The 144,179-nt window shown below is 39.7% G+C and overlaps 1 protein-coding gene, 1 long non-coding RNA gene, 1 other non-coding gene and 1 pseudogene across 6 annotated transcripts in view; 1 reads left to right on the forward strand and 3 right to left on the reverse strand.

Moving 5' to 3' along the window:
- Positions 1-21,128: 21,128 nt before the first annotated feature.
- Positions 21,129-30,540, reverse strand: LOC113963220. The gene is made up of 3 exons (XR_003532691.1): positions 30,417-30,540; positions 22,548-22,678; positions 21,129-21,497 (listed from the first exon to the last, which is right to left on the reverse strand). It is a non-coding gene; the product is annotated as an uncharacterized LOC113963220 (long non-coding RNA).
- Positions 30,541-38,612: 8,072 nt separating this feature from the next.
- LOC113964734 lies at positions 38,613-38,717 on the forward strand. The gene has a single exon (XR_003533277.1). It is a non-coding gene; the product is annotated as a U6 spliceosomal RNA (small nuclear RNA).
- A 5,034-nt stretch (positions 38,718-43,751) lies between these two features.
- Positions 43,752-120,790, reverse strand: LOC113963921 (annotated as a pseudogene).
- Positions 120,791-130,330: 9,540 nt separating this feature from the next.
- Positions 130,331-144,179, reverse strand: part of UBE2V2 (ubiquitin conjugating enzyme E2 V2) — a 33,710-nt gene continuing 19,861 nt past the window's right edge. For all 4 annotated transcript variants that reach the window (XM_027674249.1, XM_027674259.1, XM_027674252.1 and 1 more), the window contains exons 2-4: positions 140,676-140,821; positions 136,866-136,991; positions 130,331-131,199 (exon numbers count right to left, since the gene is read on the reverse strand). In XM_027674249.1, coding sequence (XP_027530050.1) covers positions 131,053-131,199; positions 136,866-136,991; positions 140,676-140,821 — 419 coding nt within the window. In that variant the 3' untranslated portion in view covers positions 130,331-131,052. The remainder of the gene's footprint in view (positions 131,200-136,865; positions 136,992-140,675; positions 140,822-144,179) is intronic.

The raw sequence follows: 144,179 nt of genomic DNA on the forward strand, positions 1-144,179 counted from the left end.
CCTTACACTTGCTTGCCCTGCATCACAGGATGGTGGGAAGCTGAGTGCCATAGACACAGTGTCTCAAGTGAATATGCTACTGAGTAAGAACTTGGCTACTGGGGCTCCATCCTCTGCTGCCCTCATCGGGGACTTCCAGCAATCGCTTTGGCCTGTACCTCATTTTCTCAACCTCATAAAGGGATGTTGCTCAACCTTTGCAAAATACTTTGAATCGGTGCACAAAAACTGTTGTATTAGGACCAAGGAATTTTTTCACTGAATGGGAGTATCAGGTCACTCAACAGACAGGCTGCCAGTTGAGGAAACAAAGCCACCATATTTACAAGGCAAAGTGGTCTTGTCCATTCTCACTATTGCAGCTGTGGCAGCTCTGGCTTCTCCAGTGTTATTAAAATGTCTTTTAAAGGGAGGTTGCATCCTGGGTGCTTGTTCTGGAGGCTTTGAGGAGGGAGGCTAGTGAAACAGAGCATGTGCCAGAACATGAAAGTCTCAGGTCTGTTGCTGTGGACTTTACAGGGCAGCTAGGTTGCTTGAAACTGTGTTCAAAGCTGTGCTGCATCTCTCTTCCCCGCTCTGGCTGAGCCTGAGGGAGATCCAGCCAGATTCATTTGCAGGAGTTTAACATTTGATATCAGAACCAATGTGCAATGACATAAGGCAGAAGCATAGCCACAGATGGCTTGTAAAAATTGAGCTTTGTCCCTCACAAGTGAATCCATAATTAAAACTGCAACTCTAGTCCATTGTACTTATCCAGCAGAAGGACTCATTCCCGCTACCCCTTGAGTCAGCAAGTTTCTCTATTTACAGTAATCCTTTACTTTGACTTTCCTTCATTATTAATAAAACAATTTTAAAGTCTTTAATGTCAGCCAAATGGTATTTCAAATTATATTTTCCCGGGGGGGGGGAGGGGGAAGGTAGTTGAGTGTTCAGGTGGGAGCACTTAGTTATGTTATAGTTCAGCCTGAGACACTCTGGTGACTCTTTAGAAAGTGTTGAAATTACAGGTTCATGACGTACACAGTGTTGAAACACTATGTTACTGCAACACTTGGTCCAACATGAACTTGCAATTTCAACACTTCCTAGGTCTTTTGTAAAACCCTATAACTGACCAGAACAAATGTAAATTCCCAAAAAGCCTAAAGCAATGTGCCATACAATAGCACAGCCTGGAAAACTCATTTAATTTTCAGTGCTGCTACCCTTACACAGGATAATCATTCTCAAAGTATGTTTAATTTGTAAAAAGCCTGTCATCCAGGATTAGCTACTCTCATAGCAAAACAGTGGTCTCAAGGCACAACTGGTCTGATCCAAAATGGTAATATCTGTATTCTTCCAACTTTTTAACTTTTCCCTTGGTGTCACAAAAAAATCCATGAGGAAAGTACCTGCCTCAGCCTAAGCAAAGAATATTCACCAGCAACCTCCAAAATGTGCTGTCCTAGAACTTAGCAGAGACCATAATAACAAAATGTTAAACACAGGGATAAAACCTTTTCAACCAAAGGGAAGCTGCAATTTCAAAACACAGCAAAATTTGATATTTAAAAATACACTATGGCATTATTTCAAAATACCATTTGTTGAACAAGCAGGAGGCAGGAGAGCAGGCAGGATCATGGCTCGCACAGTGCTTGTTTTGAAGATGAGGAGAGTACAGGATTTGTGCTCGACCTCTTCACAGGTTACACTTAGCTCATTCCATTTCATTAACAAAGGAAAAGAATTGTCACTCAGAGGAGACACTGAGAAAAAGCTTTATGCCCCAGCTCCTGTAAACAGCTCAGATCAGGAGACTCCTACACCTGAAGCCATCAGAAATGCAGCCACCTGGAGCACTTGGCAGGATGGGGATGCTCCAGTTCCTGCCCCTGTAAGCAGACAGGGGACCATCCATGTGTGTCAGCACTCAAGGATGGGAAAGGTGTCAAGTAAAATAAACCCTCAGGCTGAAAGTCCACACAAAAGCCAGGTCTCACATGGAGGCTAAGAGGGACTGGATGGGATATGTGCCTGCTGCAGGAGTCCTGGAGGTGTCCCAGGACTAGCACATACCCTCTTGAGTACTTACACAAAGCACCCTCCAATAACGAAGATGAAATGGGAGTTTTAACAATACATTTCCTTTTGTTTGTCTGGCTGTGTTTTGAATATTTAATGCTAATTTTAGCACTTGGACACTTAGAAAAGAGTGAAACAGAATAAACATGTTGTGTGTATTGAGCTGTAAACATATAACCCCTACATACCAGTTTGGGTTTTTCTGCATCAATCAAAGCTGGACTAACAGCAAAAACAGCAGTTTTGGTGTTATATACAACTACAATTCTCATTTATTTTTAGAGAACATAATTTCTTAAGATAGCAGAGAGCTTACTTGGAAAATCATGATAAATTATAATAGTCTCCCTTCTCTGCAACTTCTTACAGAAGCTGCTTTTTTTTGGACCATTGCAGCATGCTGTATACTAGGAAGAAGGTACTTACCATAGGATTTATTTGTAGCTGTGAGCCAAAATACATATTGCCTTAGACGAGAGTCAGTGTTATCACAAAGATTTATGAAATTGGACCTGGCTGTCAGATTTTAGCTTGGTAAAGTTAGCAGCTGGGATGAATTGGACCAGAAATGTGCTGTGTAACAAGATTTCACTGGAATTCTTGGGGGGAAAAAAAAAGTATGTGGAATATGTCATGCAAACAGTTGACAGCGTAGATGCAACACCAAATATTAAATAAATATATTCCATACGTAATACAGGCACAGAAAAACTTTTCAGGAAAGCGCCTCAGAGCTGCATAGCCTCGCATCTATAAATCTCCATTAAATCAGTTTGAGTGGGGCGAGTGTTAGAGACAGAGCTGCCAGAAATAGCTCTTTTCCTGCAAGATGTAGAAAAGATTACAGCTGAGATTGAGACGGCGGGGCGGGGAGGGAAAGCAGGGGAGGGGTGGGGGAGAAGAGAGGCAAAGGAGTTGAGCTGGAGGAGGCGGGGGAGCTGTGAAAGGCATCTCATAAAAGTCCCATTTGTTGGAAGGCTGCAGGAAGTGGAGGCAGCTTTGGCACACGTGTCCATGGTGCTAAATTAACTGTTAACACAAATAATCAAAGTGCAAGGCCCATCAAGCCGCTGGCGCCAGCGAAATGAGGGAGCGGCCAGGTCAGCGCTGCCTCTCGAGTGAGCCGGCTAGCAGGTGGAGACCAACTAGGGACCCGACAGGATGGAAGTGCTTACAGAACACACTGACCCACTGACAGAGGAAAAGACTGCTGCACTTCTGCTTTCCAGCTATTGTGTGCAGAGCGTCTTTTGTGTGTATTTTTATTTTGTATCTATTTATTATATTTTATGTAATTTTTCCCTATTTTATTTCTTAAAAAAAAAAAAAGCACCAACTTTTTTTCACAGGATTTGAGAGCTTGGACACTCCAGGCTGAGTTGTAGTACAGCTCAGCCTTTCTTTGGCAGCATTGATGAAGGAACAGCTGAACAAGACAAAGGAAGAGTTATCAGGCGGAAAAGGACCGATTGCCCTCCAGCACTACCCTTCAGAAGGAAAAACACTGCTCTTCAGAAACAGATGCTGAAAAGCAATGTCGGCAGAGGTATTTCTACCTGTTTTGCTCCACAGCCCTGTTCTGTATTGCAAGTATGATGCAGATACTTTGGGAGGTGTCATGGCAAAGCAGCCACCCCAGCAATGAAACCTACCGCAGCCCACAGGGCTCTGTGCAGAGTGGAGAGAGACAGTGTGGTGGTATTCGCTCCCTCTGAGTAAGATTAGACTTATAAACAAGCAGGACTGCTCTAACAATCAAATTTGGACATGCTGAAGTTCACTGAAAGTCTCAAAGGATCTCATAGTATTGGGCTGTGGAAAAAGAAATTGCTCCAACTATCACTCGGCTCCATTCTCAGTGAGATGCTCACTGGAAAGGCCGCCTGTGGAGCAGCTTCCACCACACCAAAATAGCAGGAATTCTGTGCTGAATTCATTGGCTGCTTCACTCAGTTTCTTGACACAAGACAGCTGTAAACCCACTTTAACTGCCCAGTAAAACCAGGTTTACAATTACTTTGCATGGCCAAAGCAATCACAATGCAATGGTGAGTCAGGAATGGAATTGCCAGGAGCTTTCGCCTCCTTGCCCTGGTACAATACATAGAGCTACATACTATAATAAATCACACATATATCATACACATGTGCTATGTACATACATATTTACATCACACACTTTGGTTTGGTTTGGCTTTGGTGGATATACAGGTATTCTCTACAGATACAGCACTTACATTTACCAAAAAAACCCCACTTGCAGTTATAAGGTGCTACAATAGGAAGTGTGGATCATTGCTTGGCATAAAATTTGCTCCAGAAAACAAAACTCAGAAATGAGCATTCATGCTGAATTAAATTACTTGTAAATATAATTACTTATGACATATAATGAATAATATGATACAAAAAGGTATCATTTGAATCATAGAATCATAGAACGATTTGGGTTGGGAGGGATCTTAAAGATCATCTTGTTCCAACACCCCTGCCATGGACAGGGACACCTTCCACTAGACTGTGTTGCTCAAAGCCCCATTCAGCCTGACCTTCAACTCTCCCAGGGATGAGGCATCCACAACTTCTCAGGGCAACCTGTGTCTCGCTCTCACAGTGAAGAATTTTTTCCTACTATCCCATCTAAACCAATCCTCTTTCAGTTTAAAGCCATTCTCCCTTGTCCTATAGCTTGTGAAAAGCTCCTCTCTGTGGTGGTGCATCCCCACCCTGCCCCACAGATCACACTATGATCTGTGAAATGCTCATCAGGCCTCGGCCTTGAAAACACCTGGGCTGAGCTCCTCCAAGCTTATCAGAAACACTATCTGGGATGCCTCTCAGAGTTAGGAACTTCCACGTTTGCTGTTTCTTGGAAGATCACCGATTGATGGATCCTAGGCTGACATCTCACTCCTCCAGATTCAATCCTTTGCCCCTTGAGAAGAATGCAAAAACATTCAAAGTGAGTATTTCACAAAACTTGAGGGAAATTTTTCACAGTTACCTTGTGAAGACTCCTTATGTCTGTGTGCATCTGCTATATCAAATATGCTAGGAATTCAACTTTCTTAAGTTCTTAAGTACTTTAGATTTATAAGTAAGTTACTGTTATAGTATAGTAAATCATATATGGATTCAAGTTAAATTGTTAAGTTAATAAGTGTTAAGTCAATGCTGTTAAGTGTTAAGTTATAGGTTAAGTGCTATTAAGGTAAGTTAATTTAAGTCATAAGTTAAGTGTTGCCAGGCCTTTGGGCCATATCCCTCTTTGTCCTTATACCTTCTGTCCTTTTGTCTCACCTACTCCCCCCCACAACCACAGCCTCCACATACATGGTCTTGCGTTCAGATTTTTGTGTATTTTTTTCTCAGTATATTTTAACTGTTTAGTAAGTAGTAGAGTGAACCTTGCCACAAACTCTGTTGTGCTGTTGCCTTTATATTATACCTGCTTTTGCTGATACCTTTGCTGGTGATTTTTTGAGCGACCTTGTTTCACGACACTCTCCAGCTCTCTTGCAAAGCCCCCTTTAGGTACTGAAAGGCTGCAAAAAGGTCTCCCAGGAGCCTTCTCTTCTCCAGGCTGACCAACCCCAGTTCTTTCAGCCTTTCCTTACAGGAAAGGTGCTCCAGCCCTCTGATAATTTTCATGTCCCTCCTCTGGACTTGCTCCAACAGGTCCATGTCATTTCAGTGAGGATACACATCTTCAGAGTGTCTAAACCTTAATTATGTCTTTAATTCATATCTGAAAGCATCAAATTACCATGTATCTTTAAAAAATTCTCATTAATTTTATTTCAGCCAACAGAGAGAAAAATGCCCACTAAAAATATGGAGAAAGTGGGTGTATAATAATCTTATCATAGGGCATAGTCATTGCTTTTAGTGAAGAAGTTGCTAATGACTAAAATTAAAAACAAAAATCATCATTAAGTGTGGCAGTAATATTCACACATCTTCTAGAAACAATGTGTTAATGAGGTTTATGTCTACAGAAATTACACGTAATCTTCCCTATATTCCATAGGGTCACTTTGACATCTGTCAGATGTGAAGTCTCTGGCAAATCCAAAGATGTATCATGGTTCTAACAGTATTTTAGACCAGCACCTTTAATATAGATCAGCCTTAGCTAATGTTGTAAACTTTAACTGAACCATGGCCAGCTGCATGATCTGTATGAAGAACATTCAGGAACATCAGCAGCAGACATCTGATGTGATCAAGGAACAGGTATAAAGATAATTTGCTCTTAAGTCAGTTAGATTTGTGTAGACTTTTAAGACACAGGAAAATGTATGATCTCTCAGGAAAAAAATTGGTTAGAGACACAGAAACAAAAACAGACAGAGAAAGAGACAAAGCGTGAGGAAATAATACTGTCATAGGCCAAAATTACTTATTATTACCCTCTGCCCCCTTCTTGATAAGGGTTAAACCAACTTTGTTGAAACCTTCCATGTTGACACAGACAGAAATATTCTGCAGGGGGAATGATCAAAGTTACAAAAAACTGAGAGGTTAGGTGGCCTCTGTTGTAAGTGGTTTATCAGATTTACCTCTGTGGACACGCTATGGCCCCTTTTAAAGATCCCACTTGTATGTGCATGGGCGGGTTGATGAGTGGATGGGTGAGTGCATGTGTGTGTCATGGCAGATGGCAAGTGCTATCACAGCTATCAAATTAATTGAAAAGTTATAATTACTCTGAAAAATGGAAGCCAAGCACTTCCAAACTAGGCAGGAAAAAGGTAATTGAAAAATTTAAAGACTAGAGAATCTCTGTTAATTGAAGAAGAAATTAAAAGAAAAGCCCATTAGATAAAACGTATGTTTAAGAGCCCTTTTCTGACCCTAAGTCAAGTTAGAGAAAGAACGTCAGTGTTACAGTTTGATAAAAGCTATTGAAAATACAAAGAAACCAAGTCAGGAAAAACAAAGTCCGAGACATATAAAGATGAGATCACTCCAAACACTTCAAGACAGAGCAAGAGCTAACTTGGCTACTGTCCTGCAACTCATAAATCCAGTCAAAATTTGTTATTGGGGTTTTCGGGGTATATTATAGATAGTGCTAGCATAATGTTAGGCACAGCCAGTTCAATGTTTATCCCTTTTCCAATACACCCACTTGTGAAGACACCACAGCCTTGGGTCTGGTGTTCCTGTGGTCAAACTTGGGGGTAGGGCTCTCCACAGCATTTGTCTCTGTGTCTCCTGCTGCTTGTTCTATGTCACAATTATGCTGTGTCTCCTGCTGCTTGTGAGACCTGCTTCACTTTGGCCTGTTTTCTTCCAAAAACTACTCTGCCATGAGAACACCAGTCCAACAAGAATTTGGGACATAATTGAGTCCAACTCCTGTGAGAAAAGATGTGCATGGGGACAAGTAGATTTCCCATTAAGTGATGCAATGTATATTACTTTGACCTTGCTGCTGATTTACACCAGTGTGATATAAGAATGACATCCCCCCACCTCCTTTAATGTTTGTATTTCTGAATTGTTTGTCCTTTCAGCTGTCAGAAAGGAATTTCTCCTCCCCACTGCTCAAAGGAAAGACAACAAGAACAAGACCCTCACTTCTGTATGAGAGAAGGGGAACAAAAATTCTTGCTTCTCTTTATGACGACCTTAGACAAAATAACCCAGGAGATTGCTGTAGATCCAGACTGGGAAGAAAACCAATCGCTCCTTAACACACAGGAAAGAATTTCTAGTCTGAAAGAATAAAGGTTAGATAAAAGGGGAAAGTGAGCCTGGGCCCATTTGAAAAGCCTTATCCTGGAATTCAGAGGCTTTTTAGATTACTACTATCTAAACATCAGGAACTCTCCACCAACATCTGTACATGGAAATAATAGAAATTATCATTCAACCATTTTTTCTGCTATTAATAAGACTCAAAATATCCAGAATAGGAAATATCAATGCAGTAAGACATCCAAAACTGTAACAAACAAGGGAGAAAGAAGAGAAAAGGTTTCCCAGGCACAAAGAAATGGGTGGGAAGGCACAAAGTATTCTGTGCAGAGGTATGTTCTTCCCATTCCCCATTATTGGTTTAAATAATTTCTGTGTACCTTTTACAAGATCAGTCCTAAATTCTCAAGAACCCAGAGCTGTAACTGGAGAACACACAATGTAATGTGGCCAGTTCATTTGGGAACAATCTGTGATTTGGCCCTTATCTTTGCATCAGTAATGAATACCTGGTCTGTGCAAGACGTCCAACACTGTGTAATGTCCGTCCCTAATGAAAGTTCTTACATGTGGTCACTGGCAATCAGGTTCCTGAAGCACAGGGGTGCATGGAACGCAGAACTAGCACAATTTGGGATGAAGACTATCTAACAACACACTTGCTCAAGAACAAACAAAAAGTAGTAGCTTTCTGCTAATTATTTTTGTGTTTAATTTCCTTTAGTCATTCTCCAGACAGTATCAGTGAAGCTTCTTCCTCTAACGGATAATACAAGACCTCTGGCCTCCCAAAACCCATATATGTTGAAATCGGAAGTTCTGAGTGAAAATCCTTTCACTCAACTCCTCCAAACAAATGTCAGTTCATACAACATAGCATCTAATGCAAGGAGATTTCCAGATCTAGTTGCAAGCAAATTTCTGACAGCCTCATTCTGACACAGAATCCCACACCATCGCTAGCTCAGACCCTACAAGGAGTAGTCATGTTAGTACTGTATGACAGCAAAGCCAACTGGCCCCGAGTCCTTTCCCTCTTCCCCCACCCCATAGAGCCATGCTATCTTTCAGATCCCAAGCCAACTCATTTGATGGTGTTTCAGGGATGTTTACACTGCTTTACATTGGAGATATGCACTTTCATGTCCCTGCTCTTTCTTACAGTCATGAATGCCCATGGATGTAAACCTATTTGGGCATAATCAAATTGTCAGATAATTAATCTAAGAACATGGAGAGGTGTGACAGCAAGCCTCTCTCCATGCAACTCACATCTGTGTGATAACAAAATAAGCATGTATTTCCCTTCAGCAAGTTAATATAAAGCTCATTTCTCCAATTTAGTTTTCACACAGCAAATATGAAGGGACACCTGCACACCTGTACTGCTCCAGAACTGGAGAAGCAGAGCAGTTAGAACCTTTAGCTGATAAAGAGATAAGCAAAATCCAAAATGAGATACTCAAAAGGCAGCTCCTGTCCCAGCACAGACAGAGATGGATACACCCCAGGGTACACTCAAGTTCTTATTTCCCCCAGGTCCTGCCAGTCTATGAAATGCATTTCTCACCAAAGGCTTGAAAACTGTTTGTATTTGACCCACAGGGAAACACAGCAGAATGGATTTGATAAAGAAAGCTGAATAGTGAACTTGATTGAACTTTGACTTCTTGTATCTTCAGCAGAAGTCCAAATAAAAAATTATCTGTGAGAATGGTCACTAAGACTCTGTTTTCTGGAGAGTTGGGTAACGTGGCTGTTCTTCTGGGATTTCAGAAAGGCTGACTGAAAACCACCATTTATTTAATTTCTTTCTTCAGAACAGGCAATTCTCTAACTACTGACAAGCAAATCCAAGAACTTCCTGTTTTATAACCTAGGTGTCCACCTACACTAACCTAATGTGGTTTGCTGTCTTTGGTTTCCAGGCTACATGTGATCCTAGACTCACACAACAGGCAGTACTTAATATTGCCCAAATGGCCTTAAATAATCCTTTCATTTTTAGTTGCCATTAATCCATGAAAGAAAAGAAGAAGCTGCCTGAACTAGCACTTTCTCAGTTTGTTCTATCATGAACTGGTTTTTCTCAATGGAATTGTACACAAGGGGTAAATAGAGCTTATGCCAGGAGACAAGGAGGGGAAAGGAAACAGGCTTTTTTCTCCTGAGGGCTTTTCCTCTTTCCTCATCATTTTCTGCATGATATAGCTCCTCTTTTTATTGCCCAGCAGGGAATCCCAGAGGCCAGAGGCAAATTTTCCCTTTGGTCTTGGAGCATTCATGATGGATTCTTGTTTTAAGACAAGGTTATTAGTTGTTTGCTCTTGAGTATTATATCATCACCATTACAGCAAAGCTGGTCTCATTCTAAATTTCGTTTATGCTTTGGCACACACACAAGATATCTTGGGTTACACAGCCAACATCCCTTTATGTGCCAAAGTCAATGAAATCCTTTCCACTGGCTCCAATGGTGGCAGATGAAAAGTTTCAAAGGTGCTGAAAAAATGATCTCTTTAGGGCTTAATTCTGTTTCCACTGGTAAAATTCCCTCTGATTTTGACAGGAGTTGCTTTAAGTCCACTGATTTAAACAGCTTTTAAGAAATCATGAAACTATTCAGCTATCATATGAGCTTCTGCTTGATAAGGAATGCTCACATACCTTGTAATCTGTTTGTTGTACCTTGTTAGTAAAAGCTATCACTTAAAAATGTCTTGGCTACTATTTATATTTTCTATTTCTACTATTTATATACCATAGTTCATGTAAGTTTCTGTAGAAATAACAAAAGATGCGATATTTAGAAAAGGTCTCCAGTTAGGAACAGTATCTCGTTCAATTTTTAAAGTATCATTGTGCTTCCACATTCTTCCTAAATAAAGGAACATTGCTAATCCAGATCAGAAATTTTACCAGTGAGGACTTGTACCTATATATCACCTTATACAGCCATCTTCAGCCCTATTTTTATCTGTTTCACAGTTTGAGAAAGCATAACCTAGCCTCCTCTCAGTACTTAACTTCCTAAGGCTCATCCAGCAAGCAGAATATTCCTTTGATGCTTTTCCAGTTTTGTAGTAACACTGATGTGCAGAAAAAGATCCATTATTCAAACAGACACTGTAGTAGCCGTATACATGGATTAAGCATTATTTTTATAATTTTCCTTTTTTCAGTAAGTCTTTGCTTAATAAATTAAGACATTTAATCACACACACAGAAAATCAATCTTACATATACTCGGGGTCTGGATAGAAGGAGCTCTTCTCTTTGGTTTGTTGTTGTTGTTGTTGTTGTTGCTGTTGTTGTTGTGCCTAAAGGATTATTTTTCCCCATCCCAAAATAGTTTGTGTTATAATGTATTAACTTCAACAAGTTCAAGAAACTACAACCAGAAAACTCTTAATGTTCAAAGAAGAAAAAAGGCACCTTTTATCTTATCTGTTCCACACACTTTTAATTCTGAGTCTGACATCATTGCTGGCTAAACCTTCATAGCTGCCAGAGAACTAACAAGTTCACTACAGTAATGAGCTTCAAAAATTAAGTTTTCTGAATCTCTGTTTACAGATGTCAGTATTGAAGAGTTTGAAAATTCAAAGTGTTACTTGATATTTCTCAGAATACTGACTTTAATGTTTCCACTCTCCATTGTTTTTTCATCTCTGCTAGCTTTTGAGATGGAGTGTAAGAACTCCTATACAAACGATCAGGTTTAATTTGTAAGAGTTTCAAACCCAGACACAGTTAAAACCAATCTAGCTGATTTCAAATTGTTTCGAACTTTCTCTGTATACTTGATGAAACTAACTAACCCTCCCTTCAGTTCTGGTCCTGCCACCCCCCTCTGGAACTGGAGATTTCCACAGTCCAATACTTTAATTCATAGTTCACAACAGAAGAGAGATTAAAAATGTAACTTTACACAAATATTTCAACAGCTATTTTAAGATGTTCTACACATCTCTAGGCTTGCCACTTGCACCACAGATGATCTACCTATGCCAATTAATTACTTAAATTACTAAATTTATTAACAACCTAATTTTTGCAGGGAATCAAGTATTGATGCCTGATACTTGGGAATAAGTGTTTCCACAGAGAAAGGGTTTGCAGTACCTTTGACTTTTCTTTTCAAGGTTAGCAGGATGAGGTCATTAAGGGAAATCTGTGTCCTGTTATGCATAACAGAGCACTTCCATCTGCTTTCTCTGCTTTTGCACAGTATTCCTGTTCTTACACAGGTAATGCATACTGCAGGAGCCAACAGCCCAATATACCTTGTGTGTTTACATCCCAGAGGATGTTTGGCCAAAATTTTCAAGTGCAAGTGCCTGTCATTGCACAAAAGAAAAAGAAAAAGGTAAATCAGCTTTTGAACACCTACTGAAGTGTTGGGATCATCAGAGGTGCCAGCAAGCAACCACAAGGTTACATCTTACAGTCTTCCTTGGGATGTGAGACAACCCCCATGCTCTCATGCTGTCTTCTACCAAGGGCTAAGACAAAGCAGAAACACTGGCACAAAGGACTGGAAAGGCAGAACTAACAGCAACCTCCAGGGCAATTGGGATAACACCACAGCCGAACAGCAGGTGTTCAGCTTTTCTTCTCCTGCCCCACCACAAAAGCTCAGTTTCTGTCTTCATTAAATTTTTTTTCCTGAGTTAGTCATGCTTCGTCTTGACTTTTTGTTTGTTTGTTTTGAGGAAGAACAAGGCAACAGCCTAGTCAGGGCTTCAAATACTGCCGTTATGTGCCACAAGTGGGAAGGATCTGGTTAGCTGTTTGGAGAGGGAGCTGCCTGGGGAAGAGGAGAGATGAGAGGGAATGCAGACAGAAGGGAGAAGCAGGATGGTTGCCTCTGGGCCCCTCGAGGCTATTACACAAGGCCTTCTGCTCTCTCTAAGCACCATGACCTTCTCTGGGTATTAAATAGGGTTGTTTTGTTTTCTTCGAGCTAGGATGATTCCTGCCACGTATTAGATATTAGAATTTCTCTCTAGTGGTTTGCAAGTATTTGATCCCCTAGGGCTTGTGATGCTGGATCCACTAATGATTCACACAATGGCATTAATGTCATTCATGGATGAAACCACATTTCCTTACCCTACAGGGTGAGAGCAAGATGGGAAGACTGTGGCTAACATTAGGAAGGGACTGGGTGGGAAAGGAAAATTGAAGTATTCAGGTCAAAAGACAGTGGGTGGCTAAATAAAAATCCATGATTTCTGATCATTCTGGAGGTGGGGTGAACAATAGAGATTTCACCCTCAAATGCCTGAGGAACCAGCACTAAAAAAAATAGACAATAAATGACCCCCCAAGTGAGCAATTTAAAACCATTCTCTTTGAAAACAGTTCTTGAAAATGAGTTGGCAGAACAGTTAGATCTCCCCACAGCAATGCATCATGAGATCACGTACAAGGAAACAGCAGAAGTATCAAAGCATGCTTTACTCGAGCATGCCCTTAGTTGCTCTACTCTCTTTAAGCTGGGCAGCCCAGACTAGTGCCTAATGGCAGAGGCTGCATGAGGAGCCAGCTAAACATTGCCAGCTAAACGGTGGCCTAAATCCTTCTTGCCTTTGAGTGGGAAATGGAGCTCTTAATTTTTAATTATTTCAAATAATCACAGCAGACTGAAAGTAGGAATTTATATTTAATTGTGAATGTGCACGCATAATTTGGAAGGGATATTTCACACATTCATTTCCAGGGGAGCTTCCACCAATAAATGGTACAAGGAAGGTGAGAAATAACACAGGAATGTAGGAAAAAACAACTTCCAGGAGGACAGAGGGACTGAGCCAGTTTGCCAGCCAATTGAGGCTGGCATGCAAAAACACCTCTAACCAAAACACAAAAAGAAAGTTGAAACAAAGCAAAAGGAAAAAAAAAAGGAAAAGGTCCCTGAAGAAGAAGTGCATCAGAATTATCTGCTGGGGAGGGAGGGGTGGATGCTGAGAGCACCAGAGCAATTAGCTAAGAAAAACAAGGCAGAGAAATTTCCAGCAGAAAGGCCTGTTCCAAGGCTAGGACAGAGCTAGGTGACTCAGAGGGCCTTCCCAGCTCCAGGGTGGAAGAAAGAGGGAAGATTTCCAGTTCCTCACAAGAGGAAAAGCAACACTTGGATCAGATCCGAGCCCAAGAACCAAGGTGCACTTTTTGTAATCTTGAAACATCCAGACTAAGAAAATATACATTGTTCACTGGTTAACAAAACACAATAACTGTCAGAAAAGGGGTTTGCATCTTGATTTGTGGATATAATTTATACACAGGAGAGTCTCAGCTCCAGCTTCAGTTTTGTGGGTGCCAATCCTACCATTTAAGGATTTGATCTCAGAGACAGCTACTCCTCCGAGCCACACCACTGACGTAATTTCCCAGTGAAGTCCCCACAAATCAGGTACTGAAATCCCTTTGTGGGATAGTAAAAATGCTGGCACAACTAACTGCCAATGTAAAATTATTTCTGAAAATGAGAGGGACAGGTCAAAGCCCCTTTAAAAAAACAAGTCTTGGTGGCTATGCAGAAAAGGATTATATTATGCTTAGCTAGTGTGTGGGTGTGGAGAACATGGGACAGAGACAGTCTTCCGCATACGCCCTCCCCGCAGCCCTTTGCAAGGCGGAATATATAGGCAACATTTCAACCTCAAATCCACAAACACATCGGGATACTCTGGAGAAAAGAGAGACAAATTTCTTGGTTTTTTAATAAAAGGTAGGATTAGGAAAAGACATAAGTGGGGAAGGTGCAAAACAAGCAAGCAAGCAGTCCTTACTTTGCTTCTCTCTTACATTCATTGCTCTGAAAAGTGGACAAGCTTTAGGAAGAAATAAGACACATGGCTGTGGGTAAAGGGGGGGAGGAATTAGAAACTGTAATTCAATCTAATATTTGAGGCTTGGCAAATGCACCTATGGGATTTCATGAAAACCCCCGAATCTTTTTCATTTTGGAGCAATTAACCAGATCCCAGCATCGCTGGCTCCAGTGAGCCGCTTAGCTCTCTGTTTTATTACCCATTTCCTTTCCCCCTCGCCAGCACTAGCTCCCATCCTCACACTTGGGAAAAAAAAAAGGGGGGAGGAGGGAAAAACCCCACACACTGTTACAATGCCACAAAGGGGCCACCACAAACAAGTGCCAGCCAGTGCATTTCAGAGCAAACACAGAACACACATAAATGAGGCTCACATTTGGATTAAAACGCTGTTGTGTTCAGGCATTTATGTGTGGCATAATTAAAAACATCCAGCTGTAATTTAATAGTTCCCACCAAGCACAGACATAAAGTCTAGCAATTTTTTCCCTCTGCATATTTAACCCTTAGAGACAGAAGGAAGAGGAGGCAGGGGGCAGGGGGAGGGAGCAGGAAGCTGGGGAGAGACAGAGGTCTTTTGAACACATTTTTTTCCCCTTCCTTTGTGTTATTCTAGTTTGCTTTTTGCCTTCTCTGATCTTTTGCTTCTACAAAGAGAAAGCAGCTATCTTCTGGATGTCATAGAAACAGGAATCATGTTCAGATAGCATTTCTGTACTTCGACAGCAGTACGTCTGGGTATGGGATCCTCAGTTTCCAGAGGATAACATCTGTAGTTGGATGCACTGATTCACAGTTTGTGAATATGCCAGATTTTTCAGCCTTAAAAATCAACTACTAAAAAGACAAATTTCACCACCGTTACTCACCCTGAGTACAGTCTTTCTATTCAGTGGCCCTTCTAAATCAAAGGCAGCAGTGACAGGACTAAGTACAGTGTTAGGACAGGAAGTATAAGCCAATATTTACAGCACTAGCCAAGCATCTGGGACACCAGGGCGAGTTCAAGTCCCTGCTCTGCCACGTCGCTGATTTTCAGACAGACATCTCTAGGGGCATATTTAAAAATGTTCAGCTACCTGAGTAAGGGCCCACCTATACCACTGGAAAACAGAATGGTTTAAAATTTTTCACTTCTCCCCATGTCAATTCCCTATAGGCAGATTTGGAGAGAGAACATTTTCCTCCATCCCAAAGTATGCTACAAAGAGAAATGTATTAAGATTGCTGAAATACCACAGCAAGGAAGAAAACTAATAAAGAGAAGAAAATCTGCTTGGCCCTCTCTTTCTAAATGCTGCAGTCTTCATTCAGGCAATCGTCCATTACTTTGACTCAGCTGCACAGTGGGACTTCGCTTCAGCAAGGAATACAGAATTCCAACCTTATTCTGGAAGACTGAAAACTAAAGGAAATGCTCTGCATAGGTTCATAATCGTGGTCAATTTTGTCCCAGTTTACCAACAGTTATGCATGTAACAATTAGCCTGGGACCTTAAATCTATTAGTCTCCAGAGACAGAAGACTACTATGCGTATAAAAAACATAGGACGCTATTGCTAGCTGTTCAGCTCTATTCAGCTCTACCCTTTACACATGTTCCTGCCCAAGAGAAGATATGTGCAAAAATACAGAGAGAGGAAATGAAAAGTACTTCCAGAGTAGTAATGTAAAGCAGAGGAAACTGATAAAGAAGCCTCTTCTGTCCATATAATTTTGAATTTTAAGATCATTCATACCTCTCTTCAGCCTTTTTGTCACATCCAGGTCAGTCTCTACTGGCATGAAAACCTGCAGAAAGTATATGTCATTCTTGCCATCCTGATGAATAAGAGAAAGCATCCAATCTATCCACACAGGATTATGAAGACCAGCCACACTGTGAACTTGTTGCAGTTAGATCAGAAACATGGTCTTGAAAGTCCTCATACCTAACTGCAAAAAAGGAACCAAGAAGACTGATGATGTTTACAGAATGGTTCATAATCAACATATAGAGAAAAGTTGTGAAAGACAGCTTTTTAAAATATGTAAAATAATGAATGTGAACAAATTATGATTAGCTTATGCATATCTTGTTTTTATTGTATGCCTGCCAATAAAAGATAATACATCAACTTTGTTCTGAACTATTTGCTCAGACGTACTACGAGGTGCGCAGCTCTGCTGTCAAATACCAAATTCTTCTTGGCAGGGTCAGTTAACCGGGTACAATATGGCACTGATGGAAATGCATTGCTCCTGGATCCGGAGTCATTACTGCTGTCTCTTTACTCCATACCTGCACTGCCCATATACCCTTACCTCTCTGCATTTCCCCTTCCCAACAAAAAAGTCTTCCAGACTGATCTAAGAAATAAATTTAATCTTCTGACAGCCTCCAGCCCTCCAAAGAGATGACTCCTGTAGGTGTCTAAGACAGATGCGTGGGAGGGGGTTAGGTAAATAAGTTCCAAATGAGATCCCACAAACTGTGGCTCAGGACTACTGAAGCGTTGTTTTTGATTGCCACTTTATTACCTCCTTTATTGCCTCTCAGATAGATTGCAGAGAGCATGGTATGCCAAGAGAGAAGAATGAGTCTCCCTGTCCTAGTAAAATCATGGTTTTCTTCCAACTAGAAATCCTAACCCTGATCTCTTTTTATATAAATAAAAGTCAGATCAGGTCTTGCACTGTAGCAATTTCTTACAATGTCATTTTAAAAGTGCTCTGCTGCAAACCTCTCTGCAAATGAAAACAATCCGTCTTCCCAAGGCATCCAGCAGAGTGTATAACTTTTCAGACAAGGTGGGAGCGGGTGATATTGAAATGAAGGTGGAACAGGGTGGCACAGTACACCAGGACTTCATGAGATCTGTTTTCTGCATGCTGACCCTCACTAATGAGAAAAAAGCTCTGTTGTGTCTTAAACATACTGAAATCACAGACAAAAAAAATTAGCTGATGATGGCTGCCAGCAGTGCTTCTTTTCTGTCTCTGTACCTCCACGCTAAGCAGTGAGTGCTGGGCTTCAGTAGCACATGTAACATGGACTAATGACACAGAGGCACCCAACCAGCTCAGCAGCAAATCTGCCAACTTTTGGTGCTCTGCTATAATGATAAAATCCCAAGCACACAGTGTAGGGCAATAATGTTTTATGTTGCAAGATACTGCTGTCATAAGGTTTCCCAGGTAAAAAATAGTTGAAAGGCACTAAAAGTGGGGAGAGGATGAACAGTTTTCATGCTTGACTGAGCCAGACCTGATGCTGAGGTTCTAGACAGTCCTAGTGAAAAAAATTATTTTGTCTTAGTTTTAGTAATACAGGCAAACTGAAAAGCTGCTACCTTTTCCCCACAGCTATTCTGTTTTACTTTTCACCTACCTTCACCATCCACTATCGCTTTAATATAATATATTTAACCAATGTATAGTACTATAAAAGTGCCAAGAATGTTACAAATAAATAAATAAAAATAAATAAATAACCCAAAACAAACAAAACAAAAAAACCAGCAATCATATCTCTATACACCTTATGTCACCTGGGCATCACTGTGATGAGAAGCATTTCTATCACACAAGCTAAACCAGTGAGCCCAGCCACCCTAATGACGTCAGTATCGGGGCTTCTCCGTATAACTCACCCACTGCCCCAGAAATCTCCATCACCACCAAAACACAACCACTGCTGGACTGAAAGTCAATGACTGACTCATGTCTTGCTGCACAATGGTTACTGTGGTACATAATTATAGCCAAGAACTCTGCAACAAACCACTACACTTAGGAAAAAAGCATAGTGGTGTCTTTAATGTCCACACAGAGCAGATGGGCACTGGGAGTTGGGCGGTGCAAGGTTGACTAAGCACATCGATAAGGCTGTGAGCCACGCCATGAAGCTTCCTGGCACAATGTGGGCAGAAAGTATGACAGTGAGTTGTGAGGAGCTGAATTCACACTTTGAGCATGGCCCCCTGGCACTGCAAGCCTGTAGGTACAACTGTAATTCACACTCACTTGGAAGCCCCTTTCCCTTTGCCAAACTGGTAACAGTATAAATAGGACTCAGGATACAGGGCTTGAAAGAATGAACCATTGTTTTTCTTAAGGCCATGTTTTAAAAAAAGAAATTATAATCCCCCTATGCTTTTCTCCTGCGCTTTGCATGCTAGTCAGAATGCACTTTCCTGGGAAATGCATTATAATAACAGGCAATGTTTAGCATCACATTTGAAGTGAGCACATCCCAGTGATTAAAATCCAGGCAACAGAAATAAACACATCAGCAGGACATGCTGCACAGTACTGAATTGGGACTTCTTTGTTTTATGACTTTCTTGAACCTTAAATACTGTGAGAAAAACATTGTTCAAACTTAACCATCTGTATTTGGTTTCTTTTGAGTGCATTACAATCACCAGTAAACATTTTAAGCCTAAAATCAGAAAACCTGCTTGTACTTGTGGGAGACTAATTGTGACAGTAAAAGGTGGCTTTGTAGCAATAGAATTGTTATATTTCTTTTTTTAAGTGAATTTATTAGAAATTTTTGGTTTTAAATGGGGCTACTCCATGTTAAAGTGGCACAGTTCATTATGTTAAGCAGAGGGAGAAACAATTCCCTGTAAACAGTTTTCTAGATATCAAGATCCCACTTCAAAGTGGGAGGAAAGTTTTAAATTATTGCAATTTTCAAAGCTGAAGACCTGAGGCAAAGAAAAAAGCCCTGGAGTTCAAGGTCAGCATTTTGCTTTGACAATTTCAAAACATATCTTTTCAATGCAACTTCTTAAATATGCTATTAAGTTTAATTTTCAAAACAAAAAGTAATTTTGAATGAGAAAGCCATTCAGTTAGAAACTACCAAAACATTCTGACAGTTCCAAAATTTTATTTCCACCATAGTTTTCAAGTCAAGATATTTGTGAAAGCCAACCCTTTCCCACAAACAGTCTCAATTTCTGTGAATCAGCATGTTCTGTCTCTAAAGACTTTATTACCAGCATGACACAAAGGCTCCCACCTCACAAGACCTCTTCTCCAAGAGCCTGTTACTCTCCACCCTCCTGGGAGCTGTCACTGCAGCAAGAGCACTGGGTTTGGCTTCTTTCTCTCACTGAGAGACAACATCCTGTTGCCAGCTGCAGTTCTCAGCAGAAGCCTTATGTCTGCTCAAGTCTGCTCTCTCTCCAGGCAAATGACAGAAAATAATGGGAAGAACACAGGGTATGAAAAACTCTGCACCTGTAAGCATTGCCCCATACCTACCTCTTGGATAAAGCTTCAGATCCTTAGAAGCTGACCATGGAGACCATGGAGAAGATGACCATGAAGAGGAAGAAACTAGCTATTCCACCCACAGATCCTTGAAATCTCACAGCCCCTGTACAGATGTTGCAGTAGCCATCAGGACCCGTGGTGGTATCAGAATTATGTTTTAATCATCCACACTGAAAAGCACTGATGGTCTTGCTCATCATTTGTCCCTCCTCACTGAAAAATGCAACTCTGGCTTCCAACTCACCCTCTGGGCCTATCTGGCCAACCCCATGGACACAAATGTCTGTTACCCCAGACACATCACCTCAAGTCTCCCCAGCCTTAGCCTCAGCACAGACCCCTCGGCAGTCCAGGGATCTCTCATTCTCCCAGTTCCCTGTTCCCCATACCAGAGTTAGCAGCTGCTCTCATTGCTCTTGAGCACTACTCATGGAAATCCTGGTCCAGGCACAGGGGCTGGAAAAAACTGACTTGATCCAGGACAAGACTTCCTGCTCCACTCATTAGATGTACTTGGGTGCTGAACTAGCTGGTTTGATGTGTCAGCATCATTCTGCAGTCTTAGTAGGTTAACCAACTGAGGCCATACACAGCAAAAAGCAAGCAGGAGATACAGACAACTCCATGCCCAAACAGGATAAAATCAAACTTGGTTTCTAAACTGTATGCAGAAAGACTGCCCACACCATCCCACTCTTCCTTTCTCTAGCACTGTCAGCATCAGGGGCTTTCTGTGCCTCCTGGATGATTAAAGACATCCAACCTTTGGCCTCATGCCTTATAGCTCCACCCAAGGCATGCTGTAATTCCCTAGAAATGCACTGTTTGTCATGTTTTATTATTTAATTACATTCTGGCTTTCTTTTTTATTATACTTGTCTGTTTCTTGACTATCTACATGTGAATTTTTATGCCCTTGAAGGTAAGACTGAGCACAGATGACCTGCAAACCCCGCCGATACCAGAACTGCTGTGCTCAGCACCTGACCTCTTCTATTTGCCTGCAAAGCATGGCCCTACCAATTAGCACAGTGCCAGCAGCAAAGTCTAAATTGTTCGGATGTCAGAGTGGACAACTTCATCATTACACATTATATTTCCCCAGACTCACAATTATCCTTTACAACACCCTGGTAATTCCTTAAATAAACAGAAGTGACCAACAGAAGCAAATGAGCATTTATTGGAAAAAATTATCAAGTAGGGTATTTTCTTTGTAGATTTTTATTCAAAGAAGTGACAACAGCAGACACAAAAAAAAACGAATGAACAACACACCTAGGATATTGATCAGAACAAGAAGAGGGGGGAAAAAAGAATAAAGGTGAGTGATTTTGTCAGTCCTTGCCAGGTCTAGACATGAATGCTGTGCTTTTTAGAAGTGTACAGTCCTTAGGATGGAAGACAAGCAAATCAGCTTGATGTAGCTTCATTTCTCAGGGGTTGGCCTAGCTCAGTACGTGCAGAAATCTGTGGTAGTACTGATAGCTGACAAGCTATCCAGCTTGTTGAGAGAGAATAATTATTTCCATATCTCGATTCTCAAAGTAGTAATTCACATGAATTCCCATGGAAGTTAGTTGAGCAAAAGTTTGAAGAATTTCCCCCAAACTAGGAAAATATCATAAGGTTATTTACAGTAAATTGCAAACTATAATTAAAGTTGGATGGTATGCTCTAGCATCACTCTCATTCTTACTAGCAACACTGATCTTATTCCTCTCTTTTTTGTTAGTTCTAGTTTGAACATTTGCAAGAAATATGTCTTACCTAGCTGATAAATCCTTCTAAATAGGAAACTGCATACTTAGAAGTGCATAAGGAAGGAGGAATCTTACCTCCTTTCATTTTGCCCTTTCAGAGAAGGGAATTTGCCATTTGGAGCCAGCAAAGTCTTTTTGTTGCCTGTTTCTGGGTCCCGGTTGATCAGTATTTCCCAAAACACAGCACTGCTGTTCAAGAGTTACATGTAGAGTTCAACAATAACAGAATTCTTTCAGTTTTGGCAGAGGTTGTCTCAGTTTGGAAACTTTCTCCCTCAGTTTGATGTCACAACAGTCAAGATGGCCATCCAAAAAAGTAATGCTAAGTAAATAAAGTTACTGCAACTTCTGCTAAAGCAACAGACATCATTATGTGTAGTTCAAGGTTAACAAACAAGAGATGTTTCATTATATCTATATGCATACATAGATATATTGTATATATTTATTTAGTTTAACTGATGGATACTGTTAAGGATTAAATTTGTGTAACAGTCAGATCTGAAGCACAGGGTAGGCCTGTTGTCTTCATCACTTCTGCCAGAGCCTATACAATCTATGCTGACATTAAGAATGTAGTAATAATAATCTAGTCCTTTTGGCTAGCTCAAATCCTTCTGACTCTGAAATTGCCAAACATCAACCAGAATGCTGAAACAATAACTGAGAGAGTGTCTCTCCTATGTTAATTGTTAGCTCAAAGGACTGCCCCAGGACACTGAAAATGCCCATGTTGTTAACTATTTATTGCACAAGGAAGGAGGGGGAGACATGACCCTCCCTCTTCAAATACCCAAAAGCATAGGAGTGAGAAAAGAAAGCTAAGATAACCATTAATAAAATTCTGGCTAGTATGCATGACATTTGCACGAATGTTCCCCTTACAAGAAAACATTACCTCTGTTTTTCACCTTGTGTCTTCTTTATCTTTCATCCCTAATAAAAATTAACATTGAAATTCTCTGTCTTTAACAATTTGCACATGAGGTGTCAATTGCCGCAACTTCATTTTTAGAGTTAGCTTGTAACCTGTAACGTAAAACATTATTAAGCATCACTCCATACCATTACATGTAATAAAACCTAGGGATGTTTGCCTGTTTGGTGGGTCATGGACAACTTTACATGCTAAGAGATACTGAAATGGCTCCATAAGGATTGTGGGCTGCTTACTAGACTATTTTTGCAGCAGCCTGAAGTTTCTTAGTAGTTATGATATGACATATCAATCATGATTCTTTTTAAGTAGGAGTCTGTGAATCCCTTAGCTACAAGGGCTTGGAGAAGCAACTTGCAATGTGATTTTGAAAAACTTAATTTTTGAGGGGAAAAGTTTCATTTAGACATTTTGATATTTTTATCACTCTTTGAGCCTTCTGTTTTTAAATGGGATTGGCTTCCTATGAAATCAGTCAATACTTAAGTATGTAGCAATACTTATTTCATCTATTTACTTGGCCTATTATAAAGAATAAGAAGTCTATCCTGTATTTAAACAAAGTCAGGGATGTTTTCTGCTTAGTTGTCTGTCCCCTTTCTATCCATTCCTATAATTTACTCATGTTTTTGACTAGCTGTGAGCTAAGTTTGCATAGACCTGCCTGCAACTATTTCAAGGTGCATTCCCTGAACAGCAACAGCTAATGTGGAGTCTTAGCATTGAATAATATACAGTTGTGGCTGGTTTTCCTCCCCAGATGGATTATTTTGCATTTATTAACACAGAATTTAATATGCCACTTTATCATTCAGTCTTTAAGTGTTATGACCTTTTTTCTACTGCCCTGTAAAGGCCCATCCTTCTTTATTATGCCTATACCTTGTCCTTCATCCTCTCATAAATACACTGATAGGCCCACATATGCAGACTAACCTAGTAAGACCTTAGTGGACAAATTCCTTTACTCTGCAAAGTAAATTTTCACTTCTCACATCTTTCTCAGAAGGGAACTTTCCCACTTACTTGAACATCACCATAATTTTATAAGAGGAATGGTGATGACACTGGATTATGTTTCTCGGAGCACCACACAACATCCAACCGCCCTATATTGACTCCTTCAGAAAAATTGGTAGAATAGCGAGGCAGGGCTACAAAACCACAGTTGCAAGATTTCATGATACATATCCCTGTGCCTCCTCACATATCTTTATTACTTAGCTTCACAAAGTCAGACACTCTAGACTGGCAACAAAACAGCTACTTTCCACCTTCAAACACCTAGGACACATATTCCAGTTAACAATTTGGCAATTTAATATTTGTGTCATTTAAACTACTCAGTAAGCAGCACTTGTCCTCAGAATTTCATAAAAATTACGCTATACTTAGCCTAAAACTATTCTGTCTCAATTTGAATGTATTTCCTTCCCTCACCTCCTGGAAAAAAAAAATGTTGCAGCAGCTGTAAGCTCCTCCATACTATCAGTACACTGCTATCATATTTCTTTGATATTCTAAAGATATACCAGTCATGTTTCAACTTCTAATGATAGAAAAGTGAATTTATTTACTTTTCCTTCACAATTTTCTTCAAAATCTTTTTGGTGTACCTTACTGTGTTTTGACATGTATCTTGAGAAAGTTAATTCTTCTTTGTATGCTCCTTATTTGCAATTACTTCCACATATTCAATTATGTATTTTTATTTCTTTTATTCTTTTTTAGTCTTTTTAGAAGCTAATTTTTGGAGAGAAAAAGTACACTATCTATCAAAAAGACCCTAAATCCACCCCTTATATTTCATGGCATGTTAAGAAATTTAACATCTTGGCTGTTTTAATTTTCCTTCTGAGAGGCTTCCTCAGTTTTGTCTAACACCTCTGTGGCTCTTTCACAAGAATGCTAAGCTTCAGTACATGGCAATTGCCACTGCACTAACTCTTTGACAGTTACCTTCTGAGTCATGTCTGGCACAGGAACTCAGGCATAAATTGTAAGCTGTTTATCCTTCTATTTGTTCTGTGGCCATTTACTGTAAAATTTCATTTGTGGTTTAACAAAAAAAAAGTTCTGTCTTACACACCCATATGATGTTTACAGTTAAATTTTTCATTACCACTGTGATTTTTTACTCTCTCTTATCATTCACATACATTTTTAGTTATCCAACCAAGTGATCAATATTGTAACTACACCACTATAATATTCCTTCTAACTGGAATTCAAACCACAGGCACATTGTGGTACAGTTAATTTATTTAGTTTGTTTGAAAATGAATTTCAATGTATCAAGCCACTTACCCACCAGCAAAGCTATCCTGTTACTCCTGTTTGTTTTCTATTCTAGTATTACAGCTACTTTTGTTCCTTCTATTGATACACATTTATGAATATAATTCCTGAGCTTCTAAGTGTGCCCAACACCAACAGGGTGCTTCTAGAGGGCTGAATAAATTTAGGGCACTTCATTGTAGCTGGTGAAGGTCAGTGTGCCAGCTCTGACTACACTCCATAGAAGTAAGAGACGTCAGGTCTAGTCCTGCAGCCCTCACAGTAGTACCAGCTAGGATGATGCCAGGTTCTTCCCATACGGAAGAGAAGGCAAATTCACAAGCAAAAACCCACACTAAAATCACTGCCATCATTCAGGAGATCCATTATTCCTGCTTCCTGAAGAGACAGTGCAAGAGAAGTCTTTGATTTCTGCACAGCAAGGCCTGAGGTCAGGACTTGGACTATTTGAAGAAAAGAGAGAGAAGGAGCTTCCCTCTTCTACCCTACAACCTAAGAAAAGTCTCTCAACACTAACTAGCACTCTTTAACAATTATAAGTCATTAATATGGCTGTTTTTCCTGAAGAGAGCCTATCTCTTCAGTTAAGAATGAAATATGGCAAAAATACCATACAGTTTAAACATTTATCACTCTTGTGAAGATACAACCCATTTTTGGCCTATTTTGACAGAAATGTCAGGAGGTATTGGTCACTTAAAAAGAAGCAACTTTCTTTCTTCCTTACTGGTTTCCTGTGGTAGGACCTAGAAATTCAACAGAAATCACCATCTCCATTTGGATCAGTCTCCTGATCACACAGACTGTAATGTCTGGTTGATTTACAGCTCATATCTTTTAGATATATTGTTTTAAAGACTTCCTTATGGATAGTCTACTATATACCTTAGCAATTTTCCAATAATTACTTACCCTTGTATAACTTATTTTTCAGTTTATTCCCAGGTTAAACCTGATTAGCTTTAAATGTCCAGTACCTAGATTTTGTAAAACCTCTTTCCCAAAGATCCCTGAAGTATCACCTACTTTTGCTGAGATGCATACTTTGAAAATTGAGATCAAGCCATTTTTAGTCTTCCTTTTTTTTTTCCTGCACAATCCAAGTCACGATGCTCTCCTGCTGCTGCATTGACGACAAGTGAGAAGCTAAAAGAAACCAGAGCAGAATCAGAGTGGGAGTGAAGATGAATACTGATGATGCCAATGTTGATTTTCTCTTGCTTCCCTGGAGCAACTACTGTCCCAGTGTCCCATGACGCTGTGAGATGTGGAACACAACCAAACCCTCCAGCCACTTCACTAAGTCCTTTAGGTATCAAAGCCAAAAACAACATCATGGGTGTGTCAACTTCATTAGTGATGATTAAAAACGATCACACAATTGAAGCATTTTGCATGGATCAGCAAAAGACTACTCAACGACTTAAATCCAAATCAAAAACATCTTGTTTTACTGTTTGGCTATTAATAATTGCTTATGTGATTCCACAAGTAAAGGTAGCATTTAAAAAATACAAACAGGATAAGATCTGTTCTTTGCAATGGAATGTAGTTTTAGCAAAACACCTGCAAAACAGACGTGCTTCTGGAATCAAGGAAACTAGTAAGGAACCCGGCGACTTCATAGAGCAGATTCTGGATATAAAACCAAACGCAGGATCTCATTTCCCCCAGTCCTACAGCACATGAATTATGTGTACCTGTGAACAGAATATCTCCACATTCTATCATTTGAATAAAGAAGGCACCTTTCATCTGCTGAAGCAACACAAAAGAAAACAAAATACAGTAGACTTTTTGACTCTGTCCCAAATACCCTCCTATGCCTCCTTCTTTGGGCTCTGACTTTGCAGTCTCCCTTTACTGTTCTTATCACCATGTGAGTAGTCCAATGAGACTTCAGTAACACAGCAAATTCAAAGAGCAGTTCTGGAGGACCTGGCTGGTGATTTTGGCATACAGTTTCAGACTGTAACTGTCCAACAGACATCATGCACTCAATATGGCAAAACCAAGAGCTGATTCCAGGAGACCACCTGTTGAAGTCACTAAGGGTTTTCTCCAAAGTAAGGACTAAATAGGAACTGCAAGATAGACTCAAGGTGCAAAAAAAAAAAAAAGAAAAAAGATTAAACTAAGAAGAAACTGATGACTATATAATCTGTAGATTTGGGGGGAAAAAAGTAAAATAAAAGTGGCAGGAAGTGTTTCAAAGAATAAGCAAAGTGACAGAAAGGTACTACAACAAACAAAGTAAGCTTAAGCATGTTCCCAGTAGCAAAAGTGTGTTTCCTTTTCTATCAGTCATGCTACAGCCACCAACAAAACAAAGCATAAAAAATGTAATATAAGATCTGCACTGATTTATTTCTTTGATTTGTTATTTTTTAGAAAATAGCCATTCACAAATAAATCCAAATCAAGTCTGCTATTGCTCTTCAGCAGCAGGAGGGCGGACTGTAGGACTGGGAGCTCTTCAGATGTTATTTCCCTGCAATGCTGGTGGTCTTAGGTTCCTGGCCTTTTTAAACTCTTTGTGCAAGCCAGACCAGCATAACAGAGACTGGGAAGAATTAACATCATTGCAATAGTAACAGTCCAGAGCATTATTAGCTACACTTCCAAGTTACATTGAAATATAAAAATATTTCAAGGCAATGTGTAGAATCAGTTTAAACAAAAATCATCAGTCTCCATAAGGCATACTAGTGTTTGCAAAAACTACAAACTCTATTAAAAAAATAACATATAAGATCACTAAATTTAGCTAAGAAAAAAAAACATAACCGGGGCTTGTGAAAACCCTCTTTAAGAACAACATCTAATTTACAGAGCATAGAGATACAACATTTATCTGTTAACTAGCTACTCATGAAAGCTTAATTCTGCTTGACTCCTCCATATATAATTCCCACCAACAATAATGGAGAGCTGTGAGTATATATTGAGAGGACAGTATTGCAAATAAAATATTGATACAAATGTTCTGTTTTCTAGTTATTTCTGCCCTCAAGAAATTAAGTTTTATGAAATTCTTTAATTGACTATATTCATTCTTGGATGTATGGCGGATTTTAAGGACAGCAAAAATATAAAACTAAGGAAATTAAATTCTTGAACATAAACCATGTGTGCCAAGGTTGTAAGAATGATATAAAAGATAACCACTTTATACCAATGCCTTACAATATCACCATAACTTCAGGGCCGTCATTTGCTTCTAAGTGCATGCTTCTTTCTAACAATACATGCAAGTTGTGCTGAAGCAGCACTGTTTATCTTGTTATATGCACTCTGTGACTCTAAAACTGTCATTTTATCTTGATTAAAACATAACATAAGAAAAATTTATTTTCACACTCTGCACTCCTAGACCTAAAATTATGTGCACTGAAATAGGGATGTGCCTTATTGCTTCTACATGCACCAATGTCTTCGAAAAAAAGATTAATGAATACTGAAATTATATCTCAAATTCCTGGTATCCTAAACTGTAACTTCCTTCTCTGCATTGAACAGGTTTACGTTTTAGGCAGATGGGATTCTAGTTTTTCTATTTCAATTCATGAACACTGCGTATTTCACCAGGTCTTCAGGTCCTTGAAAAAGATTTGTTAAAATGTCAGTGATTTAATTTTATTACTTATTCACAAGTATTTTAATGAAATTTCATTTAAGTGATTACTGTTAGAAACTAATAATCTGACATTTATATCATTTAAGCTGTAGTTCAAAATTAAACATCAGCTCACTAATAATAACCATAATTTACCTCATGCTCATGTTTTCAAAGGCTATTTAGAGGACATTTCATATGGCCCAAACAGATATGGTTTGATTTTGTCACCTGATTCAGACAGTATCAGTAACTGATCCACATTTGCGGTTAGACCACTCAGAAATGCACCAGCAAGCCTTCTCAGAATTTTTCTGCTATCCTCATCCTACATAAACATCCTAATTATGATATACTACGACTAAAAGCTAGACATTACTAAATTATTTTCTGCCCAAAAATAGATGACAGACTAATAGTTAAGGCACACTTAAGTCCTCTCTAAATCAATGCCTGTTTTAAACACAGATTTCTATAGTCAAACTGAGGATCATTTTTTATGTCTGTGGAAATGTTTTGTCCATCCACTGTAGGAAGAGTACAGACAACTAAGATAAAACAGAAAATAGTGAACTCCCCTGTGTGTGGAAGCTGGGAGAACAAAAACTGCATAATGCCATATCAAATTGCTATCAGCCAGAAAACATTGCTGAATCTGGATCTGTGTACACTACTTTCTCCAAATAAGGAAGTTTCCTCAAAAGGGAGGTTAAGCAGCAAAGGCAGAAAGTTGATACAGGAATCCTCTGGTCTTCTGTTACATCATCAGTGCCAGAAAAAGGGCTTCACAACTGCCCTGTCAGGAATACGAATGAACAATATCCATACAGTCACTAGAAGTGAGACGAGCCACAGAAGTGTCAGCATAGTAAGACAGATTCAGTGGAAAGCTTTATTTTCATCATTTTCCTCAAAAGATTCAGGCTTTTGGAAAGTTTCTCGGGTTTTGCTTCTTTTAAACACAAAGAGAAACATGCATCTCTTAGAACTGCCTGTTTCTCTGATAATAAGAAACCACCGAGTTCAGACAACTTCAAATACACTGTTTTAGTGATCATCTGCATCAAAGCAGGTATAATCATAGAATGATAGAATATCCTGAGATCATGGAAGTCCAATCCCTGTGCTTGCATGCGACAACCCCAAGAATCACACCATGTGCCTGAGAGCGTTGTCCAAACACTTCTTGAACTCTGGCAGGTTTGGTGCCATGACCACTTCCCTGGGGAGCCTGTTCCAGGGCCCAACCACCCTCTGAGAGAAAAACCTTTTCCTAATATCCAACCTAAACCTCCTGACACAGTTGCATGCCATTCCCTTAGGTCCTGTCACTGGTCACCACAGAGAAGAGATCAGTGCCTGCCCCTCCGCTTCCCCTTGTGAGGAAGCTGTAGAGTGCTATGAGGTCTCCCCTCAGTCTCCTCTTCTCCAGGCTGAACAGACCAAGTGATTTCAGCTACTTCTCATGTGGCTTCCCCTCTAGACCCTTCACCATCCTCGCTGCCCTCCTTTGGACAGTCTCCAATAGTTTTATATCTTTTCTTATATTTTGGTGCACAAAACTGCACACAATATTCAAGGTGAGGCTGCACCAGTGCAGAGCAAAGCGGGACAATCACCTCCCTCGATGGCTGACGATGCTTTGCCTGACGCCCCCCAGGACACCGTTGGCCCTCCTGGCTGCCAGGACTCATATTCAACTTGCTGTTGGCCAGGGCCCCCAGGTCCCTTTCCACGGCTCTGCTTTCTAGAATCTCATTCCCCAGACTGTATGTACAGTCAGGGTTGCCTCAACCCAAATAAAAAATTCAGCACTTGTTTTTGTTAAACTTCATACAGCTGATGATTGTACAGCCCTCAGGGCTAAACCTATTAGATACTATTTTTTAAATACATATAAATAATGTTACTCTTACCTTGTCCTCCCCAGTGACTGTTCTAATCATTTCTTGGTCAGATGGCTAATACCAGGTTCCAGTCCCCCAAGGTATGGGACCACCTTTCAGTTTTTCATTCAGTCAGTGTTTACACCACAGAAAATGCACTAGAAATAACAATAAAAATTTCATTAAAATCATCTTCCATATTCCTAAACCACCTCAAGGGCAAAAATACTAAAAATATTGAAATTCAGCATCAGACAAATGACATGCTTTCCTGTTCACATGCAAAGGTTCACTGGCTCTCTAAAAAAAATGCATCTGACAGAGGTCCTAAGCACCATCAGAACCACCACAAAACACGCCAGTCTGCCAAAGTCCTTGCAGAAGACATGAAAGCAAGAAGCTTCCTGTTCTGCTTTTCGTAGTCAAACTTTCTCCTCCTCACTCTTCTAGATACCCAGAGCTTGTTTTTTTCTGGATTACAACTGGTGAGACATGGCAGATCTCCCTGAGCTGCCCTGCTTGCTGCAGCTGGGAAGCAGCCCTGTGACTTGGTGGGCTGTTTGAGAGCTCACCCAGGGACCAAGGTCTCTTGGGCAGCTCGCCCCTGCCAGTTCTCCAGACGGGCTGCTAAGGCCAGCAGGGCAGACCACACAGGCTGCTCCAAGTACTGCCACAGCAAACATCACCACTCTTGCAACACACCAGATTCCCATGCTTGGGGAGTTGCTGGTGTAAATAGGCAGTTGCTTTTCATCCTTAGACCCTACCTCAGCAAAACATTTGTTATACATAAAGGAGTGCACACTTAAATACACTGCTATGCTGCAAAGCAACACATTAAAGATTTGCTCAATCAAAGATTTACTTAGAAGTAGATTAAAGTTTCAAGCTTTTTGATACTTATTCTTTTTCTGGAAAGATTAAAACTCAGAAAGGAGTGAAAACACCAGAGGGGAAAAAAGATCCATAAAAATGCTCATAACCAGAATCTTGCAGTAATTATTTCAATACTGATTTAAATACTTCACTGGATATTGGGAATTGGTGTGAATAAGCAGTTGGTCCAGTAAGCTTGTCCACCTAAACTAAGCTTTAATTTGTGAAAAATTTAGCCTTTAGGATGAACACTCTCAAAAGCCCTGGCTATTTTGCAGCCTCAAAATAACTTAGCTCTTCATCTTTCCCAAGTACTCCTTGAACTCCTCCCTGGTTATTTTGCAGACTCAAAATAACTTAGCTCTTGATCTGCCCCAAGTGCTCCTTGAACAGCTTGGGTGAGCTGAAGGCAAGCCTCTTCACTGTTCTTTACTCCTGTCAATTATAAAAGGAGACAAAAATCAAAATACTGATGTTACTTAACAATTTATGGTTTTACATATCATAGACTTGAAAGTATTTTGTATTTGCTATATGAGCTCTTTCATTCTTATGTATTTGTCTTATCATACACCACACATCATTTTATGCCTACAACTGCACATGGAATCCACAAACATCATAAACCATTACTCTTTGCAAACTGATGTGTGCCAACTACAGTGTATAAGATAATGAAACACTTCACATATTATTGGCAAAGTATATGAGCTGTTAAATATGGGACCTCACAGTCTTACAGCCAAACACCTGGCAATGTTGAAATGAATTCCACAGGTTTGGTAAAAGCTCATTTTTTGTCACTTATTCCATGTCTACTCAGAGGAATTTGGTTGTATAAAAAAGTCAAATATTTATGGTTCAGTGCCTGGGGAGGAGCATCTTTCCCATCAGCCTCTCCAAATAAAAAGCAATCCAGAGAGCATTGTTTAACATTCTGCCAAAACAAGCCTTCCTTGGAGGCTGAAAAGGTTTGGCAAGAATGGCATCCCACAACCAGCATTTTCTCTCCTGTTTTTGCCCAGTCACTGAACTCAACTTGGATCAGCAGAATATAATGAAAAAGGTCTTTCCAAATGCCTTCTGTTCAAGGGAAGACAGGAAGCTCTGTCATCATTGAACCTGCTCATTGCTTCCTCTCTTCAGTCTGAGAAGATCAGACAGCCTGGATGAGTCACAGAGAACTTAAAGATGACTTCTGTGGTATTCAGCCAAATAAATCCCAAATCTCAAGTCCTGAAGCCTAACCATCTGTATGAGCATCTCTTCAATGAGTCTGTTTCTCTAACTTCAGAATGAATGTTCCAAGGCTCCTTCATATATATGGACAGCCTAATCTGCAGGATCAAGTGTTTTGAAATTGCCATTTGACTTCAGAAAGTCTGGTGAGTTCTAACACATGTGAAAAGCACCCTTTTTCCAAACCAAACATTTCCAAGTCTATGGTATATTTTTTGCACAGGTATTCTCACTCATAACCTATTGTCACCCTGAAAGCAACACACATGTCCATGCTGGCAGAAAATAATTATCAGAGGTCTCAGCTCATCTGCCATTAGTTGCTTGTAGTGTTGTCCCTGGAGATCCTCTTTTTGTAGTTTTATGGTTCTCAGACATAACCTTGGACAGCATAATGCATCCCGTCAAAACTAATATCACTAAGTCTCTTAGAGATGGGACACTATTGGATAGGAGATGCATAGAAGAACTGAATGGATCCATGGTGATCCAATGAACTCAATGCTCCTGCCTAATCTACTTGAGCTCTGCAGGAGGATAACATCCAGCACGCTCTTGCAGGTTATTTAAAGGCCTACTAAGAGAATGAAAACATATAGCTGAGAAGGATTCAGTCAAAAAAACAGGAAAGTCAAGGAAAGATAAAAGTGTTCAGAACCTCTTACATCTAGAACATTGGTTAAGACATGGGATAATCCAAGTTATTCCCATCTGACAGCTGTTCGGTAGCCTACACAAAACGATGCAGTGGTTTCAGTCAGTTGGCAGACAGATGTTTACAGTGTAACTGGAAAGCTCAGCAGAGCAGTTTTGCTAGGTTAACACACCAGAGATAATGGAAGAAAGCATCCAAGTCTGATACTGCTCACCCCGACTTGCCGTTCATGAGGTCAGTCCAGGTCACAGCCAAGAAGCTGTGCAGGAAGTGCTTATGCTTCTGCTATCTGCTCTGATTGCAAATACAGGAGTCCAGACAATACAGCATTCCACACAGATGCTAAATTAGCAATCGTAAGCAATTTTTAAGTAATACGAGCCTCTCATAAAAGAAGTTCCAACAACTACATTTGACAGTTGTTTATATTCCTTTAGGCCCTAAACAATTTTGTCTTGCAAACTGACTCTGAAACATGAATAATCCCAAAATCTCAGTGGCCTTGGCCTCCTTGAGAGCCAGTCTTGAAGTGTGGACTAACTGCCCTCAACTTTTTCCCCAATGAATGCACACAGTCAGCTGGCTGACACAGCACAGGGCTGTGTTCTTCAAACTGTTTTTCTCCCCAAAACCATGCATGTAGTCAATGCATCAGTTCTTTTGAGGAGAATTATCAGTGAGGGAAAACTGAAACACGCAGGGTTCAAAAGGGCAACACAGGCAATTGCTACTGAAATTCAACATCCAAATTACTTTCCTATTCCATTCAAGGGCAGCTTGTTTTTGCTTTGTCTTTAAGAAATATCATTTGAAAATGCCTGTAATGAACAGAGCACTCGGTTTCAGTCGCTGGTACCTATCTTCCTGTCACAAGATGACCCCTGTGCTGGTAGCTCTGCATTCCCTGAAGAAGACCGATGAATCCCAGCCAGTGCCAGGGCCCTTAGTGCTTGAATTTAGTGGCCTCACCCAGCCTCACCAGAGGCCACCCCTGACCCTGCCCATGGCCCAGGAGGCCCATTTCACCCAAACCCACTCCCCCATCATCACAAAGATGATGAGGGGTCTCGAGCATCTCTTATGAGGAGAGACTGCAAGAGCTGGGCCTGTTCTGTGCCCAGAGGGGAAGACTAAGAGGGAATATCATCAATGCCTATAAATATCTCAAAGGCCAAGAGGATGGTACCAGACTCTTTTCAGTGGTGCCCAGTGACAGGATGAGGAGCAATGGACATAAACTAAAACATAAGAAGTTTCATCTCAACATGAGGAACAACTTCTTTCCATTGAGGGTTGCAGAGCACTGGAAGCGGCTGCCCAGGGAGGTCACAGAGCCTCCCTCGCTGGAGACATTCAAAACCCACCTGGACGCGTTCCTGTGTAACCCGCTCGAGGAGATCCTGCCTTGGCAGGGGGGTTGGACTGGATGATCTCCAGAGGTGCCTTGCAACTAACAATTCTGTGAGTGGAGCTGGAAGGCGGCGCCGCGACAGCCGGGGGGCAGAGGCGGCGGGGAGGCCGCTCCGCCGACCGCGGCGGCCCCGCCAAGGCGTTGGGCAGGGCGCCATCTGGCGGCCGCTGCCGGCGCTGCCGCTTCGATCAGGCGCCGCCGGGTCGAAATTCGCCACGAAGCGTAACCTGGTCCTGGCCATTAACAGCGGAGAATTAAGAGGTGGGACCGCGGCGCGCTTTCCGGCTCAGGTGCCTTTTCAGACCTGTGATCTGACCGGCGGGCTCGGGTTTGCTGCTGCCTGCCTGCCCAGTCAACAGAACCACAAAATCGGTCAGGCTGAAAGGGACCACAGAGGGTCATCTGGTCCAACCTCCCTGCTCAGGCAGGGTCATCCTGGAGCACATTGCACAGGATTGCATCCAGATGGTTCTTGAATATCTCCAGTGAGGGAGACTCCACAATCTATTCCAGTGCTCGGTCACTCACACAATAAAGTTCTTCCTCATATTCAGGTGGAACTTCCTGTGCATCAGTTTCTGCCCCTTGCCTCTTGACCTGTTGCTTGGCACCACAGAGGAAAGCCTGGCTCCATCTTCTTGGAACACGCCCTTTAGATACTTATATTCATTGATGAGGTAAGTCGCCCCACATGCCCTCATGGTGAGCACCCCTGCAAACATCAAATACTACCATCGGCCCCCTAACAGATAGCTCTTCTGCTCCTAGTGTTAGATGATCAAGTGTTAGAGAGAATAATTTGCTTATGATGGGAAATTACAGCTGTTTGGCAGCCACACAAGACACCTCTGGGTCACCAGCCATGCAGCGGCTTCAACAAGAAATGAGGCAGGTGCATAACAGGGCTCATAGGATGGAGAGCCAGGCCAGGAGGGAGGCATGGAGCATCCACCAGTGCAGAGAGGGACAGCTACAGAGCACCAGCAGCAACCCACGCTAGGGATCAGAGCAGATGCTGGATCTGAAATCCATGCTCTCAAGGAGTAACAGCACGTAATGTTTAACAACATTAAATGGTCATGACACAAGTTTGAAACCTCTTCTGAAGGAACAGCATCTCTACTAATCCAATTCCCATTCTGAACACACCAGGGCAGTGGTTCAAGGATGACTCGGAGGGAAGGCTGCCATTTCCTGACTCACCATCCCCATTTCCTGTAGCCTGGCCTTTCAAGTCTCCGTCCCATCACCAGCTCCTGAAGTAAACCCTCTTATCATGTGAAGTGCAATGAAGTCACAGGCCCCCCCATACTCTCCCTCCTCCATGTTTTTGTCTGGAAATTTGTTGCTCATACTGTTAACAAGAACATTTTTCTTACAAGATCCAAGTAAAATTATTCATAAAAGGAATCAGGTTTGCCAGTAACTGCATGGATTGTGAGAGTTGATTAAATTATTTTGGACCTAGGGATGCTCTCATGCTGTGAAAAGGCTTCCTATTAAGCTTTATTCATAAAAAATGTTGATAAGTCACCTGATAGCACTCCTCCTGTCAAAAATGCAAGTAGAATGAACACAGAGGTATTCAGTAAAGAAACCTCCCATTAATAACGGCAGATTTGAGATAGGGATGATACTTCCAAAAGTATTCCTCACTGTCTCAGTGATACAGTGCATGCTTTATCTGCCTCCTCCAAAACAGAATGGAAGAACAGAGCTGAACAAGAACATACACTGAGACATTTCACAGTGATAATGGTCACAATCTCATAGCTATAATCTTAACCAATTAGCTGTGTCTGTTTTGGTCTGTTCAGGCAAACCTAATTAACAACTTCAAACAGCATTTTGCAAAATACCAGCTCTAATCTTAACATATCTAAATCACCAGGGAAAACTGCACTTTGCCCCTGATCTGCTATGTTTATTTCTGCAGAGACCTTTTACACTCAACTTCATTCAAGTGTACAAAAGTCTAATAAAATAGATGAAATTCACTTAGGTACATCTCACCCCCAGGAGGCTGTGAGCTTGCCTTGGGTAGCCTTAAGGAGATGTATTCTAAGTCCACTTTGGCTGGATCTGTGTAGTAATTACAAGTAGAATACACAGGGGAGGCAACCACTCTGACCACACACCTGCAATGCCAGGCAATGGAAATTCAGGTCCCTCTGTTCTAAAAGGAAAAACAGATGCACTCAAAGCTTTGCAGAAGTCTGGAAAAATTACTTTGTAACAGGGAAAAACAAGGAGAGATCAAAAGTAATTCATTTTCTATGCTAATATCCTGGCTCTGAAAGTAAAGCAAGCAAAATGTCCTGACTTTCTGCAAACAAAAGAATTGTCAAGCAAAACAGTCAGTAGCAAGGGTGAAGAAATAATGCCCAAAAAGGGAGGAGAGGGGAGGGGAGGGGAGGGGGGGGGGGGGGGGGGGGGGGAGGGGACAGCAATACAATCGGTTTGCAACTAATACATGACTAATAGGAACTAAAAAGGTGCTGCATGACAGAGAAACAGCAAATGCTCGCAATACCAAAGAGAGAGCCACAAAGGAGCTATGAATTGATGGGATATTAAGGCATCTGGCTTACAGTACCTAAGAACAGTTTTAGCAACCTTGTCCATGCACCTATCTGAGCAATATCCCAACTCCATGAGATGGTATGTGAGCACCAACCCTACACAATCATTTGGACTCAGGAAGAAGAGGCAGACACAGAGGCCAAAATGGCCCTGCAGAGGTCTTTGACCTGGCCTCCATCTATGCCAGTATCTTGCTTTTCAGAGAAAGGGCTTTACGGTATTCAGATGGAGCCATAGGTCTTCTTCCTCTTGAGGTGCTCTCTAAACTCTTCTTCTGGCTTGCAAAGCTGTGGTCACCCCACTGGAGATCTCCCTAAGGGTGCTTGCAGCCTTATTTTCCATCCCAACACTGGATGGACCCCATTTTCAACATTCACTGTGGATCTCTTCTTTATTTTCTTTGGTCTTCCATCTCTGTTGCCACTAACATGCAAACAATTTAAGAAGAATTCTTTCTGGCTAAGGGAAGCAACATAACAAAGCAGGGAATAATAGATACAAAATGAGCTTCTGTGGCTGAGAAGGGTTCCATGTTGGGCAGACATAAAAACAGCAGCAAACAAATACAAAATCAATTAACCCGTACCAGAAAAATTACCGGGGACTACATGAGAAACAAGATTCAGAGGTACAAAGCTCAGTTTGTCCTAAGAAAGCCAGTGAGGCTGTTGACAAGTAAGTTTATCATTCTGTGTCCCGCCAACCTCCTATTACAGCATCTAGCAACCATCAGCCCACCCAAGTCCTACTGTCAAAAGATCTGTATGTTCTCACTGACAAATGTAAAGAGTTCTGGAAAAATATGTCCAAACCCCAAAGCCTCACACACAGCACCTTACAGTTTTTAACTGTTATAAAACCACCCTGAATAATTTCCAAAATCACGGCCAGACCCTAATGAATTACTTTTCATAACAATGTTGTGGATGTTTCTGTTAACATGTTGAGTGTATAAATTTTAATTTCTTCGTTTGGAGTTACTCTGTGCATAGACTTCATGTTCTTTCAGGAGACAGCAGTAAACAATGTGGCTGCACTCAGTCAGGGGGCATCTTCTGGAAGGAGGAGGAAATTGTGCTTTTCCAAGAGCAGTTGAGCAACTTTTCGGGGAAAAAGTTTCTGGAGTGCAGAACAAGTCTGACAGAGTGGTGAAATGCACAAGAAGTAGAAGAGCAGAAAGATGCAGAAAGAAGAGCTCTGAGAGAGGCAGAGGAGACATACACAACCAAGAGTCCAAGCTGATATAAATACTTCTCTCAGGATGCTGAGAGGGGTTTGTGAAGACTTCCTTACAGTGCAGGAAGCCACGGAAAATTGTGGGCTGAGAAAAAGGCCAGAACATAAGGACACATTGCTTAATAGTGGGGAAGGCAGAAATGGGTTAAAAGCCTTAAATTTCCACTGTCTCCAAATATCTTCCTTTAAAAAAGTTAATGGTTCTGGTTTATCCTCTAATGAAATCATGTTCTTGTTGGCAGCATATATGCTAAAATTTGAATGATACAGAGAAGATTAGCGTGACTCTGCACAAGGTGGTTTGGGGATAGCAAGAAGGCTCCACATTACAGTAAAAATATTGACATACTGGAGCAAGTCCAGCAGCAGGCCACCAGACTGGTCAGGGGGCTGGAGCACAGGCATACGAGGAGATGCTTAGAGAGAGAAGTCCATTCAGCTTGGAGAAGAGGAGGCTCAGAAGGGACTGGACTGGTGAAACTACCTGTCCTTAGGCTACAGATCAGACAGAGCCAGATTATTCTTGTGTGTGCCCAATAATGGGCAATGGATGGAAGGTGGAGCATGGGAAGTTCTAATTAGGTATAATAAAAATGTTTTACCATAAAGGTGGTCAAATACTGGAGTAGGGGATGTGGACTTTCCATCTTTGAAGGTGTACAGGGCTTGACTGGGCATGGCCCTGAGGAATCTGTTTAGCTAGACCTCCTCTGAGGAGGGGGCTGGACTAGATGACCTCCAGAGGACCCATCTAATGTAAATTCTTCTGTGATTCTGTGAAACTTGGCTTTCTAGGTTCAAAGACCTGTTGGTTTTAGTTGTTCTTCACCTTAAAGACAAAGTGCAAGAAAGATCACTGTCAGACATACAACCCACCCAGGCTGATTAAAAAATGTCATGTCACTTTTGTGAACAATGTTTATATTTTATACTCTTGTTGGCATATCAGATAAATAATACTTCTTATTTGTATGTTCTACAAGACTCTGCTATCTTGGGCACTTGATTCTATCTGTTTTACCTCTGTGCCTTGCTCTCAACCCCTACCTTGCATCAACACTAATCCCTATCCTGTTGCTTACCACCTAAGGATTAAAAGGTTTGTATAGGTAGTAGTCTGGGTGACTATAGGGTAATGAAGCTCAAGAGAGACATAGTTTGATTCCTCCCCCTTTTTATTTTCCTAAGAGGAAATGTGTGTCCTCATCCAGTGCTTAGCCTGTCTTTTAAATTGCAAGTGATAGTTAAAAAAGCATTAGGTTCCTTACTTATATATACACACATACACACCCCTACCAGAGATACCAAGTCTTGTTTATTTATTTTTTTACCTTTCATGCTTTCAGAGAGCCATACCTTCCACATGTGCAGTACAGTGACTGAGCAGTGGTCCCATCCTTTGCCGTGCTGACCAGCTGCACCCAGTCTATCTCAGGGAGGCTTCCAGGTTGCATTCTCACCGAGAGAGAGCACTTACACATGACTACAGTGCCTCCTCCACAGGTGCAGTCTTCACAGTCCTCCCTGTTGCATGGGTGGCTTTACTCTGTATTCCAGGGACAGCCCTATCACACGAGAAACACTTCTCTCCTGTATAGCAAAGCTGATAAAATGCAGGAGGACACAACTTGCCATGCCTTCCCTTACTGCTAGCTTTTGGGTTTACTTTACAAGAGATTAATATTGAGAAGAAAAGAAGTCAAGAGTCTGAAGTTCTTTTAGATCAGCCATTTAGATCACTTTTAGATCACTTTCCAGTCCTCAGTAGGCTACTTCATATCCACATCTTGGCTCCACCATAGATAAGAAGGGCAGGTATAGCAACACCACAGCAGAAGCTGTGGGACTTCACATCTACAGAGCTCTTTGCAAATATAAACTGCACAAAAATATAAATTCTTTTCCGTAACCCCTTCAAAAGAAAATATGCAGAAGCTGGTAATTCCTCACAGTTTCTCTGCTAGCATGGAGTAAGGAGTAGCATCAGTGGCGGAATGTTGAGTCTTTACATAGAATCTATGATCTCAGGCAAGCAAAATTTGTCAGTTTAATGAGATACTGCAAGTTAGTCAACGATTTCATTGCTTTGGCCCCTCAGAAGTGTGTTAGGCATTGATTACAATCACATAGTGTAAATTATTCTTGTTTGTTCAGTACCTCAAGTAAGCAGCAGTAACTCCTCATGTGTTTGAACTCTGATGCTGGCATTCCCATGCCATACCTTGTTAGACATTCAGACAACTGTGCTGATCACATATTTCCTCTTACTTTAATAGGCCTTTCAGGAATGAACAAGCAATCCCTTGTATACTACTATGGTTCCCATCACTTGATGGTCACACTTAATTAAGCACTAGTTTAGTAGAGAGCTGGTTACACTTCATTTCATTAAGTGATTTCATGATCACCAGAGGTACACTGACAGCTCTGTTAGCTAAAGCTATGTGAAAAGGGGCAGCAGAGACAACAGTAACATTTTGCAGCACTTCCTCACCAGTGATTTTCCAGGCACTACTCTTGCAGAGCACAGCTAGTTACATTTCCATTAGCATTTAGCTTTTTGGCTCAAGGCTATCTCAGACTTGAGGTATGATAGACCGTATCGTATTACTGCTACCTTTAGCAATGTTGGTCACCAAATCCTTAAAGTCATCATTTTTATATAAAGCAGATACTAAGAATTTCTTCATCTGTCTTCCCTCCTTTAGGTATTTTCGTTCATGGTCAGCAAATAAATGTGATTAAAGGACAACATCTCATTTTAAAAATGTAAGCAAGAACCAATTGTGAAACAACAAAATGTTGAAAGGTTCTCCAGTATGATAAACCAGGCAGTTTAAAAACATTGGGCAATTAACTCTAAAGTATATAAGTATCACATGATAGGAAAAACACAAGCAATGTTACATAATGGACATTGCAGGATATATGTAAAACCACATATTAAAGCTGCATGCCACAAAAAACTCCTCACAACAGTTTATGTTCATTCATAGGGATATGTAATGCACAGATGCTTTAATGTTTCTAATGTGAAAGCATTTTTCCTAATTGAACGGGGGGGGGATTTTGCATGACTGTACTTCGAACCTAGATCTAAAGTTCAGTCTGCCTGTGTTTTAAGACATATTTCAGTTTAAGAGGGAAAGAAGTATTAGGAAAACACCATCATAAAGGAGAACGAGATGAAAGAGGTACAGATGCATAGCAAAAGCCAAAAATAATGCCAAAGACTTGATTTTTGTTGTGAAGTCCTTTGTCACAGAGATTTGTGCTCAGAAACTGTGAAAATTGGTAAAGGATATCTCATATAAAAATAGCGTCTTTGTTCTATCTGGTCTTTAGTTCAAATTATGTGAAGACATAGCAGAACATTTATGATACACTATAAGCAGACAAGAAGAAAAATAAAAATACTTTGTGCTGAAGAGCCAAATGATATGACTACTTGTTACTGTCATTCCTTAGAGACCTGTTCTATATAAGAGTCATGAGACTGACATACTAATGAAAAGCTTCCTACATATTTCATCTGTTTTCACTTTCCTATATGAATTATGCTATTATCGTTTGTGATGAGATGAGTTTGTCACCGGAGTCCAGAATATAAGGGAGCCACTTCATTCCCAGGTGGAATTCTGTTTTGTGTTTCTTCACAAACACACATACATCACATAAAAACAAATTAAAAACCAAACAAAAAAACCCCTTATCTAGCAATGAAACCACATAATGATGTATGGAAAAATGCACCATGCCATCCCCCACAGATCACAACAAAGTTATGAGAAGTTTCATGTAAATTGTGTGAATTTTTGCTTAGAAATTACACTTGTACTAACAGGGGGGGAAAAAAACCAAACCTGCACTGATTTTTACGACTGGACTGCACAAACTATTGTTCTAAATAGTATATATTCTTATAACATCTTTCACACATGTACTCTTCACAGTAAGTATGGTGAATCCATATCCCTGTTCCAAATTTCAAGGCAGAGTAAATGATATGCCAAGCATTTAAGTGACCTGTTTGAAGCTGTTTAACGAGTTAGAGTTATCCTGGCTGTCTCAAGCTCTCACACTACGCAAAGTACATCCCAACTACAGTTTGTATTGAGTCATTTAGCCACAGATACTGTAAGCAAAAAGAAATTACATTACTTAAGTCTTAGAAAGGTGATATTTTGTACACTCAATAAATCAAGAAAAAGGAAATCAGCAATGGGCTTTGAACCAAAAATGCAAATTCATGGCAAGGTTACTCAGAATTGGTTATCAAGAGAAGATATTCTCACTGACTTAAGAGGAAATCTCTAGGGGTTTCTAGATTAGATCTCTTGTTCTGCTAGCACACAAAACCTAATTCCTTCAAGAAAAACTTTGCATTTTTCAAGTAGGTGAAGCATAGCTCAGTAGTAACAATGACCTTACTAATGTACTAATGAACAAAAGATTACTAACTGTAACATAATCTAAATAAACACCCACCTCCATATCTCTTGAATGGATGACTTGCAGAGCATTTCTCACCCTGCATATCACATATTTTAACTGACCATTTAACGACCCTGTCTCATGTACCTTCATATGTTACTTGGTTGCCAGTTATATGCATTGACTGGACACCTCAGTTTTAAAGTGCTGTGCATTCTCTGTGGTACTACAAAAGTAACATTATTGATAACAAAGACAAGTTCCAAAAGGGAAAACAGAAGAACATCCAACTATAAATCTTTGATTTATAGGAGACTCAGAGTTGCATGATTCAAATACCAGAAATTCACTTTCAGGAATTTTGGCAAGTTTGTATAACCAATAAATTGTTACTAGTTTTCCTTGGTATTCGTTATAACATTAATAGTAGTGGATTTCTTCATACATGTTTGATTTTAATATCCAGATCTGTGGGAATCCCTCTGCTATTTAACAGAACAAAATTAAACATCAATTACAAAGTGCATAGAAGGAAATCTAAAACATTTTCCTTTTTATTAGGCAGATACTCAGAGGCTGAAGATTTAGAGTTCATTGAGAGGCTTTGCCAGCATAACTGCTGTTAATGGTTATGACATTTTTTCTTTGAGTGGCATAGGCAGAGCATGACAAAAGCATTCTTGACATCCATCTTTCACATCTGATTCTATATATATCTTCCACAAACTTGATATCTTATTTTGTCTCGCAAGCATTTAAATTAATGAATTTTGTAATCACCGAGCAGCTGAAGATACACAAATCTGGGCTACAATCCCACATGTTTAGATACTACAGCTTTTAAGCGTCTCTTCTCCAGAAAGGATCAACTGCAAAAGCTCTGATTATTTTTTCCTGAAGATGAACATGAGCTCAAAAAGAAGTGACAAAGCTAAGAATGCATGCATGGCCTTGAATCTGGGGGCAGTTCATCAGCATCAGGGCTCTGTGGCACCAGCTGGAGCCTCAGCCTCTCCTCCAGTGGGAAAGACGTCAGGTCCTTCCTGGTGATCACCCTAACCACTCAGTTCTGCAGGTCAACAGTGAGGTGGCACAGCCCCAGGGCATGAAAGATGACATAGCTGCACTGCAGTAAGAAATGAGCTTGGACTGACATTGAAGATTTGTTTATGTATGACTTCTGTAAGGCAAAGAGAGAAGACAAAATACAAGCGCTCCCACTGCCACAGGGGTGGGAAGGAGAGGCAGGGGAAGGAGGCCAAGGAGACAAGTAGCAGGCTTGAGGGACAGGAGCCAATAAGAACACGGATTCTTCTCTCCCTGCTCCCCATCCCAAATTATGCCTAAAACATCAGGAAATACCATAGTAAAAAAGCACTTTCTTTTTTTGGTAAACCACCAGGTTCACTCTAAATAAACTATTACGACTGCAATGTACCCAAATTTCACAGGCTAGAAAAGCAAAGTTGAAGTCCATTGATATGGTCTAAGTTTTTACTTGGAAATAATCAGTGACCTCAAGGTTTATTAAGTCTCAAGATTTTTTTTATAGCTGCTATCTCATTACACAGCCATTTATGATATCCTATAATATTTCGCAGTAAATGCTGATAAAAAATCAATTCACATAGAAACAGGCTGCAAGGAAGAGGACAAAGCGAACAATCACATGGCTCGGAGAAGAGGTACTAAACTCTGGTCACTGAAAACCATGAGGGCTATAATGGTTTCTTGATAGGAACAAAGCTAAAGACCATTTTATTGTTAACTAAGCTGGTCTGTATAGAGTATATAGTGATTCAGTAAGTTTTTACTTTTTCCATAATTCCACAGTATCCTTCTTATGACTTGGCCAGTTCTATCAAAAAAGGTGTATTATGCTTCCCAAGTGTATGCTTCCCTAGACAGAGTAAAACAGAAACAAAGACTTGACAAAATAATATAAATAAATGCAGAGAGTAGAAGGACACATCTCTCTCTTTCATTTACAGGACAGACAAGACATTCAAAGACATAGGGTGGAACACAAAAGTAAAAAGATTTTCTCTTTCCATACCGCATATAATTTTGCTGCCACAGGAAATCGTTACGCCCAAGAACTTCACAATGGATATTTATGTGGATATCAGAAACAGAGCTTTCATGAGCGATAATAGCAAGTTGTTGAAAGGGACACTTAACTTCGTGCTTCAGGAATCACATCAGATACTAAAAAGTTAGGTATCGATATGAAACCTCATTGGGTTCCACAAGTTTTTCATAATAAAAAGTTGCGTGGCCCAATGGCACAAGCACTGGACTGGGCCTCAGCTGAGCTGGCATCTACTCCCATGTATGACCTCCTTCTGAACTTCAGAAAATCATGCATCCTCTTTCCACCTCAGTTTTCCCATCTATTAAAAGGAAACTCTTAATCCAAACTAGATAATGGATATTAGGAGCATTATTGGGTTTTGTAACTTTTCTCTCCTTCTAGCTATTCTCAAAGCAAGAGATTTTGACCAGATGGATCTTGAACTCAGTCCTATCTTATTTACACATAAGTAAACAGGAGCAGATTTTATATCTTTTAAAATAAAACCCATCTGAATTAGGCTCCCTAGCCTGGATTTCTCAGTGTCTCCCCACCTCAGCTTCAGTGACTGGAAATTCACTGAGGCAGAAAACTACATTTATTTTGTTTATAACATATTTATTTTAGGCCTTATTTAGTATGCTAAAATATTATTGCTTTTGGACCCAGTATTTTAGTAGTGTATTTAGGAAATAAATGTGGTAATGTCATACCAGGGATTAAAAAAAAAAAAAGAAAAAGGAAAGGGGAAAGAAATTTAGTTTTATTTATAATTTGATGTATAGGCACTGTAATGTAATGGAGTCTAAATCTCAAAAGTGTTGCTTTATATTTGCTTTATAGAACTATAAGAGCCAAATAATGACATTTAAATGATCTATTCCATTAACATTGTATCATTTTGTCAATCTGGAATGTATTTTAATCAAAAGCCCCCTTGAAATGGTCTCCTTTGTTGTATTTTCTTTTTGGCTCATTTTATCAACATCTGTTATGTTTATACAATATGAATTAAAACTTTGGAATGCTGTTTGTACTCAGCTACTTTTGCTGAGAATGTAACGTCGGAGGATTGGCAGTGTTTATGTAAATCAGTGCAGCTGACACAGCCATCATAAACAAATGAGAAAATATAACAAACACATTGTTCATGGAGGAAATGTTTGTTTTTAGAGTTGGCTTCAGTCTTACCAGATTGATGAAGAGTTGCTGATACCGGGGATATGTAGCGAAGCGATTCAGCAGCATGGTTAGGCACGACAGATTGGGCAGTTTCTCCACTGTTATCTGGAACAGGCAAGAACTCATTTCTCTTTCCTTCTGTGCAGCATATTAGAACCCAGGGTTCAAAAGCTTCCCAGTTTGGCTCCTAACAAAAAGATTTCTAGCAGACTTACACTGGCACAGCTTGTCCAAACTTTACAAATTCTTTTGCCAATAAGGCTTAAATTAGCAATTTAAATTATAACACTCTTTAGGTACAAAAATACATTTTTCCCTTACTGTAACTGTATCTCTATAAGACATTGTAAGCTGTATTGGCTTAGGGGTGAGGTTTTTCATGCTGTTAAAATTCACACACCAAATGATAATTATATGATAGCATAGGACAGGAAAATGCAGCAAAACTGGTATCAGCCATCAGCTGAGCTTCAACCATTTTCCATAGGAATACCTATTAGTGTCCTGGCACCTCATCGTACATAATTGCCATGCTCCTTCTTAACATTATTATGCCAGCCACATTCCCATGTGCAGACCAAGTTTCAGTAATACATGATGACTTTCCAGTCTGTATAAATTGCTCAAAACTACATTGCTAGTCTTGCCTTATTAACACATGATTTTCTTCCACCACGCTTAATGTTTACTATTCCTAAAAGTCCTTTGGTCATGTATCAAAGAGAAGAATGCTACATGCTTTTCAAGTTTGAAAGCTTTTATAAACACTCATCATTCAGAGAGGTGCTATCCCATAGTGAATTAAATATTATAACAATTCTGCTATCCATAGAGAAGTTGAGAAAGAGAAGATTGGAACAGCCTATCTGAGCAAGGTAATTCTTTGCCAGCAGTCTTGCACAACTTCCAGTCTCTGAGTGGCATTACAGTTTATGAGAGCTGTCCCTGAAAGGTCTCTGGTCATCCTTAAATTTAAGTTGTACCTGTAAATTTAAATTTAAATTTGAATTGTAAATTTAAATTGATCACTTCTTTATTTCAGCCACATATATTACGTAATTTCTTCATTCATGGAGTATTCATCCTAAATTATCCAAACATGCATGCTTATTAGAAAAGGAAAGAACTGAAAGAAAACAGGTTACCTTCTCATTGGAGAGAGGAGGAGAGGAGGAGAAGGACTCTCACCTTCTAATATGTGCTCATTCTCCAGCAGCATGCACAGCTCTAACCTAAGGGTAGAGAAGATGACCACATTCATTATAATGGGTGAATTTTAAAAAGAAAGTACACAATGCTTTAGCATCAGAGATATGATGGCACCACAAGTACTGTGTGTAGTTTTGGGCTCCTGATATTAGGACATCAAACTGTTAGAGTGTGTCCAGGGGAGTGCAACCAATGTAGTAAAAGGACAAGATGTAGGAGGAGTGGCTGACCCCACTTGGTTAGTTCAGCTTGGAAAAGAGACGGCTGAGGGGTGACACCATCACAGTTTACAACTTCCCCAAGAAGAGTAGCAGAGAGGAAGGTGCTGATCTCCTCTGATGACCAGCGATAGGACATGAGGAAAAGGAATGAAGCTGCATCAGAAGTTCAGGTTGGACATTAGGAAAAGGTTCTTCACTGAGAGGATGGTTGGCCACTGGAACAGGCTTCCAAGGGAAGTCATGACAGCTCTTAGCCATATGGTTTAGTTTTGGGTGGTCCTGTGAGGTACAGGGAGTTGGACTTGATAATCCTTATGGGTCCCTTCCAACTTGACATATTCTCTGATTCTAAATTATTAGTGGGATGATCACATATTTGACTTTCCTAAACTTTCATCAGCAATAGCAGCCTCACACAGGTGTTTTCTGATTTAGGTTTGGCTAATTAGATTAAAGGGGACCCCTGGTGGTCTAGTGGTTAGGATGCGGCGCTCTTACTGCCGTGGCCCGGGTTCGATTCCCAGTCAGGGATACTCCCCTGGGCAGATGGAGCTCATCAGCCCTGTAAGGCCATCCATCTAAGAGGTCACTCCAAACAAACCTACGTCCTGAGGACCTCACTGCCATTGTCCAAGCTCGCTTGGCCCCGGCAGATGAATCTTAGGATTAAAGGGTGGGCTCAGTACAGCGCAGGCTGTGTCTCACCTAAAAAATCCATTGCGCGAGCTCAGAAGGTAAAAGACCTTTCCCAAAATCTTCATTCGCGAAGACTGGCCATACTAATTAGATTAAAAGACCACCTATCCTACATGTTCTTCCTGACCTTGATCAACCTGCTTGCCAGGACCAGCTCATGCACTCTCTAGTTTGCACCCAAGGAGACAATACCAGTAGTAAGCAAATACAATTATCTGGATAAAGGCAGATAGAATGTTGTTCCTTCCCTCATCCTTCTTCAGCAAAATCTACATTAAAACAAGACTGCAAAAAATTAATGTTCTATTTTAAATTATGAGTGAAACCTTCTCTCACAATACTGCACTCTACAGTTCACTAAGACATTTAATGTTATTGCTGACTGTCATGTGAAAATTGATATCTTTATCAATTATTATATCATTTCAAACCTTTCTTTAAAGTTCTACCCTTCTGCATTGCACATATAAAGACCTGACAAACAATATACCTTAAATTATCATTTATTGTAGCAATGGATTTATGGAAAAAGTCCTGCCAAAGATGGACTGGTGAATCAGAAGTTTTTAATGTTGTTTAGACACGTGTTAAGAGGGCTTTTTGCAGAGTCACTGCTCTTTCCCGACACCCTCTGTAAGACTTCTTATCTCTCAGGCAGGAGTGTCCTGGGAAGATGTCCTAAGGTGCTCTCATTGGTCTTTTGTTAACCCCTTCCTTATTTGGCTGTTAACTCCCTACCTGATTGGTGTTTTGTAAGACCCCTTACCTTGCATGGTCTCCTTTGACCCTCCCAAGAGCTTTATAAACCCCTAACCACAATAAACTTCCTCTTTCGTCCGTCTCTCCCTGATGGTCTGGTGAGTGCTCCTTTGTGGGGTCACAGCACCACGTGGGTGGGGGGCAGGGTGGAAGGGCATACACCTTCCAGGTAATGGACTGAAGCCAGGCCTGAAGGTTCTCCCCCTCCTACTCATCTACCTTAAATTTATATCTTAGTATTTCCTTGCTACACTCACACACATACACACGCATTCCATCCTTACGATCCACTTCCAGACTCTCAAATTATATTTTGATAACAAACACCTTGGGGATCACCACAAATCTTTTTGGTTTGTAACATACTTAACATCGTGTTAGCCCTATTCTCTTATTACAACTAGGACCTACTACAGTAATACAGAGCTGTGCAACACACTGAGCAATGATGTGCCTGAGGAACTCAGAGGAGAGCAGAGACACAATCTTTTCAGGGCATCAGAAAAATATAACTGACATAAAAAGTGGATTTTGTGACTGGAACAGCAAGTATAACCTGCGAATTTTTCAAAAAAATATTTCTGTATCCAAAAATATTGATTTGTTCAAACCAAAACTTGTTATAGGAATTTACTAGTTCTTACATAAATGTCTCCTAGGAGAGGTTAGTCTGCTTCAGGGTGCTATTAGCACTCCACAGCAGAGGACTTCCACTAAGGTCTTTTCCAACTTTAATGATTCTATGATTCTCAGACAACATGTCTGCCTGATCCAAAAGATCAGGGACAGGATACAGAAGAGCTAGGTTCAAACCCCTTATGAAATGCCATTGACCTCTCACACATGAAGAGGTAACATTAGTTTTCAATTACATTACTACATTATTACCTTAAACTGCAGTTTCACATTTTGTGCCTGTTTCTTCACCTTTTCTCCAACTTAAAAACAAGATATTCTGTGAGAATCTTCCTCTGCATTTTAGTACAGATCTGGAACACACATATCTGAAGGAAACTATCCTATCACTTCTACCTCCTGCGATTTAGCATTTTAGACAGTTCCCTTTCTCCCGAAATAGTCCGCTGTTTCTCTATGTAGTCTCGAAATCTGCATTTTGCCAATGCAAACTTGGCTTTGGTCTGTCATCTAAGGTTTTCATTGGGATTTTTATAAATAAGTATGCCTGTGGCTAGGATATAGGTATCATCATTTTACAAGTGAAGACCTGAGTGTGATTATAACTTGTGGAAAAACATCAGTTCTGAAGGAAATTAGTGGCACAGCCAGAAATACTAGGAATCTGTCACCTGCTCCTACCTTTAAAGCACATCCTGTTCATGGGACAAAGAAGGAATTCAGTATCTTTCCTAAATATTGAAGCTTTATTTGTCTCAATTTAATATCTGACTGGCTTTGGTTTTCACAAAATCTCTTTCAGATTACTAAGGTGAGTGCAACACTGTAGCAGAGCTGCCTGCTGAGAAAACTCCACCGAGGAGATACTTTGTCCTGGGCTCACAACGCCCCTCCAGGGAAAGTCACTGACTTGCCCTGAGCCTCTTCCCATGTGCATGCCAACATACAGGCATGTCGCTAAACAATTAATGGACTTGAGTTTGAGGACAATGATGAGAATAAACTAAAAGGAATAGTTATAGGCATGCTACACCAGGCGAGATCTATTCCCTTCAGGATATATTTGGAAGAGGAAAGGGAAGAAAACACAATATACTCATAATATATCCACTACAGCAGAGGATATAGAGAAGAAATTAATCCAGTCATGCCTTATGAATTATCTTTTGTGCATTACACACTTTGTTCTGCAGGACTCTCTAAAGGTTCACATTTTATGGTCTTTCACAAAAAGGTCTCTAATCATTCTAAGTGAGATATAAATACACAGATGTAAATTCTGCCCCTAGATCACGATGCACAGCTCCAAGAAGTCTATTTCAAGAATGATCGCTGGGCCAGGAATACTCTCAAGACTTTAATCCTAACATGAATATATAGACAGCAAGTGTGAAAGTTATGATCCACTCTGACCCTCAGACAGACTCTATTCTCAAGTCCAAAACACTGCTCAGGTCTGTCTGTAGTCCAGACTTCACCATTTTACACTTGAATATGATGTTGGAATTATTAAAACAGTAACATTCACCATGAGCTGAAAGAGCAGAAACATTTGCTCATCACCAGTGGTTTGTTGGCTGGTTTTGGCAGCTTGCAATTTGCTTGGCACGGCTCTTAACTTAACCCAGCAGGGAGTCACTTAACAGAACTTGGGGAAGTGTGAGAGAAATTTGGCTAGTCAAAGCACACACAAACACAATGAAGGAAATCATTGGAACATTTCTGATAAGAATCCAAAACTATTAAAAACTGCCATATACAGGAGAAAAATGAACATACATTATTTCACTTGGACTTCCAGAAGTCATGCTTCAGAGGTATAACAACATCATTCTTTGATGTTACATACAACATCCTTCCTATCACATCATCAAGCCTTAGAAAGCAGACCAAACATGTTTCTTGCACTATTTTGTGAGGTTTAACAGGAAGTGCTAGGATTCAGACTTGGACTCTGCAATTGTTCGTTTACTCTTTATTTATTTAAGAAGGAAGAAAACTCTTAAGTAGGGAATCTCATTTCAAAGATACCCTGGCAAGGCATTGCAGTAGTTTCATATGCTCTATCTGTTATAAAGCATGTATCATGAAGATACACCTAATTAAGATAACACATTATTATCCCAATATCCACATGTCAGTTGTGGCATGGAAGTCAGGAATGAAAAGTATCTGACAGCTGATTGTATCACTCTTCTTGTCAAGATGGCCAGTTATCTGAGGAAACTATAAATTCTAAATATTGGGTGAGTGACATAAAAGGAACTGCAACTCCAAAGTAGCTGCAAATGAACAGAAGGAAGATTAAAAGGCGATGTGACTGGCAAAAGCATTCAGGGCAGGACTGTCCTAAATTGAATGGACAAAATAACTACACAATAGGACAGAGGATGGAGGGAGGATTAAAGAACCTGAAGCATCATTTTTAGCTTACTTTAGAAAGCTTTAGGCTTATTTCTCCTGTATTAATCCACCAAAGGTACCTGCTGATTATGAGCTGATTATGTCTGATATTTTGGCCAATATCCAACTCAGTCATTTCCCTGGCCTCAAATAGTATTGTGCCTTTTTCTAACTTGTAAAAAAGAGTATTCTGCATATGGTGAGCTAGAGAGTAGATAAGGACTAGATCATCACATATCAGGAACTGTTTCAAATCAACCAAGTCTTCATCTTACACAATAAAATGTCAGGGTTACAGGGTTGTTTCAGGTTAGGCAGCCTAAATCATTACTGTTTACTTAATATTTTGTTCCTCAGATGAAGAGGGAGCATTACATGAATTTTTTGCATTTTACCTAGAAGATGATATAAAGGTCATTATCAAGTACTAGACTGAGGTTTTCCAGAGCAAAGATCAAACTCTATCCATGCCACAGTCTTTCAAAGGACACTGAATAAACATTTAATCTCTGTACCTCAGTTTTCAAATCTACAAAACAGGGATTTCTTTCACCTCACAGCTATGTTTTGAGGTTACTATTCATTACTTAAGTTGCCAGCTGTCTGGTTTTATGGGCAACAACATTAGTGTGAGTGAGCAGACAGTAAGTCTGCAGCCTTAACATGAAAATGCAAAGGCAGCTGTTAATAAATTGCAAATGCAAACTTAGTTTTCAAATCTACAGAAAGGCTAGACTTTAGAAAAGAATGAAGACTTAAAATCAGATTTGTATTTCCCTATAATCTGGCTTGCAACTAGGCAGACTTTCAATTTCAGAGGAGCCTACCGCACATTTAAGCGACAGGACAAGTATGTGATCAGTCTTTCCATTCACACACCATTTTCCCCATGACTATATTTGATTTCAACATTTAACAACACTCTGCACTTGCCTAAAAGCCACCCACATGCTGCAGCGTGGCTGCATACGTTTTTAATTTGGCTTTTTGTGTTAGCACACAGCCACTGCAACACTCCAGTTTTCCCTCCAAAGGGCTCCATCACGAAGTCCTACAGCACCTGCACAATTATTTGTCAGGCCAAACAGGTCTACTTATTTTAAAAGTATCATATAATGTTGTTTTTTGGAATAAACTTTTCGCACTTCAGATATGAAATAAAACCACTGCCACAGACTCTATAAACCTTCCTCCGTCTGTGTTATTCATGAACTGCAGTGCCCCAGGATCCTGACAATACATGGGAGGATCATAACGTCAAGGGCTTTTGTTGAAAGTGCTGGATTCCATTTATTTTAATAGGCAAGATTACTGTATAGTGTATCATTGAAATTAACTAGATCAGCTTTTCAAAAGCAGGAGTCCAGACAGTGAAAGCAAACAATGTGCTGACAGACTCTACCCTCTAATATGAAAATCAAGTAATCACAAAGGCACTTCGATATTGTCATCAGATATTGCAGTCAGCTCCCTAGTCTGCACACCTAAAAAAAGTTTTCAAGTCCCCAGCGTGCTTCCCCTCCCCTTTTTTCTCCTTTGCTGGTTGAGTTCAGATGAAGCCATCAAACCACTTCTAGCTTTGATCAGACCTGGTTGATCACCATTGCCCAGAACTTACAACAAAGGCATGGGGAGGAGGAAGGGGGAAAGCTGACCATGATCCTCTAGTAAGAAACAAAAGCTCATTTTCTTTATCTCCATTTATTGCATGAACTTTGCAGACTTCTATGTTTGATTGAGTAACTTTGCATTCCTGTGATCTAAACTTAGCAATCTCTCCATGACAGTGCCAGAAGGAAAAGGCTCTCCAAAAATCTTTCAAATCCGTATCAGTTATTTTGAGAGTGCCAACAGCGAGGCTGTCACAATATTAAGGTAGATATCACTAAGCTCAGTAATTCTTTTATTAATTAAATGTTTCAGGTCTCCATTCATCTTTAGCTTTCTTTTCCCTAAGCTGTTGCACTGCATCACTACTGAAGGCAAGTACCTCTTCTCTTGCTAAGGAAAATAAAAGTATTACCTTATTAAACCAGTGTGTGAGAACTCTCCGCACACATGTGCACACACATGCCTTGAGAGTAGTGTTTCATTAGTCCCAACTGGGAGTGCAGATTAAAGAAAAATGCCAGAAACCATACCTACAGTCTGACATATCTATGATATGTTGCAATGCTTGATATGTGCTGTGGGAAAGGAGATCTATATGCTATGCTCAGTTTCACTGAAGTGCTTGGCAGAAAGTACTCTTCACTGGACTGACCAGAGGCGAGTCATACCTAATAAACTGCCATAAAATACACATACACACACCACTTTGAATCACTGATTTTTCTGCTAAAGGATGTTACTGTGTATTACAGCTTTAAGTTTTCAACTTTGTCATATTTTCTAAACTCTGATCTCTTCAATTTACTTTCAGTTATGTGACATTCCCCCTTAGCAGAGTGAAAGCATGCATTAGCTAAACAATGTGGTTTGGATTTAGCGTTCCCATGCATCATTGTGAAAATGTTTGTCTCAGCAATAGTGTCATTATTGTTACTGGGAACAGCTGCTCTACCATGTCTTCTGAAAGCAGAGTATCTCCCTTCCCATACCAATTTACAAGCAGGGAAATTAAAGCAGGACCATCGAGTAGAAGGTTCATGAGCACACTCTGTTCTGTACCTGGCTTCCTCCTACCACAAAGGAAACAGAAAGTGCAGCAGTGCAGCAAGAACAGCAGCAAAATAAATATTGCAAACAGAAATGTAGTTTGGCTCCCTCCTCTGGCAGTTCTTCTGGATCCAGACCAGAGACTAACCTGAGGCAGAAATCCTCCTCTCTCAGGTGCAGCTCTCTGGCAGTTCAGCTCCATTAGACATGACATCCTTGGAGCAAGAATTGGATCAGGGAGTTAGCTGCTGATCAAGCGGATGTTTAATATCTCCCTTGAGTTTCTGAAGTGGAAAGATGTAACCCTCAGCGTTCTTGCCAGTGCTCCCAGCCTCAGTGAAGTCAGTTTCCACATCCAGCTCTACGTGAGCAATGGGGTCCCGCTGGGGTAGCTGGGAGCATCCCAGCAGCAATGCTGTGCTCTGCAGGCCCGTGTAGCTTGGCTCAGGCCAGCTGGACATTTTTAATGAAAACTGACAAAACACATTTCTGTGATTACACAGAGGAGCAGTCTTTAACTTACCTTTCAGAACAAAATCTTCAGAAGTAATTAGGTTTTATTTTAAGATGGATAAAATCTGTTTTCCAGGGTATTAAACCTTTTGAAATGTCTTTGGATGGGAAGCCATGTTTTCAGTCAGTAGGCGTTTTTGCAAGTCCAACCTTTAGGAACATATTAGCTACATGAAGACCACAGCTTTTGGATATATTCTGTTTCTTGAAAGGATCTTATATTCCCAACTATGTTCTGAAAATGCAAATTAAGCACTATGAACACTTCATTTGTATCAAACATACTTAATTTGAGTAAGGCAATTACATAGTCAATACAGTCTCACGTAGCATATCAATAATCTGCAATCATAGAATCATAGAATGGCACGGACATCTTCCATAGACCAAATTGCTCAAAGCCCCATCCAGCCTGGCCTTAAACACTTCCAGGGATGGGGCATCCACAGCTTTTTTGGACAAACTGTTCCAATCCTAATAAAACAGTTCAAACAAACATGGTAAACTACAAGGATTTTTGACAACTTTACCTACAATATTTTTATTGAAATTTCTTTTTGGCCCCAAAGTAACAATTTTGATCAACCACAAATGCTGAAGTTTCAGTAAACTTGATGGGTGGGAAGAGATGGGGTTTCCTAGGTGACAAAATACACACAAAAATGCAGGCACAATGCCAAAAATGTCACATCCCATACACAACTAGCATAAAACCAAGTTTTACCCATTTCTGCTTAGACAGTTATAGTCTCTACAGTCTGCTTACCATCAGAGATGTTGCAGTTTCTGCATAATTACTTTATCCCAATCAAATTAAATCAAGAAAAAAAAAATTCCCTCAGCTCAAAGATAGACAAACAGAATGCAGAGTAATGGCTAACAGCTGTGTAGGTAAGAGTGCAGAGGCAAACACAGGGAATCCAGCCCTCAGCCTTACAACAGGAGAGCTACGTAGGGTACAGATCTGAGAACTCCAGGTGTGAACAAAATGGCTTATTTCTTATGGTAAAATTCCCAAACAGGCTACTCAGTTGTATTTGTCAACCTAGTAGTTTCTCCAGGAAAATTGTCTCACAGCTGTGTTCAAGGCAGAAATTAAGGTTGCTGTGCAGCACTCCAGCTTCTGACTCTCTGCACCATTTCTCCTCAAAGGATATGGAGGAGTCCTAGTCTAACAAGACATCAACATCCACCTGCTTTTCTTCAATGAATACCAGGAGGATTTAACCACAATACAGAAAAGCTGCTCCTTAATTTTCCTTGACAAAACGGAAGTAAAGGCAAAAAAAGCAACCAACACCAGTAGAGTCCCTGGGAAGGACATGGTATTCATCAGTCACAAATATGCCGGAAACCTACATAAAATAAGGGATAAAGAGCATCTCAGAAAAAAAGCACCTACATAGAGAACATGTTGCCATCCATTACACACGCATGTGGAGGGAAGGGATCATGGATGGGAGGATGCACATTATGGCAGCAAAGGCATTGCTGCTGACCATGGAGTACCATCACCCTCCATGTTATATCCCAAACATGTCCACAGCCAGGGAAAAGAAATTCATTACCTACAGACTCTCTCCTCAAATCCTCCGTGTCTTCTGGTTTTATTGTGGTTTACATTATAAAGTAACCTCTGGCAAAGAAGTTGGAGCAGCAAAACACAAGTGATGATATGTCTAATCTCTTCATCATGTCAAAGAACCACTTCATTGCCCCACAATGGCCCTACACCAATACATTTTAACATATGTGGAAATGATAATAAAAATAGCTGTTTTTTCAATTTTGGTCTCACAGAAATTAGGCAGAAGCATAACTCTATCTTTTCCCTCTGGAGGAGGATCTGGAGCTGCAGACTAGGGCAGTCAAGACAGAAGAGAGCCAAGGGACCTCCCAACAACTCCTCAATACACATTTACAGCCTCATGCAGTTTCTCTGGCAGAAAAATCCTGGGAAGGAAGGCAGTGGTCCTATCCTCAGGTCACTCTGAAGAATGAATTCCACCTAGCCAGAAGGGCATGCCATTTAGGGCATGACATTTATAGCTCTCAGTGGGCTCCGGGCTAACACATTCATAGAAGCCCAGCTCCTTCCTGCAGTCACTGAGAGGCAACAGGGGAGGCATTTCAGCTACAGTGAAAAAGAATAGCCTGTTTTATTCTGATGTGCAAGTATCATCACTACTGTGGGAGAAATGAAGGGGGTCAGCCAGTCCCTCAACCCTCCGTGCTGCACACAGTAAGTCAATCATCCCCATCAATGCCGAGCATCAAGTTCACCAGCCACACGTTCCTCATATTGAGCTCTGTGAGGGTTTCCCAGACATGCACAGAGCTCTGCCTATGGCAAAGTGTCAAATGTATTACTCTAAGGAGATCTTTGTTTTGGAAATTTGCTTCTCAACTACAGTTTGCTTCCTCTTTAACAGTTTTAAAGCCAAGGAGTTTTCTTTAGTAGTTGCTTTTGTTTTTAGTTTCTACTGCTTGCTCAGCTCAGGAAGATAACAGCTTCAGATTTAGGTCACCCATGGAAAAACATGTCTGGTGATCTCATCTTGATCCCCAGTGGGTAACCATCCAGATCACAAAGAGCAGGAGAAAAATCTGGCCCCACTAAGCAGATCTGGAAGATTGGGGCGAGGGGGGGCGAGTGTTTGTGTTTTCTTTAATAAAATTGGAATATCTGGGTGTTTGCTACAGGCCAACACTAAGGTGCATTTGTAGGCTCATGCGAGTTCCAGCCAACGTTGGAACAACTTGGCCACAGTCCTTGCTTTTGTAAGAACTGACATTGACCTTTTCTCTTCAAAGGGTCAGAATCATTCATTCGTATGTGTTACAAAACATAACAGCACTTTGTCCTTGTACAGCAACTCTCATTGCTACAGTTTCCAAGTGTGGGCAGGTACCGAATAACTTTGACATTTGGACCAAATTTACAGTGTTTCATCCATGCTTATTTCATGACAAAAAAATGGTACAGAAAAACACATAAATGAGAAACAGTATCAAAAAATTATGAGCTGCTGCTGCCTTCATGCAAGCTTGGCAGATTGTTTGCTTCTTTCCCTTCATTAGCTAGTTGCCCCATTATTTCTAACCTAATAACAACATTTTTGCATTAGAGGAAAAAGAAGGGGAAAAAAAAGGAAAAAAACCAAACCAAACAAAAACAAAAAAAACCACACAAACACTCGAGAATCAATAATTACGTCCAAGGCAACTCTCGAGAAAAAAATCATGGCAATTATTTTTTGCATATTCCCCAAGCTACCTTTTTAAAATAAGCCAGTCAAGCCACATATCATTCACTTTAACATTATTGATGTACAAGATGGAAAAATAACATATCGTTGTTCTGCCTGCAGTCATGTCATCTTTATATGGGATTTCATTGGATCCCATAGGGTAAGAGGTTGAACAGCATCCTTCTTTTTAAGGAGTTCACAGCATTTGTCATCTTGGTCTTAAGAGTTACATGCGGCAAGATCTGCAATTTTATGAGTAAGACAGAAAACCCAAACCCTAACTGCTTATAGTTATGAATACATTAATTCCATGACACATTACATTTCTGGAGGTTTGTTTCACAAGATGGCTGCAGAACATTCCCTTCCCAGTGTTGGTGAGAACAGCAGAACAGCAAAGTCACCTGTGGTCCCTGCTGGGGAGAAGGCACTCAGAACTCATCATGCAAGTACTCAAGCCACTGAGCACACACTGGGGCAAGAGGTGTTGTCAGAATACCCCAGAGCACAATGCTTGCTCCCAGACACCTATTCTGTATGGGTTTCACTGGAGTGAGCAACCAACAAGCCAAAAAAGCCATTTGCTGCTTCTTTGTAAACCATTTAAAACCATTTAAAATATTATCTTGGTTTTATTCAAAGCAACAACTCATTTATGCTGAAAGTGTTAGGGAAACAAACTTCTTCCTTCATCTCTTTTAAAAGGCTCTAACAGAATGTATCACAAAAGAGCTTTGAGGATTAAGCAAACCACAAGCCTGCCAGAATTGTCAGGGAGCATCAGCTTTTCTCTAAAGGCACCTCTCTTTTGGATGTCCTAGTGATCAGCCTTCTGTTCCCCCTTTTTGCTTCCTTCCACACCACTTTGCTCTGCATTACAAAGCACAACGGCATTTTACATGAGCTCAGCACACTCATCAGCAGCCTGGGACACTCACTGCAAGGGGATTTGGTGAATTAATAAGGAAATTATGAGACTGTAAATGGAATTTAAAAGAAACTTTAGCTGTATCAGTTGTTAGTGTGCTTTCTAGTTTTATTGCCGTGGACAGCTGAGAACTAAAAAAGCACACTAGTTTATGTTCTATAATATCTTCAGATTGGTACACACTGCAGACTATCATTCAGGAATTTGGGGTTGAGTGCATTAGCACATTTTGTATTAATTATGTTTATGATAGCATCACTGTGTAAGGGAATAAGTATACAATACTGCACTTATTGATGTCATTACCCCTGCAGGCCACTGCAACCCAAAAAATTCCCACTGTAAAATTCTCATTTGTCTTCCTAAAAGGTTTATACAAACTGCTTCACTTGTCACTGAAGCAAGTGCACAATTTTTATTAAATATTCACTCTTATTCACTATCTTCCCATCTCCATGGTCCAAAAGAGCAGCTGACCACCTTGTTAATAGGTAAGTTAGTGTGAACCAGCTGCCAGTAGTTCATGCTTGGAAACTTTTTATAAAGCAGGCAAGCAGACAAGTCCTAACCAAATTTGCACTGATGATGCACAGATAGCTTTTTACACCATCCAGATCAATAGAAGAAAATACTTTTATCCTTATTTGCTCACAGGTAGGTCCCAAATGACATGTGGTTAAGGCGTTAAAACAGAAGTGGATAAAAAACAAATTGTGTACAAGAAAAGGTGTAAAGTACCAGCCATTCAGGATAAAAGACACTATGAAAATTATGGAAAATTATTATATTACAAAACAAAACCAGACAGGTGTTTTTATTACACATGGCCAGCTTTATTGTTGTTGGCAGCATAATTCATTGGGCTTTTGCTGTGTGAATTGCAATGGAGTAGGAGTTGCATATGCATCTTCTCCTTTCCTCCAGGATGCTCAAGGTGGAAATGAAGTCACTGCCTCTCCCACTCATGACCCTCCACTCAAAAGAACAGTCTTCATATACCTTCCTGAAAGGATGAATCCACTCTTGTAGTCATATGAAATATAGTACCATAAATACTTCATTTATCAGGAGATTTTATATGCCTTTTGAGAGTGCCCCATATGGCAAGAATTCCTTTAGTCTAATTCTTGTTTACCCTAGCATGTTACTTCCAGTGACTTTGTTGCTTATCTTGTCTGTGATATGATTTATGTTAACTCATTTCCTGTAAAAGCATACACTAATAAAATGAAAAAAATGTGAAGAAAGAGCAGGCCAGCTTTGAATTGGCATGGGAAATTGTCATGAGTAACTGCATTCAAATCCTTTTAAATTACTGTTTCAGTGAACCTTTAAGGCTCTAAAGGGCATTTTTCCCTTTTTGTACAGTTCCCATAAGATCATTTCATTGATGCTGTTTCAATAAACCCCTGATGCACTAGGCAACCTTGTACTAGAAAGGACATTGGTCCTTTCTTTAAAGGACACCTGCTGTTCATGCTAAAGAAAGTAGGAACAAGTTTCATATACCTCCCAAATAATCTTCACAAACAGATGCTTAAAGAAAAAAATTCTGCCAGAAACATCATATGACATCAATTTGATAGCGTTTTTGCCTTTTAATAGTACCTTGGAACACCTCTGCGTGTTCTGGCTTGGGACTGCAAACCTCTGGGGATCCACCATGGCTTGTACTTGCATGAAGTCAAGCCAAGGAGGCAATGTTCTCCTTCAGGTGAAGAACTCTGACACCAGTCTCCATGACATCCCTGGCAGAGAACAATTCCAGGTTCAACCTGAAAGACACAAAGCAGACAGCCAGAAGATTATTTAGTAAACAGGAAATGAGGCATACCGTACCATGTTAGTGTTTGATGAGTTTATAATGTGTTAGTAAATTACTTCAAGATGGAAACCAATCTGCTTTATTTGCAAATGTAAAAAAAAGATGTAATTACCCAATAAAACTGCTTATCAAGCATTGCCTTGCTTTGTGTGAGATATGTGATAAACTCTTATCCTGTGCATGACTTGCTCATCCTAGACAGGATATCATAAGACTCATTTATCAATTCACATGACTTTTCACATTAAAAAAAAAGATTTTTAATCTGAGCTGAAATCCTCTGGAATTCTGGATGATATCAAATAGTTTAAAGTTCAGTACTTTGGAGAAATTCAGGCTTATGCATATCATTGCAATAGGTTTTTTTTGCAGTGGTAGCAGCTAGAAAGACAGCCTTTTCAAAGACAGTTCACAAATCACATACAGATTTTTCCAGTATTTTCTAACACTTTTCAGGTTCTAGGCAAAGTTTCAGGAAATGTATATGTATAAAATTGAAAAACATGTACCCACTATTTCTGACACTGGGTGAAATGAAAAATAAAGATACTTTCTGCAAAATTCAAGAATAATTTTATGGAATTCTAGTAGGCCAGAATCTTACAATTGAAATCAATTAACTGCTGTAGTTACAAGCTTGTTTTATAGTTTCTATTTTCAGAAAAAACCCTGAACATTAATTATTCTGACTATGACCTGGACACACCATAAGCCAGAGTCTCCTGGTCAGACACAGGCTTACACAAACCACAGAGACAACTGGAGCATACATTTGCCCACATCCTGTTTTACCAATGTACCTTTCATCTCTGTGGTAAAAGTAACTCTCTCCATATGTTGTTAATTTTTGTCCTCCCTCCTGACATACACAAGATTGTTTTTTCAAGTGAGTTACTCTGCTGGTTTTGTGAGTGACCACCTGAATAACAGTAACTGAGCTGAGAAGACAATGCACTTCATACATGGCACCTACACAGCTGTGAGACAAGTTTCTTCTTCTAAACTGGGATTTAAATGAATCCCTAAAAAGAATAGTCATATGTGCACCAAAACACGTCATACCCATCCCCAGTTATATGAAACAGACTGCAGGCAATGAAAATTTGGAACACCACCTTATTACAGATCCATGTTTCAGGGGACCAGAACACCAATTTATAGAAAAATTAGCCTCTCTGAACCACACTTTCCTTCTGAGTTGAAATGAGCAGTAATATATCTTGCAAATCAAAGTGGCTGAGTGCAGAATTTAGTATCAACTATTGAAAACAAAACCTAAAAATCCCAGAGAAATGGATTTTTTCATTCTTAACCTCACTGAGTGCTACCACTTTATGAAGTACAAGCAATGGAACTCAGAGGGAACCACAGATACTGCTCAGGACAAGTTGCTGTCAGAACTGTGCTGTTTGTTGCGTAAAACACTCCACCAGAGGAATTTTATTCTTCCTAAATGAGTAGATTCCTGTTCATCTCTGCCTCTTTTCCATCTTCATATGCCAGATAAAAATCTGTACTTGCCTGCTTTAAGTTTTGTCTAGAAATACTACACACTGTATTACTATGAAAAATATTGTACCTAGCACAGTGGACCCAATGTGAAAACATGAATAATGATAATAGCTACTTCCTGAATTACATGAAATATGTGCAGACACCAAATGATTTTTGAATAAGGGCAATGTGAATACTGTTACATTCCAACAGATCCTTGAGCATATATATTGAGTATATATAGCAGTACATAGGTTTTCAGTTTTTACAACTTCACAGTTTTGCTCTCTTGCATAGAAAGCAAATGTTCTACATTATTGCAGAACCCTTATGTTGTGTCAAATCGGTCATTTGTAAAAATGCAAGGGATAGCTTATTATATGCTTCTGTGATCTTGGCTTTGTCTGGGATAATTGTGTGTATTGTCTACATCCACTATATACCTTACATTATTATCAGTGACCTTCTTCACATGTAAGAACATACTAAAGGCTGCCCTAATTCACTGCTCATCATCAGTGACATTTCTTTCAATGAATCTTTTGTCTGTTGCTGTAAAGACTAACCTTGCTTTTGGGGGGTGGAGGAGACAGGCAAAAAAGTTGTTTTATGAAAGACTGTTATGAGGTCAAGGCATCTTTAAATAGAATTGGCTAAGGAAAGCCTTTATTAACATATTGCTTCTCAGGAAAACACCAAGCCAAACTGGAGTTGTATCTATGAGAGCATAAGAATCAAGGATTGTTCAAGTCAGAAGGGATCTCAGCAGTTCTCTGGACCAGCCTCCTGCTGAAGGTGGACTCAGCCGTGAGCTCAAACCACATGCTTGGGCATTTCTGTAGTCAAGTCTCAAAAACCTCCAAGGATCAAGGCTGTGCAACCCCTCTGGACAGCCTGTGCCACTACCCCACTCTCCTCATGGTGAAAAGGTATTTCCTCATATTCAGTATGAATTCCCTTGTTTCAGCCTGTGCCAGTTGTTTCTTGTCCACCATGCACAGTTGTGAAGACCATGGCTCCATCTTCCCAATGATCTCCAGTAGTTACGGGGGGCAGGGAGGAAGGGGCACACAGTTAGGTGCCTCCAACGTCATCTCATCTCCAGGATAAACAAGTCCCAGCTGTGCAGCCTCACAGCATGAGTGGTGATCATTCCAGTTCATCAACATCTACAATTCTGTTGAAAGTACATCCCATTGTGTCCTCCTGTCATTTATGGAAATGTTAAACAGGCTAGTTCTAGAGATAGACCCTGCAGTGCTCTCCTTTTTAGGCCTCCACCCTCCAAGGTCAACGACCCAAAGAGTTATTTTACCATCTTATTGTTCAGCCTCTAAACTGTACCATCTTATTTTAGATACAAGAACAAGATGAAAGACAGTGTCAAAAGCCTTGCTAGAGTCAAGAAAAATAGCATCCACTGCTCCCTCCTTAACCAAAAACCCACGCATTTCTGCATAGAAGGCAATCAGGTCAGTCAGGCACAGTTTACCTCTGGTAAATCCATGCTAATATAACCACTTTTTCCCTCATGTGTCCAGAAATCTGTTCCAAGAGGACTCAGTTCATGATTTTCCTAGTAACTGAAGTGAGGCTGATTGAACTGTAGCTCTGTAAACTGAACTTTTGGTTTATCTTGAACATAGGTAAAATACTTGTCATTCTGACATCATGTGGGCATCATCCCCAAATCTTCACAGCCTTTCAAAGATGGAAGACAGCAGCCTTGCAAAGACATTGGCCAGCTCTCTCAGCATTCTGAGACGCAGCCTATCTGGTCTCATAGACTTCTATGGCTCAAGTTTTCACAAGTAATCCCTCACTCAGTCCTTGGCTATTGCTGGTAGTTCGGTAGTTCTCCTTGAATCTTTACACTAACTTTGGAGACCTAGGAGTCCTTGTTTGTAGACAGTGAAGCAAACAAAGCATTTAATGTCTTACCTATGGCTGCTGTCACCAAATCTTGTGTCCTCCTCCACCTGCCTTCAGATCCCTAAACCTATTCTGCAGTTGCAGACCTGAGAGTGGAGGAGGAGACATTGTTTTCTTACTGCCGGGACTCACAGATCCCCAGCCTTTCCCATCACGGTCCCCTAGCACCCCTCCTCCTGTGTAGCTGGGGGCTCAAGCTGTTGTTAAAGGCATGTTTAACATAACTTTGTCAGGATCAGCCTTCCCAGAAGCATCCAAGATCCAAAGATGGTACAGGAAATCTGCAGAAGAGCCAGAAGGAGAGCACAAATGGTGAACAGGAGCCTGTAAACCATCCCAGGCACCTACATGTGCACTAGCCCACTAGCAGCCCTGCCAGCTGCCCAAGCAGTGCTCACAGCTCTCCAGGTTGTAGTGCTGCCCTTGGGGCAATTAGACAGCAAATGTACACCATGCCCAGGCACCAGCCCCTGCAGGCACATCCCCAACATTGGTGGGTCCCCCACTCCTGCACAACCATAAGCCTCCCCAAATGCCTCACAAAGACACTTTGTTCAGCTAGTGACTGCCACTGCTGCTGAATGCTTGTGTTTATGCAACAAAGCCCTCGGTTTCAAAATGCAATTTCAAGCAAGGATATTTCATTTACCATCTTGAAAACGCCTTTCAGATTGGAATAACACAGGTTGCTTACATTTGGATTTTATCAAGTAGATCTTTCTTACACTAATAGATTTACCTCAAGGAGAGACACAGAGCTGTAGCCACACTACAGAAATAGATCTAGCATAAATTTTTCTTTTATAGGGCATGTGAGAACATTTTCTCCCAAAACATAATTCATTATTGTAGCATAATGTGTTCAAGTATTAAGGCTGTTTCACCAAAGTTATGATATCCAAGTTTCAGGTTCCTTTCAAGACCACATCCATGAGACTAGATATAACATGGAACAATCTGCCTTATGATCTAAATAAGACAGTCATTTGGTAAAATGACTGGTAATCTGTCTTGAAGTGATTCATGGAAATGTAGTTCAGGCCCTGTTGCTATTAAATCCAGTGGAAGTTTTCCCACTGAAATAAATTGTTAAGGATCTAACCATAACAGATCTAATCATAATGTGGAGGTTTCCGTAGACAACACACAGTACAAGAGAGCTTTTCTTCAAATGGTTTTACTCTATATTTTATGTAAGTTTCAAATGATTGAAAGGACTTAAAGGCAGGTGGGAGAGAAGCATAGTCCTAATTCAAACACGCATGAAGGACCAAGGTGCATGAAAACACAGGCAATGTTGCTTGCTTGGATTTATTCACAGATTTGCCCTCTTCTGGTTTAGGCTGTTACTCCCATCTTTCCCTCTGTGCACTGAGAATGTTTACCCATTGACTCGCCACAGGCCATCTTGCTTGGGACAGCCCTAGGTTTTATTTGGGCTTCTTGTAAACCACTGTTTTACTACCCTGACTGACCACTGCATCTTGTATAAATAGTTCTCAGGAGGATGTTTTGGGGGTTGCTTAATGCTTGTGGTGTGTTTTTGTCTGAGCATAGTCAGAACTGAACAATTGGGAGGACAGTCTGGTTCGTTCGCTGAGGGGAACATTAGAAGATTGGAGGTCATTAAAATTACTTACCTGTGTTATAAACATTGGCAAGTATTAGAGCTATTCAGTTCTAGTCTCTACTATTCATTCATTTACTGAGACTAAGGCATTCTTCTTTTTTTTTAGTACATTTCATTTAGCCAGAAAAATTGAACATATTTATTTCATAATACCCACTCTATTCCCAAATGAGCCACACTGCTATGAAGAAATGTAGATGCTACTACATTATAAATACAGTTGAGTTATATTAGCTTTTTTACTCTCTATCATTGTTAAAGTTACCTCATTGTGACCAAACTCACAACATTGCAGGAAAGTGCTTATATTTAAATACAAATTCTTTTTTTTGTTTGGTCTTAGAAAGTCAAAAAAGATTTCTGCATATTTGTCACGGGCCCACCAATTTTCTTTTCAACAAGACATTTGGTAAAAAAACTATGAAAAAGTTTATCCAAAAGTTACATGCCAATATTGATCCCACTGTAGAACAGAATAGTACATATGTACTGCAGAAATGTTAATCACGTGCAGATGACTGAATTCAGTAGTTTTGCAAGTGAATTTTGAAGAGAAAAAAGTGTGCCTTTTAGTATATTCATAGAAGACCACTGAAATCAATAAAGGGAAACAGAAAGGTCTATAAGACCTTCTTACACTGGAAAAGGATACCACTTAAATTAAATTAATTTTAAAATTTATTTGTTCCACTCAGTGCTAACTCCTGAAATAGACACATTTAAACTGATTTAAAGTTAAATTAAACCTATAAAATCACTGTGAATTTGATGTAAGTGCATGCATGCTAGTGGTGTGCTTTTGTTCAATTAGCTCTATTGAAAATCACTCTTCAGTCGAACTTTGCATGGCAGACCAGGCCTATGACTCCTTGCTGTCACTATGTTAGCTGAACATTAAACTGAGTAAGAAACCCTTATGGTTAAACCAGGAGCCCAAAGTTTTGCAGGGTTCAGACTCCCTTCAGTATATCTACAAACATTTACATTGACTGTAAGACAACAAGCTTCCCAGCATTCCCTGGTCCTGGCTCCCTCAATATCCTTAAATGAGAGGACATTTAGCTATTCAGTCTAAGGCCTTTTGATAGTACAGAACTTACTGGGAAATATGTTGCTTGGGTTAGTTGAATGTTAGCTCTGACACTTACTTCCCAGAGAGGATTTGAAAGTTATATATGTTTAGCAACTACTGTACACTAAAGAAAAATGGATTTCCATTTGGTTTCATATCTGTTGGAAAACTGTCTCTAATGCTTGAAAAATTGCAGAACAAAAAAGAAACAAAGGAAACAGATAAGAAAGCCTTTGTGTTTTGGAAAAGAGATGGATTGGGGCAAGGAGGGTGAGGAGAAACAGAGAACATGTGGAATGTTTGGCAGCTTTCTGCCAAGAGTTCACTTCTTTGTTCCTTCACCTTTCTGTTCCTTCATTCTTATTAAGTTTTTCCCACCAGCATCATCAGTATAAAATAATATTAAGTTAGAAAAACAGCAGTTTCTACCCAGTTTATATAGATGCAGTTGTTTATTCAAGGGCATTTAGCTACAAATAAATGAATTAGGTTGTGCATGAGACCTTGGGGTAAACAGGTAAAGGATTGTGGAAGTGGATCTACATGCTTGAATTATACAAACAGTAACATAAACACCACAGCCTCAACTCACCACATGCAAAACCTGCTCTCAGCCCTTACACATATATCAACAGCACTTCAAGTACAACACGAGGTGCTGCACCACAGCCTTGAAGATTGGTATCTGGAGGACATGACCTCTAAAAGACTACATATGGTGGAAACCTGAGAGATCCGAAATGGGTTCTCACCTCAGTCGTGGGGATTCTGAACCTTCATCTGGGATCTTTAGCATCGAGGGGGCCAGGAGCAAACGCCCTTCTGTTGAGGCTGCTCAGTTGAATGGTCAGGAGAGGAGGATTCCTGCAAGCAATGCCTAGCCAGCTCTAGAGAGAACATATATGAATGTGTATAAATGTACACAGAGAGAAAGAGCCAACAACAGATTTGCTCTCTTGATATCTAACAGGCTAACCCTGGAATATACTACTAATTATTACTGTATTAAGAATGGCAATGATTCGGCTATCCTTGTATTTTCCAAATTATTATCTGAGCCTGTACTAATCTTTTGCAAAAACAAGCGTGTTACATCTGCCCTGGCATTATAACCAACCAGAGGCAAAGAAGTAATTTCTCAAAATTACACCAGCACAAGCTATCTAAATTCAAGGAAATGTTTCAAACAAAGTGAGAGAAGGAAGTAAATTGAGCACTCAAATAAATGTCTTGTGATCTTGCTTATAACCAAACAGGAAAATGCATCTTCTCTGGATAGAGCATTCCAGAGCAATTTCCAAGGTAAATTCACAAACTCTTGCCATTTGAATGCAATGACATAATGAGTTTCTCGCAAACCTATGCCAAAAAAACTAATCCAAACTGGAAAAAAAAGAGAGGAAATCTCCTATGAGACAGCTTTTATAAAAGCTTCATTCAGGGCTCCACCCTTATGTACTGTACCAGCCACCTTAGCTTTTCCACTCTCTCTGGTCCAAGAAAGCACTGACTAGTATATTAAAAATGTTTGGGAATGGACAGTGACAACAGTATAAGTTTTAATAATCAGGTACAGATTATCAGACGACCTTTAAGTCAAAACAGGGTATAGAAATTTAGGTCTAATAGATTGCAAACCAAGTAAACTAAAGTAATACAGATGGAAAAAAAAAAGAAAAACATTTCGGATTTCTCAGTCCCTCCAAGAATCAGGCACTTTCTAGTGGAAAAGTGTAGTTGGGTTATTAAAACATAACATTAGTTACTTGGAGATACAGATTATAACCTGTTCCCAGTCCCGTAAATAGAAGCTTTTGACACTTTTAACCAGGATTTCAAGCAAAAGCACTTCTCCTTCCAGCTGTACAATCAACTTCATTTGGAAAGGCATTTAATCCCTGAAACTTCAGCATTCCCCTTTCTATAACAAATCTATCCCTCTTCTTACAGGCCCAGGAATATCTTCTCACAGGCACATTTGGAACCATAATTAATTTTTCATTAAAATAATGTAAGCCACAAATTTCTACGAACATTCATAATTTAAAAAAAAAATTCTTTAACTAACCCCCTTGCTTTCTACATCCCATTCATGTGCAGCACATGTTGTTTCCTCAGTTATGACTTATGGCAAGGACCCACCACTACAAGTGCAGCACGTGTTAAAAATGAGACCATGAATGCTGGTATTACTTTCTGCTCTTCCAGGCAATAAGTGGCTGTCTCTCTGCACCTGACAGTGTATTTATAGTTAAATGCAGTCAATATATACACCCACAGCTGAGAATGGATTTTGGGGGTGTTTGACTTGCTCTTTCTTTCTCCTTTCTTCTTTCTCCCCAACACCAGGACTCAGTTTCCTCAGGCTTTTTCTGACTGATGTCACTTTCATCTCCCATTCACCTACTGTCACAACTCCACATATTGAGTGGCACCAGCTAATAAAACTATGCTTGTCGCTTTATGGCTTTTTATACAACTACTCCACTCTATGCCTTTTTTTTTTTTGCCTTACTTCCACTGTGGCTCTGCATACACAGTGTACTGAAGAAAAAAAATCTCCCTTGTGATTGTGTGAAATAACATTTAACAGCTTCACAAAACTGATACTATTTCTAAAAAGGGATTTTCATTTCTCAAACATGCTGAAATTCATTGAAGTGTTTGGTGCCATCTGTTTCTCCCTTTAAATAAATGTTTCCATCATGGCAACCACTATGACAAGCTACCAATATTTATGAGGATGTAGCAACACTCACAGGAACAGAAAAAGTGACATATATGTGAACAGCAAAGAGAATCCACTTCAGCTTAAGGTGAACTTGGAAGGAATACCTAGTGCCAGAATGAGGATGATATCCTTACATGTAACTCAGGAACACTGAGGTATAACTATTACATCAATGGATGTCTGTATTCCCACTTCCAGCAAAGACCCTCAGGGGATTTCAGCCTGCTTAGAGTCAGACCCACCATTTCTTGAATGAGTTCAAACAGTTGTTCAATGACATCTTCATGAGATCAGCCGCACAGCTGGCTTTCTGGTGAGGTTGGCTGGCTTTAAGTGGAAACTGTCAGTATCTGCCAAATGGTGGCCAGACACCAGAACAGACTTTCTAATTAGTGGAATACCCCATCTGATGGCTGGATGTGATTTGTCTGTGTGTGTATGTGCATACTCCACCTGCATGCTACCACATCTGAAGGCTGCGGTGATACCCATACAGGCAGCTTGTCATCCCAGGTGAACGAGAAGGGAGTCAGTCAGTCTCCTTCTCACTGGGCCAGCAGAAGCCATTTCAAGTTTCCCACAGCTGAAAATCACTCTGTGCAGGTTTTACGTAAGGGCCTGTTGGAGCTGGAGCGGCTCGCTTGCTGCCCACCAGTGAGCTGTGAAACACAGGTTATTAGTTCCAGATGCTGCTTCAGCGCCTTTCCTTCTGCAGAAAGTGTGCAGAAGTCACTTCTTTTGGTTTCACAGGACACCTCAGAAATGGAAAACACCACCAAAAGTCACTGTGGATTTACTATTCCTCCCTCAACATCAGGCAGAAAGTCTTATCCGTGAGCTGAAGGGATCTGTGTTACACTCACTATGGACCTTACAGCTGATTCACGATGGACCTCACAGCAAGAACCAGAACCTCATATTAAGTACCAATCCATTGTCACTGCATGTCCAATACATGTAACAGGTGTGCCAATCACATGACAGTCCTATTCACACTCTAACAGGGACCTTGCTTTGGACAGGAAAGAGAAGTGCCTTGTGACAGAAACCAGAGGAACAAAACAGCTGCTTCAAAACTCACTATATTTGATCTACTCATTCATGCTCCAAACTTTCACCCTAAGGTTTTGACCAACTGCACCAAACCTTTCAAACTTCTTATAAGTTTGTTTCTCTTAAAAATGTCACTACAGGAAAGTAATTTTTCTTGTCACTTCTGAATTATAATAAAAGCAAATCCTGTAGCTGCATCTATCTGGCATTTATGGTACAACACTCGTAAATTCAAACCATTTTCTTCTTACCACACTGCAATTACAATCAGTACATAATCTTGGTAGAACTCACCATTTTCATTTTGCATATTTGGGGGCAGGGGCAATCAAGCTTTAATTGTTCATGAAACAAATGGGGCAACAGAGAAGCTGAGCCTGCAGTTTTCAGACATATCAGAAAATATAATTTCCTAGAGCCTGAAAACATTCCAGTGTAAAACATTTTGGGCTCATGGAAAGGTAATTGTGAAAATATACAGGCCCTGTGTAAACATTAAAGTATTTACGAGGTCCTTCAAGGATTTCTATCCGACAGATTTTTGGCTTGTCTTCACTATCCTAGTATTCATGCTTCTATTGTATATACTTGGTAATGAGGACTGCAGTAACTACCAATACACTTCCAAGTGCAGTAGGTCAGCAGTGAGCTATTAGTCAGCCTCCAGCCTTTTCTATCAAAGGAGAGTGGTCCTGGCCAGGTCTCCATGATCCCTCATTTTGGCCAGCTCCACACTTGCTCCTCATTCTGCAACTCCAAACCTGGAGAGCACAGCACCAGCTCCAGCTGTCATCCTGGATATTTTAGAAAAGGAACTGGCTAAGTTTGGGAAAGGTTTATTTTAGGTTAGAGGAAAGGTTATATCTGGTGGTATTCACTGTAGCATGGGAAAAGCAATTTATTTGTTCAGAGTCTGATCTAAAAATATACAGTAATGCAACCAGAATCTTGGTCTTCTTTGTATGGTTTCACCAATTTAAATAAATAAAGTCATTTTGATTCATGTAGTACTTTTAAGTAGTAGCTTCATTAAATAGGCAAAATTAGAGCAGGTAAATTTGTCTTCTAGGCTTCTCAAAAAATTTTGCATTTATATAAGGTGTTTTGTTTAAGACATTGACAATACTTGGAAAGAGACACTGAAAGCCACATGAAGTATATAGGCACTTTTTTCTCTCCTGTAACTGAGAAGATTGAAAAATGAATTGGTCCGGCCAAAGCAACACAAGGAAATTGGGCAAATCTAAAACCAGAACTCCTCCTGCTTCCCTCCATATAGTCTTCCTCTTCCTGGCTCATCTGAATATTCATAATAATAAAGATTACCCTGTTTGCATATGACTTTTTTTCCTAAGAGACATTATTCAGATTTGGACACCGAAATCACTTCATACTAAATTTGAAATTTTGGGTGAAATTTAACAGTAGAAAAGTCTGAGAAAATAGTGTCTCTGGTCTCTGAGGATTAAGGCTGAAAAGGCCCATTAGTTCATCTTTGTAGGTCATTCAGTGTCACTGAGTCTTGCTTTTCCCCAAAATCACATAAAGAGAGAGAATCAGATCTCCTGAAAACTACAAAGCAAGCTGGCATCAGCCTCCTGCTAGGTTGAGATAGTGAAGGGAGACAGGCTGGACTGTCCCAGAGAGAGCTGTGGGAGCTGCTGCAGGGACAGGAGGAAGCAATGAGTCTTTTCGCTCATCCCGCACGGGCACCACCAACACCAAATTGAAAACAAGGCAAGGCTGTGCCACTGGTCTTCTATGTACATAAAGTGGCACCTGGCTCTGCCGTAGTATTTTTGTCAGTGATCATTTCCACTGTTTATGGCTCACACAGCTGCTTCTCAGCTAAAACTCAAAATCCAGCACAGGAGAATAGGCAAAAAAAAGGGACTAAAAATGGTTCTTTGCCATGTTTTCTTAAACCTTACATAGAGGCAACTTAAAGCCCAAACATGATTTTAATAAATCTAACCCACATCTCAACACCTTCCCTCCATCTTTTCTGTGGCAGTCAGGGTTTTCCCCATACAAAGCATGGCCTTGTTACAGCAGCTCCCTTTTTCCTTTGTACAGGCAGAACAGGATCCAGCTTCCACCACAAGCACTCTACAAAAGATGGGCTGGATGCCCTCTGATGCGAATATATTGCCAAGTCCGCCCTCTAATGATGTCTCTCGGGATGAAAGCACCAAGCAGCCATGAAACACACCAGCTTCTCAAAGAGGCAAGACAGGATGTACCACATGGTGAGTTGTCTTTGAATGACCACTTGTGTCAGCAAGATGAGAAGGGAATCTTTTAGCATAGTAGTTGCTAGCCTAGGCCCAAACCAAAAGTACCCTCCCCAAAGTCTGGTGATTTTCAAAATCCAAAGCCTCATCTAAAAAAAAAATCACTAATTACCCCTAAATTTTATTACAGGCCAAACCAGGACCTTGGAACCCAAATAACCCTCAAATTCTGGATCCAATGTCTGCGGTGTGGGCTAAGGCAAAACTAGAAGGGAGAAAGAAAAAAAAATCAGCCATGCTCCGTGGATCTTTAATACAGGGCCACCTCTGATGCACTTTAGAAAAATATAATGAGACCACTATAATATATATTCCAGCCAAAATTCTTGGCTCCCAAAACCAGCTTTATATGGTATGCAATAGAGAAACACCCAGGAGACACTATAAGAACTTTGACAAGGCTAATATTAAGCTAGAACAAAACAGAACTACTGGCACCAACTCCACTCAGCTCTTAAGTAAACTTGTCCCATTAAAAAGTAGCCTCTAAGATATTTTCTCTCTGAAGTGTATAGTAGCTTATAAAAAGCAGGAAGGGTTGCCAAGTCATAGATGTGTTCAAGTACTCCTTACCCTCATTAAAGAACATTCTCTGGCAGCCAGCAGCTTTGAGTGTTCCAGAGAACCAGATTTTATAAGGGGGGTGTTTACAGTGGTGTGCAATGTAGCTGGAAATCATAGTCCACTGTAGCAGCCCTGTACTAGATACAGCTGTGTTTGGAGCCTTATCACCCAGAGCACAGAATAAAACAGGCAGGGTGATCAATGAGGTTCCAAAAACATAATGAGTATTAAGAAAACAAATCTCAAGCCTTCCTGCTCCATAGGAAGCAGAGCATTCAGAGATGCCAGTGCCTATATATAAATTAGGCAGTGAAATACCACTGAGGACCCAGGTCTCACTTTCACCAATTTTGTATATAACACTATTTACAGAGATGGCTTCAGAGTCAGTGTGTACACAATGTAGCTTCTTAATGTACCCATTGACTTCTACAGCAGTTAGGAGTTAAATTCCTTTGTGGAGCTGGTCCTTAATGCTGCCCCCATCTTGTTCATCTAACATCTATTTTCACTTCTCCATTCAGTGTCTAACACATCTTATGCCTGGGGATGTTATCCAGCCATGTAACAGGAATCAACAAAATTATCATATACAGAAGGTCTTTCTATTCTTAACATCAATGAAGAACTGGGAAAGGGAAGATCCACACTTTAACAGTAAAAGTGCTGAGCACATAAAAATATGTGTTCTCTTAAGTCTCTCATTTTTCCTCTCTGCATAGTTTTTCAAAGACTTTTCAGTTTCAGTTGAAGAAGGATCCCAATTTATGTGGCATTTCTATGGCATTTAAGCAAGCTGTTCGTTATCTGAATCTTTCATTCTGCATACACAAATAAAATTTATCACCTGTTTATAAATACATGCTAGCTACTAGTTCCCACACAGCTGACCCCATCCCTGTTATGATTTGGGGAATCCAGCAATGCACAGTTTATACATTTTGTGATCTTTCAGAATAATACTGAACAAAGAGGATGAAAAACCCGGCACAAACATAACTGTGTCACCTAATGCTTTCCCAGAGCAAACTCTCAACCAAGCTGACACAACCACAGAAAGAGGACAGTCTGTGCAAAACGATGTCTGGGTATAGGCATTTGAAGATAACAAGACTCCTGAAGTGTAGCAAATAAGTGTGACATAAAAACAGCAGAACCTTATATACACTGGGTGGTCACTCTGAGATAAAAGAAAGACTAAAAAAGCAAACAGGCAGGCTCCCATAGCATCTTATTAGCTGCAGGATCAGTAAGAGAGGAAAAAAAATGAGAAATCTTGGTTTGCAGGAAAAACACATGGAAAGAAAAGTCATTGCCAGACCCCTTTCTGTAGAATTTCTGCTGAAGAACTTCTGTTCAAGTTTCAAGGATGCTCAGAAAAGTGATGAGGAAACAAAGGTAAGGAAACATGTAAAGAGACTAATTTTTTTAACTGTCTTGTTTAATCTGTGTATTTCCCATGCTAGGTAAAGCAATAGAATCTTGGGTTTGGAATTCTTACAAAGACTGCATGTTAGGCTTCATAATTAATTTCGGTTATGACAGTTTTTACTTTAAGAGGCAGACTATAAATCCAGAGTTCCCTTGAGTCAATATTCAGGGTTTGGGATGCCCAATCTATAAGAGATCAAGGGATCAGTCCAAATCCCAGAGGTCTAAGATGGCTGAATGTTGATGCTTCATTTGTTTAACAAATGAAGGATTAACAAATGTTTGGATAACAAGGTAACAGAGTATCCAAGAAGTGCGTTGGAGAGACCAGTGACATAGAATCATAGAATCACAGAAGCATTTGGGCTGGAAGTAACCTTAAAGATCATCTAGTTTCAACCTTTCTGCCATGGGCAGGGACACCTTTGACAAGACCAGGTTGCTCGAAGCCCCATCTGACCTGGCTCGCTTATGTCCAACCTAACCTATCCTCTTTTAGTTTAAAACTGTTGCCACTCATCATATCATTACAGGCTGTGATAAAAAGTCTTTTTCCATCTTTCCTATAAACCCATTTAAGTATTGAAAAGCTGTAATAAGGTCTCCCCAGAGTCTTTTTTTCCAGGTTGAACAACAACAACTCTTTCAGTATTTCTTCACAGGAGAGGTGTTCCAGCCATCTGATCATTTTTTTGGACCTCCTCTGACCCGCTCCAGTAGATCCATGTCGTTTTTGTCCTGAGGACCCCAGAGCTGGATACAGTGTGCCAGGTGGGATTTCTCAAGGGCAGAGTAAAGGGAGAGAACCACCTTCCTCAACCTGCTGGTCACACTTCTTTTCGTGCAGCCCTGGATACAACTGGTTTTCTGGGCTGCAATTGTACATTGCCAGCTCATATCTAATTTTTTTGTCTACCAATATCCCCAGTTCTGGAGGGCTACTCTTAGTCCATTCATTACCTTGTCTGTAGTGATCACAGTGATTGTCCCAACGCAGGGGTGGGATCTTGTGGAATTTCATGAGGTTCAAAATGGCCTACTCCTCCAGCCTGTCAAGGTCCCTGTGGATGGCCTCCTTTCCCTCAAGCATATCAATGGCACTACTCAGCTTTGTGCCATCCACAAACTTGCTGAGGGTACAATCTCACTGTCTATGTCATTAATAAGGATATGGAACAGTACCAGTCCCAGTACGGACTCCTGAGAGTTACCACTTGTTACTGATCTCCATTTGGACATTGGGCCATTGTCTGCAACTCTTTGGATGCAGCCAAACAGCTAATTCCTTATCCATCAAACATTCCATCCAACAAACCCCTACCTCTTCAAATTAGTTAAAAGTCTCTTCAATACAGGACTGTATTGAAGACCTTGCAGAAGTCCAAGTAGATGATATCCATAGCTCTTCCCTTGTCCACTAATGCAGTCACTCTATTGTAAAAGGTCACTAGATGAGTCAGGTATAATTTGACCTTTGCGAAGCCATATTGGGTGTCTCAAATCACTTCCCTATCTTCCAAATGCCTTGACATAGCTTCCATGATCTTACTGGGCACAAAGGTGAGGCTGGGTGGTTGGTGGTTGCTGGGGTCTGCCATTTTATCCTTTTTAAAAAATGGGTGTGAAGTTTCCCTTTTTCCAGTCACTGAAGACTTCACCTGACTGTCATGACTTTTTAAATATAATGAAGAGCAGCTTAGCAACCACATCTGCTACTTCATATATGTATCACCCTATTCAGACTATGTCTAAGAGGATTTAGACTAAACCTTGGTAGTCTGTAAAGTATCTAAATCTTTACCAAGTTGTGATACTACATATTTTGCTTTAGAGTATTGGTATAGTCTGACCAAGTTATCCAGAAAGTTCCTTTAATGAGTTCGGAGAGAAAAAGGAGTGTGAGGAAAACAAAATTATATATGCCACATATATATATATGTCGTTCAAGTGAATAGGACCTCACTCTGAATCAGGAAACCAGTTATAATTCTTTCCATGGGCTTGTCATCTAACTGGAATACCATTGGAAACTTTATGGCTTCTTCCCCTCTGTTTTATCTGCCATGGTACATATAGAAATCATCCATAATGTCACAGATTGTTTTTATTTCCTCCTACCACATTGCTGGCAATTTTTCCTCTCATTATAAATACAGCTAGATTATACCTACCATTCAATGGGCCTGTTAAAAGCTTTCAGATACAGCTACATTTAGAAGAAAGTGTGGACAGTCACCAATATTTTGTTCTTCTAAAGGGCCATTTGAATCTAAGAGATTGTCCAGTAGACCTCAATACTGGGAGAAAGGACAACTGTGGATATATATACTACTCAAATATAAATTTGAAGAGAAAGGGAGTCTCTTTTGTTCTACTTGTACAGCATATCACACCATGAGGAAGTTGTTCATGATCCTTTTAGTCCTTTTCCCTCTAAGCTCTGGGTTTCACAGAACCCATACAGCCTCTGTGAAGAACAAGAGAGAGAAAATTTGCAGATCAGCAACATGAGAGACCTCACCATTTGACTCTGTAATGAACAAAAGATACCACATCCAAGTAGGGAATGCATTTCAGCTTCAGGAGGGAACTGTACAGGGATAAATTGAACAAGTCACTAACCACCTTGGCCACCGTGACAGCCAGTATTTTCAGTAGCAAGGACAGGACATCATTTGTGATCTCTACCTAAGGAGAAAACAGAACAAAGGACTTTCCCTTTTTATTCATATACCTGCAGATGAAGGCAACAGTTGCACAGGACTGTATTCTTTCACAAGGGAATGGGAAGCAATTCAGTCCACTGAAAGGGGAAGGGTATTCCCCCTCCATCCCAGGGATAGGTAATCAATCAACACTTCCACTAGAGAGTCTTGGCTGATGCAGTAACAGCTCCCCCTCCCATCCCTATCATCTTGAAGTGCAACACTTACATTAAAACTCACATCTGATTGCCATATTTCAGGTGGCTTGTGATAATTTTGATGTATCAGAGAAGGGTAAGTAGAGATGGAGTAGCCAGACTGCTTAAAATAGCTTGGCATTGTGACAAATACTAAAAAATGCAAACAAATCCAAATACTTTTCCTTTTTTGCTGAGGTCAGGAAATATTGTTTTCCCATACTTCTGCTTCCTGACAGAACAACCTCCTTGTACAAACACTGTCTTGAAGGATGCCAGAAAAGGGATGAAGCAGCTTTCAACAGAAGTCCAGCTCAGGAGATCAAGCAGCAGGAACATCAGTTACCATGCAGGGCAATGTTTGGCAGTACAAGGCATGGTGCAGGCATCCCTGTCCCTATGATCACAAATCCATGAATTGGCACTGGAGCACTAGTTGTAGAAAATAATAGGCACTAATGATGGTATCTCACCTAAAACATCTTTCCTAAGTATACTTGTCCTTTCTCCCTGTGTAGTGAGGGTATAGTTAGATGAGTGGAAAAGTATGTAGCATGTTTTAGTACTTTATTCTCCTTGAGCTAATCGTTTTACCTCCATGGATGGATACAACCATGATAACTAAGCGCAAAGGTAGACCGAGTTCACCTGACCTACTACTGCAAATATCTAAGAGGTGTGGTAGCAGTGACTTAACAAAATACACCAGTAAAATTGCCTTTGAATAAAGGATTCAGAGTGAATTCTCCTACAAAAAACAGAGAGCAATGTGAATGCAGTTAATGTTGTTTATGCCCAACTCACAATAAAGTCAAACATTTTTCATGGTGAAAATGACTGCACAGAAATATTCTCTTTATGATACCTTACTAAGACCTTTTAGTAAAAACTGCTGTCTCCTATCACATCCCACTATTTCCTCTATCATTGCATCCTATTAAAAAGCTACATTCTTTAGCAATTACCCTGGGACTAAATGAAAATTTTCCTCATAAGACTAAGAGGCTTTTGAATAGAATTTTTTCTCCAATTCAGACAAAGTGAATCACGGCACATGGCCATTTAATAGACCTCATTAGTTTGAGATTGTTAAGTACTCCAAGTATCTACATTCAAAGAATGCCAATAAACACATTTCTTCATGATAAGCTGCAGCAAATTTATCCAGACTTACATTTTCACCCTCATTCTGTCTCTGTTCTGGGTTGGGAAAGATAACATTCAGGATGATTTACAGCATATCCCAAAAAGGGACTCATATGGCATAGTTAGCCATGTACGACAGGGTCATGCAACTGTCCTTTCTGCTTGGACATAGCCAGGGATTTCTAATAACACAACAGCATTCTTTGAATGTCTCTTTAAACCTAGCATTCTGTTTTATTTAAAACAGGAACATGTCAGTTAAAAGGAAAACAGCAACTGTGGGATTTTAAGAATTACTTCATCATATCTGCTGCAACTCATTCACACAGATGGATACTCCTTTATTGTGGATTCCTTCTAAGGTTTTTTAAAGTATCTTGCTACAGGGAACTCTTCCAGAATAAAACCAATATTAATAGTTAACATAAAAACACTCTAAAAAGCTATAAAAGCACTCTGAAACTCTAAATATAAAAACTTTTGAAACTTAAACATTCTCTAAAACACATTCTGTCTGAAAAACACTCTCAAGTGATTGTTTTAACCTATACAGAATATCTTCAGAACAGCAAAAACCAGCAAGAACCAGAGTCTTGCTCTCCAGTCACCTCTTCTTGGTTTTCATCCCATTTTATCCCTTCCTCCTACCCTCCTATCCTCTAGGAGGAACAGTAAAGCTGACCTGGCCCAGACCGTCATTATTGTTGGAAACATTCAGCAGCATTTTACACCTGCGACTGAGAAACCTTCAGGCTTGTGCTGATTCTCCTCAGCCCTGCAGCCTTCCTTAGTGCTGGTATCTGGAGGCAGGATGGCTCCTCTTTACAACAGCGCACTGAACGCTCAGAGCAAGTGCCTCTGGGTTCAGCACTGGACTTCACTTCCTCCAAGAGTTAATGCCTGTTGAGCAGAAATGCTGTTTATCTTTGGCAGGCTAGTATGGCTGAGGTCATTTTAAAAAAGACAGGTTAAAAGCATTTTGAGCAATATCTTTTGTGTGTAAGTAAATTTAAACTTGGGCCAAAATAGAGCTGGTGGAGTTGGGCTGAACTCTCACTACAGATGGAAACTGGAGAGGCAACTTCTGTGAAAGGAAATTTTCTTGGAAATAGGCAATACTGGAGTGAAAACATAAAGCAAATCTGCAGCTGACGTAGAAATCAACGATATATTTGAAGCATAAGCATGAAAAAGAGATAAAATCATTTATAAACTTTCAAGAAAACTTTCCATGAAAATTTAACCCATTATGTGATCTTAAAGTGAAGTTGTACACTAATTATAGATCAAATTATTTATGAAGCCAAGCCTAATGAAAGTCTTATTCAAAAATTAACTTGATTTCATATCCAGGTACTTAGAGAGCTAGAGAAAATCTTATTTCCTTCTTACTGGGGGTTCTCAAGTTGTGAGGGAACATTTATTAGGCATAAAAGCCTATCAAAAACTAGAATTAACTCAAGAGATCAAATAAGAAATGCTGGGGAAGGGAATTGCAACAAAGAAAGATTCACACACAAAAGATGCAGTGACTCATATATTGAAAAGAAAAAGTATGCTTCTCTTAGTGCTGAAGAAGCAGAAAGAATTCATCAAAACCTGCAGCTAAAACCTCAGTCTACTAATGACAACGATGATGGCAATTCAGCTGCAAAGTTCTCCTTAGGGTATCTTGACAAAAATCAAGAAAGAACAAGTTAATCCAAGAACTGTGATAGATTCAAGTCATCTTATATAAACATATGGACAGACATGAACCTACACACACATATATGTGCTCTTCAGAAGGCTTTATTAGTATTCCGTGGCTAGAAAAGGGCCATCTGCTGCCTGCTGGGAGAGACAAAGTGCAGAGCCTCGGGACTCGGCTGCATGAGGAAGTTCATGCTCAGTGAGCTTGGGTGTGAATTTACTGCATATTAGCTACTCTGCACTAACTGCCCATTTAGGTACCCTTGGTGCCTGGAAAGTGAAAAACAGCATACTTCACCTTCAAAAAGGAGCCCACCTAACTCACACAAAAGTACTCTTAAAGCTAACCTGCACAAAAGCAGTACTTACTTCAGTAAGTACTAGAATCATTCACCCAGGGAATTAATGCCAAGTAACTAGCAGGCTGTAAATTTACACTGAAGCTCCCTGCATGCTAATTCTCCCAGCAGACAGGTCCTTGTGAGCCCAGAACAGCAGCCAAGCAAGATCAGCCACAGTCCAGCACCATCAGGAGTCCATGTGGTCCAGGGTTGCAAGCTTATGCAGCCTCTCCTTTAAAAATACCTATGTGTTCAAACCAGTTCCTAAAGAATCCAGAAAGGAACAAGCTATACAGAGTATTACAGAGGGAGAGATAAAATATGGGTGACAAAAGCAGAGAAAGAAGGGGGGGAAGTTAGGGGCAGCCATCAAATGCCTACAACAGCCCTTAAATGTGATGTTTCATTTATCAATACTCATTCCAAGACTGAATTTTGGGGGCTGATCTTTAGAGTGCAGTTTACTCTCTGTGCATATTGCCAGATTTTTTTTTAGTTCCTTTTGGTCCTGTGGGTGAGGCAGGCTGTGCCAAAAATGTCTTTGCCTAGGGCACCCACCTATGCAAAGCCAGCAGCACTAATAGGCACTGGAAGCACTTGGTGCTGACACTTCATACATCAGCAGCCTAGTAAACTGTACCTATTTTTTTCAATATTCTCTCTATATACAAAATCTAGAAAAATGTCATTTACACACAGAGAGACCACAATTTATTTATCAGCACAGTTATTCAAACCTCTTTAAAGATTTTCTTTGTCACCAGAGGCACTTTTCAACAACCCCCATGGTCCTTAGTTTCTCAGGCCTCCACATCATTATAATCTATTAGGCACCTTCATGTTAGCTCTGTGTTATTATATAACACATAATTATGCATTTCATTAACAGCATCACCAGGCACAGTACATAAAAGGGAGAAAGGCAGCTGCCCAGGAAATTTAAAAAGATGCAGTTTACCTAAAGCTCACTGTTAAAAAACCTCCCCCACTTTCAGTTAAATTTCAACATGTTCCAAAGATTTTACTCCAGCTCAGAGAACAGTGTCCAAACAACCTCATTAGATGCAAGGCTGTCGATACAGTGAATATTCCGTGAACCCTTGATATTTCCAATAATGTAAGAGAAAAAATCATCAACCAGCTACATGGTGCAAAACAATTTTCCTTCTTCTACTGAAAGAGAAGAGAGCTCTCTTGTTACTTGCAGCCTACAATGACAAATACAGAAGTGAGTGTGTATCAAAAATAGAAAAAAATACATTTATTTTGTTGTTTAATTAATTTTTCAAGATTTGTTCAAATAGGAGAGCTGTCTGAACAAAGAAAAAACCAAAATCTTCTTCCATCACATGGTATAAAAACCATCACCCTTGGAAGAAGCGAACTCCCCAGAAGAAATAATTTTGTCATTCTTCACAAGGTTATGCACACTAAACTGAAAGGCCTGGAATTGGCAAAAAAATTGGGAAAAAATCGAAGTAGTTGCTGGACAAAGGTACAAGGCAGTATGCTTGAGAGTGAGTTTAAAAAGGAGGTGGATGGGAAGTGAAATCTTGCTATTAACAGTCAGATCAAATAGTTTTGGAGTTGAGGCTGCAGCTGTCACAATACACCAGCTCTGAGCACAGTTTCCCAGTCTCCACGCCACTAGATTTTGTGGAAGAGTACACATGGCCCCAGGAACACACCTTTCATTTCTCTCACATGCAACCAGAACTTCCCTCATGTGAAATTTTTGCTACTATTGATTAAAGACACCAAGAAAAAATTGTTCACAGTCAGCAGAACATTTCCAAAGAGTGGAGGGCAGAAAACTTTTGATCATTCTTTTCCTGAAGCAAATGTGCACAGGGTTGCAAGCTAATCACTTCATGTAAAGAATGGAAGAAGACAACAATTCCCTACTCACAGCAATAAAAGAACTGTTCATGCAGCTTTCTTGAAAATAGGAGTTTATGAAAGTAATGTCTGCCAGAATGAAGTTACATGTATTGTCACAGCCATTTCATAACAATGCAGATCTGCATTTCAATTTTTTTAATCTCTGGATTATCATCTGCTGGCCCTCAGAAACCTGTGCTTTGGAATACTTGAGTCACTTTAATTGCCACTTAATAATGTTCTGACAAACTATGAATTGAAATGCCTTTATCGTGGTTCACCATTTCCATCTGGAATTATGCCAAAAGAGGCACCTTCTTCACATATTGATCCAGCTGAATACTCCCTTCCTGAACTTGCATTAATCTCTCTCTTTAAAACTAAGTGAAAAATACTCTTTTCCTGTGCACTTCACCTTTAAACAAATTCTTTATAGTCCCAGAACTACATTCATTAACTCAACTCACTTTACTGTGTCTCCTTATCACTCACCACCATCACCGCTGGAAATTTTTGGAAAAGTGGGATGCTGCAATACAGTAAACATAAATCTCCTAAAAAGGCACGATTGTCATGCTAGCCCCAAAAAGTTATGCACTCAAGTTCCCTCACCCTGCTGAAAATGATTATTTCTTTCAGCCTGAGGCACATGAAGCTGTGCATCACACTCTACAAAGGGCGGCACACCCAGTGTAGGTTCACTGTGAGGACATGCGTCCTGCCAAACCCCAGTGCCAGGAGGATTGCACAATTAGTGGGATTCTTCCTCTTCCAGAGCTCTACCCCGTTAACTATTCCAAGCCTTTACAAGGAGTAGGCAGCCTCTAGTACCCTAGAGCTTAACTGCTGCCAAGACAGAGCATGAAAAAATCTTAGCACACGGCACATACTTTTTAAGCAAAGTAGTTCCAATTAATCGCACTTGTGCACTATTTAATTTACCTTAATTCACCTTAATTCCTCATATTAAGCGAGCTTTTGTCACAGTTTTCTCTGATGTGAATCTAAATATTTTTCTGAATTTTTCTGAAGCCAACCTGTGAGTTTTTCTGAAGCATTACGTTGATGATTTCCTTGGTAGAAGAAAGATTTTTTTCTAGTTCCAAGACCTTCTACAGCAGCAGGACATTGATTGCTATAGAGAACATAGAAATACCCAGCACAGCTAAGTAATCCCTGGAAACGTATCAAATTCCTTTGAGCCTCAGTCCTTGGGAACTTGATGGAAAATGCTATGCATATGTTTGATCTCTTGTTTTAGTCCCCCAAGGCCTATAAATACATCTGTTTTGACAGATCGCTGCAATGGATGAAAGTGATATCAGAAACAGTATTGGTGATACCAGTGACTCTTGCCAAGATCCCCTGGAAAGATATCTATCAGTGACTTTTTCTGTAATCTGGTTCTTCATCTTACATATACAGCAGACATGAAACCCTGAAAGGAGGTTTCAAAGTTGTCTAAATCAGTGTCAGGAAGGTAACACTGGTGTGTGTTGTGTTAAGTGAACCCTCTATTAACAAAAAAAGCAGAATTGTGTATGTGTGTTGCTGAATATGCTCAAACATGCAGCAGGCTCACATATTAAATCTTTTCAAAACAAGCACTGTACTGTATAATAACCCAGCCAAGCAACCTTGTACTTTTTTAACGCACAGTATTGCAGAATGCTTTAAATTATGATTCATGAGTATTTTTTAAAAGTAAGATAGACAACTGCAGTGAATCTGTCATATTAAGTGATGCTAAAACCAACACCTCCAGAATGACACAATTCTTGTCGTCCCAGCTCCTGAGGTCTATAAAAGGCTAGAGAAGAAAGAGCCACTTGAATACAGACAGCTGCAGACTGGACAAGGGATGTACTGAGGCTATTTGATGAACACTCTATACCACAGACTGAGAACTTCATTTCAGGTCTAACTTCAGTAGGAGATTATACCTTAAATAACAGAACGGAAACCTTACAAAATCTTGCTGTTATCAAAATGAACATAGGTATTCATTCACTGAGCCACCAGTTTCTTAAAGGAGTGCATTACAAAATCTGAGGTTCTGAAACTGTTCCCCATCCCCTTCTCCACGAGCATAGTTTCACTTATTTCATTTTCCAGACAAGCTACTGCCAAAAAACACACAGTGCTCTTCCCCTAGTTGGAGTAAATTCAACAGAAAATAGTAGGATCTAATGTATTTAACAGTTTGCTGATTATGCATTGTTACTCCAATTATTTTGGGATTAATTTGAATAAGACTAGAATCAGTACAACACTACTCCGTATCTCTGCTTATTTGTAAAAAGGTTGCAATCAGGTTCTGAAATAACGTTAAAAATACAATTTGAACACATAAGCTCCTTCTGACAGGTAGTGGAAGCAGAGTGAACACTTACCCTGTTAAGTTAGTTTGAAGATTTTGAAAAACTGTTTTGACTAGGGTTTAAACTCTTCATTAGAAAAAAAATCAGGCAGCTTAGTAACAGAAAGTTAGGCCCTGTCAAAACAACTTCTGTGAACCATCTCAGGTGTAATCAAAAATGGTAAGTGAGCTCTAAACTATTTAAGTGTGATGGGCTGATGCATTAAACAGCCTAGCACTGGGAAGAACCTGCCAAATTAATTTCCAAATAATTATGCACTTCCTCTGCCTGCTTTGAAGGAAACATGATGCGAAAAATCTTGAATGCTACACATTTTCCCCAGCTTCTGCAAAAGATTTTCCTTTCCCCACCAAAATCAGATAGAAAAGCAGCCATGTGGCACTCTCTCCTGGGGAGTTAAAATGAAGACTGTGGCCATGGGGAGAATCCAAAGGCTAAATTCAGTATTGAGTAATCCTGCTGAAGTAACAGTATTTAAAGCATCTAATTTTGAACTATTTTTAAGCATCTAAGGAGAGAAGAATTTGAACTTGGCTGCTGGGTCGGCACATACGCCTTCCTGCCCTTTTGGTAAGGACTCCATAACACATGCCTTTTTTACCATCAGAGCAAAAAAACGCTCCCTGATCCAGACCATGTACATGTGTACTCCTTCTAAAGCAAGGGTCAAAATCTTCTCTCATTTACGCCAATGTATCACAAGAGATGCTGACATGATCTATCATGCATTTTCTGTACTGCATTTTCACACAGCAGTGGTTCTCCTGACAAGAGAGAATGCTCCTTATCATTTTCTCTCCGTGTTTGCCCCAGGAACCCAATGTCCCTTTCACGCCCTTCCATCTTGAGCAAGTCAGAGGAAGGCACGATCAGTAATCTCTCAAGGTCTGCATTGCCAAAGTGTGCTGTGAGGATGTATTCATTTTTTACAGCCAGTTCTCTCCCTTGTCTTCATCTGTTCCCTCCCAAGTATTGCATACACTCTGCTAAACAAGTGGGAGAAAGGGAAAAATATGACTCAAGTCTTCCAAATAAATTCTCTTTACTTTGACAAAGGGTCAGGCTGAGGAACAGGGTGAAATGGGAGCAGAATAACCAGAATAATCTGAGGTCAACCTTCATGCTCGTATGATCTGAAGCGCCAGACAACTCCACTCCAACTATTTCCACAGTCTATGCAACTTCATCCTTTCTAAAATCAGACACTGCTGTTTCACAAGTTCCACCAGCAACTGCAGAAATCACATGCTGCTGCATAACTCACCGATGAACAACAGGCTGGGTGACCACTGCCAATTTGGGGTGCTGGTGGGGTATTCCTTTAGAGATGCAAGAAAGCAGCTCAGGTCTGACTCTGCAAGCTTGCCTGGGATGCAGCCATAAGGCACTGAAGAGTTTTTCTGTCATCACTCTCTCACATTTCAAAATGAGAGAAGAGCCATCATTATGACAGGTTCCACTGGGTACCATTTTTGCTACACTTTTCTGCAATGCTGCTACTTTTCCATGTGCTTTCATTGCTTCCCCTTGGTGCCTTCCTCTGTTCAGTCTTGTTCATGAGAGCAGCACACCTTTCACCAGTGTTCACCGTCACCACCATGGATTCAGTCTTATTCCTCTTCCAAAAAAAACCAGAGGACATGTTGAAACTGAAGCAACAAAACATGTCATTCTGCCCATGTTAAGCAGAGGGGGGGGCCATGGTCTTCCTTAGGGATTTACCTCTCTCAGGAGAGAGGTAAAACTACAGTAGGAGCCTCCTTCCCACCAACAGAACATGTCCAGCCAGCAGCTGCTGGGTTGTGTAACCACTTGCTCCTGTTTCAGCAAGGTCCAATAATTAAATGGGGATCTCTGGCCCCAAGCCCCCATTCATTAGAACATCCGGTAACATGGGGTTTTAATTCAAAATGATTATAAAACCCTCAGACTGGGGAAAAAAAAAAAAAGAGATAGGCTTATTGTGGTAGCTTTCGTCCCAGAGATAAATCATTTTCTCAAAATCTGGAAAAAAAACCACTATTGGCAGCATTAGGAAGGTTTTAAAGTTAAAAATATAACAAGAATTAATGGTTTTCATGACATTGTAACTGAAAAATGTCTTTAATTTGGAAACAAATTAAATTTGGCAAAGAATTAGTACATAAGACAGCCCTATTGCATTTTGTACTTTAAAAAAATTGAAAACAGATAAGATACTGTGAATTAAAAATAACTTCTGCACATTAAATTCCCATGAACTTTCACTAAGGTTGGCGTTACATGTCCCAAATGTACAGTTGTATGTTGTAATACACTAGATCCCTTTATTTATAAAATACCTTTAAAGCTACTGAAAGCTAGAGCCAGAAAAATGACTATATAAAAATGCTATCTTCTCGAATTACAACTGAATTTCCAATGTGTGTATTTAAAACAGAGATGCAGTCTCAGTTTCAATATTTCAGATGCATAACTGAACTTTCTAAAAGTTCAATGCCAATTGAATCCATGCTGAATTCAGTTGTGTCCATTTATTTTACTGATAAAACCTGCTACCAAAGCTGACACAGCTATATTAGAGATAGCGCTGGATTCTCTTCTAATTTAGGAATTACCTACAGGCTAATCAACCGTCCCACAATTGCATTTCTTCTTTAGAGATGATGAATACAGGAATCAGAGGGGACTTGTTCTGACTTTCTTGGGTTAGGTTCACAAGGCTACTATCCAGAAAGAAAAAAAGAGCTTTCTTTGGCTTTTCCCTACAAGCATACATTTCTTACAGAACGTTCCATTGACCTGACAAATTGCTTATCATCCCTACAGAGCCATATCTTTTAGGTTAAAACCCAAGAAGCTTTCATTTGGAATGCTATATTGTCATCTCTTGCAAATTTTAAATTTGGATTTGCCTTGGCCTCTCAGATTAAACTACACCTCCCACGATGCACCATGTATTGCCCCCTCCTTCCTTGAACATACCAAGAAAGTTTCTTTACTGTTTCATGGGAAACATTTCATTCCTTAAAGGAAAATGTTAACATGAAACAACCAAGTTTTATAGCAAGACATTTTAAATATTTTTTCTTTATTTCTGTTTCTCAGATGTTCAGTTCTTTGATGAAACATTCAAGGTTTTTGTAAAAACAAATCTGAAGGCCTCATTTTCAGACAAAAATAGAGGAGAAGTAAACTTTTTGAAATCATTCTAGCCAGGGTGGTGGTGAGAAAACAAGCTCTTGCAGACTACCATGTTTATAGTCACTCCAACTACAAAGGTATTTTATTGTATTTGACCCTACAATCATATTAATCTTATTTGACCACAAGATCTTTCCTAAGAACAAGAAATTAATGTATTTCATATCAGCCTGTTCTATGCCAAAAGCATACTCAGCACTCAGAGAAATATTCTCCTCACACCACAGCAAACCATAATCCTTATCAAGGAAAGGATCACACTTTGGATGGCACTATGAGTTTGGAAGGAACCTCCCTTCTCTTCAAGTAGCCAGATCTAACACCATGTTTTATGGCCCGAAAACAAGACTGGTTTCTTTTAAGACCAGAAGGACCAATTAAATAATTTAATTTGACATCTTGCAAAATATCCTGCTTCCTGTAATTACTCATGCCATAAGACCTGCCCTGAAGAGCTGCCGTGGACCAAGATCCAATAATCTCCAATTCTGAAGCTCACAGTACAGCTATGCAGCAGCTCGAGCCCTGTCACTTTGGGGTCAGCTGCTACTCTGTTTGGAAAGAACATCAGGTACACAAGCCCAGCTTTGTGCTTGCACTCACTTTTTTCACTTAATAACATACCAAAAAAAAAGTATGACAAACTAGGTGGAAACTATGAATTGCAGAAAGACACCTACAGTCTAGTTGGTATTTTAAAGTCAGATATTTAAGGGGTATTTTTATTGCTTCCTTTATGGAATCACAGAATGGTTTCTGTTGGAAGGGACCTTAAAGATCACCTAGTTCCAACCCCCCCACCATGGGCAGGAAGACCTTCCACTAGACAGGATTACTCAAATCCCCATCCAGCCTGGCTTTGGCCCTTCTCTTACCAGAGCAAGATCTAAGAAGATGCATGAATAAGTATCACATAAGGCATAGTTTGCACTGAAAACCTTTTGCACCTCTAAGTCCTGCCAGCTCTGCCAGAGCACCTCCTGGAGTAACATCCAGCTCCCTTTGCAGGCTCTCCTCATTGCCTACATAACAGTCACGGGCATTTATATACCAGAGGGGGACAAACCATTTTATACTGTGAGCTGCTTTAATCCTTAGTTTCCAGCTCAAGGAGAAGAGGGAAAAGCAGAAGGTTGAGGCAGCAGAAACAGCCGCCACCCAAATGGACGTGGAGGTTGCTTGAGGCAAGAGGGCACTGTGTGTCACATAGTGAGGAATAATGAGGTCTACCCTCTCAGGGAGACCTTCCCCTGCTAGCAGCCAAGTATAACAGCGAGAGGTAATGGGGGCAGCAGGCAGCTGGAACCGAGAACTGAAGACATGTCATTCCTGTTCTGACAGAAATGCAAAATATCGTAGGAAAAGCAGTTCACTGGGCAACCCAGCATTTCTACCAAAACAGTCTCGGCTTCTAAAACAACCAAGACCCAAACACAGCAGCTGCCAATCCAGTCCATGGCTCTCCACCACTACAGAAGAGGAACCTGAAGTGAAAAACAACACTACTCCCAGCATGCTGAAAGGCACAGCTATACAGACTTCTGCTGGCATCCCACTAGTCAAGAAGAAATAATAGAATTTACACCTATTAACATTTACATTTAATCCAAGAGTGATACATATCACAATTTTGTTGCCCAGTTAATGTACAATTTATCCATCTTCACCTGCAGATTAGAGCTATCATCAATTAGATCAGGTCTCACTGAAAAGAAATTTGATTTAAATCAATGAGAATTCCTGCACCCCTTGCTCTTTAGCAGCAACAGAGAAAAGCAATGCCATGAGCAGCCAGGATTGTTTTCACTGTTAGGTCTTCAATCACCAAGGAAAATTCAGAATTCATATTTATGTCAGCATTTTCAAAAACATCCTTTGTGCTTGCATCATCATTTCTGCAAATGGTTTCAAGTGTAGCATCTTGCATCCTACAACCACTGAGCAACACAGCTCTCTTGTGAAAACCTTGCACTGGTGCCAGGCAGATTTGACATGTATTTAAGAAGTCTCATGCTATTTTTCTAACATCTTGTATCACCATTCTGCTTTTCTTATAACTTCTCTCTAGTTATCTGGATTGGGTGGTTGTCTATGCTGTATTCTCACATCACATCTGTAAAACAAGGTGTGTCTGTCACACCTACGGCCCCCATCTAAGGGCCCACAGCTAATGCTCTACTGAAATTTCCTGTGAAAGGACTTAAGCTTATTGAGAGTCAGTTTCTCAGAGAAAATTAGAAGGGTAACCCCAGAATTTGCAACAATACATCCTGCCTATAATTTCAGGTAAGTATATTTCTCCTAAAATAGAAGTACTGAAGGAATACACAGACAGAGAAGAGGTTAGGATTAAGTTGTTACTACCTGCTGATACAACTATTTTATTGCACTTATTCAAGATGACCTGTAATGCTGCTGTGAAGCATGTCAGAAGTATACATTGCAAGTAAGGTATTCAGATTACGGAAAAAAAAATGTTCGTTTTTGTTTCTTAATGGAACAGCAGCCACACCCACTATTAGCAAGAGACTCTGGGACAGACCTTGGGTGATTTAATCCCCTAAGGATATTCCCCTTTGCTTTATATAACGACATTGCATTTCCCTTTCCAAAACCTACGGAAAACTCTATTTTCTCCTTTAGTCTACATCTGTCAAAAGGCTGGTATTTCAGTGTTTCACACTCAAAGGAGTGTTGTGAGTTTAAACCTTTTCAGAATTAATTGCATTCCTCATGTCCATCAGAAGAGATTTCTTGAAGAAATAATTTAGGCCAATAAACTGATATTCTGCTTTAATTCTGTTTGAACAGAATGGGTAAGAAAGGAGGTGAGAGTCAGTGTTATTTTCTGTCATGTGTAATAAAAAGACAATTCATGGGATAAAGGATCCAAATTGGTGTAAATCAAGCTTCTTTCAGTTTGCACGCAAGGGCATCAACAGTACTGTACAAGAACACTAATGCTAGGCTAGCCTAGAACACTAATATATATATATTATATATATTTTTTATATAGAACACTAATACTGGGCCAGCTTTCCTCTTTAACACTTGTGAGGCATTGTTATTGAGAAGCAAAAATAAAAAGAATGATAAAAATACAGAATTAGCCAGAGAGCAAACACACTGTAGGAAGATGCTATTCCTCTTCCACATCTAGAGCACCCCTAGTCCTGTAAGCTCAGGACACATGACACTTAAAAGATGTGGGAGACAGAAAGCTGTGGGAAGGCAAGTCATAAGGCTATTCCTTGTACTTGCCAAAGAAAATGTCACCACATCTACTGTTTGCCACAAAGAGCTGAGGATGAGGGTCAAATGTCAGCATGGGGGGTAGAAACTGGCAGCCAAGAAAGAAGAGGTGGGCAGATGCCTGTGGGGTCTGCCATGAGAAAAAAAAAAGCATCTTACAAACCTGTTCACTACAAGTCCCACATTCATAACTGTTTCCAAATGGAAGGCTGTGAAAAGCCAAAGCAAACATTCTCGATTCTTTTTGAGCCCATCACACAATATAGGAAAAATATGTGCATTTTATGGTTTGAGGGCACAACCTTTTAATTACGTGTTTGCATTGTCATGTCCAAGACCTTTTTTCTCCTCAAAAATTAATATTTCCTCAAGCAATGCAGCTATTTATCTTGGATGAACATGAATTGAAACAGAATCTGCCTCTGCAGAGAGAGGGACAGAAGAGTTAGAACATGACACCTAGGGGAATTCAGAACACACTGCAACACAATCCTCATCATTTTTCCAGTGCCTTTTCAACTCAATTTCCTCCAGTTCTCTTAAGAGTTTCCAGCTATTGTTTTGCACATGCTGTATGTGCATGACCACAGAGGCACTTGGAAAACGGAGTACAAGTGCAGGTAATGGGGCAGATAGGGAGAAACTGAAGCAAATAAAATGCAGGAATTTTCTCTGTACTGGAGCTGAATGAAAAGCAGTTCTGTCATCCAAGACCAGCAAGTGTTCTGGCACATAATTGCCTCTCACTTCTCTGTGATAAAGCTCAGCCTCATGATCTAAGGAAGATGTCAATCAAATGCTTTTGCCACTAGCAACTTATAGGTGCAGAAAGACCACAAAGTAATGGTTTACAAATGATATTTAAATTAAAATATATTGAGCCATTGCGAGAAAATTCAGGCCTACTTTGGAAAAGACATTACATTTAGTCATAATTGGGGCTCTCAGAAAACTTACATCTAGTGTTCAAGCATCAACTTTCCCCCCTTCAAGTCTTACAGACTTGAAGGCCAACAATTGGTCAACAATTCATACAGTAACTTCCAAAAGATGCATAACACCAAGGACAGAAGCAGAAATACCAGAGTCCATTTTTACTAAATGGATAAGTAAGTGCTAAAGCACCAAGAAGATACTGAAGGAGGACTGTTTTCATAACCAATTTAATTATTATTTCACAATAGAGAAGTTTTTATGAACATACACCACCTTTCAAGATAGGATGTAAAAAAAAAAAAAAACACACAACCAAAAAAAAACCAACAAAAACCAAAACCAAACAAATAAAAAACCCCAAAACAAAACAAAACAACCAAAATAAAACAAAACAAAAAAACCAAACAAAACAAAATGAAAAAAAAACTTCCTAAGCAATTTACACAACCTACCACTAACATGGACCCAACTTGGCGTGAGTGCCAATAAACAGCTCCTTAATCAAACACTGTGCAACAGTGTACTAGGAGGGAAAATCCAGACTTAGTCACTCCGTGTGAATTCTGACATCTGCAAAGATTTTAATGAGATCCTTTTGGGCAAAGCCAGGTGGGTAGCCAAGTCTGGGTTTAGTCATGGGTGAAATTTCCACACACATTAATACTCACAGGCCTTGAATGTCCTGCCGTGGAAAAATGAAAACTTCCCCCTTGTGACCTCAACTTCACTTCTCTGTTGACTAAGCTGAATTGCAGCTGTGCCTTACAACTCACCATCCCCAGGTGTTGCAATCAAGGAGAGCAAAGAACATCCTCTCTAAGTATAAGAGTATTATGTGCAAATACTTTAGCTTCCAGAAGTTTGCCTGGAAAGTATTGTAGTGCAGACTCAAGATGCTCTGTTACAAGAGGAGGGGATCAGGAAACAGAAATATGAAATGTGTTCCAAATTATTTTCAAAATTTTGAAATCTATGAGGCATAACTTGACCAGAGAGACTTGTGAGGCTTTCCATTAGATCACTTGCCTATACTACTGTAAGTCCTTCACTTACTCCATCCAGAAAACAATATTCAACCCCAGCATTAATAGGTACATTGTACAAGGCCCTCATATCTCATGGAAGTCAATTCACAAGGCAAGCAGTGTGATCTACTATTGTTTTCTAATCCAGAAGAAACATCTCTTTTCTTGTTTGTAAACCACTGATGGCATTATAATTTCTGTAAACTCAAAAAAATTAAAAATAGAAGAAAGATTTCTCAGTTGAAGTGTTATTTTCAAACTTACACTTCACAGGTAAAAGTTCCAAAAAAAACCCCAAAACAAAATAAAAAAACTTTTTCAGGCAAGCTAGAAACAGACAGGCCAATAATTTATTTCTCTCTGGTTCAGTGTGCATGGGATAGTGGTGTTTTATTTAGCTGCAGCAGCAAATGCTCAACTCAACCTTGGCCACAAAAATACTTGAAAACTCAACATACTTACCATTATCACAGTGATGGAGATGGTAAGTCTTGACACTCCACTGGAAAAGGAGGCAGCTCCAATGGCAGTAAAGAAACCTGAATCAATCCACACTCCATGTTCATCGGTTTGAACACCAAAAATGGAAACAAGGATCAATCCCATCATCCTGCCATACAAAGCTCCTGTATACCTGTACACATGAAGAAGAAGAGCAATCCTCTTGGCAGTTTCCTAGGAATGCTTCTAATATTCTGCTGATCCCAGATTAATTTTGTCAACTTCTGTAGAGACTCCTTCCCCACAACCTTCCTTAGTATGGGCATTTACTTAGCACCAATCACCTATCACAAAACTGCCAGATCTACCGTACTTTGAAGGAAAAAAGACTAACAGTATGTCTGTCTTAATGTCCTTCAAAGCCAAATGAGGATTGACCTTATAGCAATAGTCAAAACTATAGGTCACTGATATACACACTGGGCTATTTCAGTTTATAAGGCCACACTTCTAGAGCTCCAGCCTCATATAATTTCTTAAAATTAAGTCTATCTGCACTCCATAAACCTGGCAAGTAAAATATTACAGCCACGTAACAAATGGGCAAAAAGGAATAATACGCACTAATGATCTGCCCAAAACTAACCAGGAATGAAGCTGTGAAGAGAACCCAGGAGTCCTCAAACCAACCAACACTGCAGAGCTAAACCAAAATGTAGCACAGTTGTGCAGGTAATTGCTGATGTGATACACAAAATTTCATTCTATATGCAAGGAATTAAATATACATATTCAAGTGTCAGACAACAAACCAGATTTGTACATTCACTTTCCAGAAATGGTGAATTACTATTATTTATACAATAGCCATATACATTATATATATTATCTGATTTTTTTTTTGATTGTGCATGGGGGAATTACCTCAAATGGTAGAGTGCTCACAAAGGTAGCGGGATCTATGCCCACATTCTCCATTGTCGTGTTTTGATGTATGTACTGGGGAACGAGAGGCTGGAAAGCAGTGCCATGGAAAGGGACCTGGGGATCCTGGTTAACAGCAAGCTGAATATGAGTCAGCAGCCAGGAGGGCCAACCACGTCCTGGGGGGGCATCAGGCAAAGTGTCACCAGCCGGTTGAGGGAGGGGATTGTCCTGCTCTGCCCTGGTGAGGCCTCACCTTGAATATTGTGTGCAGTTTTGGGCACCACAAGATAAGAAAGATATTAAGCCATTAGAGTGTGTCTGAAGGAGGGCAACAAAGATGATGAAGAGCCTTGAGGGGAAGCTGTATGAGGAGCAGCTGAGGTCACTTGGTCTGTTCAGCCTGGAGAAGAGGAGACTGAGGGGAGACCTCATTGCAGTTACAACTTCCTTGTGAGGGGAAGGGGAGGGGCAGGCACTGATCTCTCCTCTGTGGTGACCAGTGACAGGACCTGAGGGAATGGCCTGAAGCTGTGTCAGGGGAGTTTTAGGTCAGATAGTAGGAAAGGGTTTTTCAGCCAGCAGGTGGTTGGACCCTGGAACAGGCTCACTAGGAAAGTGGTCATGGCACCAAACTTGTCAGAGTTCAAGAAGCATTTGGACAATGCTCTCAGGCACATGGTGTGATTCTTGGTGTGATGCAGGGCCAGGAGGTGGACCTTGATGATCTTAGTGGATCCCTTTCAATTCAGGATATTCTGTGACTCTATGATTTGAGGAGGATCATCTTGCACCATTACACAACTTTTTCCCATTTATTCATACAATGGATCTATTTGATTGATGGATGCAGTTCTGGAATTGTTTTTAAAACTATATATAGTTCTACAGTAGCTACAAAAATTAGGTTATCAGTTAAGAAACATGGGTGCTGGCAGATAGACTTGACCATATCTATTCAGCCAAGAATCCCATGTTTCAACAAACACTACATACTAAAAATTGACTTAGACAACATTTTGGGGAGGGCAGGAGGTGAATACACAGGGATAGGGCAATGGCAGAAAGCTGTGCACACAACTAATTCTTTTTAGACTTTTTTTCAGTATTTGAATTGCATTATGCACTCTTCAGCCATGACTCCTTGCTTGCTGAACGTTAAGCCTCTCAGCATTACTGTAAGAACCTCGCTCTACTCTACAACAGCTTTCTAAAAACTACAACAAAAGACCCAACTGTAGTTTTCTCCAAAGTCTAGGGTGTTGATTTTCAAGATTAAGGTCCAGGCTATTACGTGCATAAGAAACAGATGAAGAGTCTGGATCTGAACCCGTATTTCTACAGTTACAGAGACGGAGCCAGAAGCCAAGGCTCCTTCTGGGTCCCCAAAGGATTCAAAAGCTCAATACTTGGAAAGTCCACAGTTCTGGCTATGGTCCTTGCACAGCTATTCTCAGACTATATTTCTTCATTCTTTTCCATAATTTTAGCATCTCTTTCCAAGCAAACCATCCTATTCTACCTACACAGCCTCCTCCAAGCACTCATAGCTTTGCTATTGCCAAGCTTTCAACCTGCAATTCAGGCCGTTGCTACTCAACACAGGCCTTTTGTAGAGGAAGAGCAAACCAGGATGGGTGGAGCTTACAGCACAGGAATAATCAGGCCACTGGCAACTGCAGAACCTGCCATTCAACAGCTAAGGATGAAATAAAATGCCAATGCAGTGCACAGGGATATGTATCCAAATTGTTCATGAGTCCCATGTTCAAAAAGATCCCTTACTCCCCATTTTCAACTGGAAGTGCAGCAGCTGCAACACAGACGAATACATGTGCAGAGATACAAAATATTAAAAGGTTCCTTTACAAAAATGCAGTTTGCAGTACTTCTCATTTGCCTAAACTTTATTTAAAAAGGAGAGTTTGCATGACAGCTTCAGCATCTGGGGCACTTCCAGGAAAACAAGGAATATATGTTCTCTCCAGTCTGGTTCTGTGTGATGTTAATCCTGATCTAAATAAAGAGAAACTACACCCATTTAAGCCAAAGAAAAGCAACAGTACTACTTCAGCAGGGCTCTTGCCCCATTCCTTTCAGAGGCAGTAACTCAGGATCTTCCCAGCACATTTGGCTCAAATATGGAACTTAGTTCTGATATGTCAGAAGGGAGCACTGCATTACTTTAAAGAAAACCTGTGTTATGAGCAAATATACCTTGATATCGCCTCAAGTTATTTCACTTTCTTCCCAGGTATCAATCACTTAGCTCCCCTTACCTTGATTGAAGGTTTGATTAGAATATCTGACTTCATCTGGACCAATCCATGTGCTTGAGGAAAAGCTATATTCTGAAATTTCCCTCTTGAGCTGATTTATGCTTAAATATTAAAAACAAACAAAAGAATTATTATGGATGAACATAACTTACCTTACTGCCTGTCCAGAATGTGTCTACTAGAAATACATTTTACACAAGAAGCCAGCTTTCCCTTATATTTCCCAATTAAGTTGTTTTGTTAACTAATAAATCTAGTTTACTAGATCAGTTTATTAATTATTCTAACTAATCTATCTGGTTTATTAATGCTTATATTCCTCTACATAAACTTCCTCATGCCAAAACTGAAAATTCCCCAAACAAGGAATCACTTTACGCTGCCTAAACCCAGAAAATAAGGGAAAAAAATCATTAAAATGCACAACCTGGCCTTGATCTCTTTGTCCACACAACATTGTAACTCTATAAAACAGGATTATCCGACCAAAAACGAAGCATTGCTGACAGCAAACACTTTGGTGGGTAAGCTCAGCATTCTAAGCTGATAGAAGCATTTGCAGTTAGAAAGCTTTGCACTGGAGAGCGTCATGGAGAGCTGGAAGGACTTAGAGGTCTCCTCTTTCACAGCAGCACAGGCTATACTCAAACCACACCTAAAAGATGTTTGTCCAACATGTTCTTAAAGCTCTCCTTTGGTAAATACTGGCACCAGTTATTTCAATATTTTGCAACATAGACTGCCGGTTATCATGTTGACCACAATCAGCATTTCTGTACAGCACTACTATTCCTGGACACTTTCTCAATCTCTGTCATCTGGAACAATTGAACTCTCCAAGCAGGTATGACTTCCTTCTTCCAGTTTGGAAAGCCTCCAGCATGTTTCGGACATCACCACAACCTAAACAGTAACAATATAAACTCTGTTCCTGGAACAAAGAGCAGTAGATCTCTGTTATTTGACCCACCTGATCCCCACTCAGAACTACAAGGAAAACTTAAAATGCAGCCAACATCTAGTGCTTAAAAATTTCTTCCAGACCCCAGATTGGCAACAAAAGGGACATAAGATACTTCCCAACCTTGTATTAGCTTCTTACATTATTCCAACCACTCAAATGAGAATATATTCCAAATTCATAATAGTCAATAAAAAATAAAAACCTGATTACTCTGTCCTGCTTTAGAAGTCATATGACTGTGTAACTCACTTATATCAAAGACTCAAGTTCTATGCATATGTCTTTGCTACCAGTAAAGGATTGCATACACAAAAACCAGCACAACTGAGAAGCAATTTGAAGCTTGCAGCAATGCCAAAGTAAGAGAGAGACAAACAACAGAAGAAAGGCTGTTTTACAATTAAAGTATAAATGGTTGAGCAAGAAGAACAAAGCACAGAGAATGGAGGTGTAGGACTTGTTTACACACAGGGTTTTGTACCACTAACTCTTTCTGTTCGAAATCAGTATATTTAGTAGAGACAGATTTCTCCCTGGTGGAGGACTGCACTGCCACACTACAGGAATACATGTGCAGTACTGAGACTTGCTGATGGAAGAAGCCCACTGCTTCTCTACCTCCTTCTCTTGCCTTCCCATGACCTCTTAGTCCTCCTTCTCCAAGGAATCCAAGTGCTTCTCCAAGTTCTACAAAACACCACTGAAAGCACTGTTCAGTATAAATGTATGAGGATAAGCTATGATAGGAGGAAGTGCTGTCATACTGGCATAGCCACATACAGACCCATCTGGAGCTGCAGGTCTTTTACTATCACAGTTTAAGAGCAAAACTGTACACTTGATGGAGTTGGATCAGTACAAAAGACAAAATTCAGTATCTTACAATTTTTTTTTGGTTATATAATTCTTATTGGATCTCTTAAAGTAGCAAGGGTGCCTATTACTAATCTGTTGGATCTCAAGAGGGTAATGATATTTATCTGCTTCTGGAGCACTGACTATCTCACATCATGCTGAGATGAGCCAAATCTAAATGATCCTAACCAAAGTCTTACAACTGCAATCATAATTCCCTTTTTCAATTCCTAAGAACAGAAAAATAGTGAACAAGCTTCTTTTCCACATTTAGTCTAACTACAAACTTATTAGAGACATTGTCACTCCTTTCAGCATGTGCATGGCCTTACAAAACCCAGAACAATTTGGTGTTTAATTCCTTTTCAGATCTATCCATTTTCAACAGGATATACTCTTTATAACTTTTAGCCACACCAAATAATAAATTGGTACTGAGACCATTTAGCCTCTAGCTGCATCAGCATGACTATTTTTGATTCAGAAACAGAAAAAAAAAAGCCATGAAATTATCGTGGTTTCAGATGTTTTTCCTTCAGAGCAAAAATAGTTTTGTTTTGAAAAATAACATTTAGCTAGCATTTAATCCTTAAAATAAAAATGGATGTCAGGGTGAGGAAAAAGGCTCTTCCCACAACAATCCAAATAGGCATAGACAAGTCCTGGTACCAAGTGACAAAGTTTGCTTTTATAAAGAATATGTAAATACATAATCTAGCAAACAATATTGAATCAGGTATTGCAAGTCAAATAAAAGGCTAGAATTGGTGGCAAGCATGGGAAAGTATGTCTGCTCTTTATATACTTAAGTAAGCTGAGTCCAATCACCAATGGCAAGTTATTCAGTATTTAAAGTTTGTTTTATGCAACATATAAATGATGCTGTCCCCTTGGAAGGAGGAGTCCATAAATTTTCCAGATTTATGAATTTGTAAAACTACAAGTTGGTAGTGACAACTGTGAAATCAAGCTGTCATTTAACCTCAATCTGAGCAATTCTTTTTCTACTTCCTCTGGATTCCTCATACATATTTTTCAAGAAAGATACTTGTACTGCAAAATCTGTTTTAGATTCAAGAATCTCTTCAACCATATAACCCACAAAATCCTTGGCCATTCAGTCATATATTCCCTACCTGTTTATTAACATAGTATTTGCCATTTTAAGTCCCGGGATTACAGTTTCCGCTGTAGCCCCTGATGGGTTGCCTATTCATGTTCCTATAGAGAGGACTGATCAATTATGTCCCTCAGCCAATAGCAGCCAACAGGAGCTGAGAATAACAAAGGTTTTTCACCAGCTTCCAGTTCCAGTTTTCCAGTTCAAGCACAGCCTGTCTCCTATAGGCTAATATACCTATCTAAAAGGCCTATAAACCTTTAAAAGCAAAATCAGGATTCTAAATTGAAAAAGTGCTCGTGTGATACATACAGCCATGTTTCAGGCTCTTTTCATTTTTTTAGCTCACTTTTGTTTCTTTCTTTCTTTCTTTCTTTCTCTTTTTTTTTCCTTTAATTTGACATGATAGCAAATGCCTCTCACTGGAGAAGTTTAAGTGTGATTAAATTTCAATGATTAAAAGATAAGTATGACTTTTGTCTCTACATGAATTCATTTTAAACACTCAGCTCTGACACACCTTTGGATATTTTCCATTCCAAAGCCTTGTAACAGCTAATTGGAAGAAACAGTTAATAACTGTATTCACATGGATATGCTCATAGTGATCCTCCCCACTTACATTTCTGAGTTGTTTCTCATCTGGTAGCTTCTCATAACAGGATTGCAAGAAAAGAAATATAGTAAATACACTAACAGTTGTCATACATACCTGCAGGCATTGTGAGATGTAAACTATTCTGATGTAAAAACAGACAAAAAAAAAAAAAGTAAAGTGTCTAAACCGACTAATGCCAGCAGTTACCACAAGGACTGTCCTTTTGTCTTGCCCATGTATCCCAAAAGATCACCATTTGCTCATAAGCAATAAGTAAGCCTAGATTCATTCAGTCTAATTTCAGGGACTCAGCTGTTGCAACTGGATAATTGGTCTCCGACTCTGTGGCCTTCAGAGACCACCGCTATCTCCAGAAGGACTTGCAGCATGTGGAATCCTCTACAAATGGACAGCCTCCCCACCATGCCCCACGGCAGGCAGTGGAAACACAGCCAGACAGAGTTCCTTGCGGGCTGCTGGCCCCTGACTGCAACTTGAGCACAGCAAGGGCTCAGGATCTGTGTGTCTTTCGTTAAGGACCTGTTTTTCTGGTTGGTACTTAAAATTATGCTGTGTGTCAGAAACGCTCCACTGTTTCAATTTAAATTCCTCCCTACTTATGCAGATTTGAAGTCCCTGCTCAGTATGAACAGCTAAATACTTGTTTCTAACTTGCAAACTAATTACTTCCCTTCTCTCATAGGGAAGATGTTATAATAATAATAATGGCCCATCTTCGCGAACGAAGATTTGGGGAAAGGTCTTTTACCTTTCCAGCCTGCGCAATGGATTTTTTAGGTGAGACACAGCCTGCGCTGAACTGAGCCCACCCTTTAATCCTAAGGTTCGTCTGCCGGGGCCAAGCAAGCTTGGACAATGGCAGTGAGGTCCTCAGGACGTAGGTTTGTTTAGAGTGTCCTTCTCATAGATGGATGGCCACACAGGGCTAACGACCTCCATCAGGCCAGGAGACCGGGGAATCGAACCCGTGGTCGCAGCAGTGAAAGTCCTGCACGCTAACCACTAGGCCACCAGGGGTCTCGGAAGATGTTATAAAAGGACTAATATTTACTTAATCAACGGAAAGACCTTCCTAGACATCCTAGCAATACTAGACAGCTATAAAGCCTAAAGTTGATTAGATGCTACACAGTAGAGACACAGACATTGCAATCCAAATGGATGAAGACACTTTATCAGGTCCTTCTAGTTTTCCACATATCCATTTTGAAGAAAGCATGAATGAAACCAAAAACATTTGAAATAGAGCACAGAAGAAGGTGTTTTCAATGGTCACTTTGCATTCACCAAAAGCAAAGGGAATTTTTTCACGAGATGACTACATTTCAGTGATGCTTATTTTTCAGTGTAACATAGTTCAATATAACATAGTTATATTTCATTAAAAACTAATGTTCATTTTTTTTATCTTGAGATTAATTTACATTTCTGTATAAATGAAGATATGCCCAAATTAAAAAAAAAAAAAAAGATTTAGAATATATTTCAGAAGACATCTGGAGAAAAAGCACTGGAACACACAACCACAGTAGTAATATATTTTCCAAGCACAAAGTTTCATGCACTCTGTGGATCACTATAAAACAACTCAGATAGCACATTTATAGAAGCTTTTAAGCTGAGATTCAGCTCTGTGCAGTTGTGATGAATTGTCAGACAATTCTACCTCAAGCCTTTGTTTCCCTGTATCTCAAAGATTATAGACTTATGGGCAGAACACATCTACATCAGATAGATAACTGGGAGTAGTTCAGCCTTCACAAAGCTCAGGTCAGGTCTTATGTCTGAAAACTTGACTCTGGGACAGTTCAAACCCAGGTCAATTTTTTGACAAAGCTTCGAAGTCCAAAGGGAGCTAGAAGGACAGCTAGCCTGGAGCCAGTGGCTACATATTTAAAGCAGTAGCCTATCTTCACAGCTAGGTAGAAAAGAAAATAATCCTCTCAAGTATCCTTTTAAAGTTTTGACAGTTTATATATTAAGTATATATGCATATATTCTTAAATTGTCCATCCTGCCCATGGAAACACTGAGCTTTTGGAACAGAAGCATTAGTCAACATGATTAAAAAAAATAGAGAAGAAAGATAGCTCTGCCAGATTCTTGGCAAAACATTATCTACATCATGATTTCCTCACAGAGAGAAAGGTGATGAACTGAAGAGAAGCAAATAAAGGCCAAGGGGCAGAAGGGCACTTAGGAAGACAGCTTTGTCTAATCTATGGGCTGAAGATTAGATATTCAATTCCAGTCAAAGGAATGGTACTCCGAGTTATGTTGTGGGTGTGGAAGATACCATGATGGGTTCTTTCCAAGTTTAAATGCAAACTGGTTTATACAAGATTATTTTTGGTTAAAGTCACTGTGACATAGTTTCTGTCAGTTGCTTGATTATGTGAGTTTATTTAAAAAAAAAAAAAAGTATGGTTTTCTCTCAGATCAAACAGTTTCTTTCCTGCCTTTTTCTGCCAAGTTATAATAAAATAAGGACTGTGACCTGAGCAGGATCTTCTAGAGCTAAGAAAAAAGGAAAAAGAGTCTGAATAAGAGTTCATGCTACAAAGTTAAGGTAAAAAAGCAATATTAAAAAAATACAGGATTAAGGGAAAAATATATAAACAGAAGAGCTCTTGTAAGCACTACAACCCTACAAAACACATGCTGTTCTCCCAGTTTCAGGTATGATCTGGCAAGGTGCTAATGGCCCCATGAACTTTTGGAGTCAGTAAGACACCACTCTTAAACAACATAAAATAACTCTTAGGAGGTGCTTTCTTTATGTCTGACACTAAATCTTTGCTAGCTGATCTCACATTTAATCCTATAGTGTCTTCTAACATACTAGCTCTTACTGGCTTCTGTTGATGCATGTTTTGGTTTTCATTCCAAAGAGTAATGAGTGTTTTTTACATGCTTAAGCAGTTTAGCAATGTCTTTGTAATGTACGATGAGAAAGCCAAAGCTTTCCCAATAGTAGGGGAAATGGCTGTCAAACACACCACTCCGGCTCCAAACTGTTAAAATAAAAATTGTTACAAACCCGACCTCTTGCAAACAGAGGTCCTTCGGAAACCATGGCTTTTCTGCAGGACTAATGGGAGTCACACATGGGACTCTGCTCCTTGTCCTGCTGGTTTGAAAACTGGATTTGGGCTAGGATGTCTCTTTGCAGTGTTCAACAGCACAAAGCCACAAACTCTTTGCAAGACGTGGGATTAAAGCTGTAGCACAATGCGAGAAGGCTGGTCAGAGGAAAGGTTCTCTCTGGAGCCGAGAAATCCCATTTTTCCTACAGTCCTTACTCACTCCTTCAAACATGGAAACAAAAAGCTTGAAGTTAGCTTCCTCGGGGTGTCTTGCCTCAGCAGATGCTGAGCCAAAACAGCTGCCAACATCCTGCCGCTAAGAGGAGCTGAAATTCAGCTGTCATCGACAGCAAAGGCATGCTCCAGCACAGTCCTTTCACCAGGATCTCTCCTTTTCTTCTTACCCGAGGTCAGATTTCACCTCTGATGTGCCAACAGAGAACCCAACAAGTAGGTCGCTGTTCTGAGCAAGGAGCAGGACTAGGCAGAAGAGGAGGTAGACTGCCAGAGCACACACAGAACTCTTCTTGACCCTGTGTATGGAGAGGCAAACCAATGGGAAACAGTCTGTGGAGAGCTTACAGAGACTTAGCCATGCACCTCGACCTATGGTTATTTACACTTTTAGCTCCAACAGTTTCCCCTCTCATATTTAAAATACTGATTGTTTTCTTCCCAGTATTATCCATGCTGTTAATGCAAGTCAAGATGATTGCCTTTCCCTGAAACTTACATCTTTTTGCTGGCTTGGAGAAGAAGCTGCTGAAGGCATGCCTGGGGCTGACGGGAGGAGAGCATCTACATGGCCAACTCACTGGGTCACAATCGAGCAGCCCTCTCTCCAGGAGGAGGGAAGAGAAAGTACACAACAGTATTTACAGAAAACATATATGAATACATAATACACACTGGCAAGTCTGCCTAAAAGAGGACAGAAGAAAGGGGCTTCAGTGTGCATCAGTTTCCCTAAAGATAGGTCAACCCAACACTTCAAAGGATCAGAAAACTCTTCAGAAACACTTCATCAAAAATACTGGAAATAAAAAAAACTTATGACAACCAGGTATTCACTGGAAAAACTTGCAGAGAAGCTCAAATCTGCACAATTTACTAAAAGTGCAGTAGAAAAGTTTGGAAGGTTTCCTTCCTTCAAATTTAATCATAGGATGGTTTGCACTGAAAGGGACCTTCAAGATCATCTAATTCCAATACCTCTGCCATGGGCAGGGACACCTTCCACTAAACAAGGTTGCTCAAAGCCCCATCCAACTTGGCCTTGAACACTTCCAGGGATGGGGAGTCCACAACTTCTCTGGGCAACCTGGTCCTACCACCTTCACAGTAAAGAATTTCTTCCTAATATCTAATCTAAACCTATTCTCTTTCAGTTTGAAGCCACTCTCACCTGTCCTATTACTAAATGCTCTTGTAAAAGTCCCTCTCCAGGCTTCTTGCAGGTCCTCTTTAGGTACTGGAAAGCTACAAGTTCTCCTCAGAGCCTTCTCATCTCCAGGCTGAACAATCCCAACTCTCTCAGCCTGTCTTTAGAGGACTATTAAGACAGTTCTTCATAATGTTCTTCATAACAAAATATTTATGTTATAACCAAAGCTTGAAATTGAAAAGTATGAAAATGATAAAAATATGGGAACCTTCTGTGTAAGATAAAACATAGGCAGGTGTTCTTCCCAAGAATGCCAAGGCAGTGGAAGGATTAAAAAAAAGGTTTATTTCAGATGCGAGGACCATTTCTCAATGATGCTATGCAGCTGGCCTCCAGGGAAAAAAGGCAATGCTCTGCCTTCTCCAAGCTTTTATATCTTCTTTCTCTCCTCCCCCACACTCTCTGGCACAAGGAGGCCTTAAACATGTCTGCAAACATGTTATCTCTGTGCATACCCTGGAGAGAGAGAGCTTGCTCATAGATTCTCCCTGGGACTTTCTCTGAAATGCAGAAGGAAGGAAAAAAAAAATCTAACCCATTTGAGAATGCATTTTGCAGTCTTCCTAAGTGAAACTAGTTCTAGCTTTGCGTTAGAAATTCTTCCTAAATTGTACCTATCCCTTATATTTTGCCTATACCCTTCTTCTTCCAATGGCATGACCCTCCCCAAAGCCATACAACACTAAACAGAAACTCCAAAGCCTAGAGTGGCCCCATCATGTCTTATCAGGACATTTGAGCCTTCCATAGACTGCAAATAAATGGAAAAGCACACCAACATAACTGCTACATATCACTAAGCTGATATAGTATCATCAGAGTGAAACAGCAGTGAGGTAAAATAATTCAAGCATGAAAACCAAACTAAAACAAACAAAAAATATCTTCTCCATTCTCATATAACTACCAACATTAAATACATATATGTATTTTGGAAATCTATATGTTTGCTGTACTCTGTTCCAATTATCAAGTACCATCAGGTGAGATTCACTTTTCAATGCAGCAATTTATGACCTACCCTCATTAGCCACTGTAAATATTGTAGAATCAAGAGAAACATATTATTTACTTACTAGGATAAGCACAGCCTCCAACAGCTTGCTTGTTTTTCTAGGGGATAATTTTGGAATTGAATTAAAGAACTACATACGTAGTTTATTTATATTTATATTTAGGGAAACAAAGAAAGCTCCTAGAAGACCTCCAAATACACCAAGGAGGATGGTCAGAATGAAGGCCAAGATGTCCATGTCCAGTAAGTTCTTAACCTGAGTCAAAGAAAGGAGAAAAAATGTCCTGAGCATCCTGCCAGTGACATGAACTATTGCACCCTCTCTCACAAAACTCGATACCTCAAAGTAATTTCTATACAGGAAATAAATCTCTCCTAGTGGTTTAGGTAATTCAGCTAATTAATTTGAAGCTGATCTCTTCTTGCACACCTCACGGGAGTGGAAACGAGCAGGTGTACACTGGTGCTGGCAGACATAGCAGAAACCTCTGTGATGTACTTCACTTACCACTAGCACTCAGCACTTCAAGTTACATCCAAGTAACATGACATGATGGCCTTAATGAGCACTTCAAAAGACTTTGATGAACTCAAGCTTTGCTGAATGTTCACTTATTAAGTGTCAACTTGCATCCATGTGCATTGAGATAATTTATAAGTAAATTTATGTAAGTAAAACTGTGGAAATTGATGCCGAGCTAGAACAACTTGCAGAACAACAAATCACAAGCACAGAACATAATCTGGCAGCTGTAATAGTAATTGAATTTTCTGCTTGACTCCTCAACAAGCAGCACGGATGAAGGCAATATCATGTTTTAATTTTATCTTCCAGTCAACAAAAAAGGGTCAACAGGTTGGTGCCAATCTATTAAAAGCTGTGAGGATATTATTTCCCTAGCCCAAGCTTAGGGTTACACAGCTTTTTGTTATGATTAGGATCTGGACAAAGTAAGAGATCATAAAATGCATAAAAATCTACATGGCAAGAAGCAGGAAGGGCACATGTCAAGGGTTGTCTGCAATAAAACCCCCTAAACTGGTATAATCTTGGGGGTAGGGGATAGGAGAAACTGTCAGGTGGCAGTCTGCCCTAAACTGCTTCACCTTGAGATCCTCTTACTGTTCAAACTCTTTTTTCTTCTTCCTTCTCTTCTTCTTGAACCTTAATCTTATTCTTGGTCTTGCTACAGTTAGCCTAGAGTTTAACAAATTCACCAGGTGTCTGTACTAAACCCACCCAGGCTTCAAGGGGTGGTTCACAGGGTGCTGCAGAAACTGGGTCTGGAAGAGGGAGAATCCCAGTAGCCATTCCTAGGCACCAGAAGATCGACACCTGTAGGCTACACTTGCAGGGACAACAACAGGACTACAACAATCATACACGTAGCTACTCTGTGTACTAAGAAAAACATTAATAATGCTATTTTTAACAACAGCTGTAACAATATCCATGTTTTTCCAAAGAATTTAAAGGGATCTAAAGTTTAAGATGTTGAAATTCTGAGAGAAGTAGCCTAATTTGAAGTAGAAAAACATCTGTTTTATTTACTGCAGGATCAAAATATCTTGCATTATATTCTTCCTAATTCCAATCCTTCACTAAAACTAAAAAGAGACACACGTGATTTTATTATTTTTTCTCCCTACCTCCATTTTTCCAAAGGAAAAGATATACTGAGGTATTTGCTTTAAGGTAATATATGCACATTTCACTGCATGTGTGTGGCAATAAAAGTAAAGTCAAGACAGCCAGCATGTTCCACATGCTGGGAATGAAAGGTAGCACAGTATACTCTTTGTTGTTGTTGTAATATCAACCATGAGCTTTGGCCAGTCATCAAGAAAAAACTGGTATCTACAGAGCAAATTTCACCTTTAGAATTAATCCAATGGTCTAAGTAAAAATAAAGTGAAGTTTCCTGAAAATCTCACGCTCTAGAGTACAATAAAATCCCCTTGTAACACCATCCTAGGAAGAATAAAACTGAAAAAAAAAATCATTTTCTTGAGAAACATAACCCACAATCTTTAAACTCAGAGTTTATCTACTGTAAACTGTGTTTGCTTAATGCCACAAAATATACAAGAAGCAAAATTTCCCCTGAGCCTCATGCCCAAATATTTCTGGTTATCTGTACCATATTGAGAGCCAAAAACTATTGAACCCTGCCAGAAGTTATGTTGTTAATAATTTTAGCAAACTTTTCCCTCTAAGACAGAAGGAGAGAGAATCCACTGCTCTTTCCAGAAAACATCCTCAACTGAATGTTAAAAGAGCAATGCTTATTGAAAAATAGCAATTGAAGTGAATCCACTTTCCCCTGGGTGTGCAGCTGTTAATTACAAAACACTTTGGCTTCAGCAATGAATCTGGCTTCAGAATGCCTGACCTCTTTCCTGCCCACGTGGTCTCACCTTTCTGCCCCAAACTTTTATCTTCTTGGTGTGTAACTGCAGCTGTTTGGGGGCTACACTATGAGTTGGTCCACAAAAAGGATTTGGGCCAAAAACCCATGTCTTCTCAATTTTCCCCTGCTAAACTAGTGGTAAAGCAAATATTTCAGGGAGCATGCACACAAAAAATGTTGCCCATTTTCCCAACCAAGGTATAGCTACAGTGGAAAATGCCATAATCTTTTTAGTTTCTGCATTGCTAGAGATACACAAGCCAGAAGAAATTCAGAGATAATTGAAAGTGCTCAGGCAATTACTGTAGGAAAAATTCATATAGTAGTAAAAAGTGGATTAGGATTCAGAACACCAGAGTTTATTTCTAGCTCTCTAATTGATCTCCAAGTCAAATACAAAGAAGAATATTTAGGCAACAAGAAGGGAAGATCATGATACTTGCACATCACTGTTGAATATTGCTATCTTGCAATAAAAATGAGTGAAAGACATGATAATAAAAGCAACTACTTTCAGGTGGACATAATGTAAAATCCAAAGATAAGGTTGTGTCATGCTGGAAGGAATAAAGCAAAGGTAGGTGAGGCTGAAGGTCACCTCTGTTTTGCAACCAGGAACAAACAGTGACTGCAGTTTTTCAAATGTTTAATCTGGAAGCACCAAGGAACAGGGGCACAGTACAGCACTGTCTGCAGCAACAGCTGAGAGCTTGAGCCAGCCACAGGAGAGGACAGCCAATTTAAGAGCTTCTCTGCCTTTTCCTTTACTTCGAAGTATCCCTCCTCTATCCAGCACCAACACAGAAAGTTATCTTAATAACTAATATGATTGGTTAATAAGCAAACAGTAGATACTTTGTCTACTTGCTCGCTATAATTTAGAAAAAAACAAATCTCTCTCATATTTAAGTGATCGCCAGATGTAAAGTGTGAAGACATCCATATCCACTGATCTGATAACTGTACATAACCCAGCCTTTCCCCTTCTCAGTCCCCCTTTCCTGCTTCTCCCCCAACAACAATGCTGAAGGAGACAAGTCTAAACCCCTGCATCTACGTCCTCCCACATCCACACAATATGTACCCAAAATAGAATTCTTTTCTCTGCCTCAAAAAATTCAAAATGGCCCCTGTAAACAAACCCATAGACATAAGAGGACACTACACCCGTGGTGAAGGTGGCCATCAAGCAGCAGAATAAGCCTTGCCAAACCAGCCTTATGTCCCCGAACACAGCCATCCTACTGCGAACAAGAGCCCACCAATGGGGGCATGAAATACCAAAGTTATGCCTGCTTCTGCAGCAGCCATAGTGAAACTGCATCTGCAACAGGTAGAAGAGTCAAAATTGGGGTAACAGAGGTAAAAAAGAGAAACAAAGAACACCATAACCATAATTTCCTGTCAAAGTTGGGTTTATGTGGCTGAATTTAAACACACGATGGTTTATTATAGGGTCATTAAAGTGCCTTGCATCTCTACGACATGAGTTCAGACGTGTCTTGACCTCTGACTTTGACAAAATCTCAACCCTGTAACATCATTCGGGGACCACTGTGCCATGACACTGAGCTGCTGAAGTAGCAGTGATCAGCCTAAGGCCAGGAAGATGTTCCACTTCACATCCTGCAACAGTACAGTCACAGGAGTGAAACACTGCAGTGAAAAGAAAGGTAAGAAAGCTTACGATTCACTAGAGAATAAGAGTACATCCCTGGAGCCTGCAGGCTCAACATGCTGCCTCAATTTATAAATGTCTGATAAATCCACAGGGAACACTATACCTTGTCTCCCTCCCTGTAAAGATATGGAGCCCACATATGCCCCAACTTCTGTTGCTGTAAGCAGCACAAGGAGTTCAAATGCTGGAGATCTGCACTATGAGCCACTGCCAGTAAAGAAAAAAAGGAGGAAAAATAAGAAGAAAAAAGAGGGGGGGAAATAATTACATTATTGTAAAAAGGCACTAGAGAACAGTCTTCCTTTATACATTTATATTATATATTTTCCCATACACAACATAATTTGCTTTCCAAAACACCTATTTCATTCTATTAAAACAACATCCTGAATCAGACAAATGTTACATTTTTAATGGAGGACACAGTGTGCAAAACAGAGGGAGGGATTCAGAAATAGGAAATAAAATTATGCTTGAATTCTGTCTTAGAAAAATAGAATCAAGACCAGCCGTTGCAGGAGTTACTGGAGTAATGCTGATACATCTAATGCACTAATCAATAGTGCTCACAAGCTTATAAAACTTGTATCCTCTGGATGTGCTACCTGAGACCTCAGGAGTAATTTACAGACATGCTGAGCACTCAGTACTAGCTGAAGTCAACAAGCATACAGAACACTTGAACCTACTTTAACACCAAAAGATACTAGGGGAGTGGGAGTATGTCATCCTGGTCTTCGTAAAGAAGTGAAGTCTCATTTAGACTGAAATTTGTCTCTGCTGCTCACCAACAACCCTCTCTGTGAAGGGGACATCCATACAACCTGTCTCTCCCAGGATGGTTCCTGACTGCAAGCTAATGCTTCTTTCTAATTATACTGTAACTGGATTCTGCACAGAAAAACAAACATTTTCTATACTTTTCTGACTGCAATTGCTGATTTCTTCCATGAGTAACATTTTGTTTAATCATCACATCACAGATTTATTTAAGTGACTGATCTTAAAAGCCTAAAGGCAAGGGAGACCCCACATCATCCCTTTGGTGCTTTTTTATTTACTTTTAAGCTACAGATAGTTCACAAGTGACTGTTCATTTGAATTCTTTCTATTGTTTTAGAAAATTAACACTCAGGAGTCTTTCTTTTTATCTTTACTTTAAAAAAAATAAACAGCATTGTATAGAGTTTTATATGTCAACATGACAAAAAAAAACATCCAGATGACATAAACTGGTTGCAGTTTCTTTTTCTGGAAACTAATCTCATTAACTTCAGTAGAATTGTTCACAAGAGAAAGTTTACCAGCATTGTCTCACAGACATGCATGAGCAGAGAAGAGCCAGACTAAAAAAGTGTCACAAACAATTTACTTTTTCAAAACTTGAAAAATAAAGCAAGGCCCACCCATGCACATTGTGCAATTCCCATCATCTCTTTTTTCCCGGGACAGCATCATTAATTTAAGGGTAAAGTCCATATGTAAAATTTTTTCATTTTTCTCCCTTCTTATACAACCCAGAAGGCAATGGGGAAAAAAAGTCTTCTGTATTAATGTATTAAACAACCTGTGAACTTTGTTTTTGTTAAAGAACTCTAAAGTTGTTTAATTAATCAACTTTCTTTTGATTAGAGTGGGTGGCTTTTCCCCTATTCCAAAATGACAAACAGCAGAAAGATTTAAAGATTGCAAGTGCAGCATCTCTGTTTCCCTTCCAGATGCAATGGGCTCACTGATGACTCACCAGACACTCTGGGGCACCGAAGGCAGGTAGCAGGGTGGCTCTTGCAGAGCCCCACAGCTCTGCCTAACGCTTACTTATCAGCTGAATTCCGAAACCTGGTGAAGATCAGGAGGTGGATGCCAAGGGTGTCCGACAGCAGCTGGCTCAAGGCCACAAACCAGGAGAGCACTAAAAGTGATGTCATACAATTGAGGGCACTCTTTGGTAAATCATTCGTAAATCAGACACAGTTAAAGGCAGAGGAGGACAGATCCTTAGCCTGCGTGCAGCAGCAGAGCTAGATTGGTTTCAACAGATTTAAACATGGAATATGCTGAGCATGTCTTTTAAATATGCGAAGTACTGTTGACATAAAGGAGGAAGCTACTAAAGACTTTCAGATTCCTGACTCAGAGACTTAAATGTCTCTTCTGCAAGGGGTATTATGATGATAGTCCCTGAAACGCCTTTGAAGAACAGCATGTTAATGTCTGCCCAAGTGTGGTGACACATCAGACTATAGCTTATCACTTCAATCATCTGTTCCCAGGTTAATGACCACAGCAGCCAGAACAGCCCTACTGCTAACAAAAGATGTGTAATGATTTAAATATTACAGTGTGTTCCCAGGCAGCACTTCAAACTGCATTTAAATGGGGTAAAAAAAATCCAAACCCTTAGTGAAATGAAAAATCTATTCATTGTATAATCTTGGAAGACTTTTCCACAAGACTTAAATTTGGAGCCTTTACAAATCTCTCAGAGGCTTTTAGCAACTTATGTGTGTTTATGTTTAATAAAAATGGTGAAGGGTTCCAACTAAATTAAATGAAACTAGCTCTTAATTCCTATGTTTTGAAAAGGCATCACGTTGATACTGTGATGACTTTATTCATGGAAATATGATTCAGCTCTTTGGCTTATGCATCACTGTTACCAACCCAGCACAAAGGAAAAAAAGAAATCACAGCTTCAGTCTCTGAGCTCCTGGAGACAAATGTCTGAAAGCAAAAAAACAAAAGAAACCAAAAGGGAGAGATAAACCTAGTTAAGCATTGTCTAGAAGGTTTGTGGCCACTGCTGACTAACCATGCGCTCCTATTTTTGAACATCTGAGTCATCCCCTAGGGTGCTACACCTCTGTGTAAATAAATAAATAAATATAAACCCACTGAGCAACAGAAAATGTGAATGGATGGTCAGGAGAATAGCTTTGGTCAGGGTGGTGAAGAGGGAGAAAACAAACCTCAAGGATGAATACTTTCCAAAACCAAAACGGATCAGAAATAAAACAGTAAAACAGCCAACAAACAGTCTACATCCTATTAGCAGAGACCAATTTTACCATCTCTACTCAAGATATGGTTCCAAATAGGTAATAAAGTGCAGCACGATTCTCCTCTAAATGATGAATAAAGGAAATTACGTCACTTTCCAAAACAAAAAAGCCCAAAATCTGGCTTGCAGTTTCCAAGTTTGGTTATACTGCAACATAGTAAATTTTAAGATCTGCTCTGACCTACAGAGCTGGAATGGGCAACTTTCCTCTGCTTCCTCACAAGGCCCAGACCACAACAGGGTGATGGGATTCTCTTCCTTTGTACATAAGAAGAAGGCATAAAAACATTATCCTTCAAAAAGACTATAACATCTACTTTTCCCCATATAGAAACCTAGTATTACATTACTGCATGAACAAGCAGCTTCAGCCCAACTTGCAATCTGCCACCTGCAGAGCAGCGCCTGGTTCCTGCGGTTGCCCTCAGCTGGCATTGGTGTCTGCTGTGTTTGCAAGCTGGAAATACAGACCCCAGAGGCCTGGCTGTCCATCACCGCATGCCTTGCACAGCCACTTACAGCACTTTTGCAGGTGTCTGCAAAATTATTGCCGCCGTTGTGTGCAGCCACTTGAGACTGGCTACAAACTTTGCACAAGTAAAAGCAGTCACACAAGATGTAAAGCAACCAGCAGGCCACAGCTGTGGGATGGATGGCTTTTCAGAAACAAAACTGACTGCAGTTGTCCAGATAACTGCTTGCTGAGCATCACAGGGAATTGTGCTTAAAAAGATCACATTAAACAGATGTTGAATAGAAGTGCCATTCAAAAATCCAATAATTTCTGGCAAGCCAGATGATGAACATGCTGGGCAAAAGGACTGCAAAGGAAAAAAAAAGTAAAAAAAAAGAAGACAGAAATAGAATCAACAATTATTAGATGTTGATGTGTTAGATGCATCTGTGGACATAGTTTTGCAGTCTGGCCCTCACCTTGCTCTGTTCACAAAAACACTTCCCAGAATTAACAGTCAACATACGTACATATATAACTTATGGCTATGCACAAAAATTCAAGCTCCCTACAGTGTTGCTACACACATATTGAGGGTAATGAGAAGGAAAACAACTGACAAGAGCCTCTCTCCCAGACTCAGAACCCTGCCAGCCCTCTATGATGCCTGAAGCCAACCAGACTCTTATCTTGGCACAAACTGTCTAAGGGGCAGGGTGTAGGTGTGAACTTGTGTGATCTGTTCAGTCAGTTCAGACTTTGGAAAGCTTAAACCTGGTTAGTTGTTGAGTGTATAACAGCAAACTCTGTTTTCCTGTTGCTGAATTTCAGGGTAAGTCCAGTAAAACATTCACTTTTTCTCTCACCTATGCTGTTAATTGCATGTCTATAATTAAATTGAACACAGTAGGATAATAAATGACAGAACAGCTCAATGTTTTAGCCTTGCTGCCTCATAAAAGTACTAAACTGAGCTACATGCAATATCCACATAGCACAGCTAAATGAGCAATCTAAAACTAACAGGAACTTTTATATGGACTGATGGTCTTTGGCTTAGGCCCCTTCCAAACACTTGAGTTTTCATGAGTTACACCAGCTGCCACTTATATTTATTTTATAAACACCACATGCTAAGTGTAAATTGCATCGCCACCACCGCTCATTTCACCCCAGACACCTTTATACAAGTTATGGGTGGTGGAATCCAGCTTTAGGCTGAAGTCCAAGAAAGACCTTTCCAATGGGGTTGTATAACTGATGGCGGGGCGGGGACACAGGGGAGGTGTTAAATAAAATACTGAATCAATCAGTATATGGAAGAGCAAAAGATTCAGTTTATCACAGTGTTATTGATTTGTTGCAGAGGAGATCTAACACTCACCAGCACTGAGCCTGAAGAGAGAACCACCAAGGCCAGCCCTGACCAAAGCACACACAGCCAGGTCACGTGGGTGTTGGGTGGACAAATAGATTACTACGTCAGCACTCACAGACCAGGTCCTGCTTTTCAATCATCTTTTGTTCCACTAATTTCTGTGGGCAGGTGTATGATAGGGAAAAAATCAAAACAAGCAGCACAGGCTCTTTAGAAGGATGGGAGTGAGTAAGGGTGAGGTGAATGATGACTGTTTCAGAGTCAAGTAATTGGTTTTTTCCAGGATTTCTTGCCCATCTCTAAAAACATTATAAAGGATATGTTGCTACTCATCAAGACCTTTTTCAGGTCAAAAGCAGAGTTCAAGGACCTTAAGACCACACACAAGAAAAAAGAACGAATTTTGTCTGAATGAAGGCTTCAAAGTCTTACATCAGTAATAATCTTCATGAATTTGCAGCTATTATTAGTGGACAGAACATACATGAGCGAGCTTTACTGCTTTATTTTAGCCAAAAGGATATCTCTCATACTGGGCATTCTAACATTCAAAAAACATGTCTTGGTCATCCTGGGTTTTCGGTTGGTTGGTTGGTTTGTGTTTGGGCTGACCACAGCGGTGCTGTCTCCAGAACTCAACTCCCACGTACTTCACTGCGATACGTTGCAGGTGCAGTTCAAGCACATCCTTCGCATTTCTGAGGTCACAGTGCCATACCCAAGACACGGCAGCCTTCCCAGTAGCATCTGCCATCAAGTGTTTTGTAAATGCATTGTGCAGCACAGCCAAACAGCAAAGTAAAGTACACAAAAAAGAGGTTTGCTCATCCGCAGCTGAAGGCAGTATTTAGATGGGAATATATTCCAGAGCAGGAATTACATGTTTGTAGTTATGTCAGAGCTCAGCTCCTGTCCCTCTGTATTCGCATAATACAATAGGACAAATTTTATAATACAATAAGACCAATTTTATAATACAATAGGACCAACAGTGTGTGTAACAGTGGTTCTGATGCCCTGGAGTCAAACTGTGGTTTCTTTCTACACATTCTTTATTTATACTTTGGTGTCTATATATACATACGTACATGTATATATATACAAATGCATATATACACATTTGCATGTGTGTTTATTCCACTGTTTATATATTTTATAAACATACACATAGTTTGTATAGAAAAAAAACAGGGAAATAATATTCCAAAAGCATTATATATGCTTTCCCCATGGAAAACCTAAACTTGTTAATTTCTTGAATATTCCCACTGATATATTCAGCTTCCATCTGCTGCACAGAATAACCCTTCCCTTGCATTTCTGTGAAGTGATTGAGATCTGTCCTTCAGCACTTGGCAGTAGTATTCCATTTTGTTGATTCCACAGAATACTGGAGGACACATCCACATATCCACTGCACTGGAGAGCCCAAAACTGGACCCAGTACTTCAGATGTGGCCTCACCGGTGCTGAAGAGAGGAGAAGAATCACTTCCCTCAACCTGCTGGAAACACTGCTAATGCAGCCCAGGATGCTGTTGGTACCACAGCCTTGTGGTCTATCAAGCACTGCTTCCTTCCAGTTTTGCTTCTGCACACAAGTTTGCTGAGGGTGCACCACAACATTGTCCCATCATCCAGGTCATTAGTTAAAATATCCAGCAGTATTTGGCCCCAGTACTGACCTCTGGGGCACGCCCATGATGTCCAGCCTCCAGATGGACTTTGTGCCACTGATCATAATGCTTTGAGCCCAGGAGTTCTGCCAGCTAAATCCATCTCACTGTCCACTTATCTAACCCTTACACCATTAGTTTGTCTATGACAGTATTATGGGAGACACTGATGAAAGCCTTGCTAAAGCTGAAATGAAAACATCCACTGTTCCAGTCATCTCATCGTAGAAGGTTGCTATCCACTGTAAATCCATGCTGACTACTCCCAAGCACCTTCTTGTCCTTCATACAACTCCCGCTCCTAACTATGGTACGTCCTCCCTAAAGACCCTCTACCCAGGTACTGCAGTGCTACAGAAGTGTCAGCTATCCCACCACATCTGTGCAGACAAGGAACTCATCTGCCATGCTCCAGACTCAGCGAGAGACCCCAAGCACTGCCTAGAGCCACAAATCTGCAGACCTACACTCTCCCTCAGCAGCTTGCTCTGGGCTGTAGCCTCTGCTGAGTCAGAGGTAATTTCTCTGCTGGCTGCTCAGGAACCCCAGCAGCTCCTTGCCACTGCTGCTGAGCACAAAAGCACTGTCAGCCAAGACCCTGGCCTCCTTCTGCACAAATTGCTGGCTGCATTCTGTGCTTGATGGTTATACAGGGTCCCCCCAGCACCCACTGACGGGATTCCTGACCCTCCCTGGTTAGGATTCAGCTGGAACAAAAGCTCAAAGCCCCTTTCTCATAAGAAGCATTTTGGTATTTATATCATCTAGCATAGATATCACAAGCTAAGTGAAAATTTTACCACCTGCTTCTCTCTGCAGGTGAGAAAAGCAAGCAGTCAGAGTCAGTGATGCCTTAACACGTACATCTGTTTTACCCATTCAGTGATTTTTACTATCACCATTCTAATTATCATAGAGACAATGGTATTCATCAAGGACAAATTAATAATTCCACAATATTCTATTACTGAAAATACAGCTTCCCCAGACATAGAAAGAAATAATATATCTGATACTAGGTCCACAGTCACTAAGTACCTTTATGAATCTTAATCCATTCCCTTGGATATCAACCATACCTAAAGCAGCATGTGCCTCTTGCGTACAAGGAAAAAGAGGAAGGCCACAGTATTTTGGAGTCTACTTTTATCAATCTCATAACAGGAACACCATCAGACATTACACTGTACTGCAGGCCAAGTTGTAGCAAAGGACACCAACGTGTGTGTACACAAAGGACTGCAGGGTATCTGATCTCCACAGTCACCTAGACTGGCAGCACCTTTGCGTAATTACAACTTTACACTGTTGATTTTCTAATAAACAAACACAGAAAATGTCTCTCTGACTTTTTCTTGCTCACCTGCAGGTAATTTTCCACCAGGTTCCATTTCAATTTGATGAGAAAGTCAATTACCTGATGAATCAAAAACCCCAGCACCCCCACTGCTGTTCCGATTAGCCCCATCAGCAGCCATCGATCCCACTCTGTTCTAGAAACAGGAAAACACAGTTACCTCTCAGATCAGAGCACAGGACTATTTGCAATGCTACCTCTCACAAACACGCAAGCTCAATTTTTAGAGCACTTTGATCATTAACCGTGACTGCCTGATCAAGAGGCTGTTCATGCCAATCTCTCTTCTAAAAGTGTACACTCAACAAAGCTTTACCTTCAGGTGAAAGCCATTTTCATTTGGGTAAAGAACATGGTTCAATTTTTCGGGTTTGGATTTGTTTTTTTTAATTTACATGTAGCAGTGCAATCTGCTCTCAGATGCTGTTTGATGTCATGTCAAAATCATTACATGATTCAGTAATTAAGCACTCTGTAGAGCACTCCAAATACGTTTCAAAGTAATCCCTGTTTTCAACTGCAAGTAATGCACTGAGCACCTATCATGTAAATGTGCAAACCTTTACTTCCAGTTTCTATCTTTCCTAAACTTCTAATAAAAATCGTGCACCAATAATAATGACTGATTTATTTCTAGTATCATCTAGAACTAAAGCAGGCCTACTAAGATTCAAACACTGTAGTTCCTCCAATTATACTGATTATTTTTTTTACAAACCTCATTAAAATTAAAAAATTGATTACTTTTTAATTTTAACTTAAAAATTATTGTATTTTTACCATTAATTGCAATTAACTTCAAGAAAAGTCTCAGTAAGAGAACATTCTTGCAAAGCTCTGCAAAGTCTCTTCCTCTTAAGCTGTATACATTGAGAAGTTAATGATTTAAATTTTTTTTTTTTGCATATTCAATAATCTGTGAAGAGCAAAGACATAAGCACTTACAAAAATGCTTTAAACTTCTTGGGCCCTTTCTACATTCAAAATATTTTCCTGTGTACAGAAACAATAAATAACATTTTCTTAATTCCTTCTGCTATTTGGCATCTCCCTGGAGTGTCCAAATTACACATAGCTTTAGAGGCAACTTAACAGTACTTAAGGTAAGTTTACCTGTATCTTTTTTGTTGTAGCCACTTTTTATTAAGTTTACTGTGTGAAGGCAAATAATCCAAACTCCCGTGGGCTATCAAGTCTTCTCTCTTGTCCTCCTTGCAGTGATAATATGCTAACCTGCTTCTGCTGATGCTGCATTGATTCCTAAAATCCTGAGAATTAATCAAACCAGGCCCATGACCTTTCACTATTAACACCTCCTCGTCACCATTTCCCACGTGTGTCCTATGGGAAAAAAGTGATGATATTACAGTGGCCTCCAAGAATCTTTGGGATGCCAACAAGAATTATGTGAGCCCAAGATCAGTCTCGAGACCGAGAGAGGGAGGAACAGGAAACCACATGAAGATGGAGTAGTTGTGGTGCAGTGATTGGCTGCTTTGTGTTTGGCGTTGCCTTGCTGTGGCTGTGCGTGAACACAACACTGTCAAAGCAATGAAAACCTGCCTGACCTGGTGCTCTCTGGTGAAGAAGTCATTCTAAGTACAGACCAACCACTGCAGCAACATTATTGCACCAGCTTCTTGCTGACTGTTCAGAGGACAGGGACATTTAAGCCATAGGGGTTTAGTCTGTTTCAAAGAGATGGTTACTTGCTGTGCTTTGGGCTGTCTATAGCTCTTGATCCACTAATCTAATCACACAATTAATTAAAACAAAATCTAGACTGCAGTGATACTCAGTTAAACCCTGGATTTTCAGTTTGTTGCATAGGCAGTCTAAAAAAGTTTATTCTCTAACACAGTTACCTTTGAATTTACATGTCAAATTTCTTTTTAGATAGACAAACCGCATCTGCTAGACTACCAAATGTACTACAACTTGGATACTTTACCCAAGGTACTTTGTAAATTGGCAGTTCAATCAGAGCAGAAAAAGACTTGATGAATGTCAAGTATTTACTGTAAAGAAAAATCAGTAACATGCTGCGTGTTTGCCACCTCCAAGGCGTGGCTTTCGTTATCGAAGACAGAATAAAAAAGGATTTCTGCTGCTCTCCACTAACTGGCATTTGGACCAATTTGAAAAGGTCTCATCTCAAATAATCATAGAATCACAGAACCATAGAATGGTTTGGGTTGGAAGGGACCTTAAAGATCATCTAGTCCTACCCCCTGTGCCATGGGCAGGGACACCTTCCACTAGACCAGGTTGCTCAGAGCTCCATTCAACCTGGCCTTGAACACTGCCATGAACAGGGCATCCACAACTTCTCCGGGCAACCTGTTCCAGTGCCTCACCACCCTCACAGGGAAGAATTTTTTCCTAATATCTGATCTAACCCCACTCTCAGTTTGAAGCCATTTCCCCTTGTCCTGTCACTCCAGGCCCTTGTAAATAGTCTCTCTCCATCTTTCTTGTAGGCTCCCTTCAGGTACTGGAAGGCCACAATTAGGTCTCCCCGAAGCCTTCTCTTCTTCAGGCAATGAGGGAACATAAGTAACTCCTGACTGTCATTTTTGTGAGTACTAAATGAAAAGAGGGAAGAAAAATCTTTACAGAAGCCACGTGCAAATTACCCAAAACCAAGTCTTGTGGCCCACTACTCACACTTCTCAAATGTAAGAAAACACGTCATGAAGGCAACACCGCCCAGGGCAGGGAAGCACCTCCATGTCAGGATATAGCAATGGCCAAAATCCAATTTCCTATACCATGACTGGTGTTTTTTTGCCAGCTCAATCAGGCATTTCATTCTAGAGATTTCAAAAATACTATGCAAACTGCAGACCTGATAAAAATCAGTCTCAGAAAAAAGAGAAAGTTAAGAAAAAAATTGGTCTAGGTGGAAACCAAAGACTTCAGAAAAAAATTGTTGCTGGAAACTGTGTGAATGGCTATGAGCGACAGTAAATGCATCAGAAAAGTTAATGTTACTTTCCTTAGATATAGGGAAATAAATGTATCTTTGTGACCCGTACACCCATAGTGACTTTATCTGACAACAAATACACATTGTGTCATCAATTAAATCCCTCCAGTCAAAAGTGAATTGAGGAGTACTAGCAGGATTCTGACCGATTATGTACACTTGTTATGTAAAAAGTGATAACTGCTTCACAAACTGCTTCACATAGAAGCTCAGACCTTAGTTTTGGGTTTAAGCACAAAAAATGTTTTGAGATTAGACTGCTAATTTCTGCTTGTACAAAAGTTGGGTTTAACTAGTCCTATTCCAAGTTTAAAATTGAGCAAAAAAAAGCAGAGCCCAAACAAGAAAAGCAGGCAACTGAGCAGAGCTCCTGGCTGGCACCCCACCACTGCTTCATTCAGAGATGCCCAGACTGGCTACCCTGAGGTCTCCATTTAGCCCATTTCTTTATTTCTGGAACATGAGATTTGTATGATGTTATTTTCTAGTTGTGTTAGATCAAACTGTTATATGTGAATAGATCTGGGTATTACAAAGATTGCAGCATAAACAGAAATACAAAATCCACTGAACAATACAGATGGAGGTAGGGGAGAAACCTTGAAACTAAAGCTACATTTCTAGGGGAAACAGATGAGGCCAAGTCACACTGCTCACAGACAACAGATATACCTCATTCCATGTCACGATGACCTCTTATGTAAGCAGGATAGCTGTTTTTCCTCAAACAGGAATACCATTCCCATCCATAAGAGCATAACTGAGCATTTGCCTTTGCTGTCCCTCACTGCCAGAAAACCAAAGCTAACTCCTCTTCCATCAGACAGGAATCCAACTCAGTCTCTGCAGCAGTAGCTCAGCTGTACTGCAAATTCTCACAATCACCCACTCATGCATTCAAATTTTAAAAACCAAAATGGAGTAAGAATGTGTTTTCAAACTTTGACTCAATTTTTTCCCCATGGACTCCTCTACAGTTCACTGAAACCCACCAGTACAGTCACTTATCTGAAATATATTTCACAAACCTCTGAGAAGCAGTGCACAAATGGTCAGGCTCCAAAAGCTAGATGGTGAAAAACAAGGAAAGATTTGAGATTGCTGCATCCCAGAGATGAAGGCTGAGACAACTCTACAGAGGACAGACAAGGCCTTACAAATTACATATACACACAGGGCTTTGTTCATTATCTTACAATGAAACCTGAAGACATTATCAGAATACTTAGATGAAGGAGGCAAACGCAGACTGGGGTTGTAAAAGAATTCTGTACCAGAAATTCTTCTGCTTAATTGTCCTGTCAGAATATAACCGAAAACCTATGCATTTTGGCTGTCACTGTTAAATACACTCCTCCAAAGACACACACTAACACCTCCCAGTGCAGAACATGAGTTTTCATCTTTCTTTTGTAAAGTATTTTCAGTGGTGTATTATCACTTCTGTAAAGTCTGCATAAGGATTGTCCTGATTTCTGAAATGTTTTTATCTCCAAACATCACACAAAGATCTTTCTGCTTATTCAAGAGCTTCTGCAACTCAAGTTTTGCCACAGATAAAGACAATCAGAGGCAATGATGAAAAAATACCTTCTCAATGCTGGAAGATAAAATGCCCCCACCTGTGCAAGGAGAGCAGAGAGTCCAGACTATGACCAGTTCCCAGGTTTTCCATTAACTTCTGACTTCTGCAAGGCTTACTACCTTACTTGAGTGTTCATACCTCACCACAGCCTAACTGGGCACAGCTCCTTTGGAGACAAGGAGGGAAAGGAGTAATATGTGTTCATCACCACAAAAAGCTAGCAGTACACACTTCTTTGTGTAAATGCTTAAAGGAGTCAAGTTATAAACTGAATTTTACTTAGCTGGGAAAGAGTTATGAAATGCTAATATGGGGAAAAAATCATGCTTTCAAGCTGCAAGACCCCATTTGGGAAGCCACAGAGCTCCTTGCTCACCTCCCAAGCAGCTGCCATGCAGACCATGGGACTCCTCGCAGAACGGCAAGGGCAGAATAATGAGGGTGGACAGACACCAGCACAGCTCTCTCCTCCTTGGTAAGCCTAAGCAGGCTGAGCTAGACTGCCTCCAGTTAGGACCTGGAAAGCAGCTCCCTTGAAACTACAAAGATCAAGCATTGGATCACTGTTACTTGCTGACCTGGATTACAGGCAAGGTGTTGTACAGCAGAAATGCAGCTACCCCATGATTACCCGTAGCTGGCCATTCCAACATAAAGCTTTGGGCCAGCCCAACTAACTCCTCTCACAAATAACCAGGAAGAAGGAACAACACAATTTTATTTGCCTAAATGCTTTGTAAGAGTTATGTGCATGCATGCACACATGTGTTCTTTATCCCTTAGAAGACCAGGGTGGAATAACCCCAACCAATACGAAAATACAAAATAAGAGTTGCTAAGTTACAAGCCAGAGCAAATAAGAACTACCCACCAAACAGCAGTAGAGGTACAGCATGAATTTAACAACAAAACATTTGCCACTTGTCTGTAAATAGTACAGACATCAGATATCAGCTATGACACATAAAAGCACCTACAACAGAACTCTAATTCTTGCTATGGTTGAGCACAAATTACTGGTCACCCCTGTATCTAGCTAGCTACCATAATGTAACTTCGGCTGTTTAGTGGCAAGCATGTAAAAACAGGCAAATACTTCGTTGGCATCTCAGTTTAAAGTAGACAGAAAACCATGTATTTTTTGAATGGTGTCAGGAGTTGTACATACTTAAATTACATTAATTCCTTCCCTCTCCACTGCCCTCCTGTCTTCAGCTACAGGCTTGTTAGTGCAGCACATCTGATCTGTCCATCTGTCAAGTAAAACAATGCACCATTTTTGTTGGCTTCTGTTTTAATACTAGAATCAGACAGATATTACAGGATCATACAATCACAAAAATACAATAAAGCATTAGAGACTGAGAATTAATGTTAACACTGCATGAATAACACACCGATTCCACACAAATCTGAAGGTCAAAGTGAAGAGTATTTGAAATGCCAGAAGAAACAGTTTCTACTCTAAGGAACATGAGCAATTCAGAATATATTTTTCAACAGACTGAGAACAGGGTGGTAAAATGAAGAGCTTCCAAAGCAGTACTCTGTTCACAGCACCCCACTCTGAAGATCAAAACCATTTCACTACTAACTGAGGTGACACTCAAAGAGTTCAAATAATGAGTGCTTAATGCACAATCTGAATGACAGCTCAAAGAAGCAAATAATTATCATAGTCATTGAACAAAGATATAAAGATATCACTAACTAGAAATGTCATGGCTATAAACTTGCATATTAGTTCAGTATTTCAAAGTTATACCATTTAAGCAGTGAAAGTATAGTACTAACTTAGCGTGAGAATTTTGCTATAAATGCACTGACTCATACATGTGATGCTGACTGTAAGGACAGAGACATTGAAATGTTTTCTGATAAGGCTGTAACAAATCTAATATATTGACAGGTTGGTAGTATCATACGATACAGTAGATTTAATCTGCAAATCTTCAGACAGAAAAAAAATGTACACATAACAGGAAACAGTTTCAGAAAACACAAGCCAAGATGACTATGACCATCTCCATGAATCCTCAAACTGTGATGTTGTGGCAAGGAGTTATTTTAGATTTCTCAGAATCAGATAGTCCCAGAGCTCAAAACACAATACATCACTCGGAGATGAGAAATAATGTTCTCTCACAAAACTGCAATCGAGCAAACAACAAACACTGGAAGAATCTGTCAGCCAGAAAAGGCAGGGGTCAGGGTTGCTGGCAATTCGCCTGATACTGTTACAAAAGCAGAGCTTTCAGTATAGACTTTTCTCATTAATAGTGTTGACTCTATTAACTACAGACACACATCTAAATCCAAAACTGCTGATCACCAAACACTTAGATTAATGTGGGAACTAAAGAGCCAGACATCAGCATCACACACTTCCATGCTTTTGGTTTACACAGCTCCTCATGGTGGCAAGTTTTGCCAAAACCTAAGAGAAACAAAGTCATCTCAACCTGCTGTACTTCACCACAATGTTTAACAATTGTAAACGCAGGAATATTCTATCTTAAAAAAGTGAGAGACAAACAGAATTGGGTTATGTCCTGTCAGGCTGACTTGAAAGAGTTTCAATTGCTACATCATTTCCCAAAGTCATTCTGTGAAGCTCAACTCTCTCTCTCACATTAACCCAATTTTCACAACGCTGGAAAGATCTGCTAGAAACAATCTCTTCCATATCTTCATGACAACTTCACAGCTCTACTATCTAAGCTGCTCTCACCCTAATTGAAACAGCTTTTATTTCTGTGACAATTGGAAAAATACAGATATTTTTTCGCGATCTGTTCTCAAGTCAGTGAGACATGTTTACCAAGTTTCTTCTCTTGATAATTTTTTATCAGTAGAAACCTCAGAGGGAAATCAAATCCTTTCCCCCCTCCCCTTCCCATCTCTGCATGCTTAAAAATAATAATAGGATATAATAATAGGATATAATAATAGTAATTAAAACAGACAATGTGTTAAATCAGCATACCTACACATCTATAACAATCACCAGAGAGCAGAATAGGAACAAGCACAAATCAGCTTATAAAAGCCTTCTTTGTAGTATGTCTGCACAGCCATTCGTTCAGTACTTCTGATTTAACAAATACAGAGTTTGGGGTTTTTTTAACCCAAACTCTATAGTTTATACATTATAAAACCATGTTTACATTTTATCCATACTGTAGATATTAAAAGCAGAAGGTTGGGATGCTGCTGTTAAGAAATGGTGAAAAGTCATAAATTAGTATAGAAAACATGAATTATATCAAGAGATCCAAAGCATTCTTCCATCAAGTTATCCATTTATACAGCTTGGCACTAGTATAAATAATAAGAGGGTTTTTTTATATTTATCACTATTTTAAAATGGTAAAGACTGAAAAACTTTGTGGAACTGTTTGAATATGGAAATGCTACTTGAGAATCCGCATATGATGTGTATTTTACAGAATGGAATTCACTGTACATTCACTTACAACTTTTCACAAATTGAGCTGAAGGTATACATTCATTTAGTAAAAAAAAGCCAACAACAATGTTACAAACCACAATAACACTAAGGTAATGTAAAAACTTGGTATTTTAGCCATTGAATGGAGAAATCATACCTATGGAAGTTGAGAACAGCTAGTGAAAGTTCTTTTGTGGTTTGCTTTTTTTTAAAGCAGCATGTTATTTTCATATTGCCTGCATTACAGGCAATATACCCTTCATACCCTACAATCGGTTGGGTCTGCAATAGAAAAGGTATAGCACATGGTTTCAGGGAATAAGGCCATCACCAGAACAGGGAACAGAGAAAGCCATCTACCACACTTGTTTCAATAGAGAGAGTTAACACAGATGGATTAACAAGTTTTAAAGATTTCTTTTTAATTTATTATTAAATAAAGACTACAGACATTCATAATGTTCCTCCAATACCTCCCCACCTCAGAAATCTTTCAAGGCTTCACAAAAGAGTTCTGAACACATTATTTAAAACATTTATGAAAAATGTACTTTGTCTCACTGCTTCAGATCTATCTGGAATTTTACTCACATAAAAGACCAACAGTAGTTTTAAGTCACCTTTTTCTGGTACAGTAACACATATTCAGACTCGCTTAGTACCAATTTACTCCTCCTCTAGCAGTTGAGACTAGCCACGCCAGGGCAATCTGGCTGAGTTTTCAAAAGTGAGAGGTCAGTATAAAAACAAGTAATAGTCAGACATCCTGCCTCTGTCTACTAAATGAGCCCTCTGCATCAAAAGATAGCATAAGAGAAGTGTAATCAATATTTTTAGGTCTTGAATTATTGTCCCAAAAGCTACTAAATAGGAAATATATCTCCACAAACTCACCATATAAGTAGCCACGTAAAACACAAATACTTGACCAAATTATACAGTTGTTATTATTATAGTTGATCAACTGCCATAAGATGCACTAAAATTTTCCTTTAGGTAATCCCCTATACAATTAAAAACATTTAGGAGGAATGTGCATTATGCATTTATTTCATAAGAGTTGAGGGATTCATTCCTGGCTCTGTCTTGCTGGGTGACAAGTATTCTCAGCTTGCTTTCAGGAAGAGGAGCGTAATCAAGGCCGTTGGTACATTCACACCTTGCAACATTTTCTGTACTTTATTATCCATGAGTAAGGCACATTATTTGTAATGTGGCTATTTCCATAGGCTTGCTCATTGTATCTTAACATTTAACAAAGCATGAATCATACCATCTTTGGTTTTTTTCTCAGCTTCATAGAAAACATATCCCTCCCTCGAACAACCAAAACATAAGAACTTTGGCAATGCTCCAGAGCACAAAGCCAGTTTAAATCCCAGTCAGTGACCACCAACATGAAAAGAATTATATATTTAGAGGTTTTGCATTTTGTCCTTCACACAACTGGCTTCAAATGGTGCTCTGCTTTGCAAGTTGTACAATTATGGGTTTGAGAAGAAAAAAAAAATACACATTTTGTAACATTAGTAAATTCAAATCTTTTCAAAAGAATGTAACACAATTTAAATACTCATGAGAGGAAAATTAAAATTCTGACATCTCAGTAGGTTACCTAAGAGAAACCACAAGAACATAAGAAAGCAAATTACTAAGTAAAGGTTGATCAGACATGGATACCTGCAAAACAATGTAACCTGTCTGAAGGAGAGTAAGCAGCAGTGCTTCAAAATCATCTTCAGATAGTATAAGAGTTTTGAGGATGCTCTCAACTTTATGCAGTAGTTGAAGACATTTTAAAATTTCATAATTAATTACACTTAGACTTGTTCCAAGTGTGAGCAAAATAGAAAACCAACACATCTAAAATCACTGCAAGAATATTTTTATAGTCATCCTTGTATTACATACTCCAGTGTCAGACATCAGGTCAACTCCGTCCACGGCTGTTTTTTCTTTCTGCAAAATGTATCTGCTTGCAGCTGGATATGCAGATTTTCACCAACACAAATGGTTAGACTGTTAGGGGATCAACTTGCACCACACACAACCAAGCCAACAACGAGCCCTTTTTGATGTTCTGTGAATAAGTCAGTCTCTTTAATTATGTTACCAACCATATAATAACCTATGAGTATTTCTCATTCTCTCAGTAGTTTATGTTCCCAAAAATTCACATCTCAGAACTGTACTGTTCCATTATTTTAATTGATTAAATATAGATTAGCAGTGTTAGTGTAAGCAAAAAGATTTAATGGCATCAATATCATTCAAATTAAATCAAGAAAGAAAATGTTGCAATGCATGTCAGCCAAACGGTCACAACTGATATGTTATATAAATACAGACACGAGGTAGCTGGCAGCTCTATATCCACCAATCCTGAAATGCCCAATTTGTCTAAAAAGCATAAACTGACAAATATTAAATAAACCTTTCCACAAAAAAAAAAAAAAGACCACCTAGTTTATTGCTTTTAAAGGTTCACTGTTTACATCAGAAATAGGCAAAGGCTTATCAAAGAAAGTTAGCTGGCTGTTGATGGCTTTTGATTATATCAATTTTTTCAAAAGAACCACAACATAAAACTCTGGATGCAAATTGATGACTCACTCCCAATGATACATATTCTCATCAAAATGAATAAAGGTTTGCATTCTCCAAGTTGGGGGGACAGAGAAACAAGGCATAATATCCAAAAGAACAGCATTAACTACTTGCTTATGAGAAATCAGTAACAGAACTAAAACCAGTGTTCCCACCAGACAGAATACATTGAAAAAACAACTGCAAGAGAGGCAGAAAGCATTCTAGCTATGAAAACAGTGGCATCACGGCATATGAATCATGGAATGCACATGAAAATATGATGATCTGTACCACAGGTGTAGTTTTTAGTAAAGCTTCCTGAAGTTTCTCTCTTGTGTGTTTCAGAAAAGGCAAAAGTGGAACAGACAAGAAGAAAAGGCAAGAAACATAAAAGAGGAAAAGGTGCAAGAAAGGAAGACAAAGGACCTAGAACAGACTTCAGCAATGTGGTCTGAAAACTGCTTAGAGGTTAAGGAAACAGAGTGAAAGTTATGCTCATTTCTCAAAAGAATATGGAGGGGAACTAAAGGGGAGGTGCGTAGGCAAGGGGTTTTTCCTTGTTTTTATTTTTGGTTTGTTTTGGGGGGTTTTTTTGAAATAACGTATATATACACACACACAGAGCGCAAGTTTGTCTAAAGAAGTGATACTACAGATGACAGAACTTACTCCCCTGCAACAAATGGAATTTCTTGACCTCTCAAGCAAACTAAGCATACAAAAGTGATAAGGACAAAAGGTGCATGTAACACCAGCAGCAATATTATGTTTGGCTTTCCACTACTTCTGCAAGTTACTGTACATATATTACATCACTATTATAGAAATGGCACAGCCTCAGACACTTTCCACATTTTATTTACATTTTAAGACTAACTTTAATCTCAATCACATATCCATACATTTCCTTTGTTTCACTAAAACTTAAATGCATGGTTTATTAGAACAAAGACTGTAAACAAATATTTGTCATGTCCGATACATGTAACACAGGAGCTGCTTAACAGAAATTAATCCCCCCACTTTATAAATACAGGTATCAAAACAATCCTGAACATACTTTGTGACACTACTAGTAGTCGGCACCCACACCCTTGCAAAATTAAAACAAGATGAGCAACGGTATTCACTGTACCTGCTACCTTAAAACAAATTTAATTGCAGCTCTTTTACTAAGCAAGATGGATAAAGCATGCCATTTATATTTTGCCTTCTCCAGAGATTATTTTCAGTAACATATATTATTCCACAGCAATCTGACACTTTCTGTCATGCTTTCATCTTGTAAAACCTGAATTCCAATTTTAGGCTATTTCAGGCTTATGCTTAAATGACAGTGCCTCGATAAGAGAAAAAAAATAATTGTGCTGCCTTTTTCTCCCATAGTGCCTGAAAACATATTGGGCATACATATATTATATATTCTTACAAATGTCCAGGTCATGTATACCAGCTGAAATTCATTAATGTGTGGGTGTTTGCATTGTGAGATTTAATCAAGACATTAACATGAGTAGAAGGTTGTTGTTTTAAGACAGAAGTTTGAGAATCAGCTAAAATTAATTATTGTAAGTTTGTCCCTCTGGAGGTTGTGGAAGCTTCATATTTTCTTTGGACATCATTAGACGTCTTAGCTCTTGAAGTACAACTTTAATGCTATATGAATTTTGCCATTTTGCTAACACTGGTATGCTCCGTGCATCCACCTGGAAAAAGAAGAAAGAAATCTAAGTTATGATGGAACATAAAATCTCTACATAAATAACTGTTGTTGACCTAATTGCTCTAAGAAACGTTCTAAGCATTCCCTGATACTTTCTCTGTGGCATAAAGTCCCTGTGTTCATACAATATTTTAAGGAAAACAATCGCGTACTTACACACAAATACAGATTCTGTAATGAAATCCATGCAGGTGGACCCTTCCACCTGTGCTGCTATTAATATTAGTGAGAAGGAAAGTAGGGAGGGAGGAGGGCATCAGCAACTGGTTCACTGCAAAATTGGAGTTGCTATCTAGTAAAAGTTATAGTTTTTTTTCAAATTGTCCCCAAAAAGGAAACGAGCAATCACCTTTGCTATGCTAATATAAGCACCTGGGTATTCCTCAGTTCTTTAAAAGAACCTGCCACACAAGAGTCCGTAGAATACTTTCCTAAAGGAACATTTCCCTTGGTTTTTCCTCACTACATGTATTGTTAGTGATTTATTTCACATCGCTATTACATGGTGCTTCTGACACATCTAGAGTCACCACATATACTAAGAAATGTCTTGAAATACTGAAATAACTGATCCATAATGCTTGGACATTTCTTAGTTCTTTGCATCCTTCTTACAGTAAGTCATCTTATGGAGCCGTGAAGATTACTGTACATCACTTACCAATTTGAATATGAACTGAAAGGAAAGGACATGGGACTTCTCCTATGCGTTTATAAAACCTGTGGGACAATTTACACAATTATATTATAACAGGGAGGTTTCCATAGGAAAGTCAGCAATTGAAAGTCATCCTGGGAATTGTTTTGGCAGCAGGCTAAGTCCCAGCCCCTGCACAGAGGAACTTAACAACACAGAGGGTCTACAGTCATGCAATTGCAAAGCAGGCCCATGGGTAGGAATAGGGCTACTGAATTCCACTGGCAGAGTAGCATGGGCAGCCCACATGGTTATAAAAGTAAAGGAAACCACTGTTTTGTGATTTAGACAGCATAAAACATCAAGACGTTTCTTATTCCACCTTAAGTGCAAGCTGAAAGAAAAAACACTTGTAATCAGAAATAAGAATGTTAACACAGATGTCTTATTTCTAGATTATTCGAAGTGAGGCTATTTTCAGAACACCGGCTGAGACTAAACCTTTTCGTAGGAGGAAGCTGGGGCCAAGGTTTAACGATGTGCTGGCCTGGGCAGCAAAACTAACCCAAGAAACTTCTGCTCCCTCTCACTAGTCACTTGTTCATTTAACTGTGCTGCTGCCTATCAGCTCAAGTGAACCATGCAATGTACAGGGAGCTACTTTCTGAACTGAACTGACGGAACAAATCCAGTTGAAAAAAAACACCTTGGAAAGAAGTCCCTAAGTAGGATCCTTGATCTTGTTCACAGTTCAGTACTAAAAAGCATTTATTTTCACACAAATAATGTTCTGCTCAGAATCTGGAACTCCTTACAATCATTAGAGTTGCCTAAGACAGCATATCATCAAACTAGAGTATGAAAGGCAGACAGATTACTTAATAATTATTGCACACATTTAAAAAATTAGGAAGAAAAATAGCATCAAAAGAAAAGCACTATTATGCAGAAGCATCATGCCATTTTAAAATACACAGGTGCATGAGCTAATACAGAAAGGTTTTGAAAGTTAACAGTGGTGAAACCATCACTGTAATTCCTGTACTATTACTACTTTTTTAATGGAGTATTTGGTTTAATGTGGTAGATAAGAGTCAATATGGCTGGAAAGGTAGTTGTTCTGGGACTACAGAAATGAATGTCAATCTTCTGTCTGGCCATTCTGTTTTAACACCATCTTCCTTCTCCTTGCTTCTCTTCAACTTTGCCTTTGTAGGCTCCCTCAAATCTGTATATCTGCCTCAATTACTGCATATAGCAGTCAGTCACTACTGCTGTTCAATCAACACAATTCTACATAGACTGGAACATGAGAGCTGACCACTTATAAGTTCCTCCTGCTTTTGTTTCTTGACTGGGAATTTGTAACAACAAACTCACAGACTGTAAATTCTGCTTTAACATTGTTATGGTTGTTTTCTGACTGAAGACTGCTGCAACATGACATTTTCGTTGCTATTTATCTCAAGTCTCTTTTCTGCAAGTCACTAACTTCTTTTATAACATCTTGCAGCAGTGAAGATTTTGGCTCAGGTTCTGTTTTCTCTGTTGCAGAACTGATTTCCAAGCTGATTCACAATAAACTCACTTTATGAAGAACAATGATAAGACATTTAAAAGAGTGACACAAACTGTGTTCAAATCGCACAAAAGCATTAGGTAATATTCAAATACATGCCCTGGGACACAGTGGGAGACATTTCAAAGTTACATAAAAGTTGACAAAGTTGCAAACTGCAATCTGAAGACTACTTGTATTCTAGGGGTAGACCACTGTGAAACCTTAAACAATAGCAGGAGAAGTACTATGTATAATGCATCATTCTTTTCTAAACAGTTGAAAATAAAACAAACTATTTTACACAATGATGCAAAGTATTCAGTGTTTATAATGTTCCAAATAACTTCAACAAGTAGCAAATGGTAACAAATGTCCACAATAAACATACTCAATGCAGTAACTGGACAGCAGCTGACAGTGTCCCAAGTGATTTTAAAGGAAACAAGTATTTCCAGTTGTAAATGGTATCTAAATGAACAGAAGTGTTTGCAAGTCCTGCAAGACAGACTGACTGCTGAAGAGCGCTCTCAAAGACGGAAAAATCAGGCAACCTCAAAAGACGGTGGAAAATAAACAGTACATCAGAATGTAATCTATGTTTTATCAGCATGGGATACATAAGTCTCCAAGAGAAAAGACCCTACAGCATTATGAATGATAACTTAGTTTTACAACAGTAATGCTATTAATACATAAAGGCATTTTGTCCAGCTCTACACGAGTACTTGGATTAGCTTTTCTGACCTTAGTAATATAATTCTGAATACAAATGCAACAGCTCCATAGGCAAATTGAAAAGAAAGCCACAAAAAACATGCAGATAAGAAAGATAATTTAACAGGGTGCTTTAGAACACCTAAGTTTTTTGAGATAAAATACTCCTGAACTAGTCCTCTCCTTTCCTGTACTAAATTTATCAAATAGTGATTGCTGAAGATATGCTGCTGACAGAAAAGTTACTTACAAGCAAAACTCCTCTCTCAGAGAATAATCAATCAAAAAGTCAATAAAGTTGGACCTGTCAGTATTAATAAATTCATTACACACACATACTTTTCATGCAAAATGTAAAAGGGATTTGTAAATCAAGAAGGTTGAGAACCACTGCCAACAAGGCAGTATGAGACTACTTTCCTTAGAGCCCCAGTGACTAGCACTTATCCACCTTTCCCCTCCACCACTCACACTCTAACTCAGAAATTATCACCCTCTAAACTCATGGGGGGGGGCCTACTTTTCCTTAGGTGTTAATTGGCACAGATCTCCTGTAAAGCCTACCTTAACAATGTTACAAATGTTTTGAGCATGATCTGCTAAGACACACAATTACAGCTGCCGTTTCTTTCAAGTCTCTTTTCTGTAAGTCACCAACTTCTTCATGACATCTAAAAGCAATGTGATCAAAAGCTGGCCACATGTCAAAAACCAGGGTGCATGCAGAAGCAGGGATAGTAGAACATGTCTGAAGATGAAAGCCTGCCATTCATTCAAAGAATGCAGCAAACGACTTGTGATCCATTAAATGAAAGATGACCAGAAAGTGGGAGAACAGTTGGAAAGAAACAAGAAGAAACTATCAGGAAGCAGCAACATGAACTGTTCCGGGATGCTGATCCCGTTTATCTCACAGTTTCTCTAATGAGCGCAAAGGCAAAAAAGGATAAAATGGAAGACACTGGGACAATTGGCACATTAAGGATCAGGTAATATATGCGGTTTAGATTCATTACTTATGAAAGCTTTTCATTAAAAATATTATTTAGTCCTATTTAAATTCATTTTTTAAAAAAAGTTATGCATTTGCATAGCAAATCCTTCATATGATACACAAGTTTATAGAACTGTTGAGGAAAAAAATGAATGAAGGTTTTGTATAAGGTTTGAACTTATTAAAATCAAATTTTCCTGTAGCGACGACTCAATTTTTACAGTGCTTTTAGAATGACCAAATGGATCTCCTGTCACAGTATTCACCCTGTCCCTCAGCACCTGTCCCTCAGCAAGCTGAGGAGTGTAGCCTTCTCCAAACAAAAGCTCAAGTCAACTGGCTCAGTAAACATGAGCCTTCAGGCTCTACAAGTCTGAGATCCTGCTTCCAAAAACCAACACCTACACTCTGAGGCAGACAGAGATGAAGAAAGAAAGGCATGCTTCTCTACTAATTCAGAGTAATACATGTTACTAGGAAGAGGTACAAAACCCACATATTATAAACACACCAAAAGCTCTGCTGCATTCCAAACTGGCAGTTTCTGCTAATGACAACGTAATAAATACATAAACTCAGGCAACAAGCCACAGCTGTGATGAAAGGCAACCGTTGACAGATAGCAATTTTGATAAGATCTTCAGGTAGAGTAACATTGTTGGCTACATAAAAGTATTTTCGAAGTAATTTTAGATTATTTCTGAAGTGTTAGTGCACTGGCTTTGGATGACCAACCAGAACACCACCATAGCTCAAAAGAACCCTTGAGAACCTCTCCCTCCACTACAGCCATTTAGAAACTTAAGTTTCACATTTCAGTACTATTAATTACAGCAATGAAAGTCTACCTTTCTTTTAGATTTTGCAAATTATTTAAAATCCAAAGATGGTCTTTGACTCATCTCTAATGTAACCTTAACCCAATTACTTTGCATTCACTAAAGACAAATGTACACACAGACAAGTGTGATATATTATTGCATTTCCTGCTGATATATGTATATACCACTGTAAAGGCAAGACAGCTCACACCTCCTTTCATTGAGCAATGGGGTACTTCAGGCTTACTCACAGGATTAAAGTACTTAGTGAATAGCTGAGTAACAAACTTATTTGAGCTGCTGCCATCGCTCATGTACATGAACTCATCCCATCCCAAGTGCAGGATCAGTGCAACTAACTTATTACAAACTGATCTTTAAAATGAAAGTGATTACCATCTATATCAAAAGATCTTAAGACTGAAGCTCAGAATCACCTTGGATCTGAATAAAGTCAGTATAAAGGAGACAAGAATATAAATACACCCGTTCATTAAAGGTGAGTTAATACATCAGGATTGAATCTCATCAGAAACAACTTCCATTTTTAATTAATGGAAAAATCTTCAAAAGTTTGTAATATTCCTGTTATAAATCCCCTTTTGTAAGAGTATTACAAGGGAAACATCTACACACAGCTTAAACACTAACTGTTTTCCCATTCAAAACTAAAACTTTCATCTTCATTTAAAAGAAAAAACTGTCTCAGTACTATAAATAATGCTTGTCTCATTGATAAGCCACTAAGAGCCACAAAGATTTGAAGTAGTAGGCCAAAAAAATTCAATTTAAAACAGTACTTATATTATAAAAATTAAATATGAAAGCTCTGTCCAACATGCATATTCCTCACCTGAGTTTTTCACAGAAATACTTTATAATATAAATTAAGAACATGGTTGATCTTACCATTTCAACTTACCATTCCATTGGAATTATTTATTCCATTCATATTAATTTTAGTTACAAATCTAACTGTAGGAGGTGCTTCTGGATATTTAGGTCCACACTCTACTTTCAGACTGTATATTCTGTTTTCATAGTTTGTCTAGAAAGCAAAAAAACAGACTAATGCACTTTACTGAACACTAAATATTACTGATTTTTTAAAAAGCAGAGTAAAGGCGAGAGGAATAAAGATCAAGAAATATGAAATAAATATAAATTTGTTAATACTGTGTACAAACTGAAGGTCTTGGATTACTGACTGATACTCCACTGTTTTGGTTATATTGATTACTTCAGGATTATGTGTAAATTATACTACCTATTAACTATTCCATACACAAGTTTTAACACAATACGATTCTTTCTTTAAATCACGTTTGCTCTCATCCTTTCTACCCACCTGCATTCTCAAAACAACATTGGCATAGTACAGGGCTGAGAGAAATCAATAATCTTTAGGAAAATTACCATTTTCTCCTGTCATGAAATATCTAACGCTGAAAAAAAACTGGAAATGGAGAAAGATGGATAACTCAAGTTAAGATATAACCAAGAACAAGATTAAAAAAGGATCTGCAAAAGAAACATATTCTGCAAGTAATTAACACTATGGAAAATATATAAGATGCTTGGTTTACTGGAGGATTTATGAACTTTGGACAATAAAGTGACTGCTAGCTTGCAGATGTCATTCCCAAGTGACCAGAGAGCAGATAATTCTAAATGCAAGTATATTTTGAGAAAGTTACATTAAAATTAGATATGGTTCTATCTTTTTTAATCTTTTCAAGTAGACCATGCCAAACATCAGTGGCTTTGCTGGTCTCTGATGCACACATCTCTGTGGTCTAAAAGGAAGATAAAGCCACTTTCTACACCTGTCTTTCCACTGGCACAACAGATACAGCCAACATGAACCAAAAGCAGTAACATGCCTCCGAACTTTCCAAAAGCAGCATCTTTAAGCTGTTCTGCATCAGCCAGCCATCACTCCAAGTAAAAGTATCAACCACGAAGCCAAGTTACCAAACGACAGTCCACTCTGTGGTCAATTAAAAGGCAGAATGGAAACAGGACTACTAAAGCACCCTAACTGTGTACCATAATTTTGAGAAGGCATAGAAATTGAGCAGCAAGTGGGTCAGAAAGAAACAAGGCAATACAAAAGGTTTTCTGTGATTCTTTCCCATTACTGTGAGGGTGGTGAGACACTGGAACAGGTTACCCAGGGAGGTTGTGGATGTCTCAACCCTGGCAGTGTTCAAGGCCAGGCTGGATAAGGCCTTGGCAGGATTGGGGGGGGGGGCAGAGGGGGCACTGGGACTAGATGATCTTTAAGGTCCCTTCCAACCCTTAACATTCTGATTTTATGATTAAAAGCTAAAGGCCCAATACAAGTCATCTTGTCCTGCTACAGGTAACATAGCTGGTACCACAGCAAGAAAATACTAACAAAAATTCTCATTATTCACTCAGCTAAAACAATTTACTTTCCTAGAGAGGGATACTTTTTGTTATACTGGAAACAAGCCAAAATGTATATATACTGCTCAAAACTCTGAAAAATTCCAAGAACAGCACTCATTCTCATTCCCTTATTCGTATCCAGGTGGCTTCTCAATTTTGCTGAGTTTATCAAGTCATTGTTTTACTGCTAGCCAAGCATCCCTTGCCAGCTTCCCAAAAAGCCTAAAGCATCATTTTCTGGGGATCAGAAAAACGTTTCCTTCAATCCAAAACAAATCTTACCCTCCTTCACCCATGTTGGTCACCTTTCAAATGAAGCAAGAAAAAAACCTTGATAAGCAATTTTTGCACAGCTCTAGAGAAGCCACCTATGAGAAGAACTTCGTGCTGTGGACCGTATTAATAATTTTCTCTGTGTTTTGCCTTACTGCACCATCTATATAACTCAGCCAATTCAAAAACCCACCCATCTTTTACAAACACTGAAAGTGGATATGCAATTCCTCTCAAGATGCCGCCACAGCCTTGGGAACTGGTGGCTTCCACTTTCTACAATCACTGCGTACTGTCAGTCATTCTATTAGCAAGACTGCAAGTCCCTGATATGGCACAAGATATTACCTGCATGCACGCTTTCTCATAAAAAAAATAAAATGACAGAAATACAAATCGACCAGAATTAACAGCACATACCAGATTCGGTTGAGTTCTTTTATTATTTTTTAAAACAAATGGGATGCTATATAATAATCACTCCCTTCAAAGATAGGGAGTAGTCTACCTTAGGTTGAATAAGAAACCAGTGACAGGCAGTTCTGGAGGCTTTTTGGAGAGTCAGGGAGACACTTCTTCAGCTAGCTCAAATTTGAGAGTTCTTATCCAAATCCATAACACTACAAAGTTTCTTCAAAATGTATTCAAACACTGAGGGGACCCCTGGTGGCCTAGTGGTTAGCGTGCAGGACTCTCACCTCTGCGACCCAGGTTCGAATCCAGCCAGTACCCCGGGCAGATGGAGTCCGTTAGGCCTGTGAGGCCATCCATCTATGAGAAGGTCACTCTAAACAAACCTACGTCCTGAGGACCTCACTGCCATTGTCCAAGCTTGCTTGGCCCCGGCAGATGAACCTTAGGATTAAAGGGTGGGCTCAGTTCAGTGCAGGCTGTGTCTCACCTAAAAAATCCATTGCGCAGGCTGGAAAGGTAAAAGACCTTTCCCCAAATCTTCGTTCGCGAAGATGGGCCATTATTATTATTATTCAAACACTGATTCCACAGAAGTTAGCATTCAAAGCATACAACCATTATGCTTATATTTTAAATTTGTCCTCTCCCAAATGCACTCAAATCTTAGGAGCTCGCAACAATTATTCAAGTGTTCATAACAGTCTGCTGCAAGTTGGAACTAACTGACTTCCAAAAGGAGCTTGAATTACACTGAATCTAACTCTGGAACTCTGTTACTCTGCAAAGCACTGTCTTCACGGAGGCCAAGTTCTGATCTCAGTTCTTGTCCTGGACAGTTGTTTCAACAAGCCCTGCAGCATGGAAGCATACACAAGATAGTAACCTCTTGCTAGCAGTGAAAGACATATGGTAACTCAGGGCTACTCAAATATAGTCATTTTAAAAAAGTGTGTTCATTTACACACTGAACTTTTGTATCATATTGTAACTCATGAGAAAGTGCGCACATAAGTCAAGTAAAGGTGTCTCCACTTGCATCTGATGAGGGAGATACTCAGACACAAGAGACGATTACTTCTCTTGCAGGTTTTATCAATCTAAATGACATTCTACAGAACTTCAAAGGTCAGAAGGATTTGAGCTTTGTGCATATACTTTAACTATGAGAGGTAATTAAAAGCCGCTTAGTCTTTAGGTATGATTCAACTGAAATACTGACACTGCTATACTGAAAGACTATTTGATAAAACTTGTAAAAGTTGAAAATATATTGCCAGTTTACTACAAAATTGGAACTACCAGGCACATATGACAAACTGTGGAAAGACAGTTACCTGTTTATTGTATTATTGCTGTACACTTCTGTGCAGTAATAGTGGAAATACAGAATTAATGTATTCCTAACAGTAAAATAAGTCTCAAATCACAAGTGGCATTTACAGCCAGCTGCAGAAACAGGGGAGGCTAGATTAAAAACACTAACATGCCTGAAAGTGAAGAATTCTAACAGGAATATATAGCATTTCTACAATTTCATACACTGAATTTCAACTGATTCCTTTATGGTGTAGAAAATAACATTTTTTTGCATTTTGTATTGCCTACAAACTTATTAATTCATCACACTTACCCTCGGTGGCCCAATAATCATTCCTGTCCATCTGGTGAGTGTCATATCTTCATCATCTTCAAGACCCCAGCTTACTGTACCATCACCTACTCCCTTCTGCCCTTCTTCAAGTTCTTCCAACAAGCGAAAATTACGAGGTACTTTAACTGGAGAAAAGGGGAAAATGTAATTCTCCTCACATTAAGGAAAAAGGAAACAATTTCATTGCTTTTATATATTACACACTGGCAACTGCTGAATATACTTTCAAAGTCAAACAAATACTGCCTGCATGAGTTCATTTAGCACTCAGATTGCTTTGAAGCAACTAACTGCTTCACTGGAAGGTAGTTACTACCAATATAAGCCATAAAAGAGAAAATAAGAGAGCTTTCTTTAGTTTGAGATGGCTTAATTCAGATCTTCTTTCCCAAGCACAGTACCATTTAGAAACAGTACATTTTAAAATCAATTCACTGTCTGTCAAGTTCTAATCAACTAGAATCCACATAAAATTGATATGGCAATTCTACTCAAAAAATAATTACAGAATGCAACATTTAACACAGATTATCTTAATAAATGTAAACTGTAAGAGAAAGATTGAAACATTTTCACTTGAGCTATTTTTTAAAAACCCAACAAAACACTCTAATATCTGAAAACAAACTGAAAATCAAGCCTTTTTTAATCTAGTGATTAATATTGCCACTTACCAGAGGAAAAAAAATAAGCACAGAAACATTGATTAAGTTGTTAAAAGAGAGATAATGACACATTCACAACAGAATATGAAGATGTACTGCCTTGAAAGAGAGAAAACTAATATACTCACCAAACTATAGTTACTGGATTTTTATTATTATACATGAAAACAGGCAGATACTGATAGGTATTAAATAACTGGATGCTTAATTGCTTTACATCACAGAAGCTAAAATGGTACTTCAGCACTGATGTAGGGAAAAAAGCTAATTAACATTTGTGCATGCAATCATGGAATGCTTTTACTTTCAAATAAATACGCACAATGATGTAGTAGCCATGTTATAATACCATAAGACTTCCATTATCTCATAGTTGCTTATAGCTCTGTAATCTTTCTTATAGCTACTATTAGCTGAAGTTCTTTCCATGATTTTTACTAGAGATCTTTCCTTCTACTGGAAGAATCCAGGTGCTCTATAAAACTAAAACTTAAACCTGGGCACACACAATGTTGTTAGCAAGTTTGAAAAAGATGGGGGTCAAAGAAAACCGTTTTTCATATCCATTATTCAGTCACTGGGATTTCAGGTTCTACATTACCTAGCCTGTATTCCAAGCAGTCTCTATGGAAAAAAAACTAAGGTCAAGAGTATACAATATTATTATTTAGTCAATATGCAGTATACGGACCAGGATAGATACACGTACCTTTCAGCAACTATTCAAATCGCTTATCTTGCCTAACTCTGATTTCTCTTAAATGGTGTTTAAAACTTCTTTTTTTTTTTTTTTTTTTTTAGTAACACAGACTAGGGAGATGCTCCTAAAAATTTCAGAAACTATTGCCTCCAAGTTCTCCAAATTCCCACCAGAAAGCATTAAGAGTATGTTATCAGGACCGTGCAAGGAAATTAAGTCATTCATGTAGGGCCTCATCTTCCTGCTTTGGTATCGCCACTCATTTGAGCCTATAATGAGCTACTTCTGCTTGCTAACTGAGCAGAAAATTATACATTTTGGTTAGTCTTCTAACAGCTTAACAAACCAGCCCAGCTCACGGAGAGATCTGTCAAGTACTAGCATTAAAGTGCAGTCATGGCAGCAAAAACTCAGACAACCTCAATGTAAAAATATACGGAAGCTTATTTTTACAGATAAGAGCTCACACGATATTACCTGCAAGCACTAGCACAGTACATCAAGGAGCAGATCACTTCTCAATACTTTGACACAGATCATTTTAAGAAGCTTCATTTAAATTCATTTGCCCATTCCTCTGGTCCCATCCTGACTTCTGATAAATGTTATGTCTGTACACTCGTATCTAATTCAGATCAGAGATGAGAACTGAGAATCATGCTTCTACCTCACTATAAAGCACAAAGTTTTTACTTCTGCTCCAGATTCATACATTCTCTAGAGTTGAGTCTGCCAGCATGATAAACTTCTACTAAACTTCTTGTTTTGCATCACATGACTGAATAGCTCCTGGAGCCTCAAAAAACACCCACAACAGCCCCATCCCCAAACCCCATGTACTTTAGCATTCAACCATTACCTTAAACTTCTCCAATGGCTGCTCAGACTGCACAACTTCTGATTTACAGTTTAGCTCTTTAAAAAGCACATAAAAGATGGTACCAAACAGTTTCTTTCTGATCACCTGTTATCACCTTTCAGTACAGCTGAGATGATTCAACTGCTCATTGCCTGGAGGTTCCATGCCTTCTCCCAGAACTCTGCTGTTCTTGCACTAACCAGACTCCTCTATTAGCCAAATTGTCACACTAATTTAGCAAAAAGCTGTTTTTCCTTCAGGCAAAAATCAAATCCAACCAGTTAATCAACGGAATTGACTCAGGAAGAAAGATCAACGAATACCAGAGCTGACTGCTGTGTCTCCTCAGTGCCGTCCTTTGCAATACCATGGGTGTGGGGATGAAGAAGTTTTTTGTGACAAAAAGCCACTGGACTGACTCAGTTGTTCCATAAAATTGCACTCAACATACCAAACTGCAGGAGATGACACAAGAAAATAAGAACCCCTTATGGCTAACCAACCTGTGTTCATTACATTTCTTCCACTACACTATCTGTGCTCACCAGTTCCCCTAATTGCCCAAGGGGAGAAGGGAACGATTTGGGAAACCTCCAGAGCATCTCCAGAAAATAATTTAGATCTAACTGAAAAGAGACAAACACCTTAGAGCAAGTGCCAGGCTCCTCAAACTAACATTCTTATCAGTGCTTAAAGTAGGTAGTAAAACACTGTTCTGAAGTTAAAAATAAGAGTAAAACCACCCAGTGTTAAAAAAATACACCAAAAAAAACCCCATCAACAATAACAAAACATATCATCCTAATGAAGTTCCAACTCACTAAAAAACTCCCAGAAAAAAGAATCTTAGTTCCCAACTAAAACTGGACCAAAGAGATGTTCAAAAAGGTTCTCTTTCAGAAAATTATGCAGTCCTACAACATTTGGGTCAACGGTGCATACACAACTTGCAGTTTTGTCTCTAATCCAGCACTGCTTCCAGCACAGCTATTTGCAATGAGAGACTAAAGCTCTCCATGTGAAAACACAGATGGGCTCATCCAGATGAGGAAACAAAAAAAGCAACACGACCCTAGCCTTCCTTCCCTTTATCTGCAAAGCTCACCTCACTATGGATTTTACTGACAAATAACCTCCTGACCCACCTGCCCCCAAATTGTCTCAGGAACTGTCAAAAAACTTTTACCAAATTTTCACAAACAGTGGAAGTAAACATATTTCACTTACACAAACAAAACAAACAACATTCTCTCATGCCT

The sequence above is a fragment of the Neopelma chrysocephalum genome, unplaced genomic scaffold (genome assembly GCF_003984885.1).
Source record: "Neopelma chrysocephalum unplaced genomic scaffold, ASM398488v2 Primary Assembly neopelma1_22, whole genome shotgun sequence".
NCBI lineage: Eukaryota > Metazoa > Chordata > Aves > Passeriformes > Pipridae > Neopelma > Neopelma chrysocephalum.